The sequence below is a fragment of the Lynx rufus genome, unplaced genomic scaffold, assembly GCF_022079265.1.
Source record: "Lynx rufus isolate CCGP_SWC_20201006 ecotype Redwood Valley unplaced genomic scaffold, mLynRuf1.p SCAF_5, whole genome shotgun sequence".
NCBI lineage: Eukaryota > Metazoa > Chordata > Mammalia > Carnivora > Felidae > Lynx > Lynx rufus.
Genome location: NW_025814867.1, coordinates 151,540,395 through 151,684,573, shown reverse-complemented (window position 1 = coordinate 151,684,573; position 144,179 = coordinate 151,540,395).

The following is a 144,179-nucleotide window of genomic DNA, read 5'->3' as shown; positions in this document are numbered from 1 at the left end:
AGGGGAAGGGAAGGGAAAAGTAAGATCAAAACAGATAGGGAGGCAAACCATAAGAGTCTCTTAAATACAGAGAACAAACTCAGGGTTGCTGGAGGGGTGTTAGGTGGGGAGATGGGCTAAATGATGATGGGCATTAAGGAGAGCACTTGTTGGGATGAGCACTGGGCATCATATGTAAATGATGAATCACTGGACTCTCCTCCTGCAACCATTATTACCCTATATGTTAACTAACTTGGATGTAAATAAATAAAACTTAAAAAAACAAAACAAAACCAAAAAGATGGACTGGGGTGGGCTCTACTCAATTGCCTGGTGTCATTACAAGAAGGAACTTTGGACATAGAGCAGACACCCAAAGGAGGAGACCTCCATGAGAAGACAGAAGTAGATGTTGGGATGATGCATCTGCAAGCCAAGGAATTCCAAAAATTGCTGGTAAGCACCAGAAGCCGAGAGAGGCATGGAAATGGGTTCTCCCTCAGAACCTCCAAAACAGCCCACCCGCTGACTCTTTGATTTTGGACTTCTAGCCTCCCAAACTGTCAGAGAATACATTTCTACTCCTTTGGCCACCCATCTTGTGGAAACTTGTTCAGCAGTTCTAGGAAACTAAGACACTGAGAGTGAAGTCCACTCTAGCAGCCACCTTCCGGCCCAGGGATCGTGCCTGTCCTGTTGGCGATAAGCCAAGGTGTCCCTGTGCCTTTTTCCCTAAAGATCATTACATCTGGACAGCTCAATTGTTGTTGTCAAAGGCTTAGTCCAGAGCCAGCAAACTGAAAGTATCCACACACACCCATCCCTACCCTGACTGTAAAAAACTCTACAGCCAAACCTTCTTTTGTTATTATTAGTATTGTAGAGAAAGAACACGCACATGTGTGAGTGGGGAGAGGGAGAGAGATAGAGGGTGAAAGAGAGAGAATCCTAAGCAGGCTCCACGTTCAGGGTAGAGTCCTACACAGGGCTCGATCCCATGATCCTGGGATCGTGATCTGATCTGAAATCAAGAGTTGGATGCTCAACCATCTGAGCCACCCAGGCACCCCCTATAGCCAAACCTTCTAAGGCAGAGGGCTGGGATCCTATGTTGAGAGAACTTTCAAGATCAGAATTCCCAACCATCCTTAAAGATTCTTTCCAGTCTTTTCCAGAGAAACATTGTCCTTCAGGCAAGTTCTTCCTTAAACCCATAAGTCACACCCATCTTCCTTGCAGAGGCAGAGGAGACAGCGGAAGGTAGAAGGAAGCCGTTTCTCCTCCAGCTCCAACAAGCTCTGACCTCCTGAGCCATACTGAACATCCCTTCCTTCAAGGTGGCTAAAGTCCCTGAAGCTACTGGCTTTCCAGACCCCCTTTTAAATTCACCTCATTTGCTGAGACCCAGCATAAAGCAAAAGGGGATCATAAGACGAGATAATTTGCAAAGGACTTCAAGAGGAGAAAATGTTTTAGAGTTAGCCATCAGATTCATTGTTTACATCGGCAGCTCTTTTTTCCACAGGGTAAAGAGAAAGCTGAGAAATACTGAGCTGGAATATAGATGTTGGAACTGAGCTGTTTGTATTAGGCTCAGTTTGTTGGGGGCGGGGGAGAAAAAGGAGATGCTGACGGCTACTTGGCGATGCTCCCTGTTTTCCAGTAAAGGCAAAATGGGGTGGCCCGCCTTACGACTCAGTGATATTCAGAACCCAATCCTAAAAAAGTGCATCCAAACTCTTTCCCCGTTCTGGTCCCAGATGAGCTATTTTGCAACCTAAAACCTGGTACTTTGGTCGTATGCTTTTAAGAATTCTCATAGTATTTGACACAGTGATAACTAGACATCTGTCTCTTCTCTTGACTTCAACTAAGGCTAACTGAATTGGAAACAACATGCTCCATGGTGAGGAGAATGATTTGTTTTGGACTGAGATTTAGAGAAATGGCAGGTCATGGGGGAACGTGTTGTGCCACGTCATGAAAACCAAAACAGAGTGAATCTAAGAATACCATTTTCGTTCTAGACCCCATGGACTTTATCTAAACCAGGGCTTGGCAAACGTTTTCTGTAAAGGCCAGATAGTAAATATTTTAAGACTTGCAACCATGTGATCACTGTAGCAACAGTTCAGCTCTGCCTCTGTGGCAAGAAAAGAGCCATAGATGACAACCTTTATAAGGAATGTGCTGGAATAAGAATCACCAGTGCAGGAATGAGATGACTGCAGAGCCAAATGATCTGATGGAGAATAACGAGTTCATCTATGGAGAGTGATTAAACACTCAGTGAGTGTTTGCTTCTCTTACCTTGGCCAATAAGGTTAGTAATTTGGCTGCCTTACAACGTCCAATCTTCGGAAAACACTATTCCTAACCAGTTTTCGGTCACAACGCAATGGCCCGGTGAAGATACTTGAAGACAAACAATAGAAGCGATTGTTTATTTTTCTCATATTTCGTCTCTCCAATCAATTCAGCAAATTTAATTCTATTAAAAAAAAAGAAGTTGGTATAGTATCCCACAAATAGATATGATGATACAACTTTGGATAATAAGCTAAGCATTGAGAGTTTCTTTTCTTTTCTTCTTAGTTTTCCCTCACTATGAAGAGCAATGATTTAGGTGAAAGGATATCATGCAATAATTTGAGAAATTGGAAATTGTCACCTTGTTGCCCAAACAGTGCTTCATACTATATGATGTACTTATAGATGATTGCAACCTAATGTGGTCTTTTATGTGATGGTAATCAATCTAGAAACTATTAGCATGTAACATTTTTATTGATGAATCATAATCTCAACTGAAAGAGGCTAACTCTTCAGCTCTTGGAACTCATGAGTCTTTATAGACAGCCCAGAATGTTAAGTAGAATTCTAACAATTATGGAGGAGAGCCAAAAACAAATCAAAGAAACCATTTACTGCTTAATGTATTTACCCAACCCTTCTACCAGAAATATTTTCAGTTTTGAGAAGAAAATGTCCTTTGGCATTAACTAAATACCTGCATTCATTTAAAACATTCTACTAAGAATAAATCACATTATACAACCATTAAAGGACTAGATCGATACATTATGGTTAGTGGTTGGGCTTGATGTAATAAAGCATTTTAGTACATTTGACTATAGACACATAAAACTATTCAAATGATGAGAAATTTAATTATATAACCAGTACTCAATGCTTCTGCACCCTCTGGAAGACAAGGCACCCATGGTCACTTTGGCAGTAAGAGGCAGGCACCAGCTCTTAGAAGTTTTGGCCTAGAACTGGCATTCATTACTTCATCTTGCAACATATCGGTCAGGAGCTCTGTCCAAGTGAGCACATGGACAGTTGGTGGGTAATAATTACAAAATGTGATGCTGTAGAAACCAGTTAGAACTGCAAAAGATGTTTAGCAGGTGAATTTGAGTCTGGGTTATTGGAGAGAGATCAAGGAGAAACCAGTTAAAGGGGAAGAGAAAGAAATCCATTAAAGGGGAGGGAGAGGGAGGGAAAGAGTGAGGGACAGCGGGAGGGAGAAAAGAGAAGAGGGAAAGAAAAGGGGACAAGAAACGAAGAGGGAGTGGGTGGGAAAGGTAGAGGGGGAGGGTGGGGGGAGAGGGGAGGGAGAGAGGGAGAGAGGGAGACAATACCCAAGCTAAAGCCCCAAACCTGACCACCAGCCTGAATTTCATTTGGGAGACAGGCTTAACAGTAGCAATAAGAATTATAAAACAAAACCTACAGGTCTTGGGAGCTTCCAGACACAATACGAAGCATCCGAAAATACATTTTAAATTAAGTTGCACCAGCAGAATTATGTTTTTAAGAAAAGGGGGATGATAGTGTGTTCTCTTCTGGTCTGCCCAAATTACAGTCAGTGTACTATATTCAGATCTAAGTAACAAGGGGAAACAAAACTGGGAAATTCTAGAATATATGCAAACTGGAAACATCAGGCCACAGCATTGCCCTTCTCTTTGGTGGCTTGGAATACAGGGAGTGTGTGAGAGTGTGTGCATGTGAGACAGCGTGTGTGTGTGTGTGTGTGTGTGTGTGTGTATCCTAGGTTACCAGTGACTTTGTTTTAGTTCAGCAGAGGAGACGTGAAACCTTCCCTACTCTTCCCCCGTGAGAAACACAGCCATCACCAAGGGGAACATAAACCTAGCGATTTGTGTGGGCTGCTGATTGTAGTCAGAGAGCAGGGAATCCCTCACATATCCTTCAACGATAGCACCACTCTCAGTGCCTACATAAATAATCTATTGGGTGAACCATTTGGTTCTGATAGAAAGACATATGTCTCTCTCATGCAGTAACGGTATTTTAATTGCTAGAAGTTAGTCCCGGTTTAGTGGACTGACCTTAGCTGCAGGCAGAAGGCAGCTGTCATGAGAGAAAGTAGATCCTTGGCTTGGTTTTGCAAGCTCGGAGCCCAGAAGGATTGCAACCAGCCTGGACGTTTTCCAGAGGAGCAACTGCCTTGCCACTGTCTCCATCAATATTGTATTCTTCTGTCAGATTAACTATTGCTCATGTAATTTTCAACGTAATACAAGTTAAATCGGAAGGGGTAATAAAATTCAGTATCGTCGAGCCACGGACAGAAGGCAGTAACTTTTCTAAAAGTGACTAAAAACATAGACTTTATTGGAAGACCACATATGTCAACGTTGATATCGACTATACGTGGAACTGATGTTGAGCGCCTGCACAGCAGTCCCTTCTGTGTCCCTTCCCCTTGTTGGCGGGTGCTGCCTCCAGCAGAGAGGCTACAAGTGCCAGAGACACCTTCTTGGCCAGGATTGGGCTTATAATCCAGGTGCTCTCAATGAGAGCTAAGGGAAATTCTGCAGGAGAGGATTTTAGGGGGAAAAAAATTCCCCCATGAAGAGAAAACGAGGTAGAAGGGCTACTATACTCTACTGTTACGTTTTTCATATTTGTTTTTATTAATTTTATCCTAAATGCACACACAAGATGTTCTGGGTCAGACTCAGGTTTCTAACGAAATACTTCGTAGTAAAGAATACATGTCTGCCCCTGCCTCAGTGCTGAGCCAAGATGCAGCACGGTGACCGTCCATGGGGAACCTTTCCTGCACTCGTGGCCTGATGGCCCATAGAAGGGGCACAACGAGAAAGGATTTTTCCCTGTTAATGAAGAAAAGGAGGCAGCTCCCCCTCCTTAAAGGATCCCTCCAACTCCAGCCCTTGGTAGATAAATAAAATCTCTCCCAGAAGCCAGATAACCCCAGGCGTGTCCCTGCATTTAAGACCTTGGGGGTGTTCCAGGTCTCCTTCCCCTTGGAATATAAAACCTAGGCAGATAGCATCTCCAGCCTTCCTGGTACCCAGGGAGGGCTTACCCTAGACTCCTACTCTGGGCTGCAACCACTGGGGTGTTTGAGGAGAAGAAAAGTTTGAAAATCCCTTTGAGTTTTTTTTTCATTTTCTTTTTGTATTTTCATCAGATGATCACATGTACCTACAAGGTCAATCAGAGCCGCTATGTGCTGTTATTCCACAGCCGCGTGCTGTTTGTAGCAGCCGAAAGCTGGAAACAACTCAAACATCCATCAACAGTAAGATGTGTGACGTTGGTATATTTATACAGGGGAATGATACACAGCAACGAGAATGGAGTGCGGATGATCTCACATATCTGATGCTGAACAACATATATGTTGAAGCCAGATGGAAAAGGGTGCATTTCTTGTAATGATATGCAAATGAGGGCCAAATTAGAAAAAAAAAGATTTATTAATTAAAGATACTGGGTTTCAAGGTGTCGGGTAAGTATTGGCTGAGGAAGGCGGGAAGGTTGCTAGAAATGCTAGAAAGACTGTCCATTTTTCTTTCTTATTTCTTTTTTTTTTTTTACCGCGGTTAGAACACGTAATACGAGCTCTCCTCTCTTAACAAAGTTTTCAGTGCGCACCGTATGCGGTTATGGGGAGGCACCGTGTGGTACAGCCAATCTCTTACTCATCTCGCTGAACAGAAACTTTGTACCCGTTGAACCCTAACTCCCGTTTTCTCCTCCCAGAAAACCCTGGTAGCCACCATTCTGCTCTGTTTTCTTGGGGTATGACCACCTTAGATACTTCACGTGCGTGGAATCATGTAATATTTGTCCTTCTGTGGCTGGCTTATTTCACTTTATATAATGTCCTTAAGGTTCATCCACGTTGTAGCAGATGGCAGGATTTCCTTCCTTTTTAAGGCTGAAGAACACTTTATCGTAGGCATCGACCGCATTGTCCTTATCTATTCATCTATCAACAGACATTAGCCAGATGGTTGTAGAACCCATTGTCCTCATTTGTGAAGAGTCTTAGGAGGTCAGACTTTACATAGGAGCACTGAGAAATCCAGGGGAGTTTTATTTCCCTACACATACCTTCCTACTTTTAGACATTATTTGAGGATGTGCTATGCAGACTCCAACAGCTGTCTGGCAACCACAGTGGGGAACATTCTTGGCACTCCGGGCTTCCACTGTCACAGATGGTAAATGTCATTTCTTGAAGCCACTTTTAGTTGAATGTGTGTTATCCACAGCCAAAAAGTGTCCTGATTCATATAAAATTACAGGAGAAGGTCTTCTCTTTCTTCTCTTTCTGCCTTAGGTTGTTGTTGTTGTTGCCAGTGAGTGCTTAGGGAGTCACTCACAAATCACTTGATCCCTGTGGAAAACATCCTTAAAAGTGGACCCCAGAAATCTGGGGACTTAAGGAGAGTCTGGCATCATAGGAGGCTAAAGACCAGAGATGAATGGGAGCATTGTGTGATGGTGGTCAGATTCATGACCTTTGAGGCCCCTGAGGCCAGCAAGGGAAGCTGAGACTTGAGCTCTGCCCCTGCCCCCACGTGGCCAACACCCAATTCAAGATCAACCCTCAGCAGATCCCCACTGGCCACACCTTTCCTCAGACTTGACCTGAGAACACAATAAACATATGGTGACAGGTGCCTCTGCCCACCTCAGTCCTTCAGTCCTAGGCATAGATGCTGGGATGGGCTGTCAGCAAAGCATGCAGGAATCCTAAGGACATCGGGAGGCACTTGAAGGTGCCATTTGATTCCATTTGCTTTTTAAGAAGGTGACACTCTCTACAGGAACAGATCCGAGGAAGGCAAAAGTAGATTCCTTCACATTTCTGGTATTTCCTATGAGGTGTCTCATACCCGGCCAAAGTGTTCAGGTAGAAAATGGACCTAAGAAGCCATCCAAGGTCTTAACTTTTCATTAGAAACTAATTTGGGGGCATGTCAACTGCCAACTCTCTAGAAAGACTGCCAGGATTTTCCGTTGATCAAGCAAAGCCAAGTTGATTACCAACTGCAGTGAGGAAGGGCGCCATCTTGACAGAGTAAAATGTGTCTCAGAAGGGCGAGATCACACTGAGTATTTATAGGGTTTCAGAGTCTGGACTCCAGAGGTTTAAAGCATGTCTTCCTATGCAGGGATTTAACTGGGATTGGGCAAAGTTCACAGTATATTCGTTTAGGTTGGAAGCACAGCTCAACCAGGGTTTCAAAGCAAGTCTCGATAGGCAAACTGTGGGATGATAAACCAGTAACTTACCCTGCTAGGTGATCCAACACCCAGAAAGGGGGCTGCTTGAGGTATCCGGTGTTTGGATAAATTGATCTGGGAAATTCCTGAAACAAATAACAAGGTTATTTACTGGTATAGGTTTCTCCCACTGAGAAAGAATTTCCTAGAAGAAAAATAAGGTACGTTGATATAACCATCCCTAGATACCCCTCTTGATGGTTAAGTTATGTGATGTAGAAGGTCTCCATTCTCAGGTGTCTGACATGTTCTGCTCATGAAACTCGACACTGTGTGATGTTTGTTCTCATGCAGACATACCATGGGGCGCCATAGGTTATTAGCCTAGAAAGTTCCCCTTTGGTGTCGTAACTGCATCCTCACCCTAAAAGGAGTGTTATCAGGGATGTGAAGTCCACAGGCTTTCGATCCAAACAGATGGAGGCTCTCCTTGCTTGTTTCTTTGGGGGATTTGAATCAGAAGAGACTAACTTGCTCAGTCCTCATACTCTATGAAGGAGGTACTGTCACTGGGAAAGAGGAAAGCGTCCTGACCCTCCTCTGCTCTTAGTCTAGGTCTGTCCTACATTGAGCATGTCATACATGTCAACCTGGGCTCTTGGGAAACATTCATACATCTGGGAGGGAAAGGCTTCCCTCCTAAACTTTTGCGTTCTGAGGCGAACCCCGAAGGGCAGAAACTTCCTAAAAGCAGGCCTGCATCACAAAGACATCACAATACTGCCACAAATCAAAAATTCCTTTCAGCAGTATTTAATATGGTCCATGAGCTTTCTGGTTCCCCTCCAAGAGAAGCTCATCTGTCTCTCCATCTTGCAGAAGAAGAGTATCCTATCGTGCTTTAGCATCTTGGCCCGCTGTTCTGGACTCCTGGGTTGAGTCCCCTGGGCAGCCCTTGTCTCACTATGCGTCTGTAGTACTTCTGCTTCCTAACCATGTGGCTGTCCGGTTATTTTTGCCGGTGGCACTTTGAATCGCTTTCATCTCTACTGCCCATATCTCGGCACGAGTACTAGGGTAGAGGACGTGGTCCTGAGTTCCATCCACCATTCTCTTATAAGACCCTCCCATCTACCATTACCGCGTGAAGCTTCCAAATTTCTTCAGGGACACCAGCCTGCTTCTGGAATGTCCTAGAAGAAAATCATAATTCTGAGTTTCTACTGCCTTTTCTTGGGTCTTGAAGAAAACTGGTATTGGCTTTGGCTGCATTGATCCAACCTCTGAGAATGGCCGTGGGCCATCCTTGACTCACTGTCCAAGGGGGACTTTGGCCATCCCTGAAAACCAGTTCTGTACCTATTACTTCAGATGTTTCCAGGGGCTCCTCCACTTCCAGGGCCAATTTTTATAATACTGGTGAAGTTGAATTCCAACTAGGATGCTGCTATGGGCTAAACTGTGCCCTCCCCAACTCATACATTGAAGTCTTTAACCCTTAGTGCCTCAGGATGTGACTGCATTTGGACATCAGAATTTTAAGCAGTAATTAAGTCAAAACGAGGTCGTTAGGGTGGCTCCCATTGCCACATGACTGGTATTTTCATAAGAGGCGATTAGAACACGGATGTGCACACACACTGAACAAGAGCTACACGAGGGCATAGTGAGATGGGTGGCCAGCCACAAGCCAGGAAGAGAAGCCTCAGAAGAAACCTGCTGATACCTTGACCTCAGAAATCCAACCCTTAGAACTATTCTGCCACCAAGCGGACTTTGACCCACTCGTAATTTTATTGAACATGCAGTCTGCCTTCTACCTTCTCTAGAAATTATTCTCTTGAATGAGAGTAAGGATATCTATCATTTCGAATGAGCAAAGGAAGCTTTAAGCTATGTTTTCACGTAGTGTCTATCACAATAATGCTGGGCAGATTGATAAGGTGGGGGCGGGTGCCCTTGCAAACTAAAAAAAGAAAAAATTCCAAGAGGAAACGCTTACTATTTCCCCAAGCAGGTGGAGTCTGAAGAGAAAGAAAGACTAGAAGCTCTGACTTATTCCAGAATACATAGTCATTGCCTTAGGCAACCCCGAAGGCAGCCACAGGAACTTCACCCACCCCGTAAACAACTATATAGTAAGGAACTGCCCCAAGCCTCTGCCCGAGGAATTGTGCCAGATGACAGAGAAAAGATTGCATCTAAATAAAATGCTAATCACGAGGAGAAATGAACGATACATTGTCTAAACCCACAAAACGGTAGTAATGAGTTGTGCAAATACTAGCTAGCAAACATCCAGCTACAGGGTATGAAGCTGTCGGCCAAGTTAATTTAGGTTATGTTTTATGGTGCCATATATCTGGAAATGATTCTTAGGGGTTATGTTCTGATGCAAATAATTTAGAAGGTTGTAAGACTGGAATGGATCCAGCAGTCGTTGTGTGATTAGTCTTCCCATTACAGGTAGGTAATATTTGTGGCATCTGTGAACTGAGTCGGAAGGCCAGGCGCTCCTGGCTGCCTGCCTACATTGCACTCAAGGTAATGAGGACTTGATAGCAAGGGAAAACCTGGTCAGGAAAGACAGTATTCCTTAGAGAGTGAAATACAGAAGGTACTGAGACGGTGGCCAACCCATTTGTGTATAATGAGGCCATCCTGGTAAATACACTAAAATACACCAAATGCACAATTGCTTTCGTTCTTACGTCTTCACGGCAATTTAAGGTGATGTTTCCGTTCTTTACCTTGAGAGGATAAACTATTACTTTAATATGCATGCATCAGTTATTTATTACTGTGGAACAAATGGCCACAAACTTCATGGCTTTAAACAACTCACATTTACTATCTCACAGTTTTGGTGGGTCTGGATTTCAGGCATGGCTCAGCCTGGTCCTCTGCTCATAGTCTCACCAGGCTGAAATCAAGATGTTGGCTGGGCTACATTCTCATCTGGAGGCTTGACTGGGAAGAATTCACTCCCAAGTTCACACAGGCTGTTGGCAAAATGTATCTCCTGGTGGTCGTATGACTGAGCTCCCCAATTCCTTGACGGATGTCGGCCAGAGGCTAATCTCAGTGCCCAGAGGCCTCCAACAGCTCCCAGCCACATGGCTTTCTCCATGGACTCTCTCACAAATGGCACCTTACGTCTTCAGAGCCAGCAAGGGGAGTCTCCCTTTCCGTCAGAAAGGGCCTCATCCCTTTTTTCAAGGTTTTCACTGACTGTCAGGTCCACCAACAATAATTTCCCTTTTGATTAACTCATAATCAACTTCTTTGGGATCCTGATCGCTTCTGAAAAATACATTGACCTTCGCCATATTCTAGAAGTTGTAGGGTCTGTTTCTACTCAAGGGGAGGGGATTATATAAAAAGGGCATTGATAGCAGAAGGTAGGTCACTGGGGTTCACCTTAGGGTCTGTCCACCACCGCACAGTTTAGTATTTTGTTTCTAAAGTTAGTACTACATGCTAGTATTTCTACTGAATTCTTGTGAACGTTGAGTGTAACAACTTTCAATGTATTGTATCCCCTCACTATCCTTCATACGTGTGGGTAGACCATTCATGTATTCTTTAGATGCTGAAGGGGACAGAGAGGGAAAAGGGGAGGGGTTGAGTAGAGGTGTCTGACCACTGACGGATTTCAGGCCCCACCACACCCTCTTCCCCTTCTGCCCCACATCTGGGTGGTTAAAGAAGTCCAAGTGCTCCTATCATTAGCACCAATGGGAAGTGCAAACCATTCAAGATCTAGCCCATGTACAGCCCCTCCCACCATAAATGTCCTAAAAGTTCTGTGTGCTTTCTCAAGCCATTATCAGACCTGTGTAGGAGCCCATCCCGCACTCCCAGAAAGCCTCGCTGTATGAGTACTGAACTCTTCACACCCTCTTGGCATGTGGCCTCATCAGTCTCAACATCCAAACCACATTGTGGAGGCAAGGTCCAACCTGTTCATGTAGGGTAACCACACAAAGGGAGTTTGCTTTGTACCTGTTGAATCCTGACCACCACCACCCCAAATACTACTAAGACAATCTGCTAACAAGACAAGGCTGAGTTTATTGCTTTCCAGCATCACAGTGGAATCTGAGTAGAACTTAGCAGAGGAGAGGACAAGGTCAGGGATATTGATGAGGTTTAGGGTTTTGTTGAAGAGATATCTTTCAAAGCAGGGGAATGTTAATTAAGACAAGGCAAACGGTCATTGTATCAAGATTGGACGGCCCGGCAAAGGGAAGATTTCAAAGGCAGGGTTTCATAAAGTCGCGGAGAGTAAAGAGTTGTTTGATGCTATCCATAAAAAGTCTAACAGTTTTAGGGCGCCCAGGTGGCTCAGTCGGTTAAGCATCCAACTTCGGCTCAGGTCATGATCTCATGGTTGATGAGTTTGAGCCCCACTTTGGGCTCTTTGCTGTCAACACAGAGCCCACTTTAGATCCTCTGTTCCCTCTCTTTATGACCCTCCCCTGCGTGCAAGCACTCTCTCTCTCTCTCTCAAAAATAAATAAACATTACAAAAAAATAAATTTAAGGCTAGATTCATTTGGGGCTGGCTTTTGGAATTGAGGAAGTAAACAGAATCTGAATTTAGGAAAGATGGTCTTCTCCCGGCTCAAAATACATTGTTGTTGTTGTCGTTGTTGTTGTGTGTATGAATATTAAAAAAAATCAGTGCGAATAGTGTTAATATTCATAATAAGAGTTAATGTCTGGGAGACTCTAATGGTCTGGGCTCTCTTTTCTTCTTTGTTATGATTAACATCCGTTCAGCACCCTCAGGGAAATGATCAGACTCAGACCTCCTGTGCCATCGCTGGGGGAATAGGACTTAATGCCATTCCTCTTTGGTTGTAAATCCAGCTTTAAAAACAGAACATCAGGGACACTCTGCCCGTAAACAATCCCAAATACTGTGAGATCATCACCCAAGCCAAAAAAATGAATATTAACGAGACTGTGTTCTTTCCATTATCAATCCTACAATGTGTCCCATCAAGTCCTCTGTGGCCTATGGCGAGTTTTACCTCCACAGAGCTGGGATTTATCACAGTATCAGCTTCCCATTGACGTGCACTGAACAACTTTGGAGTAATAACATCTTAGCACAGGATGGTGCAATGAAAGGACTCTCACCTCACAAAACACTGCATGACCCAGCTCCTTAGCTGCCTTCCCAGGCCACTTCATAAACCACCTCCCTTCACCTACTAGATTTCAAGAGTACCAACCTTATGGCTTTTCAGACCAGCCAGGGAGTCCGCATGTACTGTTGGTCTTCTTTCCTTAACTGCACCTGCTCTGACTCCTTCTTGACCTTCAGATGTCACTTAAGTTTCCTGGCCAACTGGTGCAGAGTGGCCACCACAGTCATTCTCCATGATGTCACTCTGCCTCAGCTCTTGCAGACGTCGCTCTGAATAGTTTCCTTATTGCTTCACTGATCCACTGGTCGTCTGTCTCCTTCCATCCTCCCACTAGAAGGTCTATGACAGCAAGGACCACATGTGTCTGGTTCTTTGCTGAATCCCAGTGCCTACAACAGCATATGACTCTTGGAAGGGGCTCCACATTTGCGTTGAATGAATGAGTGGGTGGTGGGATGGTGGAATCCTCTCCTCCCAAAAAAATAAATAAATAATAATAATAACCTGTTTTGCTTTGCTTCATTTTATTTAGTTTTCCAGATATGAGAAAGCCCTGGTTAAAGATATCACTGCCGAAGTCTGACAACCATTCCTGAGGTATCTGGTTAGTTCTTTCGAAAAACCCTTACTTCTTTGATGAATTAATTATACATCTTGACTGTTTTATTAATTTGATTTCCTTAGCTGTACACGTTTCCATTTATTGACTCTGTTGTCTCTCTCATACACTGTTACTGCTCAAATATTTTGGAGAAAAGAGAAGGGGTGGAGTGAACCTTGACAGTGACCACCACAGTCATACCCCGACAAACCAGCCTTCAGGTTTCTTTGACACTCTACCTGCCTCCAATCCACACTAGAAAGGGCCTGGATGTTTCTCTCAACTTCTATGGAAGCATAGGCATGATCTTACCCTGCCCTGTGGCATCCCTGTTCAGTCTTAACCTATCTGCTGTCAGTCTTTTAGGGAGTATAGAGTAGGTAGGAAAGGGTAGCATGATTCTAGCCCATCGTTAAGAAAACCAGTCCGATAAAACCTGAGATCGATCTCAAGAATTTGATAAAGTTTAATAAGCTAAGTAAAGATTTTAGGCTGGAGGGACTTATCCTGTCCCTGAAATTAAGTCACAAACATTGCTGCCCACTCTACCTATAAATTATGTTGCCCAGAGAAACTGCCCCAGAAAACTGAAGGAGAGCTTGTTTTGAGATGTCCATAACGTGATTGTTTATTGGATATCGGTTTGGGCATCAAAACAGAAAAACAAATTAGCTGGGCGTTCAGCCATCTGCAAGCTAGAAGGCCAGGAAAGCTGGCGGTGTAGTTCCAGTGCAAGCACGAAGGTTCTGAGAAGGAGCAGAGCTGACAGTTTAGGTCCTGGTCCAAGGGGGAAGGGGAAGATGATGTTCCAGCTCAGCAGTCAGACAGAGAGACAGAATTCCTCCTTCTCTGCCTTTTTGTTCTACTTGGGTCCACAGTGGAATAGACAAGGCTCACTCACACTGGGGCAGGCAATCTGCTTTACGCTGTCTGCCCATTCAGTGCTCCTCTCTTCCAGACACACCCAGAAGGCATTTCTAACTAGCTCTCTGGGCATCCCATGGTTCGGTCAAGTTGACACATAAAATTAGCCACCGGTGTCCAAGCAGATTTTCCTGTGATGATCTCAATTCTGTAAAAACCGTGTCCTGGGAATCCTTCCATGTAACCGTGGAACAAAAGGTGCTCCTTCTAAGAACTGACTCAGGTTAGTGTGTGGGCAGGCCCTGAGGGTGAGGGACAGGGGCGCTCATTGGAGGACTGAGATCCCTGTCCTCACCTCCACTTGGATGCTTAAAATCACAGGTACTCCTTGAGGTCAACACATTTACTTCCCGGAGCCGTTGTGAAAATACCAATACATTTTTACATGAGAGGAAGTTTAATCTTATGGGGGAACCAGTGGATTTAAACTGCAGAATTAAGTTCTTCCTGGCCCAGCTGTGTGGCCGTGTGCAAGCATCTCACCTCCCTGGAACCTCATCCATGGCCCGAGGGTTCTGTACCGAAGTCAGGACAGCAAGTGTACTTACCCCCAGATCAGCTCGGACAGGTAAGTCCAAACTCCTTCGAGCACTGTATTGGGAGGAATTAATTCTAAGGCCATGCCCAGAGCAGAGCTGGCCCACGATCAGCGTTTTTGTCCTATTCAGGCCTGTGATGGAGAGAGAAATGGGGAAAAATGAGTGAGTGAGTGAGTGAGTGAGTGAGCGAGTGACGTCACCAGAAAATGGAGAAAACGCAGGCGGTGGTGAGAGCTCAGCCCAAATGGTCATCTGTGGATGACTCCTAATGATTCCTTGTGTTCCGTCGTCTCTTGGGTGTTCTATTCATTGCTTGGAAAGACCCAGGCTCTGAGACAATGACAAATAGGGTAGGGCCATGGAAAAAGCTGGAAAGGATACAGGAAGTTCTGGAGAAGCAGCCCCTTCACCTGAATGGCCCTGTGGACTGGAAGGGGCCAAGACAGCATCGTCCTGAGGCACAGGTTCTGCTGTCCCCATTTATAAGCAAGGGCTGTGTCACAGAGCGCTTGGACGACGACGTGCCAGTAAGTCAGGCAGCCGGCAGGTGCAAAGCAGACCCAGAAACACGTAGGCAGGCTGGCTCCGGCCCCACATGCGTGGCATCGTCTCCCAAGAAGCGTGAGACCCTCACTCAGCAGAGAAGACACTGAAAACGCTATTGCACAAAACCAAAAGGACAGCAAAGAACCTCGCTTCCAACTGAGCAAAGGTGTGAGTGACTTCTCCCTCCTGTTACCAGCTTGGCAGGGGAACGTGAGAGAAAACTCCTGAATCGTGCTTTGTCAAAGAAAGGTAAGAACGACATTCTGGAGAGGAGGTAACAAGGATGTAAGCCGTCTCCGAGTGATGGGTGTGGCAAATAGCCTGTGTCCCGCCATAATCTGTGATGACCAATAGTGGTGGGACAGAGGACGTTACCAGGCCAGGAAGCTTTGCTACCTGTGAACCTAACTCTGGTTCTGCCACCTCCATACTAACAAGTAAAATTCTGGTCTGTAGCGGGAGACTGGGGGTGGGGGTGGGGGGGGAAGCGCCTGCACTGTGGGGCACGAGGCCCTGGCCTCTGTTTCCCTCTGGGGACGTGTCCAACATCTGACCTCTGGCAGTCTTTTGTGATTCTGGGACGTGTCCAACATCTGAAACAAAATAGGTATTTCATGAAAGAAAATTCCCTATTTTTTGTTAATGTTTTTATTTAATTTTGAGAGAGAGAGAGAGAGAGAGACAGAGACAGAGCATGAGTGGGGGAGGGGCAGAGAGAGAGAGAGAGAGAGAGACAAAATCTGAAGCAGGCTCCAGGCTCTGAGCTGTCAGCACAGAGCCAGATGAGGGACTCGAACCCACAAACTGTGAGATCATGACCTGAGCCGAAGTCGGACACTTCACCGACTGAGCCACCCGGGCCCCCCGAAAATTCTCTATTTTAAGTTAAGGAAACAGAAGCTCCAAGGAGTGCATTTGCAGCCCTTGGAGATGCCCTGCTCACCTCCTACTGCTGGGACTGTAACTAGCCGGGTCCTCGGGATTGCACTGAGATCCATCATTACCATGTTTTCACGGCTTCCCCGGGCTGCTCCCAGCCAACAGCCCAGGCAGGCTTGCTCCTGAGGACACAGGGCGCCCCCAAAGCCCCGCCGAACCTTCCAGAAACTAGCAACAGGCGGTCCAGCCTTCCCTGCTTTGCTCTCACACAGTAGCTTCCCCTAATAAATGCCTGTTTAATCCCATCCCGTCACAAGCTTCTCAGACGACCCAGACAATATACGACTTGGCGTGATGTGTCAGGAGATCCTTGCTCGAATTCCCTTTATAGTCCAAAGCTCCCTAATCTTTGCTGCACAATTAGACATCGTCTTCCTCTCTCTTTGGGGGAACTGCCGTAACCAGCAAACTGTCAGAGTCGTACGTCAATGACCCCGAGAAACGTGAGTCCTTTCTTCAGGAAAGAGTTTACACACTCCGCTAACACAAAAAGCACATAATGCTTCAGCGATGCTTAACAAAGAAGGGGCTGACTCTTCCCTCGTTACTAAAGAGCATCCCCTGGAAGACAGAAAACTGCAGGGGAGCCAGCTCGAGGGAGGAAATGGAGTTACAGAGTCAAGTTCAATGCCGTAGCCCAAAGGTAGGTCAAAAACAGAATCGGGACATCTCTGTAGATAGGCAAAGCCATCCACACCCACTTTCCCCAAATGGTAGGAGGGCTGTCCGTTCGGAGGCTTGGAAAAACCATCTCTCCTGCAGAGATGTGTGCCTCTGAATGCCACGTCCTACCATTTGGATTAGAGGACATTCTCAGGGCTTCTTGGACTCCTGGTGTCCTGAAAATTCCACCACGGTATTTTATTTATTTATCTATATATATATATTTTAACATTTTTATATTTATTTTTGAGAGACAGAGCATGAGCAGGGGAGGGGCAGAGAGAGGGAGACACAGAATCCGAAGCAGGCTCCAGGCTCCGAGCTGTCAGCACAGAGCCCGACGCAGGGCTCGAACCCACCTACTGTGAGATCATGACCTGGGCCACAGTCGGACACTTAACGGACTGAGCCACCCAGGCACCCCTCCACCAAGGTGTTTGAAAAACCTTAGAATTAAAAACAATCAGGTCCAGCCCAGAAGAAGTGTGTCACCCCTAATCTTTGTCCAGCACGAAAGCACGAGTCTGAGGTCCCCGAGCTACACCTTAGCAGACACCGTGGGAACAAAGGGCTGATTGTGGAGGGTGGCACAGGACAGCCAGGTCACATTGAAGGGCTTTTCCAAGTTCAGGGAGCACCACAGAAGTAAACATAGATTAAAAACCGTTTCTCCCTGCCTGGCTAGCTCAGTCGGTAGAGCAGGAGGCTCTTACAACTATCTCTCTCCGAAAGTTCTACCAGTCCTGGTCTCAAGCCTGCTGCTCTGCCCCCAGACCGAGCGAACGCCCGCAGGTCACTCACACTGCAACTCTCGAATGGGGACATACGGCGGGCGCCCGGATTCCCCCATCTAACTGTCTACGTGGCTTAAGGAAAATGAAGAATGCGCCTCATAATCTCGGCAATGAGGTTTGTTATTTGTTTGAGGTTATTTATTTGTTGCCCACCCAAGCTTACAATTCAATCATTAATAGTAATTCTGCCCAAAGCCTACAGCATCTGCACCAATGGCCAGGATACAGCCTCATTAATATTCTTTTTTTTTTTTTTTTTTTTTGGCTGAGGTGGTGATCAGTATCTGCCATTGTTTATGGACAGAGCGTTGCGGTTCTGTTTCGAAAAGCTGGATTTACAACCCAAGGAGAAGGGCATTAATTCCTATTCCCCTAGCAACAGCACGGGACCCCTGAGTCTGATAATTTCTCGGAGGCGCTGAACTGACGGTAATAATAAAAAAGGAAAAAAGAAGGCCCAGACCATTAGAGCCTCCCAGACATCAAGTCTTATTATGAATATTACCAGCAGCACCTTCACACTGACTTTTTAGTATTTGTACACACACAACAACAACAGCAACAACATAATATTTTGAGCCAGGAGAAGACAATCTTTCCTACATTCAGATTCGGCTAACCTCCTGAATTCCAAAATGCAGCCCAGAATGAATCTAGCCTTAAATTCCTTTTTTTTTTAATGTTTACTTATTTTTGAGAGAGAGAGAGAGAGAGAGAGAGCACTGGCACACAGAGGAGGGGCAGAGACAGAGGGGAGCAGAGGATCCAAAGTGGGTTCTGACAGCACAGAGCCCAATGAGGGACACAAACCCACAAACCACGAGATCATGACCTGAGCCAAAGTCTTAGGATGCTTAACTGACTGAGCCACCCAAGAGCCCTACTTAGTCCCCTTCACAGCCACCCTTGGTTCCTTCAATCCTTCCCCACCTAAAATAAACCAAAACAATGTTCCTTTGCCATGAAACACAACAAAGTGAGCGTGCCTCCGAAAATAACAGCCAGGAGTTTCCAGTGCTGTTTCTGCGGCTCCCCGACCTCTGTCACACAGAACCCACCTCTTCGATCGGCCTCCTGTTCCAGTCCATTCTATTCACCCTGATTCTAACCCAGCCCTTAGGTGGGTTCTGGGCCATCCTCAGGACACCTCTCCTGCAGGAAGACTGTCGGAGAATGGCCACTCTCGCAGACCGGTCACATGGATGATGGAGAGCATCACCTAGTCTCCTCCTGTAGCACAAGTGATGAATGAGCCTTTCAAGCAAGCTGGGTGTAAGGTCATAGAACAAATCACGGAATCATGGACATTGGAGTCAAGGGGACCGCGGTTCCTGCCCTGCCTTCACCATCTACTGCGTGACTGTGGGCGAGTTGCTCGGCCTCTCTGAGCCTCATTTTCCCCATCTCTTCAGTGAGGGTACTACTCCTGCCTACCTTGTGACATTGCTGTCGAGAATAAATGAGAACATTTAGCAGAATGACTGGCACAGAAGTGCTGTAATAACAGTGTTGTAGTTGATTTTCGATCTTCTCTGCTTGGGGTGAGGACAAAGGCACAGAGGCGGAGGATGTCCTACGTAAAAGTACGATCAGCAGGGGCAGTGTGTTCAACAACCGAAGCCCTCATCGATGATAAAGTATCTACTGATTGAGTGACAATCGATGTTGGAAGTCCAAGAAGCCATTGCAAGCCACCGTCCTTGAAAGTTTAATTCCTGGCTGCTCCGATGGCCTCACGGGCTCCAGGAGAAGGGCAGGGGATTGTAATCCACAAGAGTGGCTGCTCAGAGTTTCTGCCGAGAAAGATGTTGAGGTTGAGTTGGGGTGACGTCACCATTTAGCAACGTCACCCAGCTGAACAGGGAGTGTCATGATACCAACTTGTCATCCCCTCCCAAGACGGCCCAGAGGTTCAAACAAGCTACACAAACACGTGATGTTTGGAAATGTAATAGTCTGATCAGCAAACAGTCAGCTCAGCACCGTCAGCCAATACAGGCAATACTGAAAAGCTGTAGCTATCTCTTAACAAACAAACAAACAAACAAACAAACAGAAAACAAAAAGCAGGGATGCCTGGGTGGCTCCGTCGGTTAGGTGTCTGACTCTTGACTTCGGCTCAGGTCATGATCTCACAGTTCGCGGGATGGAGTCCCACATCAGGCTCTGCTCTGACAGCACGGAGCCTGCTTGGGGTTCTCTCTCTCTCTGTCTCTCTCTCCCTCCACCCCTTCCCGGCTCTTACGCACACGTGCACGTGCTCTGTCTCTCAAAAAACAAAAAACCATACAAAAAAACTACACAACAAACGCTGAGGACATTGGCTCGTGGCTTTGCAGTGACACACTGAGAAGGCAAAGTGGTGGAGAAACCAGGGTGTGTTAGTTCGCCAACCCCCAGGGGGGAGTGGAGCCCAGTGGCTGGGCACTTGAGTCAGCTGCAGTCCCAGGATGCTCACGTCGAACTGCGGAGCAGGCCTGGGAAGTTGTATTGCTTCTAGAGCCAGAGGGTGTGTGCCTACCCCCGTGAATCCTGCCCACCCCTCAGGTGAGCTAATGGCCGACTGATTTCACCATGTCCCCTTGTATCGGTCAAGTGTACCATTGGAAGCAGCCCTCTACTCCGTCCTTGGAAGCCACCCATCGTGGGCCCGCCAGCCCTGGCCTCAGAACTGGCCCCGAGGGCCCCTTCTCACCCACGCTGCTCCCTGACAGCTCTCTGATCCTTTGGTGCATGAACCTGAATACACTGCATCCAAAGTAGTGCACCGCCCCCTTCTGCCTGGTTTCCCCAGACTCTCACCGGACCCTGCTAGTCCTGTGCATTCTCTGGGTCCAATCTCTGGCTCGCCTGCGGTCTTCTTATTATAATAGCAGAATCTACTTCATAGGGTTTTTGTGAGTCTCAAATAAGACTGAAATGTAAAGAGCTTAACACAGAGCTGTTATAGCTGTTTCCAGCCCAGCTATCCAGACTTGTCCAACGTAGCCCCAAGGGTCCCCCAATAAACTCGGGTGCCATCCACGTTGAGGACAATGGTGTGGAGAGCCGCGAGACGCAGGATGTCCTCCCAAATTCTTGCTACGAACGACTTAGCTCCTGCTCAGACGTTTAGTGTCGGGGAAGTCACCTAGCACAGTGACGTGTGGATCTTCCTGTCCCCGCCATTCAATAAAGTACTAATTGATCGGCTACTTTGTGCTCAGGAAATGTGGGAGGAAGACAAAAGTCGGTGTCAGGGTGGACCCTCAGGAAACCAAACATTTCAGGCAGGCCTCTGGAACACACTTTAGCGAAGACAATGGGAGAAAAACACCACTTCCAAGAAAAAGATGGCTGTGACGCTTCAAGCGTATTCCCAACATCAGCGTTTGACGTGAGCTCAACTGCGTTTGAAAACTGAACGGCATTCAGGTGAAGACGTTTAACACAGACTTATGTTCTGCAGAATAACCAGTTTCCTGGCACTGCGTCAGTATCAATAATAGGCAGCACATAGTTTTATGCTGCAGTGGAATTCTGGACACCCAAGGAAGCATTTTGAACTAAGTGTCATATTCAGTCAACCCCAAAAAGGGTTCTTTAGCTGTGAGGATAAATGGGTGGCAATTAAGTAAATAGGAAGAATAAGGTATTTGGATTTTTATTGCCTATACTATAGTAAAGTCCATCAAACTTACCTTTGTCACCAGTGTTTGAGAATAATACGAATGAGTAACAATAATAGAAGAAAATAAAAATCAATTCTCTTTTACGGCAAAACAGGAGTTACTAGAATCCTGCGTGCCTCCCTCACTTTTCCTTTCTTCTTACGATCCATCTTCTTATCCATGGGGTGTTTTTTTAAGCTTATTTGTTTCGAGAGAGAGAGAGAGAGAGAGAGAGAGACTGGGAGAGGGGCAGAGAGAGAGAGAGGGAGAGAGAGAATCCCAAGCAGGCTCCATACTGGGTACGCAAAGCCCAACGTGGGGCTCGAACTCACGAAACATGAGATCATGACCCGAGCTGAAATCAAGAGTCGGACTCAACCGACTGAGTGCCTCTCCAGGGGAGTTTTTAATTAACATGTGGCATGTTTTCTCCAAATCAATCCACTGATTTATTTATGTACGCCTTATGTCGAATTTGTCCTGGAAAACAGAACGCGTGTGGGTCCACCATTTCACTGCATCGCGGAGCTCACGAAACTGATGTGAGATTTGCAAACATTTTCCACAAAACAACAGAATCTCCAGTTTCATTAGTATCCACTTACAATAGGCTCCATTTCTTATCCTATGTGACCGGATTCTCCGTAAACCCACCACGAGTGGAAGTCTCTGTGCCCGGAGGTCTCTACACACCCAGGCAGATGGGAGTACACTCCTGGGAGCTTGCTGGTGGGGTGGGAGCTTGCTGGGAGGAAGACATCCCAGCAGAGAGTCGAGTTGTAGTGTTCTCACGGAGGCTGTGGCTGGGGAACAGGCTAGAAATTCTCTCAGAGGCAGCCCCCGCACCTCCCTGCTGACGCTTCTCCCACCGTTCACTGCGGAGGGCGATCTCAAGACTCACCAGCAACAGGTCAAGTAAAAGTACACTTTTCCAAGCCCTTCTGTGTTTCCCGTGAACCAAGTTTCACGGCCATTTTTGAACAAAGGCAGACGTTCCTGGCAGGAAAGAACTTTGAGCTTACACACCAGCTTTCTTCTTACCTTTTTTAGACTCTCAAATGAATAAACGTAGATGCAGGGAGCCAGGAGGCAAACAAGAAGGCAGGGCAAAAGAGGGAAATATCAGAAGAACAGAAAGGAGAGAAGGAGAAAAGAATGGAGGGAAGGAGAGGATCCTGGACGAGGGGAGACCTTGACAAGAGTCATGGCCCTGGTCCCACATAACACGGCGCAGGATCCCCATGCGTGTGTGTGCACAAGAGTGTGTGTGTGTGTGCATGTGCACAACGTCAGCTACTTAAACTGTGACCACCTTCCACTTCTCACTTCCTGACCTCAGGAAAGTGGCCGTTTTTAACCCCACAGCGAGGAAGCTTCACAAGGCTTCTAACCTCCTAGCCTTGACGAGTGTGGCTTTGGGGAAGGAAAACCGGTCCATTTCCACAGTTACACAAAAGGCACTTTTCAATGCATCGTTCCTTTGAAAGCTTGGCCGAACAACCACTGTTGTCTACTACGCAGAATAGATCCATTCCGCTCTGATGACAAATATCCCTCACCATTGCGTATATGTGTCTATACGCGTATATTCACCGTGTCACATGCTGCATATTTACATGCAGGTGTAATATACTATGTGTGTGTGTGAATATACACCTATTTACAGCTAGCGCTCGCTGAGCACTCACAGCGGGTCTGAACAATCTCGTGCTTTTCTACCTGTCGTCTCATTCAGTCCTCGCAACCACCTTGTGAAAAGGGTGCTGTGACAATCACCCAGGTACGGGAGGGAAAACTGGGATGTAGTCTCAGTTCTTTGTCTGAGTTGCAAGACATCTGAGCGGTTGACGGCCCCGCGTTGACCTCACCGCGTGTGTCCCCGTATCCTGCGTGCGGTCTTGACCCACGGATATCCTTCCTGCTCGCGGAAGCCACGACCGGGCTGCAACCTACTGTGGATCGTGCCCATCCCCCTTATCAGTTTAAAAACGGATGAGTTTAAATTATGCCCGGAGGACGCGTGGGAATCCATCTCTGTTTCATCAAGCTGTGACTCCCCCCCTCCATCCTCCTTCACCGACCTGGAGCTCCAGAGCCATCTCGAGGAGGGTTCCCATTCACCGCAGCAGGTGACAGTCCCCCCACCCCACCCCCCCGAGGCTATAAACGGCGGCACAGGGCAGCCTCAAGAAGCGCGTGCTGCCTCTGAGTTTCCTGAAGTGTCACAACAAGCTGTGTCCTGCAGAAGCCAGGAGACGCTCACGCAGCCTCCGGCACGTGAAGTCCGTGGCACTTAAGTCCCTGCACAGCCTGCTTTCTCGGGCTGAGAAAGCCTGGGCCGGGCATTCCAACCTTCCTGGGCTCCTACAAAGACAAAGCACAACCCAGCACCACCTGAAGGAGAGCAGTCTCCAACCTGACCCACGTTCTCTTCCTCAAAGAACGCAAGGAGCCCATTTTTTTCGTCTTCTGGAACCTTCCTACTGGTTTCCACGGTGGTGACACCAGTTTGCGTTCCCCCCACTGGCGCACGAGGGACCCTTTTTTCTCTGCATCCCCACCCGCGCTCGTGATTTCTTGCCTTTTGGATTTCAGCCATTCGGACAGGCGTGCCGTGGTATCTCCCTGCGGTTTTGGTTTGCATTTCCTTGATGATGAGTGAAAACGAGCGTCTCTCCACGTGACGGTATTGCAGCAGCCCTGTCTGGTGACAGAGGGTAGCTACCCTCGTGGTGAGCATAGCATCGCCTATAGAGTTGGTGAGTCATTGTGTGGGCCAACTGCACTCACATTAAAAAAAAGAAAAGCCCGTGGGATCTTCCAGGCCCAACCCCAGCTCTCTGCCTGACCGTCCTCCAGCCAAGACACTGGTCTTCTCCTGCCTTTGGACCCCAAATTAGCCTGAAACGATGCCACGGGTTTCCTGGGCCTCCAGCCTGCCAGCTGCCCATCTGGGACTTCCCAGAAGTCCCGTCGGTTCTGCTTCTCCAAAGCGCCTGACGGACACAAGGTGGTGGCCGGTGGGCCTCAGCGGGAAAGCTCACAACTCACTTGGGGCACAGCCGCGCGTTGTGGGTTTCGGGAGGGCGCCGCAGTCACGGCCAGAGCCCTCCACCGAGACCTCCGCCGAGACCTGCTCGCGGGGGGTCCTCGGTTAAGGAGCTTTTGTCCACCCCGACTGAGTACCTTTCGGCTCCTAACCTTTCCCACTTCCTGCCCTCTGGCCCCCACATCCACAAAGAGGCGGCACCCCATCGTTCGGAGCTCCTAAGCAGCGAGACTGTTGTCCCCATGCACCTGACCCTTACCTGCTGCCGTTCCTTGGAGGAACGGAATGCCGGGGAGTCAGCACCTCCTTTTTGCCTCTTGCGTGTACCGTTCCGGTAAGAGAACCACACTGGCTTGTCACCATCAGTTCAGCTCATGGTCCTAATTGCCCACCTCGACGCCTGGCACCCCATCAGATGCTTTAGGGATGACGCACTTCTCCGTGCTCAGCCTGGTGTCCTGACTTGAGTGTGACCCTGGAAAGGACGTGACTGCAGCCTGTTCTAGGACGCCTTCCACTGTAGTAATGACTTGGCATCTTCATGTGGTATAATAATGCTTGAAGTACTTACGTGTGGGGAGGCAGTGACCCCTTATTGGACAATCTCAATCTTCCAGCCAGCTCAGATACAAGAAAAGCCAGAGGCACTAACCGCCCCTCTTGCCCCCGTGCGGCCGGCCCCAGCGAGGCCTACAAATGCAAATTACAGCCACAAAAGGGAAATGTGCGTCCTCCTTTTCCCCTTGTCCCTCCAAACCACGGTCAGCTTTTCTGTCCCCGGCTCATCCCCGCAGAGGCCTCTTTTCCACGTGGGCTTTACGACAGCCTGACACTCCTTACTCGGGCCCTTCATTTGCTCAACACCACAGGGCACCTTCCTGAACTTTTTAAAACCTTTATTTCACAATAATTGTAAATTCACAAACATATTTGCAAGTGTTCTTGCAAATTCACAGTGCTCCCCTGGGCCCTTTACTCAGATTCATCCATTGTTAATATTTGCTTCATCATGTTCTCTCAAAGTCTCAGTAAATGACTTTGGACGCACACAAACCTACACACAATTTATTTTCTCTGGATCTTTTGCCTCTTTGCCTAGTAACATTTCAGTGTGATTTCCTACGAATAAGGGTATTCTCTTTTAAAAAAAAACCACAGTGGGGCGCCTGGGTGGCTTGGTCAGTTAAGCATCCAACTTCGGCTCAGGTCATGATCTCACGACCCGTGAGTTCAAGCCCCGCGTCGGGCTCTGTGCTGACCGCTCAGAGCCTGCAGCCTGTTTCAGATTCTGTGTCTCCCTCTCTCTCTGCCCCTCCCCTGTTCATGCTCTGTCTCTCTCTGTCTCAAAAATAAATAAATGTTAAAAAAAATTTTTTTTTAAACCACAGTATAGTTATTGATTCGGGAAAATTAACGTTGGTAAAACACTTTTATCTAAATTTAGACCATAGTTCAATGTGAACAGTCACATAAAAATTCCGTGTGCCATTTTCCCTCTGGCATCGGGCCCAGTTTGGGATCATGCGTTCATTTATTTGTCACATCTCTTGACTTTGTCACTTCGAACACTTCCTTGGCCTCTCTCTCCATCATAACGCTCCCATCTGGGGAGAACGTAGGTCATGCGTTTTTGAATGAATTGCTCAAAATGGGTCTCTCTGATGTTTCCTCATGATCGGACTTAGGTAGTACATCCCCGGCTGGAATTGTACGCGGTGGTGATTTGTCCTTCTCAGGGGGTCACATCTAGAGGCACAGAATGGCCAACGCTACTCATTGGGTATGTTCGTTTGGGTCGGCCAGACAAGGAGCTGTCCGGCATCTCTCTCCATTGTGTGGTGCCATTAATGACAGCATCCTCTTTCAAAAGGGACCTCAGAAGATAAATTATGTAATCACCTCTTCTTAAATCTCTATTTTTCAAATAAATACTTAAGTACTTATTCTGGGCCCACGGCAACCTTTTCTGGATGGAAATTACCATTTTTTCCCAATTATAGGGATGATCCATCTTCTTTATGAAAAAGAAATCAGAAAATACAGAGGCGTAATGAAGAAAACCTCAGGCTCACTGCCATTCATTAGCTCGTCTGCACATAACAATAACTGCTGTGGCTTCGGAACCCTCTCCCTTCCATTTTCCCATTTAATTTCCATCAGACACCGTAACACAGCTGAGCAGAGATTTAACATCTGAAGATACTGAAGCTAAGGGACACGCGGCCTGGATATTCTGCCGCGAAATTCCATTTTCTCTCCAAGATGTCACACTGCCCGGGAGACAGCCGGGAAGAAAAATAGAGTCACAGTTGTTGCAGAATAATGGCTAATAGGATGGGAGTTGCTGCTAGCTGTGTGGCTTTGAGGCTCTGTGCACTCTCAGGCCGTGGGCACTGGTGGGGACGTGGTGCTCGAAGACGATAAACGATTGTCCGATAACCGCCTCGCGGCTCACGAGGGTCGGATTCGGTGTCCCAACCTGTTCCTGGGCTCATGACCGCTGTGAGCTCACCACCTTACAAAATCAAAAATCAACCCGATCGAGGTATAGTTTACATACAGTCAAGCGCACCCAGGTCAAGTGCGCAGTTCCGTGAATTGTATACACAGTGCAACCATCACCGCAGCCAAGATCCTGAACATTTCTATCACCTCTGGAAGTGTCCCGGTGTTCTTTTACGGCCAGCCTTCACTTCAACACTGTCCCAGGCAGCCGCCCCTCTGCTTTACACCACGGTACCTTGGTTTTGCCTTTTTAATTTTTTTAAGTTTATGTATTTATTTTGAGAAAGAGAGAGAGACAGAGCTCACACGTGCATGATCAGGGAAGGTGCAGAGAGAACGAGGGAGAGAGAGAATCTTAAGCCGCCTCCATGCTGTCAGCGCATAGCTGGATGTGGGGCTCAATCTTATGAGATCATGACCTGAGCTGAAATCAAGAGTCAGACACTTAACGGACTGACCCACCTAGGCACCCCAGTTTTGCCTTTTTTAGAATGTTGTGTAAAATGGAACGTTTTACTTTTTAATAAAACAGGGTGGAATTTTACCCAAGCCCTGGGCTCGCGGAAAACAGCAAGGGTTCAGGGAACTCCCTGCCCTTTTGTGTTCTGGAAAACAGCTTAGTGCAAAGAACACCCCTCCTCGTGTGACTTAGTAAGATTCAGAGATGCCCCCTTGTTTATGTAAGACACGGCCCGACACAGACCCTGCGAATTTCCTTTTCTTTTTTAAATGATTAGCTGAACTGCTTGGTCCCACTAACGGATCAAAACAAAATGCTTGTTAATCAAACCTGGGTTAAGAGTGTCTTTTTGCCTGGGATGTGAACTCTGTCCACCCGCCTCAGCCTGAGCCAGCAGACAGCCCCTCCCAGATACACAGCCCGGACTACGTTGTCTCCCCTAAGCACAGGCTGACCTCAGGGTAAAACCTTCTCCCTCTGCTATCCAGCCACCCCCTTCCCCACACCAGCTTCTTTCGGGCTTTGTTCAGTCCTCCCGATCAAGAAGAATCCTGCATGCTTACCCTTTGACACCCTCACTGATCTTAGGGTCGGAACAGTCTCCCTGCGGCACAAGCCACCCCCCCTTTGCAATATTCTCTTGAATATATTCTCTCCGGATTTGACATGCGCCTGGCTTCACTTGGCGAGCATACTGTTTTTAAGATTCAACCGCACTTTTCTATGTGTCAACAGTCTGTTTCTTTTGCACGGCTGAGTAATATTCCACTCTGTGAACACACAAGCTAGCCATCCATTCCCCACTTGATGGCCGTTGGAGTCATTTCTTGGGTTTGGGCTGCAATGAACATTCTCGAGCAAGTCCTTGTGTGGACGTGTGCTTCGCCTGCTCTGGGGAAATACGTAGGGGTGTGATTGCACGATACGCTTTAAGATCAAAACATCCTCTCCTTGGATACAGCATTCCCCCCCCCCCGCCCCTTGGTGAGACAGGTGGAGAACGGCATTTTTCTGATTAAAAAGCTTCCAGAAGCGAGACGCGGCACGGTCTCCTCATTCGCGTTTTACTTGCGCACGAGCACATGTGACGCTTCCTTTAAAAACACCAGCTTCACATCAAATGCCCCCGTTACCACTTAGCTCGACATTGAGCATGATGGCAAAGAAGTTGGAACACGCGCATGCGAGTTCCGAGCAATACATATGTCCCTTCTGCTGACGGATTGTTACAATTCGCCCGTTTTCAATGTTTCACTCACAGTGTTATAAACATCATGTCCTTTTCTCCGTACATCTGCTGCTTCTCCGTCACATCTCTCCCCAGCAGAGCCGGGTTTATTGTGTTCATAAATAAGACATGGCAAACATTCCTTCTTTTTAAGAAAACAAAGGCACATTGCCTTTCATTCCATCACATTAAGTTCTTATTCCAGCAGCTAAAATTACATAAGACAATCCCAGCGAGGGAGAAGGAAATCAGCCTTAAAAAAAAAAATTTTGACTAGGGAGGGGGAAGAATAAATGAGGTTGCAATGCACGATTTCCCTTGTGAAATGTTCATTTCTGCCTAGAGTGGCTTCTGCTCAGATGCCCACTTCCTTCTCCTGACTGTGACCTGGGCAGAGGCTGAGGACCGGGGCTTGGATGCAGCCTGGGGCCGTGCAGGGAGACAGGACACTGGCCAGCCTGTGGGGACAGCTGGCACCAGGTCTCACTCCATGGTCTGTGGTTCTGGGAAAGAACTTGCCACATTCCCTCGTACTCTGAACATCTCCACCTACGCGGATCAAAACGCTGTCCAACTTCCTAGCTTTCCAACCCAGTCGCCCAGTTTGCTGCTTGTCAGAAGCACTGGCGATGGCCATCAATAATTTGCAGCCTTTAAATGTTTACAACTCTGCTGTTCTGGAACACGGGCTCACCTGGAGGAGGTGGATTTTTCACGGAAGCCCACGTTCTCAGGTTAATGAAGTAATACGGCTCCGCTCTGCGATTAACGCCATTGAACCCGCCACATAAGTGTCCCGCCATGTCCTCATCGGGGCAGCGTGAGTTATGTGCTTTTCAGATTTATAGGACAGAACAGCTAGCTTCACATCAAGATGTTCCAGAAGACTGAATACATCCACGCCGGGTTCAACATCTGTGTGGGGCTTGTTTGGGTTTGTTTTTGCTGGTGGGGGGATTTCCTTCTTTCCTTGTCTCCCACAACAAAGCAGTCGATTTCTTTGCTTTGATTTTTCAGCCGGAGCAGTCCAAATTGCAGCCACTTTTTGTGGGTCCCTTAACCGCCCTGTGCTTTTCAACCCGTCTCTGGTGTTTCATAACATGTGGCTGAATATTGTAAAAATGGAGGCCTGCTAGTCTCTGGCCACGCTGCCTCTTTCCAGGTGACACAAACACATCCCAAGCCCCCACCCCAAACGCAAGCAGACGTGACTTAGGTTCAGGACAGGGGACCCTCCTCCACTACGCAGAGCCAATTCCTTCTCTCCAAAGAGTCATGTTGTTTAGGCAGTAAGATTGCCATATTTACCAAATAAAATTTAGTTAATTTATTTTTTTAATGTTTACTTATTTACTTTTGAGAGAGGGAGAGGGAGAGAGAGCGAGCACACAAGCAAGGGAGGGGCAGAGAGAGAGGGAGACACAGAATCCGAAGCAGGCTCCGGGCTCTGAGCTGTCAGCACAGAGCCTGACGCGGGGCTTGAACTCACTAACTGGGAGACTGCTAAGGGAGCATAAGGCAGGCTGCCACGGGGGTGCAAACACTGCCCCCACCCCCAGGTGGGATGCCCGTGACATTCCTCAGGCACCCCTGGCTGCCCAGGAACAAAGGAAAGGGGGAAAACAAAGGGTCAACTGACAGAGGTCACAGACAGGAGTCTCCATCAGCTTGTAAATATCTTAGTAAATTATAAGAAAAAAACAATCTTATCAACAGCCTAATCTCCAGAAACCCATGGACTCGGGTTCCCTGGAGCCCCAAGGTCACCCTCCCTCCACAGTGCTGTGGGGAACAAAGGCAGAAGGAAATGGCAGGTAAGATATTTTCCTTATAACCTGCAGTCCATTGACAGACCCTGGAGGCAAATCCAGAGTAGAACGTTTCTGGTTTCTGCTGTCCCAATGTTAATGCCTCACTAGAGGAAGAATAGCCTTGGCTCGACCATAGCAAGACCTCAAGTAACTTAGGAGTCCTCTTTAGCACATGAAAGTCCTTCTGGAGGCCTCCTTCTTGCCTTTACCTCCCCCCAACTCCCTAGTATATAAGCAGTCACTCTGCACAACCCCAGTGCAGCTCTTTCTGCCCACGGGTCCTGTCCCCGTGCTTTAATAAGAATTCCCCTTTTTGCACTGAAGTCGTCTTCAAGAATTCTTTCTTGGCCGTCAGCTCCAAATCCCAACTGATTTCCCAACCCCATCAAGATCATGACCTGAGCCAAGTCAGACACTTGACCCACTGAGACACCCAGGTGCCCCAGTTAAATTTAACCCAGATAGCAGCAGCAACAACAAAAATTTAGTGTAAGTGGGTCCAAATATTGCGTGAGACCTACTGATGCTGAAAAAGTTGCTTGTGTATCTGAAATGTCAATGTAACTGGGCATCCCCGTATTTCATTGCCTCTACCAGGCAGAGATGCACACACATACCCGGAGAGTTCCGTGGCGGTCTGTGGTCAGCCTTTGAGTTAAGTGTCTAAATGGACATAAGTAATAATGATGAGGTTTTGGGGGTGATGGTGGGGGTTCGGAGCTGATGACCAAGAAAGAATTCTTGAAGACGTCTTTGGTGCAAAAAGGTGAATTTGTTAAAGCTCAGGGACAGGACCTGTGGGCAGAAAGAGCTACACTGGGGTTGTGCACAGTGACTGATTATATACTGGAGTTGGGGGAGGTTAAGTCAAAAAGGAGGCCTCGAGAAAGACTTTGATCTGCTAAACAGGACTCCTAAGTTACCTGCAGCCTTGCTATGGTCAAACTAAGGTTGTTTTCCCTCTACTAAATCATCAACATTAGGACGGCAGGGGGTTCCTGGAGAAAATCCTACTCTGGATTTGCCTCAAGTGCTGTCAGTGGGCTGCAGGTTATAAGGAAATGAAATCTTACCTGCCATTTCCTTCTGCCTTTGTTCCCCACATCACTGTGGAGGGGAGGGTGATGTTGGGGTGAAAGGAACAATCCAAATGACAGCCCTGCCTTAGTTTAAAGCCAGGTTCTCTTTTCTGCTAATTATGGATCTTTGATAAGAAATACAATTGCTGAGAAGTCTGTTTTGCTTGCTGTTTGCTACGAGCATTGTGAGGCCTTTCCTGAATGTAACCCGCTGTGTAGTAGAATGGGTTGTAAACCTTCCTAAATGTAGTCTGATATGTAATGGAATGAGTGATTGTACATAAACTAACCGGCATTTCTCGCTTCTGTAAACCTGCTTGCTTAGCACATTCCTCACCTACCCTACCCCCATCCCCCTTCCCCCTTTTTCCTCCCCCCACAAGTAACGGACAGACAAAGGACGCCCAATCAGAGAACAACAAATGTCCTTACTTTAAAATCAACTAATCAGGCCCCTCATAATTTGAAGCCTCCCCTGTGCTATTTGTCTCTGTCTATAAAAACGCTGTACCAACCCTGATCGAGGCCTCTTGCGTCACCGGCGACGAGTGCCCAGAGGACCAGGTTCGAACCTGCAATAAACGACCCTTGCCGCTTGGCTTTGACTTACGACTCTGGTGAACTTTTGTGGGAGGTTTCAGAACTTCGGGCATTACAGGGGCTCCAGGAAACTGAGTCTATGGGTTTCTGGAGATTAGGCTGTTGATAAGATTGTCTTTTCCATGTAATTTACTAAGATATTTGCAAACTGATGGAGACTTCTGTCCTGTATGACTGTGATCTCTACCAGTTAACCATTTGTTTCCTTTCCTTTGTCCCTGGGCAGCCGGGGTGCCTGAAGAATATCACACAGATCCCGCCCTGGGGGGGGGGGGCAGCCGACGCTAGTTTGTATTTTGCCCTCAGCCTGCGTTATGCTCCCTCCTCAACAATGATCAGAAATGTAACTTGATTGAGTCCTTGTTTTTTACGGGTTGGATCCTATGCTAATTACTTTCCTTGACTTGTATCCTTCAAGCTGAGAGCCCTCTTAGGAAGCAGGTCGTAGGGTTATCACCAGGCCACAGAGGAGGAAAAAAGAAAAGCCTGGAGGGGTAAAGTCCTTTGCCCTGGGCTCTGACCTATCTCCCAAGCCCGTGCATTTCGTGCATTTCACGTGTAGGTGACTCTTGCCCTCTGTACACATTACTCCTTCCCCTGAAGTCATGGCCATTGAGTTTGACGGAGAATCAGAGACACACACACCACCCAGCCTCTGTGATTATTTATCACACACACACCACCCAGCCTCTGTGATTATTTATCACTCAGTGAAGACTTAAGCACACCATGTTGCAGGGGTGATAATTTGCATTTCTAACCCACTCCTGCTGGCTAGATGCCAATGCTGCGCTTCCCTTTGAAAACCGCAGGTTTTGAGCACAGGCTCTGCCACGAGCCGCCCTGGATTCGTATCTCAGCCCAGTCACCTAGCAGCCCTACAACCCTGCACACACGACTCAACCTCTCTGTGCCTCAGCTTCCTCACCTGCCACGAATACAGAAGAATAAAACGGCATCGCGGACAGATGCGCCGTTCCGTGAGACACTACATGTAAAATGCTTAGCGCCATAACGGGTACTCACAAAATGTCAGCTCTCATTGTTATTACCATTATTTGATCATTACAAGAGAATTTTGCTAAGGTTCTGACCACCAAGAAAGAATTCTTTGGTGCCAAAAGGAAGGCAGGGGGTGCCTGGAGAAACGTTCTACTCTGCATTTGCCTCGAGTATTTGTCAGTGGGCTGCAGGTTATAAGGAAATTTAATTTTACCTGCCATTTCCTTCCGCCTTTGTTCCCCACATCACTATGGAGAGGAGGGTGATATTAGGGGCTCCAGGAAACCGAGTTTATGGGTTTCTGGAGATTAGGCTGTTGATAAGACGGCCTTTTCCATGCAATTTACTAAGATATTTGCAAACTGATGGAAACCCCTGCCCTGTGTGGCTGTGATCTCTATCAGGTGGCCCTTTGTTTTCTTTCCTTTCCTTTGTCCTAGAGCTGGGTCCTAGATTCTTCTCCATTATATACCAGCACCTTGGGCCAGTCCCTCTACTTTGCTAAACTTCTGTTCTCTGAAATGCAAATTGGAGGGGCGCCTGGTGGCTCAGTAGGTTAAGCGTCAGACTTGGACTTAGGTCATGATCTTGAGGTTTGTGAGTTTGGGTTTGTGACTTTGAGTCCCTCCAGCGCAGAGCCTGCTTCAGATCCTCTGTCATCCCCTCTCTCTGCCCCTCTCTGCTCGTGCACCCAAACGCTCTCTCTCCCTCTCTCAAAAATAAACATTTTTTTAATCCCCCACCTTTCTCTGCCCCTTAGGGCCCCCAAGCCCCGAAGGTTTCAGTTTTCTGCTTTACTCGGAGGACTAATCTTACTGAGTTCAAGAGCTCGTGTACAACTGCAGTAACTAAAACAGGATGGTATTGGTGTACAATTAGGCACATAAAACAACACAGCAGAACAGAGTCCAAAATTAGACCCACACATAAGTGGACAACTGATTTTTGACAAAGGGGTGAAGACCATTGGGTGAAGAAAGGATACCCTTTGCACCAACTGGTGCTGAACCATCAGGTCTCCATATGCAAAAACAGAAAATGCAATTTGCACCTTGTGCCACACACAAAAATGAACCTAAAATAGATCTCAGACCAACATGCATAATCCAGATCTTTGTGACTAAGGCAAAGATTTTCTTACATAAAACAACACGAAAGGACAAATTCATCATTGTACTTCATCAAAATACACCTCTTCTGGCAACAACCAGTTTGTCCTTTGGAGATCAACAAAAATACTTTTACTATGAGTACGTCCCAAATACTGCATGAAATATACATATATAAAAAATTACTTGTTTCTCGGAACAAAATCACTTGATTATCTCTTCCCACCTGTCCACTAAGATGCACAAGAGACTTAGAATCTCAGAGAGCATTTGTTACCGTGGACTTTATTTTTTTATTTAAATTTTAGTTAGTTAACATGCAGTACAATGTTGGTTTCAAGAGTGGAATTCAGAGACTCATCACTTACATACAACACCTAGTGCTCATCACGAGTGCCCTGCTTAATGCCCATCACCTATCTAGCCCATCCTCCATCCCACTCCATCAACCCTTAGTTTGTTCTCTATTCTTAAAAGTCTCTTGTGGTTTGTTTCCCTCTCTTCTCTTCCCCCTACCTCCCATATAGTTCATCTGTTTTGTTTCTTACATTCCACATATGAGTGAAATCATAGGGTATTTTTCTTTCTCTGACTAACTTACTTCGCTTAGCATAATACCCTTTACCTCCATCCATATCACTGCAAATGACAAGATTTCATTCTTTTTGATCGCTGAGTATTATTCCATTGTGTGTGTGTGTGTGTATATATATATATACACACAAATATATATATATATATATGTATATATATACAAATATATATATATATATGATGAACATATATACACACACATACACACACACACACACACACACACACACACACACATCCCACATCTTCTTTATCCATTTATCAGTTGATGAACATTTGGGATCTCGACATAGTTTGACTATTGTTGATAATGCTGCTATAAACATTGAGGTGCGTGTACCCCTTTGAATCTGTATTTTTATATCCTTTGGGTAAATACCTAATAGTGCACTTGCTAGATCGTAGGGTAGTTCTATTTTTAGTTTTCTGAGGAACCTCCATACTGTTTTCCAGAGTGGCTGCACCAGTTTGCATTCCCACCATCAGTGTAAGAGGGTTCCCGTTTCTCCACATCCTGGCCAACACTTGTTTCTTGTGTTCTTAATTTTAGCCATTCTGACAGGTGTGAGGTGGGATCTCATTGTGGTTTTCATTTGTATTTCCCTGATGATACAGGCTATTGAGCATCTTTTCATGTGTCTGTTAGCCATCTGGATGTCTTTGGAAAAGTGTCTGTTCATGTCTTCTGCCCATTTCTTAACTGGGTTGTTTGTTGTTTGTTTTTTGGGTGTTGAGTTTGATAAGTTCTTTACAGATTTTGGATACCACCCCTTTATCAGATACGTCATTTGCAAATATCTTCTCCCATTCCACAGGCCGCCTTTTAGTTTTGTTGATTGTTTCCTTCTCTGTGCAGAAGGTTTTTATCTTGACGAGGTCCCAACAGTTCATGTTTGCTTTCGTTGCCCTTGCCTTTGGTGACGTGTCTAGTAAGAAGTTACTCTGGCTAAGGCCAAAAGGGTCACGGCCTATGTTCTCCTCTAAGATTTTGATGGCTTTCTGTCTCACATTTAGATCTTTCATCCATTTAAAATTTATTTTTGTGTATGGTGTAAGAAAGCGGTCCAGTTTCATTCATTGCCTATTGCCGTCCGGTTTTCCTAACACCATCTGGGTTTTCTCTTCTGTTCCATTGATCTACGTGTCTGTTTTTGTGACAGCACTATACTGTCCTGATGGCAACAGCTTTGTAATATAGCTTAAAATCTGGAATCATGATGCCTCCAGTTTTGTTTTCCTCTTTCAGGATTGCTTTGGCTATTTGGTGTCTTTTGTGGTTCCGTATAAATTTTAGGATTGTCTGTTCCAGCCCTGTGGAAAAGTGCTGGTCGTATTTTGATAGAAATCGCATTAAATGTGTAGACTGCTTTAGGTAGTATAGACATTTCAACAACGTTTGTTCTTCCAGTCCATGAGTGTGGAAGGGTTGCAGTGTGCCGGCTGCAGTGCCCCGGCCACCACTCACGGATGGGGTTTCCACTGGCAGGAAAGGCCTTCTCTGGATGACCGCAAGTGCTGGGAAATCTTCCCCGGGGAGCTGGGCTTCTGCTCAGACCAGGAGGGCAGTGCTGTCTAAGCTTTCTGAAACGGGGGTTGTGGCAGCAAACGTATCACCACATTCGCCATCCCCTTCCAATTCCACGACTCTGTGACCCCTCCCCCCCCACCGTCCCCACGCGGGTGCCTCTGTTCACAGCACAGACCAAGGCTTCGCCAGGGAAGGGCCCACCAGCCACCCGTGTGGAAAGCATAGACTCATGTCTGAGCGGTGACACCCCACAGCTGAGGACGTGCTCACGGCTGCACAACCCGGGTCTTGTTCTGGGTCTGCCGGAGGTAGAGAACCAGAATTTTGTCATCACTATCCTAAATCCCCGTGACCCAGAGGCCCAGTTCACGAGCTACCCTTTTCTCACGGAGCACCATCGAGGGGGACGTGGAGCCCAAGGACTCGGCAGGTGGCTCTGCTGAAAGGGGTGACTTACAGCCCCGGACTTACACCTCGCCACCCCGTCTTCTCAGCGAACCTGCTCGTAACAGCCTGTGCATCCGGGCCCGGCAGGGAGGTGAGGGAGAAAGCACTGAAATGATTTTCTACAAATTAATTTTCCTGCTAAGGCGGCAAGCTGTTTGGGCCCAGATGGGTGGGCTTTCTTTCAGCATCTGAGAAGTTCTACTGAAAAATAAATATGTACATTCACATCTATTCACTGAGCTCCCTGTGGGAACTCCTAAACTATCGCATTACCAGGCAGGAAGAAAGAATCCAGAAACAAGGTCCCCACTCTGGTTCTCAGTGACAAGCTCATAGAGCTACAGATGCTAGAAATCACGTCCATTTCACTGATGGCGAGACAGAGGCCCAGAGGCGAGGTAACTTTCTTGAGACCTCACAGTTGGTCACTGGCCAACTCGTTCCCTGATTCTCACACCACCGAAAGGTCTGGCCGGTGCCCCCACGGGATTCCTGAGAGACAGGGATGACAGACTTAGCTAATAAAAATACGGGGCAGGGGCACCTGGGTGGCTCAGTCGGTAAGCGTCCGACTTCAGCTCAGATCATGATCTCACGGTTCGTGAGTTCGAGCCCCCACGTCGGGCTCTGTGCTGACAGCTCGGAGCCTGGAGCCCGCTTCGGATTCTGTGTCTCCCTCTCTCTCTGCCCCTCCCCCACTGACGCTCTGTCTCTCTCTCTCTCTCAAAAATAAATAAACACTAAAAATAAATTGCTGATTGAAATTTTTGACAGCTTTATTGAGGTACAATTGATATACAAAAACACTGCACATATTTAACGTACTCAGCCTGATGAGTTTGGACATCTGCACCCCCACGATACCATCACAATTGAGGTAGTAAACACATCCGTCACCTCCCAAAGTTTCCTTGTGTCCCTTTGTTTGTTTGAAATTTATTATAGCAATGTATATTATCGAAAGCCTTGGCTTGTTTTCACTGTATTTATTCACATCTTTCCAAGACCCGGTATGGGATGGAAGGCCAGGATTACAGGTGCACTCTCCTGGCCACCCTGGACGGCCACGGCCACGATACAGTGAATTATGATCACTCCCAAAGGAAGACAAAGTCACCGGTACTTAAGAAAGCTCCTCAGCAGTCAAGACAGAAGCAGGCTTTAATGAATGAAAAGTACTGGAAGGGAGAGGATGGGGGGAGCCTGTGGATAAGGGCCAGGGGACACTCAGGGAAGCACACGGGGTGTCTCTCTGATCTGGACTGTCGTGCCAACAGAGAGAGAAATGAGCCGGAGCCTTACATCAACACGGGCTGGGCGCCTTGGCCTTTGCAGGCCGTAGGCTGGGTTTCTTCTCACGGCCCGTAGAGACGCGGAACTCAAATGTTCTCTTCTCCGAACAAACCCCCCCACACCACGTTCTAACCTCATTCTCACGTCACCCAAGTTTTCCAGGTCTTCTAAACTGGACTTATGCCAAGGCTCCTGGACAACCAACACAGTAGAGCATCAGTGAGGCACCAAGCCCCTGCCCAGACCCGAAGCACACAGAGTCCCGTTACTCGCAGGTTTCGGTATTCGCAAATTCACCTGCCCCGTTAAATTTATCTGCGGCCACAAAACCAACGCCGTGGTGTTTAGTAGCAATTTGCGTGCGTGCGCAGAGCGGGGACAAATTGGACTCACCCGGTACTCGCGTTCCCAGCTGGGGCTGAACAAGGCAATACTCTGCCTTCTCGCTTCCGCTCTCACACCGCAGACAAGGGTCCTTCTCCTCGTCTGTTCAGTGCCAACCCCGCCGTTTTGCACTTTTATGCTTTTTATTGGTGATTTTGCGGTTTAAAATGGCTCCGCGTGACGTGTGGTGCTGAAGTGCTGTGTGGATCCCTGAGTACAAGAAGGCCATATGTGCCTGCGGAAGAAAATATGTGTGTTAAGTAAGCTTCCCTCAGGCAAAAGTGATAGTGCCATTGGCCATGAGCTCCATGCTAAAGAATCAACAATATGTATTAAATAAGGTGTCTTTAAACAGACACATGGGGCCCCTGGGTGGCTCAGTCAGTAAAGCATCTGATTCTTGATTTCAATTCAGCTCATGGTCTCAGTATTTATGAGATCGAGCCCGTGTCAGCCCCTACGCTCAGTGTGGAGCCTGCTCGGAATTCTCTCTCTCCCTCCCCCACTCTCTGCCCCTCCCCCACTCGTGCATATGCGCTCTCTCTCTCTCTCTGTCTCTCAAAATAAATAAATAAATAAATAAATAAATACACAGACACACACATAAAACAAGGTTAGGTATCGATCTGTTGATGAAGAGGTTGTGACCAAAGTCTCCCGGGAACCTAGCCCATAATTTCTTCTGGAAGCAAAGATGGATTCGCTATTCACTAATTCAGTGTTTGCGGCAACTTTAGAGAACACAACTACCGTGCGTGAGAATTGGTTGCACCAGGAGAGACTTGGGCTGGGCCATCAAGTCCACGTAGGAGAACATGCAGGGTGGGGAAGAAGCAAAGCTCCCATGGCCTTAAGCCATGGCCCGTCTCCCCTTTGTCCACAGCCCTCATGCCCGTTGACATAACGCACTGCAGACATTTTCTAACAGGCTTCATATTTTAGAGCAGGTGCGGATTTAGAGCAAAAATGAGCAGAAGAGACAGAGACTTCCGACATAGCCCCTGCTCTCACACATGCACAGCCTTCCCCATTATCCACACCCCCACCAGTGTGGTATGCCTCTTACAACCAATGAACCCACACGGACACATCAGCACCCAAAGTCCGTAGTTTACATTATAGCTCACTATGGGTGTCGCGCGTTCTGTGGGTTTGGATACACATGTGATGATGTGCGCCTACTCTTGTAATATCATACAGAATAGTGTCGCTGCCCTAAAAATCCTCTGTGCTCTGACTATTCAACCCTCTCTCTATCTGTCAGCCCCTGGCAACCACTGATTTTTTGACTGTCTCCATAGTTTTGCCTTTTCCACACTCTCATGTAGTGGGGGTCCTACAATAGACAGCCTTTCAGACTGTCTTCTTTCATTCAGTAACATACATCACTGCGTACATTTTAGAAATATCAATGTTGCGGGGCGCCTGGGTGGCGCAGTCGGTTGGGCGGCCGACTTCAGCTCAGGTCACGATCTTGCGGTCCGTGAGTTCGAGCCCCGTGTCAGGCTCTGGGCTGATGGCTCAGAGCCTAGAGCCTGTTTCCGATTCTGTGTCTCCCTCTCTCTCTGCCCCTCCCCCCTTCATGCTCTGTCTCTCTCTGTCTCAAAAATAAATAAACATTAAAAAAAAAAAAAGAAATATCAATGTTGGGGCCCCTGGGTGACTCAGTCGGTTGAGTTACCGACGTCGACTCAGGTCATGATCTCACGGTTTGTGAGTTCGAGCCCCACGTCGGGCTCTGTGCTGACAGCTCAGAGCCTGGAGCCTGCTTCGGATTCTGTGTCTCCTTCTCTCTCTGCCCTTCCCCCGCTCATGCTCTGTCTCTCTCTGTCTCAGAAATAAATAAATATTTTTAAAAAAAGAAATATCAATGTTTACACTCAACGTTTTCTGGGCACTAGCCAGGTAAATCAGTGGTGACTTCTCACTGACCACTGGAGATCTTGGGCTCACAACTGATAATATGCAGTGATGGAAAACAGCAAATGAACCCCATCATGGGCTCTCACTCTGATGGGTTAAGTGCCGTATAAGCTATTTTTCTAAAGCAGCTTGAGGATGATAATTCCAAAAAAAAAAAAAAAAAAACAGGAGATTGGGAGTTTTCGAGATTGCTGGGTTTTTTCCATAGATTTGGGGAAGAGGGGGATAGTATTTAAAACATTATTTTCTTGCTGTTTACAGTTAAGCCTTCCCTGGAAATCTTCAACAACACTGCGGGGTTCTTTGGAGCACATTTTCCTACCCCCCCACCCCCACCCCGCCCCAGCAAGACCGAGGCTACCCTTGGCCGTCAGTGCCCAATGGTCCTCTCAACAAGCAAGCTCCACATCTCTAAGTGCATCACGTGGAACACGACACAAGGATCGAAAGTGGAAAATGTTTAAGTTAGGACCATATACACCTGAAAGGCCATGTCACAGTATTCCAGTCCCTTCAGATGTTAATTCCTCATGCTGCCTCGTGATGCTGAGTAACGCTGGAGGTAACAGGCCATCTTCGGTGTTCTGGAAGACTGAGACCTGCCGTCCATCAAAGTCCTCTGGGTCAAAGCTGCTACTCAGATTTTGTCTGCCTCGTAATATGCTTCCAGGACCTCAAGGCCAACTCACTTCATGATTATTAATTAATAGCCCCTTTGTTTTGAAGCTTGAAGGCTCAGGAACACATTCTTGGGGATGTCTGCAGGGGCACATGGTGGCGACAAAGACACCGTCCTTGACCAAATTTTAGTCAGGCTTCCCTGAGCCCTCTTACCAACTAGGCCCATCCTTCCTGAGCCCAGTGCTAGCAAAGAATCCTGGTGTCCTGTGCCCAGGTCTTAATTTATAAAGGCACTGAATGATCACAAGGAAAGGTCAGTGCCCTAGAAAGAAAAGCTGAATGTTATTCACAGTTCCCGTAGAAACAAGAGGGATGGCTTGCTACATAGGGTCACAGGAGGCCCAGCAAGTTTGGGCCTCAAGAAGCAGAAGCAGGAGTGAGGGGAAGACCTTGACCATAGACTTTCTCAGGGTCTCTGCAAGGAAGGCAAGGCAAGGCACAGTAACAGTTTAGGATTAATTAGTTTGAATAACTTCAGCAGGCTTTAGATAGATCGGTGGTCTCCAATCGCCAGGTACCTGGCCTTGGGCTGATTTAGAGCAGGGAAGTATTGGGTGGCTGGGTGAGAGTTGGATAAGAAGGGGAGGTTGGGGAGCACGGCTTTGGAACACGTATCTGCTCATGAAAGTCAAGTTCCAGGCTTGCAGCCCACCACCCCCAACAATTAGCTGAGCCTGGGAGACACAGTCTCTCCCCAGGACTGTAAAATCCCTGAGCGATGTCAAAACATCGTAAGATCCCTACGAAAATTAGAGACATAATTAATGCACCTGCTATGTCAGTTTACTGAATCCCCTACCCTTGATATCTGATCAAATTCCTCATCCCTCCCCCTTGATGTCTAAATTCTTGTCCTGCCTTTCCCAAGAATCTCCCTCCCCAGGATGGCTCCCCTGGCGATTTTCCATCCACTGACCCCGTCACTCTGCTCATCAGTCATGTCCCAAGTGTCTTTGCTGTATTTGGAACTGGGTTCAGTCTCTCTCCCCCATTGCCATAGTCTTGAATAAAATCTCCCTTACCATTTTAACAAGTCTCAAAATAATGTCTCTTTAACAGTAGCCAAACTTTAGCTCAATGGTTGGCCCCCTCCCCACTGTTCTTACCCTCATGGGTTATGGACAGGGAAGACATCTGTCAAAGCCCTGTGCCAATATCAGACAGAAGAATCTGTACCAGATGTTTCTGGCCTCTCAGGTAGAGATTTTATTAATTCAAACATATCTTATTCAATTTGAAAGTTTTTTTAAGGCGGGGGGGGGAGGAGAAAAGAACGTTTGTTTTCTATCTAGAAGGGATTTTTTTTTTATACAACCAATGGCAAAAATCAGTAATCTAAGAATTTAGAAATCCAACATGGAGATGAGAAATATTCTGCAAAGATAAATAGTACGGTTATCAAGAGTAGTGGCTCCCAGAGAATGCGAAGGACGGACATTGTTTCAATTAAAGCGATTGCCATCACACTGAGGCAGCCCCCAAATTCCAGAACTGCTCAGAGAATGTATAAAAATATCACCAGGTGTAGATGCTGTCAGTGCTGTGCCCAGACGGATCCCTGTCATGCAGTCAGTGCACACGTCCCTCGGGTGGGGACCAGTACGTGTCCACAGCTCCCCTTCTCTGGAGGGTCGAGAGACAGGCCACCCTCCCCTCCCCAGCCTGCAGCCGATGATTGACTGACACCAGGATGAGGAGCCACCGGCTCTCCAGGAGGCGGGGCCGATTCTATGGTGTGATCTCACTGCACGAATGAGGCCAAAGCAGGCCCGCAGCTGAGCCTACTCCCTTCCTCAGTGTCTCCCGCCTGTCCTGTCCTGCTTCCTTCTCCTGAGAACGGACCAGGGCTCCTGAAGCCCAGCCCATCTCAAAGGCATAAGAGGCCACCTGCCTCCCCGCTCAGGCAAGGTGCTCTGAGGGCTCCCTGCCTGCCTATACTTGCCCCCCGAGGGGTGTGGGGGGGGGGAGGCACCACCCTCTCTGTGCTTGCAAGGACCAGAGGTCGCAGGCTGTAACGAGGGTTAGGGGCTCAAGCCAGTTCTCTGAGATCCCAGTGCTGGAAGAAGGGGTCCCGCTGTCCCCCAGTGCTGGGATTTCCTCCCCTGCCACCAGAAGGTTCAAGGAGGCAGTCAGTGTGCATGGATGAGCCACTGCATTTCTTTGCGCCCAGCCACCAATGGGTGTCAATACCGGAAGCTACAGTGACAGAGGGACCATGCCTGCGTCTGAGCATCACATCTTTTTTCTTGGGAGGGGGAGGGGGGGAAGAGCGCAGTGGGGGAGGGGCAGGGAGAGGGTGGCAGAGGATCCCAAGGGGGCTCTGTGCTGACAGCCTGACAGCAGGGAGCCAGAGACGGGGCTCGAACTCACAAATCGTGAGACCATGACCTGAGCCGAAGTCGGATGCTCAACTGACTGGGCCACCCACTCGCTCTCTGAGCACCACATCTTTAATTCACAAGCTCAAGACGTACCTGTGCCTACTCCACCGACTCTCCCTCCAACCCTGGCCCAGACCTCCACCAGGGAAGCTGGAGGAGGCTGCTTCACCCCTATTTACTGCTCCCTCCTCTGGCTTGAGGCTTTGCTCCCTGTGCTATCCCGAAAGGGGCAGAGAGAAAGAGAGCCTGTGGTAACCATGGTTACCCAGAAGGAAGCCGGCACAGCCTCACCTATTAAAGACATCGTTCCACAGGTTGCTGCGCTCGTGACAGTCTGTGGTCTCAGGAACTTGGCAATCCTGCAGCCTTCTCTTCCCTCCCCTGTAAGGCCCCACCCGCAACCCAGTAAATCAGAAACTCTGCGAGCGGACCCAGCAATCTGTCTTGATGAGACTTGCAGACCATTCTGATGGCCATTAGAGACGAGAGCCACTGGATTACAAGATAAGCAATTATAATATCCCCATCTCTTGCCTGCCATCAGAGGCTTGTCACATTGATCAATGAGGAGAGTCCTTGAGAAGGAGAATTACAGCCGAAGAAGATGAGAAGAGAGCGAGGAAAACTCATTTGCTCACTTTCTCTTCGAGGCCAGCCACCCTCTTGCATGTTAAGTAGACAAGAGTACCAGCCGCCATTTCCTTCTTGCATTTTTGGACTGATCAAGATTCTTGATAACCAAGGACACTGGATTCTAATAGAAGGGATCTCCAATGTTCTCCCTGGGTCTCCTGACCACAGAAAACATCAGAGTTTGTGCCGAAAATAGTAGATCCATCAGAACACCCCAGAGACGCAAGCAAAAGCAATCAGGACCAATTACAAATAAGATCACAGATTACAAAGAAATGGCATCAACCCTGGGCATCCCCATTGCAACATCTTGGAACAAAGCATATGAATAAGGTATCTCGGGATTCCGGTCAAAGAAGAACCAGGGGGATTAGGGATAGTCCTCGCCCTGGGAGAACCAGAAGAACTAGAATCTTCCAGCTCCCCAGGGCCGGGGTGCAAGATGCAGGAAGTTGTAGGAAACAATTTAAAAGACCAGAATCCACCCAAATGGCCCCACAGCTATTAAAGGAACTGAATTTTAGGTTTTAAATCTCCCTACAGAAAAATCCTCCAGGCCCAGATGGCTTTACTAGTAAATTCTATCAAACATTTAAGGAATAAGGAATGCCAATTCTACATAAACTCTTCCAGAAAACTGAAGAGAAGAGAACTCTTCCCAGCTCAGTTTTGGAGGCCAGCATTGCCCTGATATTAAAACCAGACAAGAACATCACAAGGAAAGAAAACTTACAGACCGATATCCCTCATAAATAAACAGGGAAGTTTTTTTTAACTTAGCAAATCAAATTCAATAATATGTAAAATGGGTAACACATCATAATGAAGTGGGATTCATCCCTAGAATGTATACTGATTTGATACTCAAAAAACAATGGAATTCACCATATTAACCAATTAAAAAAAGGAAGAAAGAAAAGAAAAACCATACGACCATCTCAATAGATGCCGAATGCATTTAACCAACTCCAACATCCATTCCTGATTTAAAAAAAAAAATAAAAACTCTTATAATCTAGGAACAGAAGAAACCTTGTTCCATCTGATAAAAGAATTCACACACACACACAAAAAAACCCACAGTGAACATTACACTTAATGGTGAAAGTCAGGATGCTTTTACCCCTACGATCAGGAAGGAGACAAGGGTGTCCACTCTCAACATTCATAGTTGACATTGGACTCGAGGCTCTGGCCAGTGCAGTCAGGCAAGAGGAAACAAGAGACATTTAGTTTGGGGAGGAAGAAGTATAACCGTTTATTCACAAATGACAGGATCATTTGCCCAGAAAATCCTATGGAACAGACAAAAAAGCTATGAGAGCTAATAAGTAAATTTAGTAAGACACAAGAAGCCAACTGCACTTCTATCTATTAGCAATGAACAATAAGAAAAAGTTAGGCATAAATACGACGAAAGATATGAGTAACCTCTACACTGCAAACCATAAAACATTGCTGACATGAAAGACATAGGGAAGGAGAAAGCTCTTTTATACAATATTATCAAAATGTAAAAGTCTCCCAAATTCATCTGTAGAGTCGGTGCGATCCCAATCACAATCCCAGAAGCTTTTTTTGCAGCAGTTGATAAACGGACCCTGGAATTTGTATGGGAATGTGAAGAACCTAGAACAGACAAAACAACTTGGAATAAGAATAAGACAAGAATAAAGTTGGCCCACGTTACCTGACGTCAAGAAATGCTGTAAAATGACAGCAACCCAGACAACATGGTATTGGTGTGAACGGCAAGAAAAACAAAACAGACTAAAGGGATCCAGAATGAGACCCTCAGGTAAATAGGCGTCTCCCACCACGGAGCAGGTGTTTATTCTGTGCCGCGCACTGGGCTAAGTGCTTGAACGTGCTGACAAATTCTCTCTTTTAATCTCAAACAACAACCCCACGGGTAGGTGCTACTGTGAACCACATTTCCAACATGAGTGTCCTGGAATCAGAGATGTGAACGCACTTGCCTGACTCACCCAACTACAGTGGTGGAGAGTGGATGTGATTATAAGATCGATGTTCTTAACCACCTGCGGAAGGAGTGGACCGCATTCGATGACCAACGCAGTGACCGTGGCAGATGCCCATCTGAATAGGCCCTTGCTTCCGTCTTACATTGTTGGGGTCATTTACTCATGTGCAGGTAGGCGATACCTATTCTCAAATACCGGGTAGGTGAGCACCCACTTTCCCCTTGGCCTACACGTAGCCCCGTTGCAGAATTGGATCTGAAAATCCACCCAGCTGCTTTCGTGTCTTGGGTGTTTACCTTGCTGGCCTCCTACCGGCTTTGGGGATCTTATTTCCAACAGAAGTGTAGCCAGCCTCCCCCAGGAGCTTCTTCTCCTTTTTGGCCTTAGCTGCTGGGTGCCTCGTACACACTCCTAGTACACAACAAAGGTGTCGGGCCCAACGCCAGGGGCACTGAAGTTGCCTTCAAAAAAGGCCTGTTTTGCTGCCCTTCTCAACAAACTGGTAACCCAGCCAGGAGCTTATAACACAGAGGACTTAAGACTGACCACGATTTGTCTCTCACACCTTACCTCAGTGCATAGAATGCCTAATCGCTTCTAGGCTGAATTATTCCACTGGCACTTAAGATTCCCCTTCTGTCTCCTGAACAAAAGCCCTGCTCTAGTTGGAATTTTTGAAGCAGGAACAATGATTTTCTATAAGCCATTTCAGTTCAAAATCCACATACTGTCTGAGGGAGTTCTCTGCAGAAGACCCAAAGACACCTGCTATGGTAAAAATACTTTCCAGAATCTTGGCTCTAAAGGCAGATCCATGTTATGCAAAGAAATTGAACAGCATGAATAAAATAAAATGTTTACGGAGGAGAAGAGGAAGAGAGGCATCCTATGTTAATATCCTGGTGCTACGTTAGTACCTTGGTCATTTGGAATTATCAGCTTCTGTTCATATATGAGTTACCTCCAGAGAATCAAAACTTCATCTAAAAGAAGACGTGATATGTGTCTTCTTCGGAAATCAAAAAGAATGAAATCTTGCCATTTGCAACAATGTGGATGGAACTAGAAGGTATTATGCTAAGCAAAATTAGTCTGTAGAGAAAGACAAATACCGTATGACTTCACTCATATGGGGACTTTCAGATACAAAACAGATGAACATAAGGGAAGGGAAGCAAAAATAATATAAAAACAGGGAGGGGAACAAAACATAAGAGACTCTAAATACAGAGAACAAACTGAGCGTTGCTGGAGGGGAGGTGGGTGGGGGATGGGTTAAATGGGCAAGGGGCATTAAGGAAGACACTTGTTGGGATGAGCACTGGGTGTTCTACATAGGGGGAGAATCACTGGAATCTACTCCTGAAATCACTGTTGCACCACATGCTAACTAACTTGGGTGTAAATTAAAAAACAAATTAATTAATTAATTTTTTAAAATAATAAAAGAAAACTTCCTTATCTAGCATAAGAATTAATTTAAATTATTGAATTATTTTAATAGAAATTATCCTAAAATACACAGCATAGTTTCCATCTTTCTAAAAAAAAAGAACAATGAACATAATTTACACTGGTAATGGTGAATCATGGTTATTGAATATAGTACAGTAAATAAATACAGGGTTGTGGGGATTTTTATCAACCATATGTCTGCTGTTAGTAGGTATTCTCCCAAAACTCCACTCATTCTCACTTGCTGTGGGCTGGAAGTCCAAATAAGCAAGTTTGTTAGGATTGTATGTAAAGTAAAAGTCAATAAGGAATAAAAGTAGTAAAGTCCATACCTAACACCAAAGGCTCTGGTCTTCGTATAGCAGTCTACAACAAATTCTGAATTAATTTTACGTGTATAGAAGGTAACAATCAAGGTACTTTCTCCTCACACAGATGTCCGGTCATTCCATCATTATTTATTGCAAAGACTTTTATCCCTTCTCTGAGATCTTTGACAAAAATCAATTGACTATATATGTGTGACTCTCTCTCTAGATTTCTCATTATTATTCCATATATCTGTAGGATCCTTCCTTCTTAGTTGCTGAACTTTATAGTAAGTTCCAGAATAAAGTAGTATCAATTCTTCGGACTTTGTTTTTTTATAAAACCATTTTGCCTCTCCCAGGTACTTTAGCTTTCCATATGAATTTTAGAGTCACCTCATCATTTCTAAAAATGGTCGTTGGACTTTTCCTTGAGACCGCATGGAATCTATGGTCAAGTTGAGCACAATTGTCACCTTTACAATATTGAGGCTTCTGATCTACGAACATTGAGTGTACTCTCCATTTACCTTGGTCTTTTTAAACGTCCCCAGCAATGGTTCGTGGTTTTCCATGTACTGGTCTTGCACATCGTTTAAGCTGAATTCAGAGTATTTTGTTGTTGATGTTATTGCCCAGGGAATTTTTTTATTCTCTGCTTATATTATGTGTTCAACTATGTGTTAGCATATAGAAATACGCCTGATTTCTGTATGTTGCTCTGGGAGCCTGTAACCTTGTTAAATTCACATAATAGTCCTAGTAGATTTTTTTGTAGCTTCCTTAGTTCTTTCGTATTTGCCAAATCACACCCCGTGCAAGTAAGACAATGTAACTTCTTTTTCAATGCGTGGACCTTCTGTTTCTTTACTTTGGCCTCTTGCACTAGCTAGGACATGTCCAGGACAAGCTTGAAGAGAAGTGGTCATCCTTGCATTGTCACCCGGGTGGAAAACATTCATTCCTCCACTCTTAAATACAACGCTAACTGTAGGCTTTAGGAAGATGCTCTTTATCATACGGGACTTCCCTTCTATACCTAGCTTGCTAGGAGATTGTATCACAAAAGTGTGTGGGATTAAAGGTTTTTGCATTTATTGAAGTGATTATATGTTTTTCACCTTTATTTCATAAACGTGCTGTATTACTGCTATGATAAATTACCACAAACTTAGTGGCTTAAACTAACACAAATGTCTTCTCTTCCAGTTCTGTTGTTTAGCCTTCAGAAGTGTATGTCACTGGACTAAAATGAAGGTGTCAGCAGAACCGCCTTCTTTTCTGGAAACTCTAGGAGAGCACCCATTTTCCTGCCTTTTCCAGCTTCTAGAACCTCCCACATTCTTTGGCTAATGACCGTCTTTCTCCACCATAAAAGTCAGCAAAGGTGGGTCAAGTCCTTCTCACATTGAATTACTCTGACCTCCTCCTTGATAGCCATATGTCCCTCTGCCCTCCTCTGTCACTTATGAGAGTCTTGTGGTTACACTAGGCTTGCCCAGAGAATTCAGGATAATCTCCCCATAACAAGATGTTTAATCTGAATCACATCCACAATGTCCCTTTTGCCACGTAGGGTAATCTAACCACAGGTTTGGCAGATTTGGGACATGGATATCTTTGGGGGGGTCATTAATTCTGCACATCACATACGATGTATTATATTAACTGATTTGGGGATTTTCAGCCAACCTTGCATTTGTATGCTAAGACCCAGTTTGTCATGGTGTATATCATTTTTACATAATATTGGATAAAATTGGCTAAAATTTGAAGAATTTTTGCATCTATATTCATAAAGGATATCAATCTCTAGTTTTCTGTCCTTATGGATGTCATTGTCTTGCTTTGGTATTAGATTAATGCTGGCCTCATAAAATGAGTTAAGGATTTTTCTTTCCTCCTCTCTTTTCTGGAGGAGAATTGGCATTGTTTCTTCTCTTAATGTTTCACAAAACTCACCACCAAACTCACACTGATTTTTTTTTGTAGGGCTATTTTAAATTTTTTTTTTCAACGTTTATTTATTTTTGGGACAGAGAGAGACAGAGCATGAACGGGGGAGGGGCAGAGAGAGAGGGAGACACAGAATCGGAAACAGGCTCCAGGCTCTGAGCCATCAGCCCAGAGCCTGACGCGGGGCTCGAACTCACGGACCGCGAGATCGTGACCTGGCTGAAGTCGGACGCTTAACCGACTGCGCCACCCAGGCGCCCCGTGTAGGGCTATTTTAAATTACTGATTCCATTATTTTACTTTATACAGAAATATTCAAATTTTCTGTTTTTCCTTGAGTGGTCTTGATAGTGTGTGTGTTTTCAAGAAATTTATCTAGTTCACACAGGCAGTCAAATTTGTTAATGTAAACTTGTTGGTAATATTCTTTCATAAGTTTGTTCACATTTTTTTTATCGTTCTTTGAATGTCTGTAGGGTCTGTAGTGATCTGTATCATTCAGGTACTGATAATATGTGTCTTTTTTCTTTTTTCTTGATCAATAAAAGCTATTCTATCTGATTAGTCATTTTTTAAAAAAAATTTTTTTTAAATTAGGTATTATTGATTTTCTCTACTTATTCACTTTCTATTTCCTTTACTTTACTTCTGATTTTTTTTCTTTCTTCCACTCAGATTTAATTTGGTATTCTTTTTCTAGCATCTTAAGGTGGAAACTTCAAGCACTGATTTGGAATCTTTCTTCTTTTGTCAGCTTCTGTTTTCTCACTAAGATCTACCTCAGCCACATCCTACAAATTTTGTTATATTTATATATTCACTTATTTTATTATTTCCACTTTTGGGGGGCTTTGCCATATCTCTCTTTTTCTCTTCTTGATTTCTAACTTATGTTGTGACCACAAAATATTACTCTGTGTAATTGTTGGTTTGCAAACCGGCCCCTGTATGAGGAAGGCAAGGAGAAACCAAAGAAAGAGGCAGACCACTTGAGATTGGCCAGGTGGCTTTTTCCAGCCTCTGGCTTGTTTTTTCATTTAGTTAATAGAGACTTTCCAAAGGCAAAATATTTTAAGTTTAATGAATTCAAATTTATCAATATGTTCTTTATGCTTCCTTATGCTCTTTGGCATCATATTTAATTTTTTTTTTTTTACCAAATTCAAAGTCACAACTTTTTATTCTGTTTTCTTCCAGAAGCTTTATAGTTTTAATTTTTTTCTAGTGTTTATTTATTTTTGAGAGAGAGACAGACAGAGTATGAGCTGGGGAGGGGCAGAGAGAGTGGGAGACAGAATCCAAAGCAGGCTCCAGGCTCTGAGCTGTCAGCACAGAGCCCGATGTGGGGCTCGAACTCACGAACCATGAGATCATGGCCTGAGCCGAAGTCAGACTCTTAACTGACTGAGCCACCCAGGTGCCCCTAAAAGCTTTACAGTTTTAGAGTACAAGTTTAAGTCTGTAAATCTATTTTGAGTTAATTTTTTTATATGATACAAGGTATAGGCCAAAGCTTATATTTTACATATTTTCTGGGAAAGGCATTCTCATGAGGATAATCTTTCTCCCACTCGACTGCATACAAATGGGCTTGGACCTGGAGTATTTCCTTACCAAGAATTAAAGAGTCCACACAGCCTGCCTTGGGCTTACCACCTTGGGTGAGAATATCTATGCTTGTTTCAGGCTCACTGAGTATTCTTGTCTCTGCTTAAAGTGTGTGCATCGTATGGCTCCTGGCCAGCCCTACTGCTACCTCTGTCCTCTGAGGGAAGGGGACAGGCCTCCTTCTACTGCAGCACAAGAGAGTTGCGCTCAGGCCAGTTGCATTGAGCCCACGGATCAGTGTGAGGAGAACTGACAGGTTAAAAATATGGAATATTCCAATTCATAAGCACGTTATACATCCATCTATATTTAGGTCAGGAGACCCCAACTTCTTCTACAGAGGATTAGATAGAAACACTATCTTTTTTTAATGTTTATTTATTTTTGAGAGAGAGAGAGAGTGCGAGCAGGAGAGGGGCAGAGAGAGAGGGAGACACAGAATTGGAAGCAGGCTCCAGGCTCCGAGCTGTCAGCACAGAGCCCAATGTGGGGATTGAACTCACGAGCTGCGAGATCATGACCTGAGCCAAAGACTGTGGCCTAACCAACTGAGCCACTCGGGCACCATGAAATACCGTGTCTTGAGTGGGAAGAAGCAAAGTCAAAGGTATTACGCTGCTACTTACGTAAGAGAAAACAAATTTCTACGAGAGTTTTATTGACAAAATTCAAAATCTAATCCAGGTATACCTCGTTTTATTTTGCACAACAAAGGTTGTGGCAACCCTGCGTCAAGCAACTCTATCAGCACTATTTTTCCAACAGCACTGGCTCACTTCATGTCTCTGTGTCCCCTTTTGGTAATTTTGTCAATATTTCAAACGTTTGCATTTTCATTATATTTGTTACGGTGATCTGTGATCAGTGATTACAACTCACTGAAAGTTTAGATGATGGTTAGCGTTTTGTTTTTTAATGTTTTTTCAATTATGAGAGATAAAGGGTAAGCAGTGAAGGGGCAGAGACAGATGGGGACAGAGGATCCCAAGCAGGCTCCACACTGACAGCAGTGAGCCTGACACAGAGCTTGAACCCGCGAACCATGAGACCACGACCTGAGCTGAAGTCAGAGGTTCAGTGACTGAGCCACACAGGTGCCCCAGATGGTTAGTGTTTTAAGCAATAAGGTATTTTTTTTTAATGAAGGCATGTACTTTGTTTCTTAGACATAATACTATTGTTCCTTAACAGACTACCGTAGACTTTGAAGGTGACTTTATATGCACTGAGAAACCAACAAATTCATTTGAGTCACTTTGTTTGTGATATTTGCTTATTCAGTGTCTGGAACCAAATCCACAACATCTTCAAAGCATGCCTGTACTAATAACTGAGTGCGGTTTTTTTGCAACATGAGTATACGAATAAAAAGAATAAAATTCTCTTTATAAGGGATAACATTTTACTTAATCAAAAGCTTGGCCTGGTGGTACTGATGTACACTGTATCTTTCAGCACAGCTATAGTTATTCCAAGTATAAAGAAAACACGATGCTTTGCCATCTAGTTGTAAAAAATCCACTTTCAAACTTAACTTTATTATTTCTCATTTTGACATGATGGTTACGCACTGTGAATTAAGAACATATCCATAAATGTCACAATACATCTCATATTTACGCAGGTTTATAAATTTTCCCACCTAAGTTTTCTTCTGACCCACTCATACATTTATCAGCATCAGTTAGTTTCTTTTGCAACAATAGCTAACCGATTCAGTTACCTTAGGTATAAACCCAGACATAAGCCAGTCTACTTCCCACTCTCAACTCTTTTGGATAGACAGAAAAGAGATCTTTTCTTTCCAGTGTCTTCATACATCTGGTTTGGGAAGCAGAAGGATACGTCTTGAATCCTCTTGGACTGTCCATTTGAAAGCCGTCCCTGAGTACCGCGAGTTCACTCCTCATGGCCGCTGTCCCTGGGCTGTCAGTTACCACGTAGAATTCTGGGACCAGGAGATTGATCTGCAATAGGAAATTGCTCTCTTCTCCACGGATGTCAAAAGAGGTAGACTGGGCCACCCGTTTCGTGATCAAAAGGCACTTTCATCTGCCTGAGCCTGAGACACCTATGCCAGCATATATGAATTTCTATTGAAAGGTTGGAAAAATTTACAAAAGAAAATGATCCACATGAAGAGGAAAGGACGCAGCTACGGGTTAAATAAAACTCTTCCAAATTCACAGGGAAAGCACGTACGGTTTGCTCACAACGGTGACATCCTGAGTCCCAACTGGTTCGTTTGCCATCAGAAAAGTCCCTCCGTCCAAAAATTCTCGCCAAACTTTCCCGTCCGGAATTTCCTGCCATTTCTTGAAGACCATCAGCCTGACCCAGAGGGTCCACCCCAACACACAAATCTCCGCAGACCATCATCAATTCCTCTCTCACCATTAGTGCATTTCCTGAACTTGAGTCATTGACCCTGGGGTTTAGTACTAGCCAGATGCTAATGTTGCTTCTCAACCTTCCAGGTTCCAGACAGGCTGATGGCAGGCCCCCAAGGATAGACCTGGGGGGAAGGGGTCTGTTTAGGGTGGTTCCAGCTCAAGTTGAAGACGCACCTGCTTCTATCATAGACATCTATCTCTTGCAGCAATACCACACACACACACACACACACACACACACACACATACACACACACTTCTCTGAGCCAAACACACATTTTCAGGGCTAACACGAATACACAGTGAGGAAGGAAACTCTCTAACAATCTGAAAGATTTCCTTCTCCAACATCACTAAGCTGGTTTCCATCTGGGGTTTTTCAGAGTGAGAATAACTCCACATCCTTAGTATACAGCTGTTCCCTTACTGCACCCATCACCCCCTTAAAGGACCTTTCTAATAATGGCTTAAGTTCTTATCCAAGGGCCTTGGCTCTACATAGTTATAATTCAAAAGAAGGAAATGATGTGTCTTATTAAATTCATCAGTTAAAAATATAACATTATAACAGCACCCAAATTCCACCTGAAAATATTTCTTGATGGATGATAGTCAATTACTTGAGGGAATGGAACTTTCTGATAAGTCTGTGTGATTTGTTTTTTTTTTTAACTGTGTTGCTTTTTTAATTCCCTGGAACATAGAGCTGCTTAAAAATACATCCTCTGAGTATATTTTTTCACCCTAAAACACCATGAATATTTCAATAGACCGATGAATAGCTTTAAGTTCTTTGCTGTGCTAACAGAATTTATCATTAAAGGTACTAGAACAGTGTATGATTTATTTCATTTCAAGGAAAATGAAATATAAACTAGAATTCCTCATTTCTGTAAACCCACGGGTTTATGGCTAACAATGTTTCAAATAAAATCATACAATTCTGGCCGTGAAGTCAGTGTCTAAAGAAAAAAGACATAAATCAGGAGAGAAATAAAAAGTAGGAAGATAATTTTATGCTTCCTCCAGGAGCTGGACCGTCAGACTCTGTGTCGCTGTGACAGCGACAGTCTGGAATCCGAGGTCTTCAATTGTGGTGTTCTTGTAACAAGACACGCACTTGCCTTAGTCCTAGTTTCTGGATCCTTGCAAGCCAGTAACGAATGAAAGTCACTTAATGATGCAAGTCTGGGTCCACTGGACACTTCACTCTCTAGCAATTTACTTCATATCTTACTGGGCTTAAAACAGTTACGTAAAAGATCGAGGGGGCTAGTTTCCTTCTCACCTTCCTTCAAATAAATATGCTCCAAAATTATTTACATTATTACAATCTATTCCCATCTGTCTGAATTTATTAGCTGATAATAATTTGAACACCCTTTGGTGTCCCACGCTGAGCAAAGAACTGTGCTTATAGAAAAAAGGCAGATTTACTCTATTCGCCTACGTTCTGAGATATGAAGTCTAACAAAGGAAAGACAAATAAACACAGAAATAAATAAACCAATAGCAAGGCACACTTGTAAAGACTGGCTTACCAAGAGAAAAGGTCCAGCTGTTTTTGCAGATGCGTGAATCTGATGTCCCCACCTCCCGCCCCCCAGACTTCAGCTTTTCCGGTATTACTATGATGGAATTAATCACCTAGTGTCTCCTGATATTTGTAACTTTTTTTTTTGCCTATTGAGTTAGTCATTTTAAAATTAATAACTGGTTACTCCAAGATTCCTTCTGTTTTTACTGAGATAATCAAGTTGTCTAGAGTTCCAAAAATCCAATAATAATTAAACAGCATCCAAGATACATCAAACAAATCCTAAACCTACATTGAAATAATAGTGCTTTGGAAGCCATAAGCTGAACCCCCACTCCATTATAAGCCTCAGGAATGTGGTCGTGGTCAGTGTTTTGACCTTCAGGGATCTGACCGGTGATGGCATCCCTAGAAATGAAATAGATACTTCCTAAGGTTATTATTCTGCTATAAAATCAGAAAAACTCTAATCTGGAGGGCGGGTCTAGTCCTAACTCGAAGTTAGCTTTGTGGGGATTCACAGGCTCTTGTCCAGTTCCCAGACCTCAGTCAGCTGTGGACCCAGAGCCATCTGATGGAGAGGTGATGGTGATGTTCTGTGAGGAAGGATTCTATAAGTACATGGAGACTGGAAAGTCCCTGTAGGAGGATCCCAGAACAGAAACTTAGGCTTTAAGAGTAAAGCCGCTAACAGAATTTTTCCATTGGAAAAGCAACTCCTTGCTTAATTTTGGGCTCTGGTAAAGACAGAACGTCCACCATGGGTCACCAAGTGACCATGCCACTCAAACCATCCCTCATTATCTGAAGGTCATCTGATCCACTGACCCATCCCCAACTGGATGTTCATAGCAACTTTTCACCATGAAATGCAAATGGCACGGCATCAGCTATCCGACACTGTGCCTTTCCCTGGTTTTACCTAGACACATAAGGGCGTAGTGTGGCTCACTGGAGACCATTGGTGTAACAATGCACCAGGTGTCCATATAAAGTGAGTCCAATGGAACGTATGAGAAATCTGCCCAAGTAAGTGGCCAAAACTATGACAGCTGACAGTACTCTTCACCACTTCACACGTAAGGCTTCACGGAGAATTCTGCATGACCGATCTTGCATAGCCTCTCCACCTCACCCTCCAATCCATGTGTTTCCCACATGCAAAACACATTCACCCCTTCCAAGCCTTCTAAAGTCTCACCCAATCATGTCATCAAGCTAGAGGCCCACGATCTCTTTATCTGCATTAAAGTCAGATATAGAAAAGGCTCCTTAAGATCATCAGCTCTTGGGGCACCTGGGTTGCTCAGCTGGCTAAGCGTCTGACTTGTTCTCGGCTCAGGTCATGCGCTCATAGTTCATGGGTTCAAGCTCCACATCGGGCTTTGCGCTGGCAGCACGGAGCCTACTTGGGATTCTCTCCCTTCCTCTCTCTCTGCCCCTCCCCTACTCGTGTGTCTGCCCTCTCTCTCTTTCTCTGTCTCTCTCTCTCAAAAATAAATAAACTTTTTAAAAAAATTTTTTAAAGATCATCAACTCTTAGTCTAGAAACCCATGAACCAAAAAGTCAAGTTATCTGTCCCCATACACCTGATATACAATGTTGAAATAAGAACAGGATATTTGCAATCAACACTCCCATTTAAAAATGAAGTGAGGAGAGGTATCTGAGAGTCACTGGTCCACGGTGATCCCAAAACACATCCAGAAACGTGTCAGGACTCCCTAAGGACAATAAACGTCCCATGACGAAAGCCTAATTCTGTTCTCTAGCAATTCTTCATGGTTCTTGGGTCCTCTCTCAGGGAGTCGAAGATTTGCCCTCTCAGAGATCTTTGCTCCCCCCACCCCACCGCTGAAGAAATGTCTCGCGTTTGCACACAAGTAGCCTCTCAGCCCATTTCCTGCCCATAAAAAGTTGGGGGGATCCAGAACCTCTTCACATTTTAAATTGATTCTGTCTCTTTTGGTTCAAGTTGGGAAAATCCTTTGAAGACATTATGAGCTTTCTACAGAGTGACTGGGATTCACCCTGTACCCCAAGCTAAAACCGTAATTTCTTTCAAGACATATCCCTCTCCACTTGGAGCTTCGTGTAGAACTGCTGGAGGGTTATGCCCTTAAGATCATTTAAAAGCCCTTCTGCCAGCTGAAGAAGTGGCTAACACCATCTCGAAGCTTTCAGAGGTCCTACAGCCATATCCCTCACTAGATCTCTGCCCTGTAAGTATTTTTTAGTTTGAGACTCATTTGTCGGTAGGAAAGGCTAAAGATGAGAAACTATTTTATTTTCCAACAGCGGGTTCTGTCTCTTGAATTTCCCCTAAATTCTGCTTACAAATGGAATAGTTTGCTCTCTTATTAAGCATTTCCTTAGTAGACACAGCTAAAAGAAGCCATGGGCATTGTCAACATTCTACCTGGAAATCTCCTGAGCGAGATCCTTAAGTTCAGGTACGTTTTCTATCTCCCAAGCTACTTGGGAGATGGATTTGCAAACGAGTGACAGATTTGCAAACTGCTTCCCTACTACAAGCCTTCAGTTATGCTTTTCCCAGTCTCCCACGGCAGATTCCTCACCTCCCAGACTGTGCTCATTGCCTGGTTCCAAAGCCAATCCTTCATGTTTTAGGTTCTTATGTAGAATCGCTCCGCTAGAAGGTACTGATTTTTCTCCAGTTGTCTATTGCTGTATAACAACCACCCCAGAACATAGAGGCTTCAATCAAAACAAACAAATGTAACACAGTGGTTTATTATCTCTTATGATTCTGTTGACTTCTTATGAGTGGTTCTCATGCTGGTTTTTCCTTCCTTTAAAAAAAATTTTTTTAACATTTATTCATTTTTGAGAGACAGAGAAAGACAGAGCATGAGCAGGGGAGGGACAGAGAGAGAGAGGGAGACACAGAATCTGAAGCAGGCTCCGAGCTGTCAGCACAGAGCCCGACACGGGGTTTGAACCCATGAACCGTGAGATCATGACCTTAGCCAAGGTCGGGTGCTCAACCTACTGAGCCATCCAGATGCCCTTTTCCTTCCTTTTTAAGCTAAAGGGCCAGCTGGGGGCTGGGCTCAACCAAGACAGCTGAGAAAGTTGGGTCTCTCTCACTATGGCCCTTCATTCTCAGGGAGGCCACACAAGGTTTCCTCACATGCCCTCTTAGGGCAGCATTCCAAATGGATTAAGCAACGCAGGTCACCTGTCAAGCACAGTCAGTGTGAGAGTGGACAACGCAAGGGCTTGGATACCTAAAGACACGATCCATTGGGAGCCATTAGTGCAACAATCTAACACAGGTAAATAGGACTGGGGGTCCAAACAGAATGCAGGTTCCAAGTAAACTTCACCAGGAAGTTGGCCAGATGTTGACTGATTCTACTGCTCTGCCTTATATCTGTCAACACATGTGAATGGCTTGATGGGAATTTCTTACGACCAGTTAAAGAAGGAAGAAAAATCAAGAACCTGATTTGTTTATACCAGAAAGAAGCTACTTAGGAAAGACGGTGGTGAAGGGAAATACCCCCAGGGGCAGGTACGCAGGTGGTGCTTTTATTTTCTTTGTAACGTGAGAGGAAAAATGAGTTAACAGCTATGCCCTGGTTCGCGTCATCAGGATTAGAAAATTGGTAATAGTGAGGTCTAGGAAGAAGTATATGTATAGGCCTCAACAAATGGGCACAGAAAGTGAAGGCGTTTATGTCTTCTATCAAAGCCACTCTCTCCTGCAGAGGACCGGCCTTTGAGGGAACCAGGAGGACTGTTTGTAGCAGAGGCATGACACTGAACCTCTTCCATAAAACCTCATTGCTTCAACAACCTCTCCCTTACTCATTGTCGCAGTATCCCACCAAGCAGGGGTCAAATGTGCGGTCAGCTAAGCGTCATCCTGGGCTCATGCCGGTGGAATTGACTGATCTCACCATGCTTCCCGTCACCAGGAAGCCGCTGCCTAGGTGGGATGGTCTTCTGAAAGCTCTGTCATGGCACCAGCTGGGAAACCGTCCCTGTGAGGTTGGGATTCTCTCCTACGGGGTGTGATAAATGTCCTAAACTGGCAACCAATACCCACGCCGTCAAGGCCATAGCCGGCATACGTGGAATGCGTGGCGGGTAACCAATGGGGGGATCGAGGAGAGTGGCGCCGTCTCTCTTTTACCAAATGATGTTCGCTTCTCATCCCTGCTACCTTGACCTGATGGGTCTGGAGGGCTAATGGCCAAGGGAAGAAGGCATCTACTACAAAACATGGTAATATTTCTAATGCATTGAAAGCTGAGATTGCACCCTGGCCTTCGGGGACCCCTTACGCGGCTAAACCGGCAGGCAGAAAAGGCTGTCGGGAGCAATCCTGATGACCAGAGACAACTTGAGTTTCTATTCTATAACGTGGACAAGAAGGTCTATTTTTGAATTCAGGAATGGACTAGGGCACCTCTTATTATTCCCTTATTCAATAGTCCTAGAAAATCATGGCAAGTTCACAGTGATAGCACCACCGAGGGCCCCCGTCTTAACCCACAAAGGCTGGGGTTACCTGTCCAAGTAACGAAGTCTATCCTGTCAACGTGCGGACCGACAGTAAGTGGAACACAAGATGGCAAGAGAAAAATGCAGCCACTACTATGATCTTAGCCCGAGACGAGCTAGAGAGGGCGGCAGCAGTAGCCATAACATGGCACAAACAGGCTGGAACCCACAAGCAGAGGCTGGAACCCCACAAGGATGAACCGAACCTCACGTCAGCTCTTCCTGCCTCTGGCCTTGGTGACAAGAGGGTTCTGCAGAAAGAATCCTTCATCACAGAGCTAGAAACACACGCTCAGGAGTCAGAAAAGCTGGAGGAGGAGTCAGGGCAAAAGGTGGATCAATGAATTGCAGCCTGGCTGCTATAGGTCGTGGCAGCGAAGTGAATCAGCAGCTCAACAAAACCATGCATATCGCTCGGTGTTTCCGTTAAAACTTCACTTTTATTTACTTTTAAATTAAAAAAAAAATTTTTTTTAATGTTTATTTTTGACAGAGAGAGAGAGAGAGAGAGAGAGAGAAAGCATGAGCAGGGGAGGGGCAGACAGAGAGGGAGAGGTGGAATCCAAAGCAGGCTCCAGGCTCCCAGCTGTGAGCACAGCTGACCCGGGGCTCCAACTCACGGACTGTGAGCTCATGACCTGAGCCGAAGTCGGATGCCCAGCCGACTGAGCGACCCAGGCGCCTCTTAAATGTTTTTTTTTTTTCTTTTTAATTCAAGTAAGTTAACATACGGTGTAGTCTTGGCTTTAGGAGTACAACCCCCAGGGCTCATCCGGAAAAATGTCCTCAGTACCCATCCCCCCCTTAGCCCATTCCCCACCCCACCTCCTCTCCAGCAATCTTCAGTTTGTTCTCTGTATTTAAGAGCTTCTTGCAATTTGCCCCCTTGACTGTTTTGATCTTATTACTTCCCTTCCCCTGTGTTCCTCTGTTGAGTTTCTCCAATTCCACATGAGAGTGAAATCACGCTAAGGGAAATAAGTCAGCCAGAGAAAGATAGATATCACAAAACTTCACTTTTAATATACTGTTTACCCATGTGTCATCCCATCTAATAAAAACCCTCTGAAGCAGGTATGTGATAGGCAGAATTCTAGAAGGGATGTTTCAAACATAATTAGGGTCCCTACTCAGGTGACCTTAACACGGAGAGATTATCTAGACGGACTTGCTCTCATCCCATGGGTCTTTCAAAAGCAGTTTTCTCCCCCTCGTAGTAGCAGAAGTCATCAGAGAATTGAAAAGTGAAAAGAAATCTATGCCGCTCCCATGGCCTGAAGCTGGAGGGACTACATGAGGGAATGTAGGCGGCCTCCAGAAACAGAGGACGGCCTCCTGCTAACAGCCAATAAGATCATGGGGGACCTCAGCCTTGCAATCCCAAGAAAGTGAATTCTGCCAAAAGCAAGAATAAGCTTGGAAGTGGATTTTTCCCAGACCAGGCTGACGGCTTCGTTCCAGCATTGTGATACCCTAAGCCGAGAACCCGCCCGTGCCCTGTTGAACTTTGGACCTACAGAACTATGAGCTAACAAGTGGGCATTTTTTAATCTACTAAGTTTGGAGTTGTTATGCAGCAACAGAAAACTAATAAGAGGTATCGTAGTTATTCTTGTCTTGGAGGGCCTAAAAAGTTAAGTAATTTCCCCAAGATCCCTTAAATTTCTAAAGGCTCTATTATTATCTTGTTGCCCATGAAGCATTTGGGCAAAAATCCATTCCATTATCTCATTGTCTTGTATCGTGTTTCTCTCCTGAATTATATCTGTCGGGAAAGGATGGTATAGCACTATGGGAAATACGCCTTTCATATTTACGGTTCGATAAAGAATCTGTTTAATGCATGAGACAGAATGAGAAGACAGGCACCAGAAGGCACAGGTCACTAGGGTCAGACTTGAGAACCTACAGCTTAGAGAAGAGGGGAAATTATTCTGGGAGGGTCAAAAGGTAAGAAACAAGCTAAAAGTCTGAGAGGAGGCAGGCGTTCGCAGCATGGACGCGGTGAAGAAGCGACCGACGTAAGAGCTGGGAAGTAAAAACGAATCAAGGTGATTCGGGGGGAGAGGCAACCTGGGGGCCTTGGATCGGGGTCAGAGAGAGGCTCGTGGAAGCGAAGAGGGACCAAATAATCCCTGAGGTGACCTCAACATCCTCTAGTCTGTGGTTTCCTCACTTTCATAGCGTCTTCGTCACCAGTGTTCTCCTTCCTGCTGCCGGGTGGGTCTTGGGTCAACAGATAGGTACAAGTAGTGACAACAGCTCGGGGACTTGAGGCTGCAGAGGAGATCTGTTCTTTCTTGGCCACCAGCAATCAACTTCACGGAGCCCGTGCTAAACGGCGGCATCACTGCACCTTCCGGGCAGGGATGTTTGTCTTTCTCGTGGACTTTGGAATTTTTACGGATTCTGCATTCCATCCCTCACGCTTCCATTCCACATAAGGAGAAAATGGGAGGAAAGAACTATCTAAATAAATCCCTGGGTGTTGAGAATGACAGTGCAAGGAAAAGCAAGCCATGATCTGTGGCTACCAGGGTTTCCTATGGGCGTACAAAAAGATAATTCTTACCACCGTTTCTCACAAAGTGAGAGCCAAACTTCCTTGTGTAATGAGAGGATTATGTAACATATACCGAACACTTACTCCTGTCTAGACCCCTTCCCTTTCAGACGGAAGGAGAAGCAGTAGATGCCAGAGTCTTGGGCTCCTCCTCTTCCAGGAAGTGGTGCAATAGGGATGAAAGGACTCAGGGACTGATTGGGCTTAGCTAATCAGAGACAATATGAAGCCTTCTCAGTATTTTTCTGGTGCTTGAAGAGGACTTAAACCTGTGTGGATACAAATCTGGAGGTACTTGAAAACACACGATCCTGAGTTTGTGTAATCATAAAAATGACAAGCATCAGCCGTCAATAAAGAGCTGACATTTATTAAGCCGCGACTCTATGGCAGACTGTGGGCTCGACCTCTTATATGAATTATGTCATATATGTCGTATAATCGTCACAAGAACCCTATTCAATAGGTAATGCTATTATCCCCATTTTTGGCAGATGTGGAACTGTGTCACTAAGATCCTGCTTCGGGAGAGGGCTTACCGACTAACTGCTAGAAAGCTCTTTTTAGCCATCAGATGCAGAGTACCTAAAGCCTCCTTTCCCACAGCCGTGCCTTCCCAGATGGCTCCTACCAGGGACCAATCCTGTGGGGGCAAACTTGGCATAATACAGGACAACTCTAATGGTTTAGTTTATCTTCGGAACTTCCTGTGGGATGGGCCAAGATGATGTCCGCCCTGCTGCTCACTCACACTTCCTTACCTCATCTCCCGTACGTGTTGATCCCTGAGACACATCCCTAAAAACATCCATTTCAGAGTCTGCTTCCCAAAGAACCCACCAGCAACACCATTTTACAGATAAAACGATAGAGCAAGAAATCCCTCGCTAAATCCATCACTTGCCAAGGAACAAGTGGCATGGACCCTTGGGGCCAAGACTGCTTAAATATATGAATCTCGCTTAAGACCACCAAGGCTGATCCGGAATTTGGAACTGGACTCTGGGATGTGTCTCCAAGAAAGAAGGCTGGGAAGGCCCTGTTGGGACAGCCACAGAAGCCTGTGAATGCTGGCTGGAGCTCCACCTCTACTGAAGACAAACAAGGTCTGTCTGCTTGGTGCCCATTGTGACCACAGGGGGTGACACACAGACCGTTGCGACAGCATACAAAACAACGAACTTGACCTCGTCCTCATAGCCTCTTTGCTAAGAGTGTCAGTTAAAACAAAAACGAAAACCTGAACCACAGAATCCGGGCATCTTAGCACGTTGTTAACTACGCAAAGAGTGTCTTACAAACTCAGGTCCTTTATTTTGGCCCTCAGTGTTTGTGTTGCACAGATTTCACGGTAACTAAAATTATTTCCAGTAAGAGGTACAGGAAGACTAATTTATGCAATTTTGTTGTAAACCTCGCTTCTCGTTGTCTTCTGAAATATTGTATCTGAAGCTATTATGACTTTTGAAAATTGCATCTTGATGAGTTTCTTGGGGGACACTGTGATTAAGAGGCATGATACCTACCAAATGATGAACTAATAAAACATTCTAAGAAAGAGTTTATCAGGGCTCCTGAGTGGATCAGTCGGTTAAGCATTCGACTCTTGATTTGGGCTCAGGTCAGGATCTCACAGTTCCTCGGTTCGAGCCTTGCATCGGGCTCTGTGCTGACAATGTGGAGCCTGCTTGGGATTCTCTCTGTCCTTCTCTCTCTGCCTCTCTCACACTCCCTCGCCCTCTCTCAAAATAAATAAATAAACCTTTTTTTAAAAAAGAAAGAATTTAGGGATGTCTGGGTGGCTCAGTCGGTTAAGCGTCTGACTTCAGCTCAGGTCATGATCTCACAGCTCGTGAGTTCAAGCCCCGCGTTGAGCTGTGCTGAAAGCTCAGAGCCCGGAGCCTGCTTTGGATTCCGTGTCTCCCTCTCTCTCTGCCCCTCCCCAGTTGCTCTCTGTCTCTCTCAAATACAAATAAACATTAAAAAAATTTTTTTTAATGTATGTCAAAAACAAAACAAAACACAAGCAACAACAACAACAAAATGTCTCAAAATTTACCGTCCAAATCCAAAATGGAAATACAATAGCTCTTCTTGGATATTCCCTCAATACGAAACATGGACGGAATCCATTCAGTCCACTGGAAGTAGAGCAGTAGAATGGAATAATTCTCAAATTTCTTCCTTGAGACTCTTTAAAATGCTCTATGATAGTTAAAATAAGTTATTTAAAAATTATACACCCATCTCTGCACTTTAAAGATGCTTTTAGTGTTGGGGTTTTGCAGGGGGGAGGGGGAGAGGCAGGTGGGGAAGTGAAACAAAGAGAAACGGGTACCCTCAGCAGCTGTAAAGGCTTAAATATCGGACAAGCAGACAGACATAAGACAAAGCAAGATGAGACGGAGGCCAGAAACTGCCACCCACCACAGTTCTGGTGTCAGCCTGTCCAAAGCTGAGGCCAGATCTACACAGCGGGGAGGGAGATAGATTGGGTCGTAAATTGCCACCATCAATGATGGAGAAAAATGAGATTACACACAGCAAATGACACCCAGTCGGGATAATTCAGTTTGTCAATCCTCCTAGCTAATAAGCCTCCGTTACAGTTTGATGTGTGGGGGAGAACCCAGCCTTGTCCACACAGAAGAATCAATCCATCCTAGAAGCCGCTGTCTTCGTCATCTTTGGAGTCCTGACCCCCCCAGAGGCGGGAAGAGCTAAAGACTTGGAAGTCCCCAGTGGCAGCCACCCCACCCCTCCACCCGAGGCCTTGGCCTCATCTGAAATCGTAAAATAGGTACGTAAGGAAGATTCCAGACACGCTGAACGCATCGTGTCCCGACAGACAGGTCTCTCGTAAGCTCAGAGGAGCGGCAAAGCACAGGTTGCCTGATTTTCAGATGCCACGGAGACTCAACTTCGTTACGGCGGTGACGATCACCGCCTGAGATCTCTCGGGAATAAACGAATCTAGTAAAACCAATTGCTGTCTCTGGCTTTGGTCGAATCCCATGCCGTGCTAATGTGATCCGCTTCATTCAACACAAGCCACTGCACCGTTCAGAAAGAGCTGTAGCCCCCAGCACTCTGGCCAATGTCAAGCCAGGGGAGTTTTCCAAACGTTCAAAGGAGAAAAGCGGGTTATTGCCCTCTCTTGACTCACCTACTTAGTCTGATGTCTTGTAAGGAATAAATGTTGGGAAATCCTTCAACTGGCAGAAATATGTGCAGTCAAAATTAGCGGGCACATCCAGAGCGCCTTGACAGACGACAAAGAATGCTCTGTAGGCAACTACAGTCAGCGTGAGTTGTTCTTTTAAGGCCCTAGGGCTGTGTCCCCCGAAACCCTGCATCTTGCAGACTTGCTCAAGGATTCCTCAGGGACTGTTGAGTCTACTTGTCCTTTGTCTATCTTTATCTCTAACACAAGGACTAGATCCGGGAAGCCCTGTGGAGCATAAAAATCACGTATTACACATACTAATATCTTCCGTATGCAGAATTTGTGACCCCAAGGAAAAGCCAGTGAGATGATAACCTCTCAGGGAAAATCAGCAGCAAAGAGGAGCTCACAGGCCACCCGGTTGATTTGTATATAACTGTTGATGCCACTTAAGGCAAACACCTCTCCACACCAGTCATTTTTAGAAAGCAGACAGCATTCTTCAAGAGCTGAACTGCTGTGTAATTAGAATGCATAAATGTGGAATAAAATGGTCTTGGAAACAAGAGGTCTCCATCAACCCTTTTTTCTGGAATGGGGTCGTCCCCTTGGAGATAGAAATTCCACGCCTTGTGAAAGGAAACCCGCTTTGTAAAGTTGCAAAAGAACAGCCAGTTATGAAACAGTCATGACACAATTACTAGTGAATGGTCGTCATTGCTCTTAAAATTTAGTGGCCAATCGATGTATCCCTAGGGGAAAGAGGGCATAGAAGAGTGGACTGCGCAGAGGTCGCGGCAAGCTGTGGAACGGCTTTGGAAATGGGGAAATATTGTTGACGGTGACCATAAGAAAAAGAAGGGCTGCAGAGGGGAGCATTGTGAGGCGGCCCCTGGAATAACCATACAAAGCAAGATAGAAATCAAAGGACGGGATCGAGTAGGCAATAGTCCAAATCCTGACAAAATCAACTTGGAAGGGGAGCCGAGGTATGCATGAGAAAGGTCACGGTCCCTTTCTTTGTCTCCAGTGCCTGTGAAGAGACCTCAGGGTGGGGTAGGATGGGGCAACAGCAGCGACCCCAGCTGCTGTGGACAGGACGGACTGAAGGAAGCAGCGGGCGGGGCTTCCACCGGGTTCCACTCGGCCGTCCCCCCTCCCGCCCCGCCCCAACCCCAGTCGCTCGCGGCGCCCCCTCCTGGCCACGCGGGCAGTGCGCGCCCAGCTCCTGCGCCCAGGCGGACTCCTTGATTTCAGCCCCGAGCGAGACAAGCCCCTCTTCCTCCCGCTTTCACAAAACCCAAAAGACGGAGCCCCTCCAAGCAGCAGACAAAAACTGATCCCCGAGCTTCGGCTTTTTGCTGCTGTCCAGGCTCTTCTCCAGGAATAACTTACTCGGTGACATAGCAGGGAAGGTGGGAACCGGAGGCTGAACCCAAAAGGTTCCCCCAGCGTGGAGCGCCCCCACTTTTGCAGCTTCATCTTGGAGTGGCGGGGGGGGGGGGTTGGTTCGGTGGCTTCCGCGCGGGCTCTGGCTTGGGAAGGGGTCGACGGAGTGTCCCCCAACCCCCACCCCCGCCCGGGGAGGGGTGTGGGAGGCGGGTGGGCGTCTCCCGGCCTCCCGCTCCTCCCCTCCGCGTCCCCACCCCCTGCCTCTCGGGGACACACTGTGTGGCCGCATTTCTCCAGCACGCGGCGCTGCGCTCGTTTTTATCCCCGCAGCCGCGCCGGTTCGTGCGCGGCCAGCGGGGCTCAGCCAGTCCGCTGGAATTGAGGAGCGATCATTGAATCTGCGGCTTTCATGACGTCTCCCTGCGTGGCCCATCACTTTTCTCCCAGCCGGGAATTTTTTTTTTTTTTCCGCCACTCTTGCCTTTTCCCCGTTCCCTCCACCGGGTCTCCCGCCCGCGTCCGAACCCGACGCACACCCCTCCGCCCCTCCGCCCCTCCTTTGACCCCGCGCCCAGCCCTCCTCTCCGCTCGCGGCCAGAGGGAGCCAGTTTGCAGACGGCCGCACCTGGCCGGAGAGGTTGGGCGGGTGGAGGGGTGGGGATCCGCGGGAACCGGGAAGCCAGACCCAGAGCTGGAGGCACCGCCAGGAGAATGGAGTCTCCTAATAGCCTCCCGGGGCTGGTGTGAAATTTGACCACCTGATTCCAGTTTTTCTTTCCTTTCCTTTTCTTTTTTTTTTCTTTTTTCTTTTTTTTAAATTTTCTCCCCTCACCATCCATCGTGTAGTGAAATATTAAATCTTGCTCCGTTCCAAGAGAGGAGATCATGATTGAGTGAAACCACCCTGTCCGCAACAAGGTAAGCGGTGCGCTGAGTTGCTCGAAGGCGAGAAGCTGGCATCAATCTGGGCAAAACGTTCCGTGCCCTCGGGTCCCCACCTCCCCCTCCCCAGGCTCCGCCGCCGCTGCGTGCTCCGCGCTGATGAGGGAAACATGATGCCCAAGTCAAGGGAAAGGCGAGGGAGAAGCCGGTTACATAACAGAAGGGAAATCTGTTTCATATGGTTTTCATTAGCAACTGAAAACTCGCAAGGGGGGGGGGGGGGCGGGGAGAGGAGGGGTCTGCATGCCCTGGGCTCAGAGAAACCCAGTCAGTTATTGCAGACATCATTTCAACATCCATTGGCAAAGAAGAAATTCACTGATTAACTGGCAGGGGCGGCTTGCGGTGTAGTCATTTCCAGTTGGGAAAAGCCCATTGTCTTTATGGAAAGCTGTATCCTTGTTCGTTTTTGCATAGAAGGGAGAGACAGAGACGGAGACAGAGAACATGAGAAGGAAGAAAAGGAAAAGTGAGGGGTGGGGAGAAACAGGCAGAGAATGGGAAACAATAAGTCCTAACTGTTCTCTATCAGTAAAACCAGGAATGTATGATATGATGGCTACAAACACTTCTCCCTAGAAGTGAACTGAATTGTTTTGTAATTGGAAGAAAAGAAAAAAAGAAAGAGAGCAAACCCCTTCAGATAAAATGAGATGTTTATGGCATTTAGGGATTGGACAAATCCCCTGACTTGCTTCCTCCTGGGTATATTTTCATTTGCATCAAGACATTAAGCTTGAATTAGTTTTTTAACAGAAATAACATTAGTATTCCCCAAACCCAATAAAACCTTGGGTCGATCCACAGGTATATCTCTTGTACCAGCCTCAATATGGAGAGACTTTTAAGGAGGAAACATGTCTTAATAGAAACAGCCACAGAAATGGGGTGAGGTTAATGGAGAAACAAAATACCAGAATTTTCCAAAGAATCCCGCCTCCACTCCCAAAAAAGGAAGAGAGAGAGAGAGAGAGAGAGAGAGGGAGAAAACTCCAGTGTTTGGGAGTTGGAGATTCATTATATGTTTATAGAGTGCCTCCTGCTTGCTTTTATCCAAAGTCTGAAGGTACTAGGCAGCCCCCACCATGCAGGGTGCAATGCCACATCCTTACTAGCTCCTCACCCTGCCCTACCTTTCTTCTGCTGAAAAGAGGAAGGGGATGCCCAGGAGCTGATTAGAAAGAAAAAGGGGCTTGCTATAGTCAGGGCACTGCTAACTAAGCTTCGCCCATTTTGCCTGGAGAAAGAAAGAGCTGAGTCTCCATGGCGACCCAGGTGGGAGGGGAGAAGGCAGCTCCAGTTACAAAAATGCGTTGGACAAAACTTTCCCCGCTTCAGGCTAAGAAATAAGCCAGCCGCGTACCCTCTGGAGGGTCCCAGGGAATCGGCTCTGCCCAAATTCCTGCCGGCGACCCGTGAGGGGGCTGCCGGAACTGGCCGGCACCCTCTCAAACCTCCCAAAGTTGCCCAGAGGCCACGGAGATGGTTCCGGCAGCAGGTTCCGAATTCAGCACCAAGGCCAGAGCACAGAAGCCAGGTTCCCACCTCCCAGTTGGCTGCCCCGGGAACACTATCAGCTCCTTTGGTGGCAGGAGCAATCACTTTCTATAAAGGAAAGATTCTCTTGCCCGTGCAGAATCTGGATATCTGATTATCCACAGAATTGCGTGGGACAGAGAAGCTTGCAAATCATCCATTTCACGCATGGCGGTGCATCAGAGTAACTATTCAAAATCAAGAGCACTAAAACAGCAAAAGATGCAAGCTGAACGAAGAATGGAGAATGACCCTGTCCTCGGGGAGAAAGGGGGTATGCGGGGGTGCGCGCGCGCACACGCGCGGGCGCGCGCACACACACACACACACCCTGGATCAGTCTTTGATGAGAGTTGCCTAGTTTCAACCAAGTCCCTTTGGTTTCAAAAGCATCCATTCATTTCTTACCCTGTCACTCTCCTCTTCACTTTGAATGGGGCTTCGATGACAGAAAGACTGTAGGAGCACCCTGTCAGCAAGATACCAGTTAACCAAATCCTGTCTAGAGGGCCTGAGACCACAGAGGTAGAGAAATAAATTACTCTTGGTCCAGACCTGACAGACTCTTCCAAAAAAAGAGCCAGTGAGCTCCAGGAAAGGGAAGTAAGTGTGCTAGTGAGGCGAGATGCGGTAACTGTATCTTTAAGCCAGGATGTGAACAGGGCAGCTACATTTCCAAGGTTGCAGGCATAGGTAACAAGGAGGAAACTGTGCAAGAGTGGAGGACTTATTATCACCCGAGTTCCATTTCAGCATCCGTTGAGTGAAAGCAGGTAAGTCTCTCTCGCCATTCTGCCTTCACCTTGGGCAAAATTGGTCTCCGTCCTGCTGTCCTCATCTTCGGTCATAGATCCTCACACCCGCCAATACTGATGAGGAAAAATAGTAGAGAAAAGTGGCAATCACATTTCTAATAGACAGCTTTTCAGAGTAGCATCTGAACCAGCTGTTCCAAGGCACAATTTTAATTGCAGAGCCCAGTCTAAGTCTGACAACTGGTGGGAAATAACTGATAACGCCTTTACAATACACTGGGCTGCTTTTCTCTTTTGAGGATATACTCATGTGTGTTGATTTAGTCTTGAGCTGGTTCCGGTTTGTTCTCTATGAAGGTAAATAAGGTAAATCCTGATTTTCTTTGCTGGGCTTTCCAACTGTGTTTCCAAGCTTGCCATTGCTTTCTAAAGGGGACGCATGCAGAGCACTTAGGACTTGGTTAAAGCGGTGTGCTTATACCTTCCAGTTTTTGTGGGGTTTTTTCACGATCTCGACTGAAGGCAGAAGCAGTCTATTATAAACCTGGTCAAAGGGTGAGATGTTACACGATTTCTTCCATTTCCATTCCTGATAGATATTGCTAAGTTTATCCATGATGTAATTTATAGAAGAGTTGCTGCCTAAAGTGGAGAGAAGTGGTGCATGGAGTACTGTTAGCACTTAAAACAACTGTATCCTGGCTTCGTGCCATCTGAAGCTATCAGTAGACGAGAAGTCGAGATTAGTTAGGAGATAAATCCATACAAAAATATACATCATTCCATGAAAAAAGATCATTTCTAAAGTAATGTACTGGTGAGTTCTAAAGCTCAATTTCTCTCGTGAGTTAAAAAAAAAAAAAGATGGGAATGTAAATGATCTAGGTATAGGAAATTGCTCAACCAATGATCTTTAGTTCTGGTAGATTCTATGCTCGTATATTTGGTGCTAATTTATCAAACTAGGATTTGCTTTCTTCCTGGGTGGCTAATTGTTGAGCAAAGCATCATTATGCCCTGATGGCAGTCAATGGCATACTCCAAAATAATTGGTTTACCCATTTCAAGTAAGATTTGTTAAGGAGACTTAATCTTTATCCCTGTGCACTTTGTATAATTTTTTTAAAAAATAATTTTGTCACCTTACCCTGGCATTTCCTGCACATCATCAAATAGTATATGTTAACTTTTATGACCCGGGTCTCCATTTAATACAAGGATCTACATAGGCTGTTGCCTTTCAGTATATAGAAATGTGTTCATTCCCTCTCAAATCCTCCCCCCATCTTGTTACAAACTATCTCTGCCTTTACATAAAACAAGACACCAGAAGAGCTGTTGAATGAGCAAAAGGAAAAAATTATTGGCAATGAAAAATACATAAATACACCCTTATTGAAGCTTAACCCCATTCGCTGATTTTCATGGGTAGAAAGTATTGCTTTTCCCAACGGTTGAATCTTGACTATGTGAATCTTCATGAAAATACGATGAAGCTTCTTTACCAAAATGGGCAAGCAGGCAGGGTGAGGCTCTTTTCTTTTTTCGACAACTCTTCCTTAAACAAATGGTATGTAAGCAATATGCAGATTAGTAAGGGAAATAGACCAGAGAGAGTGGAAACAAGGGGAAGGAAGCTGGGGAAAAGGCTAGCGTTTAAGTCTCCTGTATTTTTACCAGCACTAAAGTAATGACACTTTTGAAACCAAGGTTTTTTGTTTGTGTTTGTGTTTTTGTTTTGTTTTTCAACTCATTGTATCAAGACTTTAAGGTTAGTGGAATTGAGATATTTAAGTGTAACATGTTTGGATTTATAGTTTATTTAGATGGCATTTATTGTTTCTATTTTTTATTTTCAAATGTCATTTTAAATATCAAAAGAGAATGGAGTCCCTCTGGATTTTTTCAGAATTATTAAATTTAGTAATATGAATTAAAGGGAAATTGGTAGTTAGGTTGAAAAATCATCGAGATATTTGTTGAATTAAGATTTTTTTTTAGTTGTAGTTTGAGGGTTTAAGGAGATTAAAAAAGATAAAATGCAGTCATTTGGGATAACACATTTTAAAATGTATTTTAAATAATTGGCTCTAGAAATGATTAGGGTCTTATACAAAGAAGAGATTATCATGATGGCAGTTAGTACTCTAATGGTATTCTTACCCTCTTTTGACAAAGTACTAGAATATACACATACTTGATATCACTTTACTAGCACTAATTAATAACACAAAGTTATTTCCTTCAAATAAAGAAGGACGGTGTCATCTTTTTATTTAAATTTGAGATATAGGGGCACCTGGGTGGCTCAGTCAGTTAAGCATCTGACTCTTGATTTCAGCTCAGGTTATGACCTCACAGTTCGTGAGTTCGAGCCCTGTGTTGGGCTCTGCACTGACAGGGTGGAGCCTGCTTGGGATTCTCTCTTGTTCTCTTTCTACCCCTCCCCAACCTGTGCGCTCTCTCTCTCACAAAATAAATAAACAAATAAATGAATACTTAAAAATAAGATAAAGTGAAATTCGAGATATAACTGACGTACAATAGTATATTCGTTTCAGGCACACACCATAGTTACTTGACATTTGTGAACATTGTGAAGCAGTTGCCACAATAAGTCTGGTTGTCGTCCATCACCCCACAAAATTAATACAATATGACTGACTATATTCCACACGCTGTACATTATACAACCATGACTGATTTGTTTTATAACTAAAAGTTCATATTTCTTAATCCCTTCCCCCCATTTCGTTCCTACCAACCACCCCCACCCCCTGCAACCACCCATCTGTTCTCTGTATTTGTGTGACTGAGTTTTGTTGGTTTTGGTTTTTTTGATTCCACATGTAAGTGAAATCACACAGCATTTGTCTTTCTCTGTATGACTTATTTTGCTTAGCATGTTTTTTGCAGGTTACAAGATTTCATTCTTCTTATGGCTAAGTAGTATTCCATTATATATATACACACACATATAATATAATACACACACACACACACACACACGCACACCACATCTTCCCCATTCATTCACTTATCAGTGAGCACTGAGGTCGTTTCTATATCTTGGCTTTTGTAAATAATGCTGGAATGAACAAAAGGGTGCATACGTCTTTTCAAGTTAGATATTTTGTTTCTTTTTCAGATAGGTAACTACTAGTGGAATTGCTGGGTCTTATGGTAGTTCTACTTTTTTTTTTATTTTTTGAGGAGCCTCTGTACTGTCTTCCAAAGTGGCTGTGCTAATTTGCATTCGCACAACAGAGCACCAGAGTTCCCTTTTCTCCACATTCTCATCAACACTAGTTACTTTATGTCTTATTGAACTAGTCGTTGGTTGGCACGGAGTAAGATCTCATCGTGCATTCCCCTGAGGATTAGCGAAGCTGACCGTCTCTTCACATGCCTGTTGGCCATCTGTACATCTCCTTTGGAAAAATATCTGTTCAGATCCTCTGCCTATTTTTTTTAATTGGATTGCTTTTGCTATTGAGTTATATAAGTTTTTAAATACATTTTGGATGTTACCCTCTTCTTGGATATGTGACTTGTGAATATCTTCTCCCATTCAGTAGGTTGCCTTTTCAGTTTGTTAAAGGTTTCCTTCACTGTGCATAAGATTTTCAGTTTGATGTAGTTCTGTTGTTTATTTTTGCTTTTGTTACCCTTGCTTTGGGAGACAGATCCAAAAAAAAATTGCCAAGACCAATGTCAAGGAGCTTACCATCTATGTTTTATAGAAGTTTTATGGTTTCAGGTCTTAAATTCAGGTCTTTAATCCAATCTGAGTTGACTTTTATACATATGGTGTAAGATAGTGGGTCCAGTTTTATTCTTTTGCATGTAGATGTCCAGTTTTCCCAACACCCTTTATTGAAGAGACTGTCGATTCCCCATTGTATATTCTTGCCTCTTTTGTTGTAAATTGACCACATATGTGTGAATTTATTTCTGGGCTCTCTATTCTGTTCTATTAATCTATGTGTCTGTTTTTATGTCAATACCATACTGTTTTGATTAGTATAGCTTTGCAGTATAGTTTGAAATCAGGGAGCATGACACCTCCAGCTTTGTTCTTCTTTCCCAAGATTGTTTTATTTGGGGTCTTTTGTGGTTTCATACAAATTTTAAAGTTATTTGTTCTAGTTCTGTGAAAAGTGTCATTAGAATTTTGATAGGGATGGCATTGAATCTGTAGATTGCTTTGGGTAGTATGGACATTTTAATAGTATTCTTTCAATTCATGAGCGTGGAATATCTTTCCATTTATTTATGTCTTTTTAATTTATTTCCTCAATGTCTTATGGTTTTTGATGTACTGGTCTTTCATTTCATTGGTTAAGTTTATTCCCAGGGATTTTATTAAGTTGAGGCACATTCCCTCCATACTCACACTGTTGAGAGTTTTTATCCTAAGTGGTTGTTCAATTTCACCAAATACTTTTTCTGCATCTATTGAAATGATCATATGATTTTATCTTTCATTTTGTTAATGTGGTGTATCACACTCATTAATTTGCAGGTATTGAACCATCCTTGCATCCCTGGAATAAATCCCACTTGATCTTAGTGTATGACCCTTTTAATGTATTGCTGAGTTTGGTTTGCTAATTTTTTGAGGATTTTTCATATACATTCATCAGGGATATTGCCCTGTAATTTTCTTTTCCTGTAGTGTTCTTGTCTGGTTTGGGTCTCAGGGTAACACTGCACTTGTAAAATGAGTATGGAAGCTTTCTCTCCGCTTCAGTTTTTTGGAAGAGTTTGTGGATAGGTATTAAATCTTGTTTGAATGTTTGGTAGAATTCACTAGTGAAACCGTTTGTTCCTGGACTTGTGTTGGGAGGCTTTGGATTACTGATTTAATCTCCTTACCAGTAATCAGTCTATTCAGATTTTCTATGTCTTCATGATTCAGTTCTGGAAGATTGTACATTTCTAGAAATGTATCCATTCCTTCCAAGCGGTTCAATTTGCTGGTGTATAATTCTTCATAGTCTCTTATGATCCTTAGCATTTCTGTGGTATCAGTTGTAACTTCTGTTATATTTCTGACTTTATTTGTTTGAGCCCTCTCTCTTTCTTTCTTGGTGAGTCTAGCTAAAGGTTTGTCAATTTGTTTGTCTCTTCAAAGAACCAGTTCTTAGTTTCATTGATTTTTTAATTGTCTTTTTAGTCTCTATTCCATTTATTTCCACTCTGAACTTTATTATTTCCTTCCTTCTACAAAATTGGGGGGGGGGGTTGTTCTTCTTTTTCTAGTTCCGGGAGATGTAAAATTAAATTGTCTATTTGAAATTGTTCTGATTTCTTGAGATGGGCCTGTATTGTTATGAATTCAACTCTTAGAACTGCTTTTGCTGCAGAGACTGTGGTATGTCATATTTCTATTTCCATTTGCTTCCAGGTATTTTTGGATTTCTCCTTTGGTTTCTTCTGTGACCCAGTAGTTGTTCAAGAACACGTTGTTTAATCTCCATGTATTTGTAGATTTTTCAGCTTTCTTCTTGTAATTGATTTCTAGTTTCATATCATTGTGGTTGCAAAAAATGCTCACTATTCTTTTGGTCTTCTTGAATTTATTAAGACTTATTTCTGTGACCTAATGTAATGGTCTAACCTGGGGAATGTTCCTTGAGCACTTAAGAAGAAAGTCTGTTCTGCTGTTTTTGGATGGAATTGCTCTGTATTTATTAAGTCCATCTGCCCTCATGTGCTGTTGAAGGCCAATGTTTTCCAGTTTATTTTCTGTCTGGATGAGTTATGTATCCATTGATGTAAGGGGAATGTTAATATTGCCTACTGTTGTTGTATTGCTATCAATTTCTACCTTTACGTTTGTTAATATTTGCCTCATTTATTTTTGTGCTCCTAAGTTGGGTGCATATATATCTATAAATGCTTTATCTTCTTGCTGGATTGACCCCTGTATCATTACATAGTGCTTCTCTTTGTCTTTTGTATCTTTTTCTGATAGAAGTACAGCTATGCCAGCTTTCTTGTCATTTCCATTTCCATGGAATATCTTTTTTCGTCTCTTGCTTTCAGTCAGTTTGTATCCTTACTTCTAAAGGGGATTTTCTTACAGGTAGCATATAGGTACCTTTTTGTAAATCCGTTCAACCACTTTTTTGATTGGGGAATTTTGTCCATTTATGTTTAAAGTAATTATTGATAGGGTGTACTTACTGCAATTTTGTCCATCGTTTTCTGGTTGTGTTTATAGTTCCTCTCTTCTTCTTCTCTCTTCCCTTGTGGTTTGATGGTTTTCTTTCTTGTTATGCTTGAATTCGTTTTTCATTTACCTTTGTGTATTTACTGTAAGTGTCTGGTTTGTGATTACCATGAAGTTCACATATGTCATACTATGTATAAAACAGTCTATTTTAAGTTGATAGCAATTTAAATTTGAACATATTCCAAAACTCTACATTTTTACTCCTCCTTCTATGTTTTACGTTTTTGATGTCACTTTTTATATCTTTTGGCTTTATGTATTCCTTAAACTTTATTGTAGTTTTAGTTCATTTCACTATTTTTGTCTTTTAACCTCCTAAGTACCTTAATAAGTGATCAATCCACTGCTTTTACTGTATATTTACATTTTCCAGTAAGGTTTTTACTTTCGTATGTTTTCTTATTATTAATTAGTGCCATTTCTTTTCAGCTTAAAGAAGTCCCTTTAAGATTTCATGTAAGGCTGGTTTGGTAGTGATGAATTCCTTTAGCTTTTGCTTATCTGGTAAATTCTTTCTCTCTCCTTCAAGTCTGAATAACCTTGATATTTCTGTTTCCTCGTTTTGCTTGACTCTGCGTCTGTGTATTAGGCCACACAGCTACCTCTTTCGGGCTTGAAGAAGTGTCCTTGTATAGGTGATAAACCTTGTTCGATTTTGTCGTAACTCAAGGTTGTTTCTTGAAACTTTGTGGTTGTCTAAACTGCCTAAGTTATTATCGATACGTTGAAGACGTGCCAAGACCTGTCAGCCTGTTCTGGGGGGGGGGGCAGAATCGGTTTAGCACCTAATTGCAGGGCGACTAAAAGCCAGATCTTCGGGCAGTGGTTTGTACACTATGCAAAGATATACAGTCTTGGGGGACTGAAAGCATAATCCGTGTTGGCCTCTAGACCAGGAGATCTGGAGGTCTCCCCTGGGCAGCAGTTATACAAACTGGGCCGTGGGGCGCCTGGGTGGCTCGGTCGGTTGGGCGGCCGACTTCACTGGTCCTTTTCACAGGAAGACTGAGGTTGTGTGTGTCTGCTGTCTGTGCCCTGGGGTGGTGGCCTGCCAAGAGCTATCTTTCTACTTGTTACAGTCCTGTGGAGCTCTGGAATGTCAATTCTCTTAGCCACTAGAGCCGGGTGATCAAAGAGTGTCCCCTGTGTGGGTTGAATGGGCCTTCTGGCTTTAGCAAGGCCATTGGAGGGGGCAGGGGGCAGGGCAAGTTCACCGGCTTCGGAAAGGTAGTGGGAAAACGTCTGATCTGCGCCGGTGCAGCAAGAGAGTGTCTCACCTGAGTGTGCGCCCTGGCTTTGGTCTAGGAGTGGGGGAATCCTGTGACCACCAGGGCTGCCAGCCCCAGCCAGGGAGCAGGGGAGCGCTGCAACTCCCCCACTCTCCAGTCTCAGCGAGCAACACAGCGGCTCCCCCTGCCCTTCCAAGGCAGTCAGCGGGAGGGCGCCTTGTCCAAGCTCACTTGGCTGTACAAGCAGGCTAGACAGAGGGCACAACAATGGTGTCAGCACCTCCATTTCCCGGAGCATCTCAGCTGTGCCCCTGCCCCTGCAGCAGATGCCTCCGATCGACGGATGAATGCCCCTCACATGTAATCTAGGTACTTTTCAAACGGCTGTTTTGGTTTTTTTTTTTTTGCTGAGTGAAGCCACACCCCAGCCCCCCAAGAGGGGAATCTGTTTCCCACAGCACTTTGGGACTTCCGGACATCAGCCTGATTGGTTGCCCAAACCAGACATCCGGAGGGCTCGTCTTTCTGGCACAGATCCCAGAGGCCAGGGTGCCCCGTGCGGGGCACCAAACTCTCACTCAGAAAGAAGCACCTGTCTGGTAAGATCCCTCCCTGTTGTGTGCTGCTGCTCCAGGGATGGGGTTTCTTTCAAGACTGGCTCCGCCTCTCCGTCCCATCTTAATGTGGTCCTTTTATTCTCTGTTGTGGACAGCAGCTCATCTATAGTTTTCAGATCTTTTTCAAAGGGAAAGGATCCATGTGTAGCTGTAGATTTGATGTGTCTGTGGGAGGAGATGCGCTCACAGGCTTCCCATGCTGCCATCTTGGACCCTATCCCCTGAGGACAATGTCATCTTAAAAAAGAACATTCCGTATTCCCTAAACTGTCTGTAGCTTTGATCTAACCATACCGGCTAATCAATTATAGATATTTCTTCTTTATTTATTACTGAGCTGCACGGTTATTTAAATAAGTCTTGAGAGAATGATTTTGCGTGGCATTCAAGTGACCATTCAAACCTTCATCCTGTCCAGATGCCTTCAGGCCATCAATCAACTTTTCCAACTGCAATGTCTGAAGTTAATTCCACATTTTAAACAAACGGCACCTTAATTCATGTCTTTACAGATTTATGCTGGTCAGATTAAGCCCCCGAGGCCCCTTCAGTCTCGTATTTCACATTTCCTCTCTGTGGCCGTACTGAGAACCAGAGACCATATGGCGCTGGTGGTTCGTTCGGTGAACGATTTTTGATGGTCACCCCCAGTCACGTTCCTAGTCACCGAGACATGGCTTCTAGCGTGAACACTTTACAAAATTCACCAGCAACTGAATCTATGGGTAAAAGGATCCATATCCCTGCCCGCAGCTGTTTGGGGGCACAAAATCTGAACATATATGCGACGTGAGAGACAAGTCTTTATAAATGAAGTTCAAATGCTGCTGCTGTGACAGTTGCCTCTTTAAACTTACAGACATCTACTTTCTTCCTACCCAGATGAGGATGGAGTTGGTTGGTTGGTTGGTTGGTTGGTTGGTTTTTGAGGATGCTTTCCATTCTCCTCATAGCGTCCAACCAGAATGTGTGTGAACGTGACATTGTGCCTGGGAGGCGTTATTCAGTGATGAAAAGCATAGACCCTGGCGTGGCACTGACTGCATCTGAATCAAGCTTTAGGTATTAGCTAGCGTCGGTGCGGTAACAGCAGGTCTCAGCATCTCAGTGGCTTACAAGACGGACGTTGATTTCCCCCTCGGGCTGCGTACCTTTGCTGGTCGGCTGTGGGCCCGCCACCCCGTGTCTTCCTTGTTCTGGGGTCCAAGCTGAAGGACCAGTCTGATCTGGGACATTCCATGCTAGCGTCAGAGGGCAAGGAGAATGCCAGATTAAGCAAGGGCCCTTAAAAGTCCTGCTCGGGGATGGCCCAAGTTATGCGCTCGGAGACTGTGGACCAGAAACAAGTCATGTGTCGCGTCCATGTCAACGGCCCATGAGATGGAGACACATATTTATCCCACACTGAAGCATCTGCATACAGCAACAGGTGCAGATGTATAATCTTCTTACAAAGAGGGAAATGAATAATTGGGGACAATTACATACTCCACTACACTAATTATGTGACCTTGATCCACTTTAAGCTCTGGGTTTGCCTGTCTATAAAATGAAAATGATAGCGTCCACCCCAGAGACGTTATGAGGATTAATGTGATAATGTAAGGTTCCTGGCACAATGTCCAGCACAGAGTATCCACTTTATGAATAATAGATGCCGTCATTCGTTTGCTACAATATGTCATTGAATGCGGTCCTCTGTGCGGCCGTGTAAACCGTATTAATTAGATAGCTGTTGTAACAGAAAATCCCTAAATCTCAACAGCTTAGCAAAATAGAAGGTTATTTCTCATTCTCGTAAATCTAATTGGCTGATGCCATACAGGGACCATACTCAGGAGATTTTTAATGATCCGGGCCTTGGAAGTAACGTATATCACTTCTGCCCACACTCTGTGACTTCGCCTAACTGCAATGACAAGTTCAGCTCTGCGCCCGGGAGGAAAATACACTGGTAGTGTAAGCACACTAGAGTCTTTGGATACGTATCCAATATCAAACATACCCATTTGGCTGCTTTAATACAAATGTCTGGCATCAAAGAAATACAGCTATTGTAGGTCAGGAATAAAGGGGAGCGGGGCAAATGATCTGTCCCGGTGGTGGAAAGATCCCTGGCGGAAACGGTATTTTGTTGAGCTCTTGAATCATTCTTCAGCGGTGTATTTGTTTTTAAGAAATTAGTTGGGATCTTTGACTTTGGAATGAGTGTATTTGATGCTTACAAAAGAGAAGTAAATCCATATTGTTTGACTTCTGGTAGCTGAGCCACGAAAGTAGACACAAAGAAGAAAAACTGACTTCACGACCCATGCTGGAGAGCAAGTGTCTAATCCTGACCGTTACGCCCACATTGTGTCAAAGAAAGCTCAAGAATTAGATGCTGTCTTCCAATCTCTCGAACTTGCCATTGACTGGCAATTTGCATTTTGTCTCGAATCACATAAACATCTATAGGGTAGACCCATGCTCTAAGTTTGGGGCGAATTAATCTAACAATAGTTTGTGTTTTCCTCAAAATAGAGCACGTATTTTGTAAGTAGCTTTTGAGAACTCCTGCCTGCCTCAAGGAAAGCGGGTACCCTTGGAAACTAAAGTCTACACCTTTTCACTGGAAGGGAGACACCCATAAACTTTTTTAAGTTTATTTATTTTGAGAGAGAGAGAGGGAGAGAGCAGGGGAGGGGCAGAGAGAGAGGGGGAATTCCAAGCAGACTCCACACCGCCAGCACAGTGCCCAACGTGGGCTTTGGACTCACGAACCGTGAGATCATGACCTGAGCTGAAATCAAGAGTCGGACGCTCAACTGACTGAGCCACCCGGAGAGACACCAACTTTAATGCTCAACTTACAGTCTAGACAAGATGAATATTAGGTGGAGATATACGAGACAGCTATGAGACAAAGAGCCGGAAGAAATACGGCGACCACACAGGATGCTGCCAGTTACCCTCATTCCCTGCCCTCCAGCATGGTGCCGAAGCCACAGTCCACGCATGCGGGACCCAAAGTTACCAACCTGGAATAGTGACTATATATCCTTCCATGGGGCAGCTATACTGGATTAAAGAACTCTTGAACGCTTTAAATATCTTGCCATTCTGGATAAAGAAATTGTGGTTTATATACACAATGGAATACTACTTGGCGATGAGAAAGAATGAGATGTGGCCTTTTGTAGCAACGTGGATGGAACTGGAGAGTGTTATGCTAAGTGAAATAAGTCCTACAGAGAAAGACAGATACCATATGTTTTCACCCTTATGTGGATCCTGAGAAACTTAACAGAAGACCACGGGGGAGGGGAAGGTAAAAAAAAGTTAGGGAGAGAGCTAAACCATAAGAGACTCTTAAAAACTGAGAATAAACTGAAGGTTGATGGGGAGTGGGAGGGAGGGGAGAGCGGGTGATGGGCATTGAGGAGGGCACCTGTTGGGATGAGCACTGGGTGTTGTATGGAAACCAATTTGACGATAAATTTCATATTAAAAAAAAAGCTGGTATATCTGTACAATGGAGTACTAAAAAAAAAATAAAGTAAAATAAATAAATAAATGTCTTGCCATTCTAAAGTGACTGATGTCTAGAGTGGAGCCTCTGATAAATGAAGAGAGTGTTTTTGAGGAGTGGGTTTATTTCACTGCTACCTCCTTTCGTTTCTACTTAAAAGGGGCACAACCCAACTCAGTCACCTGCAGAAGGGAGGAATCAGGGTGATCGGTGAGGAATAGACAAAGGAATTGGGGGTGTTTCCCCTACAGAACACGTGGGGGTGGGGAGGCATGACAGTTCTTTTCAGGACTTCTGATACAATATTTTAAGATAAAGGGAGAGATTAGCAGGGTTCCGCTAAACTCTAAGAAATACAACTAGGACCCAGTGGCGGAAGCTACAAAGTGACCCATAAGGAAGACCCTTCTGTAGTCACAGCTGGGAAGTGGCAATGTGGCCGGCCCTCTCTGTTGGCCTGGCTCCGAGTTCCCCACCACTGGAAGGCAGGAAGAAGCCGGAGGAGCCAGGAAATGGCGTTGGAGCGCATGTGTTTTAAAGTCCCCACAACACAAAGGGCTTGCAATCCCCCTGACGGCAGTGACCGTCTTCCATGTCTGTCAACACGTCACGCTGGACCCCAGCACTCTACGAGGTCATGACTTTATTACTGGGGAACTATCATTGCTCTCTGTAAACGAAATGAGTCCTGTCCCACCAAATGACGTTTTGGCCCGTACGTGAAACGCGCGGTCACCGCGAACGAGCCTGGAGCAGAGTGACCCCAGGACGAAGCTACGAGTCTGTCAAATTCCCCACGCGGGGGAAAGACTTCCCTCCTGCTTTATATTTTCCATACAACTCTACCTTCGGTCAACAGACAGGGGAAGGAATAGCTCTTCGGAGGCTTTTCACAGCGCTCGGAACTTATTTGTAAATAGCCTCACGTTCTTTTCGGAGTCCTGACCCGTGACCCGTCAGCCAGAGTGCCTTTGAGATCTGTGGACATCTCTTATGTGCAAGATATGACGCCGGTAAGATAGAATCCCCACTCTGACAAAAATCCAGTTTCCGTAATGGCAAGGAAGGAATGGATGTCTTCCTTCTGGGCTGCGTCCCGAGGTATTCACCAGGGAATCCCTTAAATGTATATTCACTGCTTTGAATTTTCATTAGCCCTCCTGGTGTGTCCAGGGTCACCGCAGGGAAGCATCTGAGAAGAGGCGACACCGACAGGGAGCCGTAGAAAGAGCCTATAATAGGTGAGCTGTCATAGAAGGGATCTCTTCATTGAGAAAGAGGCTGAATTAGGCGGCTCCCTTTCTTATCGGCAGCTGAGGAGTGTTGAGCCCCAAACCAGCGCCACTCCTGCCTCCTCTCCGACCATGAGTCACTCTCTGTGGGCAGAAAGAAGCATCAGAGCTGACAGAAGTCATTCGAGGCCAGCGGTTCCCAAAGTGTGTCCCTGAACCAGCAGCAGCCGCGTCACCAGGGAAACCGGTTACAAATGCGCGTTCTCGAGCCCACCCCAGACCAGTGAATTCTGAGCTCCGGGGGGGGGGGGGGGGGGGGGGGGGGCTGGGGCCCACCACCTGAATACCACCCCCCAGAGATTCTGAGGCGCCGGGAATGTTCGAGAACCCCTGCCTTAGGTTTTTTTCTCAACTCTGCCCCCTTTGGCAGGCTTCTTCCCGTAGTAAAGAGGGAGAGGGTGCTCTGCTGGGGGGCCTCGCGCAGCTGGAAGACGGCAGGCCTGCCCTTGTCCTCCACCCCACGAGCAGACCTGACCTGGACTCCCCAGCCCAGAGGAAAAAGACAAACACAATAGGCTTTTGTTCCAGCCGATAAAACCTGCACAGAGCACACTAAGTGATGAAGATTAGGGCGCAAAGCAAGAGCTTCTCTGTTGCTGCCATTGTATAAATAGACTGCTTAGTCTTCTGGAATTCTGGTTAATCCATGCAGAAGTTCCCTGGTACTTATTTTAAATTAAGAGTCTCATCTATTATCCTTCAAATAAAAGACACTATCGGTGAATAAGAAGGGTGTACCCTCGAGAAAAGCCACACTACAAACACTGAATAGAGGGATTATCATAGCGGACCCCCATGCAGTCAAGTGAAGACTAATTAGCTATGTAACATTTGCTTTTATTTGAAACGTCTCTTGACCCCCTACATATTGCCGGAAATTAACCTTTAATGGCTACACCCTGTATCGTCGTGGCTCTTGGCACAGGTCAGTCAACAAGACTGACTCACAACACTCAACAACACTCAGAACTTTCGTGAGTGTCTACTGTGTCGAGAAGACTGAGAGGAAACAGGAAAAACTTTTCCTCAAAAAAAAAAAAAATAGGGACATTTATCTGGCTCTGTTGGTTAAGTGTCCAACTTGGGTTCAGGTCATGACCTCACCGTTCATGAGTTCGAGCCCCTTGTCGGGCTCTGTGCTGACGGCTCAGAGCCTGGAGCCTACTTAGGATTCTGTGTCTCCCTCTCTCTCTGCCCCTGCCCTGCACTCTCTCTCTCTCTAACTCTATATGTGTCTCAAAAATAATAAACATTAAAAAAAAAAAAGAAAGAAGGTCAGCTGCCTGGGTGGCTCAGTCAGTTGAGTGTCTGACTTCAGCTCAGGTCATGGATCCCATGGGTTCGTGAGTTCAAGCCCCACATCAGGCTCTCTGCTATCAGCACAGAGCCTGCCTTGGATCCTCTGTCCCCTTCTCTCTCTGCCCCTCCCCCACTTGTTCTCCCTCTCTCTCGCTCTCCAAGTAAATAAGTAAACTTAAAAAAAAATAAAATAAATTAAGAAAAGAAGGTTTTAACTCGAACCCTCAGAGGCATTAGACTTGAAGGAAACAAGAGTGTCAACGAAACAATAATACGCAAAAAAAGCACAGCATCAGACAAGAGAGTGCGGGACTTTAAAGTATAGGCTGGTGTCGGTAGGGAATCATCCAAGGACGTGGTGGAACTTCTCTTGGGAGAAGTAGGGTTTTGGCGGGGAAATGGGAAAGGAAGGGCTTTCCGGACAAGCACCCCATGTGCACCCAGGGAGCATTGGCAGTGAGGGCTCATCGGGCAGAGGTACTGTCCGGGGAGAAAACGGAGAGCCATCCTTGGGCGTGGAACTTGGGGTCGTAGATGATTGAGAGCAAACTGCTGTGATTAGGGGCGGGGGGAGGGTACACGGTCGATGTTGATCTGGCGGCTCTGGGCCAGGCGGACTTGAGCGGAAACCCTGGGATCAGGACACTGCTGGGCCCTGACAGGAAGGGAAGGAGCCCGGAACCCGCCCAGAGTAGTGAACTGGCCATAGAAAAATTGCCCCTCGGTCGTGCCGCTAGTGGTGCTGAGTCCGATCACTCGTGAGCCGGGAGACCAGGCTGATGATGGACTCAGCCCAAAGAAAGCTCGAACGTCACACTCCGTGAACAAGAGGGATCGCACGAGGCCATGGGCCAGGTGCGGAGGGTCGAGGCCGTTCCGGCAAATAACTCACACGCGGGGAGGGAGGCCGGGTGAGCCCCGCGGCAGTGACCGAGCTGAGGGGAGAGCTGCTCTTTGTCGCCGCCTGCAAAACCCATGTCGCTTGATAGCCATCTGACAGTCGTTCGCGGTCACGGATGTCGCGCTGCAGCGTTTTCTTTGCCCGTGGAGCAAAACCCATTTATGCCTCGATGGGAGTCTCTGGGGCTTGGAGCCTGGCTCCGACCGGCAGGAATGGAGGCCGAGGGGAACGTGGAGTCTTAGGTGAATCCTCTCAGCACCTGTCCCTCACCCAGAGCTGCCACTGAGCTCCCACCAAAGGGAACACGGAAAATGGGCTTTACGTGAACCTGCCTCGGTCCAGGAAAAACATCACTGGCTTGGCCCACTTTAGCCCAAGATGAGCTGGGGTCAGATCCGGAACCGCAGAATGAGTGAAGATCGTTTTTACAAGACACCATAATCATCAAGGTGACGAGCTAAAATCCCTTTCTGTCGATGAATTTTGTTTTTTAGGGAAATGGTTTCTTTCGTGTGCACCATTGAGATAACGGGCTTCTCGGTTCTCGTGTGCATGAGCGAAGTTTATGTTCAATTCGCAGTGCCGAATCTTTGCGGAACTTGGCCGTTGTGGGGAGAACAGAGGGGTTACGTTGGGCAGGGGGTGATCATGGCTATTATGTGGGGTTCCCAGATCAGAAAGTACATCTCTCCTGGAAATTCGTGGTCACGAATAACCACCAGAACAACACCGAAGTCGTCCATGATAACCCACCCGTAAAGTGTGTAGAACTTGGGTTTTAGAGCGGCTGGTAGAGAAGATGATAGGGTGGTTATAGTGACCCGCAGAACATGCTGGGATGAGAGAATTTAGTGACAATCCACCAGTCATCTAACCAATCAAATAAACTTCCAGTTTCTGTCACTGAATTAATACGATTTCCTTAACATAAGCAATTGTTAAACTATACTATACTAGAGTTTTTTGTTTTTTGTTTTTTCCCCCCAGCCAATTCAAAGTAGATTGTCCTTTTACGGCGGAAGAATGGGGAGGTTCTTAGGATGGACCCTGGGTGTCCTTGTGAGAAACTGTAACCTTTGTTCAACTGCTCCAGCTCTTGTAATGTACAAGTCTTGTTCTAGCACGTTCCTTTATTCACGTAAGGAATCTGGACTCAAGTCCCTTCTTTTGTTGTTAAGTTTCCAGGTGAGCGGTTGGTATTGCTAAAATAAAGTGACGCTGGGTACGTGGAGGGCGGTCAACAGAGCCCTTAAGTGACGAATGCTGCCCACCCCTCCTGGCTTCTTCCCGTGCCCAGTTCTAGGCACAGGGTAGAGTCATTTGTGCCTCCTGTGCTAGCCACAAAACAGATCAAATCCCTGTGTGCTTTCACAGCACCCCCAAGATTTTATAAATGACCGATGACATGAGAAAAGACAAGAAAACCCCATCGAGTTGGCAAAGAAATGGAAAACGTTCAGTAGGGCCTTAAGCCCTTAGCACGAGAGAGAGAGATCTCAGATAGTGATGGGAGGGGGAAGGGACACTTGTCAGTAAGAAAAGAGGGAGAAAAGAACCCTGAGATGTGTGCCCAAATCAGAGCATCTGACAGTCCATTTCTTTTTCCTGGGCATTCCTCATCTGTTTCCTGCACCAGTAAGCTACGTACAATGTAGAAAAATGTGAAAATTGGAGGAAGCTTAAGAAAAAAAAAAAAAAGGAAGGCAGGAAGTCAAGCAGGTGTCAAGAAAGTTAAGGAAGTTAAGAAGTTAAGGAAGGAAGGAGGGAGAAAGGAAAGGGAACAGCACATACAGTAAAAATATGGGCTTGTTTATGGTTTTTAACTAAAATTGGATCATCGTCTGCACTGCCGGGTTGCCTGCCTTTCTTTGCTGCTAACACATCCTTAGCTTCTTTCCAAGGCAGTGACTTGTGGGTGTTGGTAGCTTTGTTGGGCTGCATTTCCTTCTGATGTGAGCCTCACTCTCTACCCTCAGCCACCTCGCCGAGGCCCCTGGCTGCTCTCGAACGTGATAGGTACTCGCTCCCCATCCAGGCCTCCTCACTCCCTATTTCCATCGTCCGGACGTTCTTTCTCCAAATTCCCTTTGCTCCACAGAATCTTTATGGCAATCGCCACCTTCTCAGGGAGGGCTCGCGTTACCGTTCCGTGGATCTGTCCCCCCACAGGTCCTCTACCCCTCTCCAATGTGCCCTCCTTCCCTGATTTAATTTCCTGCCCACTATTTGCTATCTCCTGACCTGCTGCATAAATTAGATGTTGATTTGGGTTATTTTCTGTCTCCCTTAAGAGAGTATAAGCTCCCTGGGAGCACTGTGTTTGTCTGTTTTGTTTCCTGGTCATATTAGAGTTCTCTGAAGATACGGAATATATACATATATATGCCGGAACCAAGAGTCGGACGCTTAACCGACTGAGCCACCCAAGCACCCCATGAGTCCACTGATTCAAAGGCTACCTTCATTCTGGCACACCCAGAAATATCTAATCTGGGCACCTCAGGGCGCAGTCACATTGACACATAAAATTAACTGTCGGGCCAGTATACCCCCATCGTTACAAACGCTGCCCAGCACCTAAGAGGTACTCAACATTGCTGAATAAACATAGACTGTCATTATCATGGCTGCACTGTTAAATAATTCTAAAACATTTACTGTGTAGTTATTACATCCTTTATTTCGGACAGTTGGGTTGTTTTCCTTTCCCGTTGGTGTCAACACTGCTGTTATAAACATCCTACGTACACCGTATCTTTGTGCACACCGTATCAGAATGTCTCATTGGTATACATATATACATGCAATGGTATTAGCATAATGTATGCAAATGTATTAGTGTAAATATATACATGCAATTGCCCAGTAAAGGGGTAGGCAGGTTTTTTGAAAGCTCTTGTCCTCCAGAAGGCTGCACCTGTTTGCATCCTACCAGCGCCTGAGAAAAGGGCGATCTCAGGGGCGCCTAGGTGGCTCAGTTGGTTGAGTGGCCGACTTCGGCTCAGGTCACGATCTCGCGGTCCGGGAGTTCGAGCCCCGTGTCGGGCTCTGTGCTGGCAGCTCAGAGCCTGGAGGCCGCTTCGGATTCTGTGTCTCCCTCTCTCTGCTCTTCCCCTGCCGGTGCTCTGTCTCTCTGTCTCTCAAAAATACATAAATGTCAACAAAAAAAATTTTTTTAAAGTAAAGGGCAATCTCTAATCCTCTCATTCACTGACCACTCAAGCAACATTAACTGGAAGCAAGGATGTTTGAAAAACCTGGTCGAGGGACTTCTCAGCCGTGAGCCCCCACTGCCCGTTCAGGTCACTCAGCCGCACAGACCGGCCCAGTAATAAGGACGGAATTCGTCGTAGACGTTGGGCAAAAACTTTCCCGTGGTGGAACTCACGCGCTACAAGTTTTCAGAAATCCTGTCCCACTCATTCGGCCAATTGATTCTTGCAGGAACCCACGAAGGAATGGCTCACGTTGATGTCCCGTTTAGTAGATGGTGAACCAAAGCCAAGTTCACACGGGTGGATCGTGCAAGATAACCGTGATCAGAGTGAGGGGTCCCAGCATATGGCCTTGAACGCTTGTTTCAAAATTCTCCCAGACTTTATTAAGATCCACTCTCCAATAACCAAATTATGGAAAGAGCCCAAATGTCCATCATTTGATGAATGGATAAAGAAGATGTGCTTTATATATACCATGGAATATGGCTTGGCAATGAGAAAGAATGAAATCGTGCCATTTGCAGCAACGAGGATGGGACTGGAGGGTATTACGCTGAGTGACATAAGTCAGGCAGAGAAAGACAAGATCCTATGTTTTCACTCATGTGGAACTTGAGAAACTTAACAGAAGACCATGGGGAAGGGAAGGGGAAAAAACAGTTTCAAACAGAGAGTGGCAAACCCATAAGAGACTCTTAAATACAGAGAACAAACTGAGGGTTGATGGGGGAGGTGAGGGAGAAGGGAAAATGGGTGATGGGCATTGAGGAGGGCACTTGTTGGGATGAGCACCGGGTGTTGTATGTGAGCGATGAGTCATGGGAATCTATTCCCGAGGCCAAGAGCACGCTGTATACACTGTGTGTTAGCTAACTTGACAATAAATTCTACTGGAAAAAAAAGATCCCTCTCCAATCAATATTCACGCTGGCTGCCTCTTTAGAGGAGGTTTTAAGAGGGTCAGCGGTACTGGCTTCTTAAAGTATTATCACAATGTTTGGACTTGAAAGCTGGAGAGAGAGAGGGGGTTCGGGGAGGCCAAGAGAAGAGAGGGAGAGGAGGAGAGGGGAACAGAGAGGGGAGGAGAAGGAGAGAGAGAGAGAGAGAGAGAGAGAAACCAGTGAGGAGCAGTTTCATTAACAATAGCTTTTGTAGTATCCTTGGCCATATTTCAGGACCAAAACAGCTTTTCCCTCTGAGTTCACCAACTATTATTAGTTTCACATGTACAAGAATATCATTAGAGAGATGTCATGATTCCTCCTGAGATTATAAACAAAAGATACAAATCTCTTCCTCTTGCCAACATGGCTCCAAGTCCTCCCAGGAGCGTCTCAGCATAATATTTTCTCGGGAGACAGAATCGTCTCTCTCTTTATTAGCTGACTTCCCCCTTGTGACGTAAATGCACTCATTAGAAGATGGAAGGTTTTTACTTTTAACCAAAGGGAAAAAAATCTGGTTGGTTTTTTTTTCCATGTGAGATTTTTACCTGTCTTATTTTAAAACACTGAAAATACTTTCTTGTCAAAATAGGAGATTTATAAGTTTTGTCTGCATTCAAACATCAGTGCAGAAATAGTGAAAAGATGGCAATCATTATTAACATCTATAAATAATGCATAAACGAACAGGAAAAGATCTCTTTCCCTGGCTACGTCTTTCCTTTTTAAGACGCACGGTTATGTAGATATTAAAATGATTCAATTCTGCCCGTACCTCTGCTGTCCAGTGCTTTGGCGTTACCTCCGTTTTACAGATGAAAAGACTGAGGCTCAGAAGGAAATAGCTTTTATTCCATGACGTCTGTGGGTTCCAATCTGTAACTCGATCCACCACCCATAGCCTTTCTAGAGCAATTTTTAAAAAGAGGAAAAAAGCAGTAATACAATTATTGACATTTTTTTTTAATTTAAAAGAAATGAAATCCACCGGGAACAACTCTTGAAAGGCCCTTTGCAGTGGCCCATCTGGAGTGGAATTTTCCGTGATCAGAAAAGACTTCGGAGCCAATCTGATGGCCAAATGAAAAACAACAGATTCCACAGACGCCAGGCTAGATCAGACAGTGTTCTTGGACAGCCCTGGCCACCGGGGCCACGCAGCTTTGACACGTCTGTGCTACCTTCCCCCAAACATGAGCGCTTCTTTACCGACAGTAATGGGCATGTTGTCTTACATTCTCCCATGAACTCCCGCTCAGGAAGTGCGTGCCCCTGAGTCATATTGCTTACTTCAGTTCCTGGGCAAACAGGGATTGGGTCCTGCTGGGTCCTAGGTGCTGTGCAATGCTGGGTCCTAGGTGCTGTGCAATGCTGGGTCCTAGGTGCTGTGCAATGCTGGGTCCTAGGTGCTGTGCAACGCTGGGTCCTAGGTGCTGTGCAATGCTCTGGAACCAAGTGAAAAGGCTTTTCTTACTGATGGGCGGAGCAGAGTCCGTCTGTTGTGCTAAGGAGATCCCCGAGCTGGCTATGGAGCAGGTGTTAAGTGTGCACAGGCCTCTGGAGAGCCAAGGGTTAGAGGGCAGAGACATCACCCGATGGACACAGACATCCGAGGTAACAGGAAGAAGGACAGAGGTTTGGTGGGATGGGGAAGCAGAGGGCACCGTGACCTTGAGGTACAGCTCAGGGAGGGGGTGAGGGGGGGCGCTCCTGGGCCAGGACCTTAGATTTCATTCCAGACACAACGGGGAGCCAAAGCGAGACTTTAGACAAGGCAGTAGAAAGGACAACCTTGCTTCTAAAAAAAAATGATCATTGTGTTTATCCAATGGGGATCCCGGCCACAAAACTAAACTTGTCAGTAAGACAGGCAGGAATAGAGTTTATTTTTATTTATTTGTTATTTTTTTTCATGTGTATTTAGTTTTTATTTTTGAGAGAGAGAGAGAGAGCGCACCAGTGGACAAGGGGCAGAGAGAGAGCGAGAGAGAGAATCCCAAGCAGGCTCTGCTCTGGGGGTGCAGAGCCCAACGCGGGGCTAACCGTGAGGTCATGACCTGAGCGGAAATCTAGAGTCCACCGCTTAACCAGCTGAGCCCCCCGGTGCCCCTCGTTTTGGAACCAACATTCCCTGGCACCCCCAGTGGGCCCCACCCCTGCCGAACCCACCCCCGGGACTCCTGGTCTCCGGGATCTAAGTCTGAGGGGCTTCTCCTTGGGCGAGGGGTGTGCATGAAACACCCACGCGGGTGGTTTGAGCCCGGAGCGCCCCGGGCCCGACGCGGACACTCATTTCTCCCCGCCACGGGCTTCTCTGTCCCCGTCCCCCAGCTTCAGCCCGCATGGGTTTGGCGGTCATTGGCGGCTCCTGTCCTCGCCCGTCGCTACGTCCCACTCTCGTCCCCCCCTCGCGGGGCGGAGACAGAACGGACGTCCACCCCGCAGCCAGGGGGGGCTGCAGAGCAACAGAGGGCCCTCCTTTCGGGACTGTCTCCAAAAGACTTGGAAGCCAGAGCGGCCTCCTGGAGCGGGGAGAACGCCAGCGTCTGGGTGTTCGGCTCAGGTCCCTTAGCGAGACGAAGCCACCGTGTGGGTTCCCGCGGGCAGGTCTCCGGCTCCCCTCCCGGCTCCGATCCACCCCGACCCGGGGACACGGCGCCGTCCTTTCCCTTTTGCAGCCGGAGTGCGTTTCCCCGCGCAAAGCTGCGCTGCAGACAGGCGTCTGTCTTCGCTCGCCTCTGGCTGTGGCGGGGACGCGTCCGCCGCCTCCGGGCCCGGCTTCCTTCCCCCTGGAGGCTGACAGCTTGTCTGTTCCCTTGACAGACGTTAACTCCTGCCGGAGAAAGTCCCCGAGTGTTCGCCCAAGGCTTTGCATGAGTTCGTTCACCCCCCAGCCCGCGTGCCGCCCCCCGCGTCTCCGCCTGCAGGACACGGTCGTGCAGGTCGTGCAGGGCTCCCGCCCCCCTGGACCGCTGCGGCCTTGGGGGCCACATTGAAGCCCAGGAGAGGCACCTGGGTCCCTTCGCGGTGCCCAAGGAAACGCACGTCCCACCTCGGACACCCGGGGCACAGCGGAACCGCCCTGTCGGGTCGGTGAGAAGCGTCAAGGCCCACACGAGCCCGAGGGTTGCGGGTGGAGACGGGGTACGTGAGATCGCGGCCGGGGCAAGGTGCTTCGGGAGCATCGGCAGTTCCTATGGGGCAGCAGGCACCTGTCAGGCCTTTGTGAGACACGGGCCTGTTTTTAGGGCTGGGACGTCACCTCGCGGGGGGGGGGGAGGGGGGCGGGGGGCGCTGAGAAGCACAAGATTCTGCAGTGAGGCTTCGCCTGGCGTGTCCGACTTTCAAAATAGGCAACCGTCAGGCTTTGGGGTGGGGGTCAGGGGGTCTCTGATGCCCTCTGCCTCCACCTCCCCGCCCCCCTGGCCTCAAAGAAGCAGTCAGGACCACGCACTGGGAGGCTCACCTCTTGCCAGGTGGGAGGGACGGGGTCAGAAAGAGCCGTCCAAAACGCGACCTCCAGGCGGTGGAGGGCCAGCACCCCGGGGAGGCGGAGGGAGGAAAAAGAAATGAAGGTAGAGATGCTGGATCGTGGGGAGGGATGAGGAGGAGGGAGGTTTGTAAGGCCGGGAGGTCATCTTGAGTCAGAAGCAGAGCTGGGTCCATTCGAGGGTCCCGTGATGCCCCCCACTCCCGCTAGGAGCGGATGCCCCAGAGGGGCTGGTAATGGGGTTACATTAAGGTTAGCTGCTCCCCACTCTTCCCTGCCTGATTCCAGGCCTTTCCGTTTTCTAAGCAGCTCAGCTTGGGGAGGAGTGTCTTGAACATCGGGGTCTTAGAGGACAAGCCGTGTGGCCTCCTGAATCCTTAAGAAAAGCCCGTCTCACGCTCATCCCTAAAGGTCAGGGACTGTTTATTTGGGACTTAGAAAAAGGCAGGTCTGTCAGGCTCTGGGCTGATGGCTCGGAGCCTGTTTCTGATTCTGTGTCTCCCTCTCTCTCTGCCCCTCCCCCATTCATGCTCTGTCTCTCTCTGTCCCAAAAATAAATAAACGTTGAAAAAAAAATTTAAAAAAAAAAAAAAAAGGGTCGCCTGGGTGGCGCAGTCGGTTAAGCGTCCGACTTCAGCCAGGTCACGATCTCGCACTCCGTGAGTTCGAGCCCCGCGTCAGGCTCTGGGCTGATGGCTCGGAGCCTGTTTCCGATTCTGTGTCTCCCTCTCTCTCTGCCCCTCCCCCGTTCATGCTCTGTCTCTCTCTGTCCCAAAAATAAATAAACGTTGAAAAAAAAATTTAAAAAAAAAAAAAAGAAAAAAGCAGGTCTGCTCTAATGCGGAGGTTGTAGCAATCTCTTCCTTGCTGAGCTCATAGAATTTTAGTGAGACAATAGTAAATGTGACACTGTGAGCACAATTTAAAAGTAAAGTGACGAGCTCCGGGTTGTTCTGAAAAACATAAAATTGGAATCATCTCTCTCGTGTTAACAAGAGAAGTTTGGAAAAAATGTGGACGTGTGGGTATTTTTTGTTCTCCTAAAACTGCCTTACACATGGGGGCCCCAAGAGCGGTCTCAAAAGTTGTAAGACAGATTTTCCAGGCAAGTTAATATTGCGTGTCGGAGCTGAGGGGCACGAGTGTTGACGCTGTGCTCTAAACCAGTGTGTCTCGAACTTTAACAGGCATAGGAACCATCTGGGGCTCTTACAGAATGCAGATTCTGAGCCCGTGGTCTGGGGTGGGGCCTGGGATGATGCATTTCTGCAGGCTCCCTGGGCCACACGGATGACGCAATAAGAAACTTCCACTATTTGCCGCATACCTTGCTCCTTTTCTGAGTTTAGACAGACATCAAGGAGAATGAATAAGCTTCCCAGACCATTCCCTTCATATTTTTGTGGATTGTTTTTTTGAATGGTTGAGGAAGAATTACAAGGCTTCTAGAAGTTAAGAAATGACAGAGGATGACAAGGTTTTGATTATACCATCATTTAACAGATCATTTTAAGATTTCAGAGGGCATGATGTTGGAGAGAATCCTAGGGAAAAAGGAGAAAGGAAGAGGCCAGCAGTGAGCACGGCCTGTTTGTATCTATTTTTGACAGTGCCCTGGGTTATGTATACAGCATCCCTCTGCCAAAGTGGATTACAGAAACTTGGAATAGGTTACTTATTGAAGTATTTTGGAATTAAATTTGACCCTTTACGATTTTTTTTTTTTTAAATCAACATCTTCAAGTTCTGGAAGGACCAAAGAAATTTCTGCTGCTGTCCTAGGAATATAATCCAGCACCCACGGCAGACAGAAGCATCAGAAAGCATCAGGTCTAAATAAGGGAAGGCAGCCAGCAGATCAGAACAAGAGAAAGACCTCCCCCTGCCACCAGTGAATGCCTGCGCACGTTTCCATTTATACGGACCGTATGCTAGTAGGTGCTCACCAAAGAAATAAATGGCTCTCTACTAAAAGGGGATAGCAGTAAAAAGAATATCCAGGAACTTAATGAGAAGCAGTGAAAGGAACCAGATAGATGGACGACAAAGAAACCCAAAATTCTTGGGATCGCTCGTTTTCCTGAATAGTGATTTCCTCTTAAAACCTGAATAAAAATATTATGACCTGATTGCCAAGGCCACCAGTAGACAAGGTAGGGGTTTCCTTAGACATCCTAAGCCTAAGGCCCATTCTGCACCCCTTTTCCTGACTTATCTACCCATCTTTGTTCAGCCTTCCGTCTTGATCATTGCTGCCATCCAGTTCCCTCATTTATACTAAAGTGTAAATGTCCCTGTATTTACAGGGGACCCAAATGAGCAACCTGCTTCTAAACACAATCGCCCAAATATGCTCCATATTTCCCAATCCATTAAATCTATCAGATATTTTGTAAAAAGCTACATTTTCAGGGGCGCCTGGGTGGCCCAGTCAGTTAAGTGTCGGACTCTTGATTTCAGCCCAGGTCGCGATCTCCCGGTTTGGGAGTTCAAGCCGCACGTCCTGCTCTGTGCTGACCGCGCGGAGCCCGCTTGGGATTCTCTGTCTCCCTCTCTCTCTGCCCTTACCCCGCTCACATTCTCTCTCTCCCTCCCTCCCTCTCTCTCTCTTTCTCAAAAATAAATAAATAAACATTGGAAACAAAAAACAAAAACAGCTACATTTTCAAAACGGATACCGGAAGAAGAAGAAGAAGATATAATAACAAGATCCATTAAATCGGGAAGGGAGAGCACGTGGATCCTGCATCCCTTCCTGATTTTTTGAAGTAGTTTGTAACAGCTATTGAGAAATGAAGCGAGGGGCTTCTTTATCAACCAGGACGGTGGCACGATTTCTCCTTCACGGGAGGTGGCCCTGAGTGTCTCGGTCACCATCACCTGTGCCTCACTGGGATGCTGCGTCCGACCCGCAGCGGCTCGACGCACCGCCTGCACATTAGCGTCTCCTAGGAAGCTTTTAAAATATTGCCATGTCCGCTCCTCTCCCCAAACTAATTACATCAGAACCACAGCGGGAAGCAACTTCCACGTTGCTATGTTTTAAAAGCTTCCCACATGGCTTTCTCGTGCAGCCGGGGTTGAGAGCCACTGCTTTAAAGAATAATGATCATGGTGCTTTATAAAGGTAACTGCCAGTTGTTCAGCATTTAAGCTCTCAACGTGAAAATCTTCCTTCTTACAAAGAACCATTCGAAGGCCATGGGATGTGTATCCCAACCTCACCATCCTAAACCCCCTTTTCCCCATCCCACATCTCCCACCCTCAACCCGCATACACCACGCCATCATCACCACTAACAATAACAACCCGAAAAAAAGCAAACTACAGGGGGGAGGCACTTGCCTTCAATTATCCATTTTTTAACTGGGCCATTCAAACCTTTAACTTTTTTTAAACGTTTATTTATTTTTGAGAGAGAGAGAGACAGAGTGCAGGCAGGGGAGGGGCAGAGAGAGAGGGAGACCCAGAATCCGAAGCGGGCTCCAGGCTCCACGCTGTCAACACAGACCCTGCCGCGGGGCTCGAACTCACAAACCGTGAGATCGCGTTCTGATCCCAAGTCGGACGCTTAACCGACTGAGCCACCCAGGCGCCTGGACATTCAAACCTTTACAGTTTGTTTGGGAGTGATCTGAGGTTGGGGCTTGTTAGCCGGGGGCGAAAACAGTTGCAAGCTGGGCCCCCAAGGGTATTTTTATATTTAATTGGGTACAGGAAACCCTGGAAAAGCTCCCTCTTATTCAAATAGCCTACAAGCATCAATCTATCAGTGACCCTTTACATAAAATTAAAATAGGGTTGTTGGTTTTTTGGTGTTTTTTTTTTGTAGCATTGATGGACACATTTCTTTCTTTTTTTTTTTAATTTTTTTTTTTTTACATTTATTCATTTTTGAGAGACAGAGAGAGACAGAGCACAAGCTGGGGAGGGGCAGAGAGAGAGGGAGACACAGAATCTGAAGCAGGCTCCAGGCTCTGAGCTGTCAGCACAGAGCCCGATGCGGGGCTCGAACTTAAACCGTGAGATCATGACCTGAGCCGAAGTCAAACGCACAACTGACTGAGCCGCCCAGGCCCCCCCTTAAGGACACATTTCTAAGCAGTGCTTAATAATTCTTGGTTTTCTAGCTGGTACGAAACCTTGATAGGTGTGAGGCCAAATTTTGACCAACGTATAAAAGGTATTTTTGCTACAACTAAAATGACATACCCTATAGGGTGGAGGGGGTGGCGTGGGGGAAGAAGGAGACGGAAGAGAATAAGTTCCCTAACTTGCTTTTATAAAACTCGTATTTACCTTTTAATCTCTCTGGCCCATGAAACCGTTCTATGAAGACAAAAGGAAGCTAAAACTCCTGCCCTTTGACTTCTGTTCTGCTCATTCCCTCTATGCCTCACCGTTCTGGGGTCACTGAACGTGACTCACTTAGATTCGGGAGATCAGGTTCTACGCCCTTGGAATTCCTTGGGTTTGACCTCAGGGAGAAATTTCTAGAATTTATGAGCAGACTCTCAGGACGCGTTATTTTTCAGGAAACATTCTTACAAAGTTGCCCCCACATGCCATCGTGCTATATTCGACCTTGTAAAAAAGCTTTTTGGGGAAAACACAGTAGGTCACAGCCTGGCATGCTGTTGTTTTGTTCGTGCCCTTGCCCGCTGCTCGCTTGGACGTGGGGGACGTGGGGAGAATTATAGTCTGCGTTCTCCTGAACTGTACCCGCACAGTAGGCTTCCCGAGTCCGCAGGACGTGCAGGGAAAAGCCTTTTGACGCCCGGAACTCGCACATCCTGTTCTCCTGTACGTGATTTACATTTGCCCGGTTCTCCTCAGCCCCAGGAATCAGAAGTCTCGGGGGGTGTCTCCCCACAGAGGAGGTTCGGGTCCAGCCAGGAGTGTGTGTGCTGTGTGGACAGGCGCGTCTCACCAGGTCAGAGCTCCCGGAACTCTGTCTTCTAGAGCCACGGGAGGGGGCCTGACGGCCTAGGGATCGTGTGATGTCAGTTAAATACGCTCGGGAGGAAATGGGCCTTTCGGGTTAGGAGCAGGTTTCTGGGGCTCCGGTGCTTTGCCTTAGAAACATGAACGGATCATAGAACGTTTCTGAGAGCAACGGGGGTGCTGCCTTCTGATTTCTCTGAACCCGGAGCCCAGAGAACCAGGAAGCAAGCAAGACGAATGCATTCCTGCAAGGTAGCTTCACTGCTGTGAGTTGAATCGGGCCCCTGTCCCCCAAAGTCCCAACCCCATCCCTTGGAAGGTGGCCTTATTTGGAAATGGAGCTTTTGCAGAAGTCAGGGAGTCAAAATGAGGCCTTTGGGGCGGGCCTGAGCCAGCACGACTGGCGTCCTTACAAGAAGAGGGGACAGTGTGCTCACAAGGAGGGCAGAGGCCACGTGAAGACGGCAGCAGAGAGAGGAGTGATGCGTTGACAACCCAAGGAGTGCCAAGGGCTGTTGGCAATGGCCGAGACCGAGAGAAAGGTGCCGAACAGGTGCTTCCCCGTGCTTCCCTGCAGCCTTCGGTTGGCTCTGCCCACACTTTGATTCGGGGGCTTCTAAGACACCTCAACCGTCAGGAGCACAACTCTGTTGTTTTGGGCCACCCGGGCTGGGGTACTTTGTGATGGCCACCCCCCTCCTCTCCCCCCACCCAGGAAGCAGACACACTATCCAAGAACCGTCCCGTCGGGAAGGGTCAGCCTGCCCTGAGCATCACCGGAGGCCCAGCCCTGAGCCTCCCTCCCCGCCACCCCCCCCCACTGCCCCCCCGTCTGCATGACCCCTCATCACGAGAGGCTCACGGAAGCCTCTTCTGCTTGTCAAAGTCATTTGTAAGCAATCGCAGATGCGAATCTCACAGTCGCAGCATCTACAGAGTTCACAGGTGGAGCGTCGCTTCCCCAGGCCCGAACCCCACACAAAGCCCCACTCCTGGGACGTAGCAGAAAAACTCCTGCCGATTTAAGGTACACCCTGTCCCGTATGGTTTGCACGTGCCCTTGGGGCCACTCCCCAGACAGCGCCTCCCTTCTGGCTTTTGCAGATGCGGGCGGTTTCGGGGGAGAGGCCGACACGGTGATGTGTGCCCCAGCCACCCGGTCCCCAGCGGGACCACGGCCCTCCCGGCCCTTCAGCTCCCAAGGCCAGTCTAGATCTAGGCGTGGGGCTTTCCAGAGGGTTTGCCGGTTCCCGGGCCCAACTTGATTGAGCAAAGCAAACGCAGAGCCCCTCCGCTCTGCGATCCCCGGGCTTGCCACTTGCCCGCTCCAGGCTTCCAACTTGAGGGAGCCGGCTTTTCTTCTCTCCCTGCCAGGCCTTCTCCACCTGCCTCCCACCCCAGACGAGGGGGCCCTTCTCTCTTATCTGGTGAGAAAACAGCTGCTCTGTCATCATATCTGCTTTCCAAATCTGGAATTTATAGGCTTTATGCTCCTCTGAGTACCTCCCCCCCCCCACCCCAGGCTTTGTGCCTGGGATCCGAAGCCAAACTTTGGAGAACTTTAAAAAAAAAATCTGTCTGGCTCTCACATTCCTAAACCCAGGCTCCCCAGACTGTTTGGATGTCAAAGCCAAGAATGTTGCCATTTAATCTTACAGTGTTCTTTTGCGCCACCCTTCCCTGGGCTAAAGACCTGTGGCTCGAATGGTGGCAAGGCAGAGGACAAGAAGGAATACTGCGAATGCCACGGAAGCATCAGGAACTGGAGGGAGGGAGAGGTTGGGGGGGGGAGTCACCAAAGGTCACCAGCACCCCAAAATTGCACCCTATAGAGAGACTGCGTACCCAACCTCCACTGTCTTTCCTCTCGCCAACCTAGCTGAGCCTGGAGAGCCAGCCTTATCTGAGAACTGTTTATCTCCGTTTCCATGGATTCCCCACCCCAGCCCTTCCCCAGATTTGCTACACGGTCACCAGATATCCAGCCGCAGCAGCAGGAAGAGGACACTTGGTCTGGCTGGCCCAGCCAGCTGTCTCAGCCCCACACGGCTCCTGAACGCCCCTTGCCCTGGTGGGGTTGGCATTTGTGCCCAAACAGGTGGGAGACTCTAACCTTCGTCCGATCCTGCCTTCCTTTGCTTTATCCCAGCACGCCTGACTTTCTCTCCACATTTCCAGGGGGAAAAAAAAGAGAAGCTGTGTCCAAATCAACGAGGCGTTTCTCGTGGTGAAGTGCTTGAAGTCAAGCTATTTCCAACCTCAGGACCTTTGCACCTACTGTTCCCTCTGCGTACATCACTTCTTCCCCCCAGAAAATGTGCATTCTATTCCTTCTCAAATGTCATCTCATCAGAGGGGTGATGTCCCCCTAAAATAGCCACCTCCCCATTACTCCTCATCTTCTTCCTCTCCTTCCTTTAATTTATAGACATCCCATTTTCTGAAACTTGCATTGCATCTATGGTGTGCAGCTATTATCTCTTTTTCTCTGCCACCAAAATGTAAACTCCATGAGGGTAAAGATGAGCCTTGTTCATCGCTGGGTTCCCAGGACCTGGAACAGTAACTGGCATAGAGTAGACAATAAAGATTTGTTGAGTGAACGGTGACAGCTCCCGCTAAAAATTCTAGCCAGCCTTGAACAGGGCTGGTTTTGCAATGTGCCTACATATGGTTAATAACCGAGGTGAGCAGGGTGTCTTAGCAAACACGGGACCCCGTGCTAACTCTGGGCTAAGACATGACCGTAAAACAGAATAATCCTACCTTGATCCTACAAAGTTGGCCTAAGAGTTTTTTCACTTAGGACCTCCCCACACACAGACCTTCGCCAAGGGTCTGGGCAAAGACCTTGATCACGAGGGGACCACAGCAGAGCACAAGCCAATCTGGGAACGTGAAGGCAGTGGGGGAGGGGAGGGATGGAAGAAACCATCTGTGGGCGAGTGGGGGTCGGCACACTACCACCCATCAAGCTGGACAGAAGGACAGCAGAATTTAGGAAAGAGCAGAAACCCAAGGTTGACCCAGGCAGGGGGAAAAAAACGAGTGAATTTTAACTAATTAACACAACATAGCCCCAGCCCTGTCTATAAGCCAGCACAGTGCCGGGGGCTTGGGATAGCACACTCGAAAATCACCATTCCAGCCCTCAAGAAGCATAAGCCAGGGGTTCTAGAAAAGGCTGTGAAACCAGAGTGGTAGCTAGACTTTGAAGGAGGCTAATGTGTGCCAGTGAACACGGGAGGCTCTCAGCCCCGGCTTCCTCCAGTGGGCACATCCACAGACTTAATCATAGGTTATATTTAAAAGGAGCTTACGTGCACGATGCCTTATTACAAGGGCCTTTTGCTGACTATTTTTAGAGGAATGTTAATCACGTTACCTTTTGATTTGAAATGGGGACAGGTGAGCTCTAATACAGGAGATTCTTTAAGGAGCTTGAAAAAGACCCAGGTGACCCATCCCCAAACCCACCTGGTTGCTGACCGTCTCCTCCTGCTGTCGGGGGGAAGAGGGACACAGGAGATGGTGCCACGTGCCTGGGTGTCCCCGGGCAAAGCTGGGAACAACAGGTATCGCAGTAAGAGGGTGACAGCCGCGTACCCTAGTCCGCCATTGAAAGCATGACCCAGACTCTGATGTGGACTTACGTCACCTTGAAGCTTGACAGCAAAAGATAAAGGGGCTTGTTTCATATATAACCTTTTGCCCCCAGTTTTGTAGAGGGCTGCGGCCGGCAGGTTAGAAATGTTGGCAGCAGGATACAGAGTATCTAGAACGTACCTCGGATCCGCTTCCCTTCGGCCCCACTCTGCTCTGCGGGAATGTCTTGCCCATAACAAGCCACGGACCTTCGTGTCATGCCATCTACAGGAGGCGACAGCCTTGCCAGGATCCTTTGGTGCAGTTCACGGGCCTGGGTGGGAGCAGAGCATTTGTAAATCCAGAGGAAAACAGTCTGGAGAAGGGATGGTTTGGAAAGGAGCGAGAACAGCACCACACATCTGTCGCCTCGCGGGCTCTGTGGGTCGGAGGCCAGACGCAGCGTGGCTGGGTCTGCTCAGGGTTCCACAAGGCTGCAGTCAAGGTGTGGATGGGGATTGCCTTCCTTTCTGGGTCCTCTCACAAATGCAGGTGACTCTTGGCAGAATTCAGTTCCCTGAGGCTGTAGGACTGGAATTCCCTTCCTTTGCTTCAGGCCCAGGACTGAGTTCAGCACCTAAAGGCTGCCCACAGTCCCTTGCCACAAAGCTCCCTCGCACACTCATACCCTTTTCTCTCTTTTTAAAAACTTTTTTAATGTTTATTTTTGAGAGAGAGAGAACAAGTGGGGAAGGGGCAGAGAGAGAGGGGGGCACAGAATCCGAAGCAGGCTCCCGGCTCCGAGCTGTCAGCACAGAGCCGGATGTGGGGCTCGAACTCACAAACCGTGAGATCATGACCGGAGCCAAAGTTGGACGCTTAACCGACTGAGCCACCCAGGTGCCCCACATATCCTTCCCTCATTTCAAATCTTTCCTGCAGGGAACAGCTCAGTCTCCTTTAAGTGCTCTCCTGATTAGGTCAGACCCACCCAGGGTCATCTCTGCTTTCTCTTAAAGTCAACTGATTCTTCAGCCTTAATTATATCTACCAAGTCCCTTTATAGACGCATCTAGTTTAGCATCTGAGCAGGTGGGTTCCTGGGAGAAGGTATGTATACACCAGGGGTGGGGATCTTGGAGAGCACCTTAGAATTCTGCCAGCCACGAGCCAAGAGCATCTCCGTTCATGTCTTCTAGGGTTCAGCAGGATATCTAACAATGGCTGTTGTGAAACTTTCCTGCCCCCCTTTCCCCCTAGTCCCACGCTGAATGGAGGAACCAGCCAGCCCTGCTGTGTGTTGAAGGGGACTTTTCTAAGGATCAGTGTTCACCTCCGCATTCATTCTCATCCATCCCTCTGCCAAGGTCTCCAGGAGCGGGGGTGGGATGGGTACGCAGCATAGATGGGATCTAACACGTGGTATCATCTGCTGTGCTCAGGAAGTGTGGCTGAGCCCGTACAGTCCACAGGCACACAGAAGAACTGGATTCTTTCCCTGAGGATGCGAGACTCTAGACCAGCTAAAGAATAATGGAGAAAATGCAGGTGGAAGACTGTACAGCAGAAGGATGCGAGGCCAGAGGGTGCTTACGTAGCAGGGTTTTGGTGATTGATCACTAATGACCTTCACTATTTCATTCCGACTCTAGAGGTGACACATACGGCCATTTAGAAGTTCAGGGACTGGATGGGGCACCTGGGTGGCTCAGTTGGTTAAGCGACCAACTTCGGCTGGGGTCACGATCTCACGGTTCGTGGGTTCGAGCCCCCCGTCGGGCTCTGTGCTGACAGCTCGGAGCCTGGAGCCCTGCTTCAGAGTCTGGGTCTCCCTCTCTCTCTGCCCCTCCCCTGCTCGTGCTCTCTCTCTGACTCTCAAAAACTAAATAGATGTTAATAAAAAAATTTTTTTAGAAGTTCAGGGACTGGTGAGTGGCCTAGCTGGGGTTGAACAGGCCGTGGTTCTCAGTCCAGTGACAGCCCAGCCCTGGCCAGGGCCCCAGGGATGAGACCCAGATGTGTGTTTATGATGATATTCTGAGGTGATAGTCGACAGGTACGTTGGGAACAGGGACAGTGTGGGAGTCTGAGATGTAGTGACATTGGGGTTTTGCTTTAGGCTTCGAGTAGTTGTGAAAGTTTTCTGAGTAAAAGCAACTTGTGACATCAGTGGACAAGTCTCCACCTTCAGAAGGTGAAGCTGGCAACCGGACTGGAGGACAAGATGGAAAGACAGACAACAGACTGGAGAAGAAGGCAGAAGGCGAGGGCAGAGAGTTGACGGAGGCAGGTAGAGGCGCCCAGAGAAGCTCAGAGAAGAAGGAGACAACGGAGACGAGGGTCCAGACTCCCCTTCCACACCTCTTGGGCCTGTGAACTTTCACGCAATAACGATTGACTCTCAGACTCCTTTCAAAGCCACGGAAGGCATTTACATCACCGACTCCTAGATGCTTTCCTACGAGAGAGAGGGATGCCGAGGTGTGGACATACATTAACGGAGCCCTGACGATGTGACTGGTGCATCTGGCTCTGAAACACGGAGCCCCCGCTCAGCCGAGATGGGGGCGGGCGAGGGGGGGGCGGTCAAGAATCCAGATGAGCAGTTCCCCCGAGTAGAAACGGTTCTACTCCAGCAAAGGGGCAATGTGGCTCCCTCGCTTTAGACATTTTAAACAGACGCCAACCTTCTGGAAAATCGTTCTCCCACAGACATTCCATGAGGCACAAAAACAGGTCCTCCGGGGTCACAGGCCTGGGCAGCCACAGGGCTCACGTGGACTGCAAAGCCAGAGCGGCTGGAGTCTCTGAATATTTACCTACAAAGGACCTCAGGATTCTTAGCCATCAAGCACCACTAAGGATACATCAGACAATTTCAAATCTAAAAGGGATTGGAATGGCTTTGAACACAATTGCCCAAGCAACCAGAGAAATGCCCAGAAGCCACACAACTAGGAAGCCCTAGAATGAGCATTCAGACGCGTCCTCCTCTCGGAACAGAAGCAAAGAGAGTGCCGGCCTCCCAACCCCCGGATCAGGGTCACGGCCCCACCAGCCCTGTATCGGCTGCTTGGTCAAGTGGGACCATCAGATGACAAGGTCCCCATCCCCGCTGGTGGCCACCGATTTCCTCAGCCACGAGACCCGGTCCTGCTAGAGCTGCGGGGCCTTTGGAGATGCTACGGCCACATTGCCACTTATTTTTATGATGTCTGAACGAAGAATGGCTTTCACGTGTTTTAAAAGGTTGGAGGGAAAAACAATATTCGGTAGAGACTACGTGTGGCTTGCAAAGAATAAAGGACTGTTAAGTGCTTTATTTAAGAAAAAGCATGCCAACCCCAAGATCCCAGGGCAAGGCTTCGTCTTCAAAGAATGGCCAAAGGCTGAGGGAGGGGGAGAGACTTCTAGAATTTCATGCGGCTGTTTGGCGACCGAGCTGGAAAGTAGGACCCAAGTCTCTCGTGCTGCTGTCTAGGGTGAGGGCTGCCGTGGTGTAAAAGCGTGTGACCGCACACACGCACGTACGCACGCACATACAGACACCCACACGCACACATCCGCACAGCCACACTCCTGCATAAACACACACGTGTGCACACATGCACATGTGCACGCGACACACTCATGCACACACAGGCCCCACAGACCCCATGGGGACTTGGCATCAGGCCCTGGGATCACGAACTAATGACCTGGAGTTTTCTTTGCGGCCTGCAAGACATTCTTCGGTGAAGGCGAAGCGCCCTCCGGGCGGAGGCCGTTCTTAGTATAGTCAGACCTCAGCCGTCCAGTCCCAACGGGGTGTTGGCCGTGGAGCAGGTGCTGGAAGTGCCCTGGTGACGGCCCCGGGACAGATTCCTTCATCAGCAGGGGCTTGTCTGTCCCCAGAAGGATGCCTCTCGCTGTTTTCTACAAACCACGAGGAGCTCGGTCAAAGTGAGGAAATGCGGGGCCACACTGTCTGCGCCCTTCTGTTAGTGAGGGACTTTGCAAGGGAGAAGGCTTGGGGGCACCTGCTTCCTGGGAGATCCGTGAGAGAGAGAGAGATTGAGAGAGAGAGAGAGAGAGAGAGAGGGATGGGCATTCGCGGAGCACTGAACTGTATGGTAAAACCCACGCCCTCGCGTGGTGGCGTTCAGACACCAAGTACGCATGCGCGGTAGCTTCCGGCGCCCGTAATGTCAGGTTTTTATTCCAAGGACACTTTGAGCAGCAGAACGGCCGCGTTTCCCCGGCAGCCGTAGCGCACACTCAGCACACTCTGTCCGCCCGCTGCCCCCTCCCCTGGGGACACGGGAGAGAGAACCGTTCTGGACACAACGTGGGGAGTAGAAAAGGAAGACCAAGCTTATGGAGTGGGTCCAGATAAAATCCAGAACGGAAGACCCGGGAGCCTCCACGTGAAGCGTATCTCTATAGGAAACCCACCTCCAAAACTCGCCAGGAAAAACCCCAGCCTCTGTTTGGATGCTTCCAAAGACGGGAGGCTTGCTACCTCACCAGGAAGCCCTCTTCTGTTTAAAGGAGCTTTAGCCGTGAGTTTCCCAAAGCACCCGTCTGAGACTTCGCCCTGTTTGTCCCAGCCCTGCCCCACCCCTCCGCGTGTGAAGCACGTCCCGGGACCCAGCTGTCGTCTCAGTCACTACGCCCTGAGCGCTGTGTCCCTCCAAAATTCACCCCGAAGCACACCCCCACCCCCACCCCCCACAAGTGACGGTGTTCGGAGGCGGGTCTCTGGGAGGTGATTAGGGCTCCATGAGGTCATGAGAGGGGGGCTCCCTGGTGGGCTTCGGGGCCTTAGAAGAAGGGGAAGAGAAAGGGAGATCTCACGGTCTTTTTGCGCACACGCACAGAGTGAAGTCCATGCGAGGACACAGCGAGAAGCTGGTTGTCCACGGGCCAGGCGGAGAGCTCGGGCCAAAAACAGAACCCTTGCCAACACCTTGATCTTGGACTTCCCGCCTCCAGATCTGTGAGGCATAAATGTCTGTTGTTTAAGCCCCCCAGTCTGCGGTATTTTGTGAGGGCAGCCGGAGCTGACTAAGACACAGACTAAATATATTTGCTTTCCGCAACCTTTCTCTGTGTCGGGATCCCAAACTTTTCGGCTCCCAGCTGCTTTCCTTTGGATGTGTGCCAGCTTGTCGACCACACGCACGCATTTCTCCTCCCAGAGCGGGCACCTGCTTCGGTAGCACCTTGTTTCCTCCGCTGCCCTGCCGACTGAACCAGGAGCTCCTTGGAGGCACGTACAGACACACGTTTGCAGACAGATACACACAAACACAAAATCGCGTCTTATTTCCAATGCGTCTCGAGTGCTAGGCTCAGTACCTACTACAGAGAAAGTGCTTGATGAATATTTTAATTCTGTGCATCTCTGAAAGAAGAACATAGCAGGAAGATGACCCATCTTACCCATAGGCTCTACGGGAACCTGTTTTCTGACAGTCTGGGCTTCGAATCTTCTTCCTCCTCGGTGTCACCCGAACGTCCCTCGTCAGAACCCTCCCTCCCTCCTGAGCCATCTCTACCGGTGGGTTCTAATCCCCACATTCTCTGAAACCTTTTGGAGTTAGCCTTCCAACAACTTGGACCCGGGTTCTTGACTTTCCTCGGAACACAAGGTCCGTGAGCCCCCCATGTGTTTCCCACCAAAGGACTCAGGGTCAGACCAGCTTGGGAAACACGCCGTGAGTGGAGACGCCCGGGTGAAAACACTATCTTGTTGAACCCCAAGAAGTCCGTCGTTGCGAACACTCTCTTAACCTTTGAAGGATAACGGAACTTCGAATCGTCTGGCCGGCCTTTGCTTGACTGCGTGCTTCCTTCCACCTTCTCACTATTGCGTATCCCCTGTTGATAGGACCACATTCAGTGAGGTCCCAGACACACCCAGTTTTGGGCGGGTGACTCAAAGTCCACTGGAGCATCCTCCCCACGTTCCCCACTTCCCTTGAATGGGCCGAAGATAACGACTTGGCTCATGGTCCCGGAGCCCTCTAAGCTCCCCCGGTATGTAAGAGTCTGGGTTCCCCCCAAATCGAGACTCCCTTTCACGGGGCCTCTCCAGAAGTGAGAGATGGTGTACGGGTGCTTCACGAAAGCTGGTACGACTCCCTTTTCTGCACAATGTCTGCATTTTGTCCTTTGGAGATAAGAAATAGAGGAGGAAAGTTGAGGACCCCATGAATTGGTGTATATCAGTCGAATGCCATTCTGCCGCTCCTTGGGCTCTAGCAAGACCGGGCCACTTTCGCATCCCAGCTTGCAAGATTCTGCTTTTTTCTGGGGCGTCTGGGTGGCGCAGTCGGTTAAGCGTCCGACTTCAGCCAGGTCACGATCTCGCGGTCCGTGAGTTCGAGCCCCGCGTCAGGCTCTGGGCTGATGGCTCAGAGCCTGGAGCCTGCTTCCGATTCTGTGTCTCCCTCTCTCTCTGCCCCTCCCCCGTTCATGCTCTCTTTCTGTCCCAAAAATAAATAAACGTCGAAAAAAAAAAAATTAAAAACAAAAAAGATTCTGCTTTTTTCTGAGTATGGTTTTGTCCAACCTGGAGCTACTGCCCGTCTTTCCTCCCTATCCAGCTGTGTACGTGTGTGCAAGCAAACACACACACACACACACACACCCATCTTTGCAAGGCAGGCATTGATTTTTTTCCAGCAGCTGGGCATTTGCATCAAGCTCTATGATTTCACCTTGTCTGTAATGCTAAAAGACAGAACCCACACTGTAGTAAAGGGAGAGGGTGATATGACTTAGGGTAACAGGAAATGACCTTGGGTGAACCATGGCACGATGACCTTAAAGCTGTCCTGTACTTAAGTGACCCAGTGATGGATTTAGGAACAGCCAGTGTTTGTCATAGCTCGTCCCCTTCACCACCACTATGCTGCTTTGTGCCAGTACAGAGAGGCCTCCTAATTAAGAGCTTCGTATTAAATGGAGCATCACTGGAAGCCATGGGGAACGTTAAGTGACATCCTGGTCCAACAACAAAACTCAACTCTGTTTTGGAGACATTTTACGCTCCCTTGTCCTCAGAGTACACGAGCTGTTCGTGTATCTGCCCTGGCCCTACCTAGACTGTGAGCCTTGAGGGAAGGGGCAGTGTTTTGCCCTGGCTCGCCTCCCATCGCTCAGTACTCGGCTGATGATCGATACTGGGTGCATAGCAGGATGTAACCAGCATTTGCTGAACTGACTCTGCTGAAGATTGGACTCTTTTTGCCTTTCTCGATCATTCCTTCTACAAGTCTTCCCGAAGAACCTCATGTGAGTGTGAACGATGACTAACGCACAGTGCTTGTCTTCCAAGAGCCCACAGTGTAGGACCGGATTCAGGCATGTACACAACCAGTTATAAAACTAAGTAGTATGAGCGACAGGTGAACGTATTGGGAGCGTCATGGATGGCTGCCATTTTCAGACTGGACGGGTGACAGGGAAGACAGCCTACTAGTGGGTATCAGTCCTGGTCCCCCATATGGTCTTGGCCTCCTCCCACATGAGCCTTTCACTTTTCTTTTCGATTCCCCCATCCTGCCCTACTCTTATTTTTCCCTTTGTGATTCAGTGGCCGGTAGAGTTTACTAGAGACACTAAGTGCCCTGATAGGATCTCTACTGAGTACAAGTGCAGGGGCACCTGTGGCTCAGTCAGTTAAGGATCTGACTCTTGATTTCGGCTCAGGTCATGAGTTCATGGTTTGTGGGATCGAACCCCGTGTTGGGCTCTATACTGACAGCACAGAGCCTGCTTGGGATTCTCTCTCTCTCTGTCTCTCTCTCTCTGTCTCTCTCTGTCTCTCTCTCAAAATAAATAAATAAACTTTATAAATGCAAACAAGCAAACATGATTGGAACAAACAGGTTCCTTGCTTTCTGATGCTGAACCTTCTTCCACCGTCCTGGCCAGTCCTGGCCTCCTGCCTGAGCTCTGCTTGATAAGAAGGAGGGTGGTTGACCAGCAAGCCCGCTGGAAGGCAGCCCAACCCATTCAGGGATGTCTAGAGAGCTGTGCGCGGAGCTTGTTTTCAACGCTTGCTGACTTAAAATGCTGCTAAATAAATCGCTGCAATCTCACAAAGCTATCTGCTCGGAATTTCAAGTCACAGCGCAAGGAGAGACACAATAGAAGTGGATATATATGTGAAATAGTAGCTCTGTTCCTCTCTAAAGAAGGTAATTCTTTTTTAAAAAAAAATCCCCATCAACACAGCAATAGTCACAATGGGGTGTGACATTATAACTCCATGCCCAGAAATAATTCAATTATCCTCCAAGGCTACTTTGTTTGAAACTAACATTTTGCTGTTCTCTTCCTCCAGCCTCAGTTATTCAAAGCTGAATGCTTATTGTTCTCACAGTGCAGATTGACAGCAGTCAGGAAATCAAAAAGAGCTCAGTCTCCAAATGAAACCATTTAGCTGTCCATTCCTCTTGAGGATATTTTCAGACGTGTCATTCTTCTTTTTTTTTTTGACTTACGCTTTCTTTAAGAAAATCTCATGCTCCCTTTTCTTGCTCTTTAATTTTCTCTTCTCCAACTTGTGTTTTATCTTGCAAAATGTCAAACACATTAAGTGTATGAACTTCTGGTATGCTCCGAAGAAAGAGACAGACAATATACACCCACGCTTGTTCTGAAACCTGGTATTCTGTTAAGTTCAAACTAAAACTACAGTGTCCAAATCTATCAGATAAAAATCACAGGGATGTTCTTAAGCGGCCGGCTCTCCTATCAACTGTGGACTGGGAGAAATTGCAGGTGATGCCAGTGGTCCAGAAGAAAGGCCTTCCTGCTCTAGACTTTCAGAGTTGTCCAGACAGACCCGGGCAGGAAGAGTGAGCGAGAGGGGGCTCACGGTTGAGCCATCATGACTGAACCGGTTGTTGCTTGTTTTAAAACCAGGCTCTGGTCCATTTCCCTCCCCTCCCCCCTTTTTAAGTTTTTTTTTGTTTTTGTTTTTAGAGAGGCAGAGACAGTGTGAGTGGGGGAGGGTCGGAGAGAAGGGGAGACAGAGCAGGCTCCGCACTGTCAGCTCAGAGCCCGGCAAGGGGCTCAAATCCACAAACTGTGAGATCGTGACCTGAGGGGAAACCAAGAGTCGAACTCCTAATCAACTGAGTCACCCAGGTGCCCGGGTCTGTTTCCCTTTATACTTAATCCTGCCACTGCGGGTTCACTGCTGTAAGGTGTAGCGTGTGCAGATAGTGTGTGTGTGAGATGCACAGGTGCAAAACAGGTGCAAACCAGTTTCTTCGAAACCATTCAGTATCCATTCAGGGGCTGAGCCCTTTGGAACGTGACTTGTAAGAATACAAGTGTTCAGTCGCCTTGGACTTGAGCCAGACGAGATAAACTAAACGGTGAGGCTGTTGGTGTTCCAGGTGCACTGGCCACGCTTCGAGCCCCGGCATTCAGTGGTTTCCTGGATAGTTGAACCCAGGCAGCCCCAGGTCTGATGCACTTGGGCTCTTACGTGGTCTTGGTGTCATGGATTAAATCGTGCAAAACGCTGCTTTGAGCTTGGGCTTGGCCAACTTGCCTATTTCCTGTTATCCAGACTGTGTACACGCGAACCTGGCCACGTACATTTCAGAGCGTGGGCTTGCTCACTCACCAACACACACACACACACACGTACCTCTGTGACTGGTGTCAGTTCTCATGTGTAGAGGCACAGATGTGTCTTTGAAGATTGTGGCTCTGCGGCCACCGCCTCATTTTGAATCTTGGCACTCCCCCTTATTAGTGGGGTGACTTTGGTCAAGTAACTTAACCTTTGAAAGGCTCAGTTTACTCATCTGTAAAATGGAAATCAGAGAGTTTCTATCTCGAAGGGTTTTGGTGAGGATATAATGAGATTGTAGTGTAAAGTGTGTACCTCAGAGTTTCGCACAGTCCGGGCCCAGTTGTGGGCTTTCGTCCCGTTTGCACAGGGGCCAGTGCCCAGAAGGAGAAGGGCCCTGCGCTTGGCCTAATGATCTACCGTCGTTGTATTGAAATTCTTAACAATTTTTTTTAATTTAAATTCAAGTTAGTTAACATACAGTGTAGCCTTGGTTTCAGGAGGGGAGCCCAGTGATTCATCTCTTACATTAGGACACCCAGTGCTCATCCCGACAAGTGCCCTCCTTCGTGCCCATCCCCCATGTAGCCCACCCCCCCCACCCACCTCCCCTCCAGCAGCCCTCAGTTCGTTCTCTGTATTTAAGAGTCTCTTACGGTTTGTCCTGCCCCTGTTTTTATTTTATTTTTGCTTCCCTTCCTTTATGTTCATCTGTTGTGTATCTTAAATTCTACATATGGGTTAAGTCATATATTTGTCTCTCTCTGACTGACTTACTTCACTCAGCATAATACCCTCTTTTTCCATCCACATTGTTGCAAATGGCGGGTTTCATTCTTTTTGATCGCCGAGTAGTATTTGGCATATATATGTATGGTGTGTGTGTGTGTGTGTGTGTGTGTGTGTGTACATATATACATACACACACACACACAGACACGCACACACACACACACATAGATATATACATATATCACATCTTGAACAAGGGACCCTGTGTTTTCATTCTGCACCAGACTCCCTCAAATTATGTAGCTGGTCCTGAACCCAGTAAATGTTAGCTGATATTATCAATCATTGCTTTTGGTTCTTTTTCTTTCCAAGCTCAACACACAGTCAGAACTTAATGGATCTTTACTATTATCTTTCAACTATATAAACCAGCCAGCAACGCTCTTAAGGCTCTGAATTATTTAGTAATAGAATAACTAAGCCGGGGCTCCCAGCACCACTGGAGGGTGAGGCACAAACCCCCCACCGGCCCTAAGAAGCTGCTATGGAAAAGGCCAAGGTTGACTTTCTACCGTTGAGTCAAGTTCAAAGAGGAAATGACTCCGCTTTAACCTCTCAGAAGCACAGATGCACCAGCCACTGAGCCCGAGGAAGCTCAGGGTGGACAGTGGGAGGGGGAGATCTCTGCCCGCCACCCTCTCCCCACCGTCCTGCAGCTCGGCCTCTCCTGGTCGGTAGGGGACACAAGCACAGGCCGGAAGGAGAGGAGGAAACAGCACGACAGAGCTTGGCATCTGGAACACACGGGAAAGGCGGTGCTCGGCCCCACCCCCACCCCACCCCAGAAAACAAGGCAGACAGCCGTCTAGCTTCTGGCCAGCAAGCTTCTGCTTTTAAGTTTCTTCTTCCTTTTACAGAAATAATGCCTGTTCACTGGAGAGAGCTGGGATTCCCCTTGCAGGGGTGACCGTGTTCAAGAGAGAGTTCCGCAAACCCTCCATTCGTGTTTCTAGAACCCCCGGTGGAGATGAGCGGGCCCCCAGGGTAGACTGCCACCCCTGGCTGGTGGCCAGGATGCCCTGTTCCCCAGCTAGTGTCAGTGACACAAAGGAAGACTTACCTTGTGAGCTTCCCGGATCCAGACTCCAGGTGGCCAGAGGGTTTGGGTTCATCCGCACATTCAGTCCCGGGATGTTCGGTGAGGACGCCTTTCACACCCGGCAGCTTTGATTTGATCCGACGCCTGGGTTGGGCTGCTCCCCCGGAAGATGTTTTATTTATTTATTTATTTATTTATTTATTTATTTATTGGTTTTTAAATGTTGATTTATCTTTGAGAGAGTGGGAGAGAGAGAGAGACACAAAATCGGAAGCAGGCTCCAGGCTCTGAGCTGTCGGCACAGAGACCGATGCAGGGCTCGAACCCACGAACCCTGAGATCATGACCTGTAACCGACTGAGCCACCCAGGCGCCCCAAGATGTATTCTTTCTCGATGCCCTTCTGCAGCTGTTACTTCACCTGCTAGGTACTGAGTGATTAACCAGCTTCACTCTCAAAGGACAGCCTCAAACCGCTCCTGGCCCTGTACCGATTGATTGTTCAAAGCAGCCCTTAGGGTGTTTGTGCCTCGTACATATTTATTTTCATCTGCATGTCAACGTTTGTTTGCTTAATAATTAAACTCCCTCCCCCGCCGCTTAAAGAAAAAGTTACACTACATTTTCAGGGGGAATTTCCCTTTCATTGAAAAATCCACAAGTTTAACTTGCAAAAAATGAGATCCGTATGTCTCCAACTTATCCTAAATCCATCACAACATTGTAACAGCTGCCTAATGCCCCAAAAAAACATTTTGATGTTTCTTGATAGGTTTTTTAAAAGCTTTTTTTCTTAAAAAATAGAAGAAGGGACAGGTGGCTGTACTCCGTAAATGGGAAATACACCCAAACACCAAACTTCTGCCGCTGGGGACACACTTCACGCTATAGACTCACCTCTCCCTCGCCGTTGATGGAGCACTTTCCCCATCTGTCTGCCAGTTTACTCATCTGTCTGCAAAAGCACATTGTTCTTTGAGTGACTTCTTCCAGATGTGAGGAGGGAGCCATGAGTCATGGGCGAGGAACACCCAAGAATACAAGTCCTGCTGGGTGTTAATTCAGGAAAAAGCCTCAGAGCCCAGGGTGTTATTGTGCGCACACTTTTGTCCTCTTGTCCAGGGTAGAGCTGGCCTCGGGGCCTCCCCTGGCTGTCTTCCAGCCCTCCACCTGCACGTTCTGCTAGGAAAGTGGGCGGGAGGTACCCAGGCCCACATCAGCCTCGTCCTTCACACCTCGATTCCCATCTACCCGGAACACTCAGCCCACGCCGTCTGAGCTCTCGCTCCAGTCTGAGTTATGGGTGCCGGGCCGAGAACAGGCTCAGAGGGGTGGACACAACCCCCATGCAGTGACAGTGGTGGCTGGGATGTCCCCCGAGCCGTATTCTCAGTCCAGAGCCCGCAGCTGTCCTGACTGCATCTGTCTGTCTTTCTCCATGTGAGTCTTCTTCACCTCTACTGTCCCCTCTGATGTTATTAAACTCTTGTGTCGGTGGACGGTGACAGTCTTGGGAGCCCTCAGTGTCAAAACGGGAATATGCAAGCAGGAAGTGGAAGGCAGTGGATGGGAAAGAAGGTTCAAGATCGTGGGAAGAACCCCTGAGCATGACAAAGAAATCCGGGAGACGGAGATAACAGCGCGTCTCCCAAGACTTGCCCTCCATCTGTGAGACCCACGGACGGTCCCCCGATCCTACCACGAAGCTCCCACGAGCGTCCAGGCCAGGCTGCGGGGTCCAACGCAGGGTCCGGCCGAGCAGCAGGTGCGGTGGATATGGGAACAAGAAAGCCCATGATGGACATGGGCATCACCAGGTCACCCTTTGATTTCGGTGGGGTGACGCCCTCGCAAAGTCACTCCGAGATTTCCAAACCTCTTCATCAAGCGTAAACACGGGATAATAGAGAAGCCAAACCGTTCAGGCGCACCTCGTAGCGCGCACACATTCTCCTTCAAATGATTTAGAACTGCTTTTAATCCCTTCCCAAGAGCGGCACTTGAAGGCAAAACAAGAAATTATTGAATCGTTTCACGTTTTTTGAGTGCACTACCTCAGGATGACCCTCACAGAGGCTGAAACCCACAGCGGCAGCTTTCAGTCGTGGGAGACTGGGTTTTGTAGATTCCCGAGAGGCGACGCCGGGGGTGGGTTTGGGTCCCTGCCAGCTAGGTACTTGGGCTTGAGGCCAAAGAGATAAATACTGGGCTTCAAGTAAAACAAATGTTTAAAAGGTCTGTTCCGCTCCTAAGATCTCTGTTTAATGGTGGCTATTGCTGATGTTATTGCTTCCAGATCTTTAATTTATCTAACCAGACGCATAAAGCGCCGTGTCCGTCTGCGTTTCAGCAGGCCAGGGAGACTCATCAATCGTGTGCCCTCTTGGTTACCGCAACACGCATAAGCCACAGGACGGGGATAACTCAGCGTGCAGCAAAGCCTCCTGCCTCCCACGCTTCCGGGATGCAAGGACTTGCTCTGCAAGATGTCCACTTCGGAGGGCTGTGGCCCTTCTTTTTTTTAATCCCCCACATCCTCCCAAGGACCTGTGCCACTCTCTGTCTTGGCTTGCCTCTGCCTGTGCAGGTGCGTCTTCCGACTGCCGCTGTCCACAGCACCTCACCCCTCAGGCTTGTCCGCAAGCGAACACAGTCCCTCATTTAAACTGCCTGGCCCCGGAGCCCACGCTTTCCTACTTCGCATCTACCGGTGGGGCCACAGCCATCTGGTCAACCAACACAGTGATGGGAGATGGGCTGGTTTTCCAGGCTCCCCCTCTAAAGGATCCTGAGTAGGACTTTGCTGTCTTGCTTGGAAGTGTGAATGACACAGGAGGTATACTTACGCCACACCATATGTATAAATTGCTCCCACCCCCATCCAAGCTCTTGATGGGGTTTGAAATGAGCAGAACGAGCTAAACTCAAATTATACACACATGTAGAAGCCTGAGGTGAAGGTTCCTATCAGAATCCAGCTTAACCAGATCCAAGAGTCACGGAAACTGACAACTTAGGAGAACGGTTATACGTTTAAAACACAAGCTTGGAATAGTTCTATGAACTTGGGCATGAAAAGCACAGAAAGCAATGACTGGCATATAGTAGGTGATCAATAAATGTCAGCCATTATTACTGTTGTTTTTTATTTTAACTTGTTTTATTTATTTATTTTTAATTTACATCCAAATTAGTTAGCATATGCCAGCCATTATTCAGATCCGAAGAGGGGTCCCCTAGGAAGAACGTGGCTTAGAGTCCGTGGAAACGTTGATAACAGAGCAAGAACTCTGGCTTCTTCCAGGCCCCCACAGCATGTGATTCATTATTTACTCCCGAATCCTGCAGATGATTGACTCACGGGCTGGTTTGACAACCCCAAGAAACAATTCACTCACTGCCTAGAGCTCCGCTCAGGGACCCACAGAACCTCATCTCCGCTCCGCCCGCCCGTTTGAGGGTCACTGTCAATTTCTAGCACCACATGCAAAGCCCACCCTTTCGTCATCCCTTCCTTCCATCCCCCCCCCCCCCAAACTTACGAGGGAGACCTCAAACACACAGCTTGAGAGCCATGTTTTAAAACTGTCACCCACGTAAACAACTTCCAAGAATTTTCTGTACTGTGAATTCGGAGGCACATTTTTGTTTCACTTGAAAACTGCTGGTTCCTCTTCCCTCCCCACCGGCGTCTGCCCATCGTAGGAGCCTGCTGCCATTCTGCTTAGGCTGTTAAACACAGGGCTCGGGCTGCGTGAGTTGTGTATTGCCCCGGCACGTCCCGGAGAGAAGTTCTTCTGCCTTGGTCTGGAGCTCTGCTCCAGTCTACACCTCTTAACAGCAGCCCCTAGAGAGTAAGGGAGTCAGTCCTCCCATCTCACTTTCCCAAATGCTTTTCTCGATAAGATGCACAATTTACGTCACGGGGGCACACTGTTTCTAACACAGTTACACACGTATTCAATTTAATTCTGTGATCTTTTCCTCAAAAAGGCCTTCGGGGAAACTTTTTTTTTAGAAGTATGTTCTGGAGGGTATAGATCTCTAATCGCAGATCCCATACAACTCACCCCAAAATCGGCGGTCCTTCTCTGTGTACGTAGCCCTGTCGATTGAGAAAAGGAGAGGTAGGATGTGTCCCCCTCTGTTCCATTTATTGCAGTGTTTACAGGGTGCCCAATGAGCCCTGACGCTTCCAACCCCACCATCACCGGGGCACCAGGACACCAGACAGGTGGGAGACCTGGAGTTCCGTCTTTCTCCTCCTGCTGGCCACGAGGTCCGTCCCAGGGAAGGGACAGTCCCCACCCCTGCCCCAGTGTTTCCGGCCACCCGGGAGAGTTAGCAGCATCTGCCGCCCCACCCACCCCCCACAGGAAAGCCCAGTGATGAAGGCAAACTCCCCCCCCCCCACTTAGCTCTTTGGACACTTTTGACACAATAAATCCCAAGTGCCAGGTACCGTTAGCATCTCAGAGCTGGTGACCTTGGATGATCCCCTCCCCCAGCTTTCCCCTCTGTTCCTCGGTCTCACTGGCTGCCTGCTTGTTGTCGTAATGTATTTACCACGCGTCCTTCTGTTATTTTTATCATATGGTTTTTCACCATCTGCTGTGTGGCTCTCCAAGCGACATTGCTCTTTGCAAGGTGAGGTCTGGCCCGCTACACGATCTATTGAGTGTCTCTCCTTTTACCATTTGATCCATTTCAAATGCAGCATTTGGAAGCAGATAAGCTATAAACTCACGCGCATAAACAAATGTTTGTAGGCATATGAGAGACGGAGAGTGCATTTAACTCTTCTTCAAAGAAACTATAGCAGCGTCTCTGGTATCAGTCTCAGAGGACAAGATAAGGGATCTGTACGTTACCCTCATTTAAAAAGAAAAATAAAAGAGTATATTTGTGTTCACGTTGTCCCTGCTGCAAGCCTGCTGCCTGGGCTCCCCCCGGGGGCCTGGTGACCCCTCAGCTGCCCTCACTGGGCAGATTCTTATCTCTTGCATCCGAAGACGACGACGCAGCCTGTGGCATTCCTGCCTGCATGTACCCAAGACGTGTCTGGCATTGTTAGAGGATACTTTTTTTAAAAAGTTAAGGGGCACCTGGGTGGCTCAGTCGGTGAAGCCTCCGACTCTTGATTTCAGTTCAGGTCGTGATTTCACGGTGCGCGGGATCGAGCCCGAAGTTGGGCTCTATGCCAACAGTGTGGAGCCTGCTTGGGATTCTCTCTGCCCCTCCCTCACTGTCTCTCTCTCTCTCTCTCTCTCTTTAACTAAATAAATAAACCTTTAACAACAGGTAAAATTATGACTCTCACCCAAACCTAAAATGAACACGTGCCAAAGATTTTACGGGACTCATTCCTTGACAAAGGAAATCATCTAGATGTCACAACATGTTCAAAGAAGTCAAAGAACCACAAAGTTATACGGGGTCCAGGAACGTTGAGATGGTTTTTCTATGGAGAGGGAGACCTATTGAACCTCTGGGGACAGAATTTGCGTGCGGGTCTGCTCACGAGGATTATTTGCCATTGGTAAATATACTTGCATTGCCATCGGTTCTCTACAATTTACAGATTATAAAAATAGCTCCGTGGCAATAAACAGCCAGAAGCAGGGAACCTAGAAGGGTGCGCTCTAAGCAATGCATAGTTTTCCACTGAAAACATCCAGCTTCGTCACTGTTTATTCCTAAATGTCCACACACAAAACCTGACTGCCTATTGGCCCTCCGTTCTCTTTCTGGCAGCCATTAGCCATCTCCACTCATCCAGTGACCTCCCCCCCTTGACCACGGCCTTGTGGCAGGTGAATCTGAGGTTCTGGTCATCTGGGAGTCGCCATTCACCCATTCAGCTCCTTTCTGTACTGCGTTTCTGATCTACACGTCTCTTGCCCATTCTCCCTTTTCCACCCAGTAGCTGCTGGGCACTGAGCCAATGTTCAATAAGTCATTACATCAGAATGCAACCCTGGCCTCAATATCCAGCTAGGGCCAGGTCTGCTCCTTCAATAAGAGCTGCACAAAGCTATTTGAAAGATCAGGCTCCTGGTTCCATGAAGTAAGAATCAGTGGCCTGTGGTCACACAAAGCCTTACCTTCTCTTTCTGTCTTCTATCCATGTATGGAAACCTTAGGATGTGATCACAGTATTTCAGACCCGTGTATTAATTACAGTTGCTCCCTTGGGTATCAGTCAAGATTCAACCGGAGAAGCAGAACCCACAAAAAGTATATAGGAAGAGGCTTACGGTAAGGAACGAGCTTCCATGATTGAGGGGCTGGTGAAGCACGTCAGGCATCCACAGGGCAGGCCGTCAAGAAGGGAAGACCAGAACTCTGCAACATGGACTGAAGTTCTCTCTGTCCACAGGTGGAATTTCTTGTCTCAAAGAAGCCTCAACCTTACTTTTAGGGTCTTTTCCCTGATTAAGCCAGGCCCACCGAGGTTACCTAAAACAATGTCAGCTGATTATAGACGTTGATCACACCTACAAAATACTTTCACAGCAACACTTTGATTAGCATGCGAGTGAGTAGCTGGGGCCTGTAGCCTAGACAGATCCACACACGACTCGGGAAACAGACCATTGAGTTAAAGACACAGATTAGGTTCTGTTGTAGTGAAAAAGATGAATCACTTGATCGGTGCTAGTTCCAAGCCTTGGGTTCCAGACGGGCACTGTCACCGGAGCCATCAGCCTCTGTGTACATCCTTCATTTGTGAAATGAGCATACCCGGTCCGGGTAGGGTAACCTGATCTACTGAGCTAGTCAGATGCGATGTCGTGCGTTTGTGCGGAGTTGCTACTGACGTGTGTACTGGCAACTAACTGGGAACTGGCGTGTGTCGTCCAGTTTACTCTTAAGACATCTGCAGGTCCCAACAAATTTGCTCAGTGTAGCCTGCTTCCCACAGCGGAAGCAGACGAGCAGAGAAGACCCAGGGAGGGGAAGGCAAGAATAGGAAGTAGAACAGCAGGTGCATTTTACCTCCGTGTCCTCTGACATGTACAGGGTAAAACAGGGCTACGTGGGATCATGAAGAAAAGTTTAAACCCAGGTTTGTGGAAGCTGGTTTCAATCCCGTGCCATGCAAATGCCAACCAAACACCGAAAGAAGCTTCTTCCCATGTCCCCTGTTTTGGAGCTCAAAGGCTGTGAGGATATGCTCTCTAAAATGGAGAAATAATAGACTCAATTTAGAGAATTTGCATGCTACAAAATTTGCCTTTCCCCCCGTTGGGGGCGGGGGTGGATGACCGGTTTTGTTTCTTCCTTCCATTTCTTTAATCGGGAAAAATTAAGCTCACATTTCCAGCGCGTGTAGTGCCTTTAGCCCCATCAGGCTGCAGTGAGGAGGCACCGGGGCTGGACCCAGTCGGAGCATATTCGTTCATTCATCTCTAAGGTACTGAGAGAATCCACTGTTGAAATACGCCCTCGTTTGATCAAATTCACTCATCCTCAACAGAAAACCACCGCTCCCTTCAACGCAGGCTCTTGGTGTTTCATTCAGTCATCAAATTATAAGACACGCCGTAGAAACCAAAGAAACTGACTGGGGCAAGGTCCTGAGTTTGTCTATGTTAGACTGTCAGCAAGAGCATAGCCTCTTAAGGTCCTTTAAAAGAGAACTGCATCGGGGCCCCCGGGTGGTTCAGTCGGTTAAGCGTCCGCCTTCGACTCAGGTCATAACCTCGTGGTTCGTGAGTTCGAGCCCTGCGTCGGGCTCTGGGCTTACAGCTTGGAACCTGGAGCCTGCTTGGGATCCTGTATCTCCTTCTCTCTCTCTGAACATTCTTTCTCATGCTCTGACTCTCTTTCTCAAAAATAAATATTAATTTTTTTTTAATTTTGCAAAGGGATTTGCATTGAACTCTCTATAAGATCATGTGTACGAATTCCTTCTAAGCTGGCTCCCCCATTTATACAGTGGTGAATTCCATAAGCCAGGGTTGGTTCTGCCTCTGGCTCCCAACGGAGGAGCTGGGATCCTCATCCCGCAGAACAAGTGCATTCTGAAAGGTCAGATACGTCGCTCCTTCTCCACCTCGGGCCTCGGTCTTTCCTCTTCTCGTCTTGCGCCCTACGACGTGGCCAGGAACTGGACATAGATGTGGGTGGCACATGGGTAGCAAAGAAGGATATCCCCAGCTACCTAAAAATGTTCGTGCCATGCCAGTGCCATGTTTTTCTGTACAATGGTCATTTCTGGCTTCCATGTGAACTGAAGTAGACTATGCCTTTCAGTCACATTGAAAGCACAGCTCTCCAACAGTATGCATGTTTAGTTGAGTTCACATACTCAAATGATACATGAGTCACCCGGTTAATGGTGACTCCAGCTTTTCTAACACTCCAACAGAGATTGTGTACGAGTCAGGTTTGGGGGGAAGGCTAGGGCTCTTTCAAGGAGCCCCTGAAGTCTAGTTCTAAGTAGTGAAGGCAAGGAAACCAGGGTCCTGGAGCCTCCTTGGAAATCGTAGGGGTGCTAACGTCCCCAAAAGCACTCTGAGTAAAAAGGAGATAAGGTGTCATCGCCTGCATTATGAGAGGGGGTGTCGGCAAGGCATACGTTTGCAGGGAGCAAGTGCTTGTGAAGACACCTCTCCTGTGACAGTTCAGATCCAATCACGTGACCTCAGCAGAAGGCTCTGACTCGGTGCCACCCCTGAGCCCCACCCCTGAGCCCCGGTCATACTTTCACATCTTTGTATTTAAAGAGACTTAACCACAACCAGAGCTTAACGGGCCTGGGTATGTTGTTCACTTTGCAAACAAGACAGACTCGTTTTGCAATGAAGTGAATGAACTGAACTGCAATGAATTGAATTGAGTGAACAAACGCTTCCCTCAACCACGGACATTTCGAAAAGAAAATCGATTAAGGATGCGGACGTTCCTTTCCTGCGTCTCCGTCAAACGTCAGGTGCGAGTGGATGTGTTGCCACGGACTGCCGTCACACCAGCCCCAGCCCTCTGGTGCTGTGTACCCGTGACACACTGGCTGTACTGAGCCTGTGTCTTCAGAGAGTGTCTCCTGGGCTCCCCAGGCAGTTCAAGCCCAACTCAAGGTTGTCAGTTCATGTTCTTAACGAACTCAAACTAACGAGTCCGGGACTACTCCTGCAAAATGTTCGTGAATAAAATAATACAAAATAAAGCAAAGTTTTTAAAGAGAAGAATCCGAAACTTGTTTAAGCCCTCAGTTTTGCCGGTTGATCTTCAGCAACGGTTTTTTCCCAGCTGTTGGTTTTAAGTGTGTCAATTCCTCACGGGCATTGCTCTGCCGTTAGCTGTCTTGAATTCACCTTGTCAGAATCTTTTTTGCCTTTTTAAGAGTCTCTGTTCGATCTCCTGGAAAATCTCCCCGCTGTGGTTATTGTGTGAACCTGACCTCTTCGTCTTTGACTCAACTCTGCTTTTTCTACGTTGGCAACAAAAGATGTCACCTGCCAGTCAAGACTTCCACCCTAGCTCTTTCCAGTTACACCTTGGGGCTGTCTGGAGGGATGACTCAGCAGCTTAACCTTTTTAAGGCATTATACTCCATCACAAAGCCAACACATTGCACCCAACTAAATCAGCTTACCAGACAGCAAAAATATAAGAGGGAGAAACCCAGTTTCTTCACCTGTCTTTCTGACAATCCACACCTGGTTAGCACTTGTCTCTGTAGCAAAGTCAGGATTTACCAGGCTCGTGCCCAGAGGAAAGCAGGGGCCCCAAAGTTGACAGGTGCTGTCTCAGCTTTTCGTGATTTTTTAGCTTCACCTAGCTTCCCTCTAGGGTGGGAAGAGGTCAAAATTTTCGCTGCAATTCCGGCGGCTTAATACAACTCTCCTCTTTTATGGTTAGATCTGAGTTAGATAGCAGGTCAGGTCCTCACCAAGCCACAGGCAAAAAAGTGTGAGTGTGTGCGTGTGTGCGTGTGCGCGTGTGCGTGTGTGAAAGTCACAGTTACAGAACAGAAAAGATAAATTGCAAGGCTTCCTCGCTTGCCAAAAGAAGGCACACTTGGCTCTTTAAACGGTGAGCCTCCCACCTCGCCCGTCGTGCAAGTAAGGTAGCCCTGAATGTAAAACTCACAATCAGCCTTTGGGGAATTCAACTGTACTGGAGAGTGAGGTCTGCGTAATCATAAAGAACCGAAGTTTAGCCCTTCCCCCACGGCACTCGCAAGAGAAATGCCAAGCACTGGCGACTCTGACCCCTTGTGATGGAAGCCTGTTCCCAGCAAGGCTGTCTTCCAAACTTCAGTCAAGGTGTTGAGGAGCAGGGCCAACGGACGGACACTGGCTGTTTCATTAGAATGGAGATCTGTCCGGCTGCAGGGCCCCAGCCACCTGCTCAACTGTGTGCTGACCAGAAGCCCCGGGGAATTCTGCCTCCCTTTCCTTTCCAGTCTCTGGGTCACCAGAATCCAGCCTCAGCTTGTCAGTGCGGCTGGCGGCCCCCTACTTGCCTCAGGACGGTGAAGGGGTCTTTTAAATTTCAGGGGGCCAAAATCCAGGCACAAGGTATCCCCATCTGGTGCTTCTCAAGGACTCAGCGTGTTCCTCAAATGCCTCCTCTCGTCAGTGCTCAGCTGCTCTGTGCTTTGGGGACGTGGAACACAAAGCAAGGATGGGTGGGAGGTGCTCGCCCGCTTTCAAGAGGTAGTTAGCGAGAAACTGAACACCCTGGGTGTGTAAGAGGGAGGGGTAGGAGGCACTTGCATCCCGTCCGGAGATAGTCACTGAGACACTGAAGCGTGCTAAATTCACTTCTAACGACTCAGATACGGAGTTCGCTGCCGATGCAGATTGGGAGCGGTCGTGGGGGTCCGGGGCCAATGGCCGAGAAGGAATTCTTGAGACGTCTTTGGTATAAAAAGGGGGTTTTATTAAAGCAGGGGGGGACAGGACCTGTGTGCAGAAAGGGCTGCGCTGGGGTTGTGAGGAGTGACTGATTATATACTTAAAGTCAAGGGGAAGTATTGGTCAATGGGCCACAGGTTATAAAGAAAGTTAATTTTATCTACATTTTTTTCTTGCTTTTGTTCCCCACATCTCTATGGAAGGGAGGGTGATGTTAGGGCTCCAGGAAATTGAGTCTATAGGTTTCTGGAGATGGCCTTTTTTTTTTTTTCTAGTAAATCATTAAAACAGTTGCAAACTGATGGAGACTCCTGTCTGTGATCTCTATCAGTTAACCATTTGTTTTATTCTTAGGCATCCCGGTGCCTGAGGAATGTCACAAATATCCCACCTGGGTTGCTGCTGCCTGTTCACTTGTGCTTTGCCCTCAGCCTGCCTTGGGCTCCCTCATCAACTACCTCGTAATCTTGTCCTGCAGACGTTAAGGGTTGAATTTTGTCCTCTCCCCCCAAATTTATATGCTGAAGTCTGAACTCCCAGTACCTCAAGATGTGACCCTGTGGATTTTACAGAGGCAATTCAGTTAAAATGAAGTCATTAGGGTGAGTGCTACTCCGATATGACTGATGTCCTTAGAAGAAGAGGAAATTAGGACACAGACGGGCACAGCCAGCCAGCCAGATGAGGACACGGGGAGAACGGCCGTCTGCAAGCCAAGGAGGGAGGCCTCAGAGGAAACCAGCCCTGTGGACACCTAGGTCCTGACACTTCTAGCCTCGGAACTCTGAGGAAATAAATTACTGTTGTTTAAGTTCCACCACCCCCACCGCCCACCCTAGTCTGTGGCGCTTTGTCACCACAGCCCTAGCGAACTAAAACACGAGAGGGACAGTCTAAGGTGTGGAGTCGGGAAGCCATGAGTAAATAAATACCGACATTATAATAATAACAAAACCTGTGTCACCCTCATCTTCTGCCCATCACCCTTCTGAGTGCTTCTCGTTCCTCGTGATGTTCCCGTAGGCTGAGTGTCACATCACCTCCATTTTGCAGATGAGGAAAGAGAGGCAGAGGGAAGTGAGAGACCCACACGGTGTCACACAGCCCTAAGTGGTGGAGCTGAGATTTAAACCCGAGCAATCTGACCCCTCGAGACGTTTTCCACTGCCATCTAGAGTGAAGGTGAAAGTTGCAAGATAAATAAAGCAGAGAGAGGGCTAGAAAGTGATGGGGGTAGAGAAGAGCTCTACACTAGGTCAGGCGTCAGGGAAGACCTGGAGGTGGGGACAGAGAGAGCCATGCAAAGACCCAGAGGAAGAGCCTCCCCGACAAGTGCAATGGCCCAGGAGGGAATAAGCACGATGTGCTGAAAGGACAGCAAGGAAACCAGAGAATGAGGGAGTTAGTCATGGGGAGTGTGCTTGGAGATCCTGCTGGGGCTTATAAATCACCTAGAGCTTAAGTCTTGTCACAAGTGTGCTGGGAAGCCATCGGTGGTTTTTCAGCCAGAGAGCAAGGCCCTCAATTTTATGCTCAAAGCCAACAGTCACTCCAGCTGCCATGCAAAGAATGAACTGTAGGAGGTACAAGAGGGATGGCAAGGAGACCAGTTAGGAACAGACCAGGCAAAAAGTGATGTTTCCTCCAACTAAGGTTGTAGCTGTGAAGACGGTGGTAAATGGTCAGTTCTGGGAGTTACTTAGAACATAGAGCCCCATGGTCTTCCCCCGAAGGGGTTAAACTCACGTTGGAGAAAAATGATCACGGGAAAATGGTTAAGGCCAACTTGTGAGATATTGACTGTGAGTGTAATAGGATTCAGGAAAGAAAGGAATCAACGTGGGGCTGAATGGCAGCTGGCTTTGGGATTGTTCCCAACCGACGAGGCAACAGAAACGAAGATGGAAATGAACTTGATGCATGTGGTGAACAGTCCACCTGGACGGCATGGTGGGTAGACTGGTGCCACGTTGCCGTGGGTATTCAGGCAGCAGAGTGTGTTTGATGGAGTGTCTACAGGGAGCCATGTGGAAGGGACCAGTGAGGTGAAAAATGAGGAAGAGTGGGAATTGAAAGACAGAGACCAGGGGCGCCTGGGTGGCGCAGTCGGTTAAGCGTCCGACTTCAGCCAGGTCACGATCTCGCGGTCCGTGAGTTCGAGCCCCGTGTCGGGCTCTGGGCTGATGGCTCAGAGCCTGGAGCCTGTTTCCGATTCTGTGTCTCCCTCTCTCTCTGCCCCTCCCCCGTTCATGCTCTGTCTCTCTCTGTCCCAAAAATAAATAAACGTTGAAAAAAAAAAAATTTAAAAAAAGAAAGACAGAGACCAGAGACTAGGAGATGAGCTAACGGGCCGTTCGATTAGTTCAAGGGAGTTTAAAGGAAGGTTCTCTAACATTAAGAGACAAATATAAACTGTAACAGAGAATCCAAAGCCCTAGCACATTATAACCTCATGATTGAGATTCTGCTTTTTACCTTTTTTAAGTTGACTATAATCTACTGAAACCAGGAAATGTCAGACACAAGTAAATCAATAAGACCATTTGCTGGTCTGCCACAACCCCCCATGAAACAGAGATGGCAATCATCATCTTCATCCCTACCACTGAGATACAATGAAACAGCCATCAGGTTGTCAGAAGCCCTAAAATGAAAAACCAGGGCTTCTCAGCCCCTGATGCAGGTGGCCTGTGGAGCTTTTGAAGTATTATATATATTTTGAAAAAAGCAAGAAAAATCCATAGTTAAAATAAAAAGTACAAAATCACAGATAGTGAAAACCCTCCCTAGACACCAGTTCCCAGCCTTCTGGCCCCGAGGCAACTCCTATTAGGAGTTTCTTGTGTATCCGTCCAGAGATAATCTATTCATATGTCCACATGCATGCGTGTGTGTGTTTATATGTTCATTGTTTTATATCCTATAAAAATGTAGAATATATACATATATATGTATATATATATATATATATATACATAAAATGTAGAGTGTATACGTATATATGTGAGTATACACACACTCATATATATATATATGTATACATATATATATACATACATACATATATACATACATATATATGTGTGTGTATGTGTATATATATGTATGTATATATATATATATATATGTATACACACACACACACACACACACACACACGGTCTTAAACACAAGTAGAAGACAGTCCATACACTCTCTTTTACAAATACCTTTTTCGCTTAGCCACATATCTTGGAGATTTTCCATAAAAATTACCTAGAGCTATATGTATATTTAGAATTGTTACTTACATTAAACCTTAAAATCCTACAAGTATTTGTATTTTTTTTTTGGTCTTTCATGTTATGTTCTGTGTTTGCTTTGCTTTGTCGTGTGGGGGGGAGTTGTTTTGAAATTTGCAAATTTGGCAGACCAGCAGTCTCATTTTGTTCTTCTATAATATATACTATTGACAGAATCTATTGCCTCCCCATCACGAATTTTATTTAATTCAGGTTCTTTGATTTTCATCTACCTTTCTTCCTTCTCTTTCATTACCTGATTTTGGCTGATTATGTTGTCATTCCTGGTTCATCTAGGAATAATTCCCTTCAATAACGTTCTTCTAGTTTCCTAATGACCTTTTTAGTTTTAAACATATCTGATCTTCCTGGCTCTGTAAGGTAAGGAACTTAAGTCTCTTTTACTACCATCATGTCTTTCTCTTGACCACCTGGATTTTGTTAGTTATATTATTTTAACATTGCCTTGGTTTTCCCTTCTCTCTTCTTTTCTATAATCATCATTCCCATGACTGTTTTATTCTTAGATCTGTATGTAAATAGATTCATCATTTACCGCATCCTTTGTCACCATTTCTCCTTTATTCTCTTAGATGGCTGAGGTGTGTTTTCATGGTGTCTTCAAAAAGGCTCAGAGAGAACTAGATTCCTTGAGTGCTTGCATCTTTAAGAGATATCTCTCAGGCATCTTTCTGTTGGAATGTTCATTTGGCTGGGTATAAAATAGTTTTGTCTCACCAGCTTTCCCTAAGGACTTTAGATCGGGTTCCATGTCTTCTACCATTGAATGTGTCCAGGCAGAAGTCTCAAGACAATCTGGTTTTACCCCCTTTTCAGTGTGTGCTTTGTGCTTTTATGCCTATCAGATTACTTTTTTTCTTTAAAGCCCAGTAATTATATCAGGATATATAACAATGTCCATGAATCCTTCCTCCTCCAGGATATAGTATCTCCTGTCAATGTTAAGAATTTAGCTTTATCAGAAAATTTTCTTAAATGATCCGTTCGATATTTTGTCTACTGATTTTTTTTTTCTTCTCCAAGGATACATACTATATGTTGAGTCAATTTGGTCTGTAATCCATGTCCATTATGTTCTATTCAGTCTTTTTTTTTTTTTTTTTTTTTTTTACTTTTTGTTCACTTTCTTTTCCTTTTGCTCTATTTTCTCAAGTTTGGTCTTGAGAAACTTTCTCAAGTTTCCCATGTCTTTGATTGCATTTGCATTGATATCATTTCTCTTTTGGCCAAATCCAATGCTGCTTCTCTTATCATATTCATTATATTTCTTCTTCTAGATGAGGTTTATGTTCATTCAGTTGTTTTATCATTTCCTCCTCCAGCTCCTGAGTATCTGCTTTTAGCTCTTGAAATATCAAAGTTATTTTTTTCACTAGTTCTCGGAGTTCATGGAGAATCATTTTGCTGTGTTTTCATCCACTGTATCACAAAATGTTTCTTTGTGTATTTCCTTGACAGCTTCTAGGCTTTGGGTTTTGGTTTTGGTTTTCGTTTTCTGCTTTGGGTTTTTTTGTTTGTTTGTTTGTTTTGCAATATTTTGGATACGTCCCTGCTCATTCTTCATGAATGAGAGGAGTCCTTCCTTCCTGGATCAGCTGTCTCTGAAAGGATGGTCTTGATAGCAGCCAAAACAGCACTGCAAGTCAGCAGGGAGTCTCTCTGGCTCCATGTGAAGCTCTAACAGTGGGTTTTGTCAGAGTTTAGTCCTTACATCACTAGAAGGAACAAAGATTGACAGCCCCAGAAATGCTAAGCATCACAGTGTCTCCTTTACTCGGCCATACAGGGAAATGGCTTCTTGCAGATCCAAGCATTTTCTAATTTCCTTCCGCTTCCTCTAGCCCCTCTGTGGTGTCACACACTATCCACGAGGGCTTTCAGAGCGGATCTTACACCTTTATCTTGTTGTTCTGAACGTCACTCACACCCTGGATGTGCCCCCAGGATGGACAAGGCCAACCTGTGTCAGCTCTGCCATGGATATTCAACATCAACCTCCTTCTTCACTGACTGCCTTCGTCCTGGCCCAATTTCTGCTGTATATGGTGCATATCCCTCTGCTTTGCGATCATAGACATTTCCTAGTTTAAAAAAAGATGATTCCTCGATTCCTTTTATGCTTCTTGGTCTCTTTACTATTTTTGTTTTAGAGAGAGAGAGAGAGCACAAGCAGGGTTGGGGCAGAGGGAGAGGGAGGCCCCGGACAGGGGACTCAATCCCATGACCTTGGGATCATGACCTGAGCTGAAATCAAGAGTCAGATGCTTAACCAACTGAGCTGCCCAGAAGCCCCTCTTTACTATTTTCTAAAGGAGGTGGAGAAACCCTCGTCTCACCATCTTAAAATTAGGTATCTCCACAGAGAATTATTTAAATAAATACCTATTCTTTGCTTCTACACCCAGAGATTTCAATTTAGTACATCTTCAATGGAGCATAGGCATCTCTAGGCTTAAAAAGAGCCCACAGGCAATAAATATCTAAAGTGCATGTAGGGAAGCATTTAGGGTGCCACCGAACACTACTTCCATCCAGAGTATTGACTGATGAGCCGTGCAGGAGCATCTCGGAATGGAAAGAAATCAAGTCACCATTGGATTTATCCGTGTCGGCATCCTAGCCAGACCCCTCCCCCAGTGCGAAGACCGCCGTTCCCCCGCGAGGTTGAAGAGAGGCAGCTTATCCTCGCTGTGCTGGTTTTGCACGGTTTTCTAATTTTGAACAATCTCAAATCAACAGAAGAGTTACAAGACGAATGCAGTGTCCATTATACCCTTCACCTAGATTCCTCAACTGGTAGCATGTGTCACATTTGCCTTATCTGTACAGCTTCTCTCTTTTGAACCATTTGAGAATTAGGTGTAGATGTCAGGATACTTCACCCCCCAAATAATTGAGTGTGTATCTCCTGAGAACAAGGACACTTTGTACACTGGTCTGAAGTCTACCCGGTGCCGACTTGCCCATCTAGGTAGAGAAAGAGATTCAGGAGCAGAGAATCTGGCTCCCTACATAAGGGCCAGATCACAAAATCACCCTGAGTTCAAAAGTAAAAGCAGGGAGTAGGGAGAGGGCGAGAAAAATGGTAGCATCTCCAGGGGAAAGAGTCCAGGCCAGAAGAAGGAAATGAAAATGTTTAAGCTGGTTGCTGCCTTCAGCAGAGTAATTTTGTCCCTACCCCCACACTAGGGAATACGGCCCAGTGAATGCCACGTTGCATAGAATTGCCTCTCTGATATTTAGAAAGCAGAATTATGTGATTTTAAAATGCAAGGAGCCTGAAGAACTTCAGAAAAATGATGTTTGGACACCCCCACCGCCCAAGCTTCTGGCCATGGCTCCCTGACTGATGGAAAAAGCAAACACCATCTGCCCCAGCGCCCAGTCCCAGGGAGGATCCAGCCTTAGGAAAGAATTTTTGCCTTGAGTTCCCTGAAGCCTACCTCCACTCCCTCCCCCTTGCCTTCTGCTGTCCTCTGGGACGGGGAGCCTGAACAGCTGCTGCCTGTCAGAGACCAAGGCTCCTGGCCATGCTTGGCCAATAGCCTAACTTGTAACTAATGATGGTAGGAGTCGTCTCTCCTTTCCTTTGGATAAATGTCAAACAATTAGGAACCACTGAATGGTCGGTGAGAAGCTCATTACTGGGAATACGTGGTCTTGAGAAAGATTCACTGTGTTTGAGCAGAACCAGGTTTCGTGGCTCAGCAACATGAGAGAGCCAGATGAACGCAGCACATGGTTATGCAACGACTGGTCCGCAGGGAGAGGGTCCCCAGCAGATGCAGTCACTCTCAATTTCTGCCTTTTGAATTGGAAGTTTATGGTTGAATTTTTAGGTCTCATAAGGCATAAGGAAAGCTATTTTTTCTGCTCTATTTAATTTTTTTTTTTTTGGTCACAAAATGCTTAAACTGCACAAATGATGCAAAACCATTTTCAGCGACACAGACGCAGAATCTCAACCGTCCTCCTCTCGCCTCTGTCTTTATATAGGAAGGTCCCAGGGACAGTCCGAACAGAACAAGGTGAGGATCGTGGCAATCCTCTAAGAGGAGGGAGAGAGAGGGTTCGAAGAGAAAGGCTTATGAGAATGAAAAGTCCTAGTCTCTCTTTCCTTTAAAGCCCTGAGATATGGAAACCACATTCCCCTCCAAAACATTCCCATTAACTGCATCCTCACTGCAACACTTAACTTAGAATGAGGGCAGACCAGAGTGGCCGAGTAGGAAGGGGGTGGCACAAAGTGGGGAAAGAAGGAAAGATTAAAAGGATAGAAAAAAAAAAGAAACAGAAAAATAATTTTTTTTATGTGTTGGAGTTTGACTCCATTGTGGTCAGAGAACATAATCTGTGTGATTACAATTCTTTTAAGTTTGTTGAGGTTTGTTGTGTGGTCCTGGATGTAGTATATCTTGATGTATTTTCTGTGGGCACCCAAAAAAGAGTGTGTATTCTGCTGTCATTGGGTGAAGTTTTCTATGAATGTTGACCAACCCTCCTGGTGGATGGTGTTGTAGAGTTCCTCTGTATCCTTGCTGATTTTCTCATTCGTTGTTCCAGCAATTGTTGAGAGAGGAGTGTTGAAGTTTTCAACTGTACGGGGTTTGTGGGTTTGTTTCTTTTTCCTTTCAGTTCTATCAGTTTTTACTCCACATATTTTGCATCTCTGTTGTTTGGCGAGGATACATTTAGGATTGTTGTGTAATTGCTGTGTATTTTATTCTCTCCGTCCCTGGTATTTTCTTTATTCTGAAGTCCACTGCATATAATAGAGCTACTCCTGCTTTCTTTTGATCAATATTTGTGTGGTAAATCTTTCTCCATCCTTTTAGTTTCAACCTACCTATACTATAATAGGAAATAAAAAGTCTATTGTATTTGCCTACATATTTTCTCTTTTCATGTCTTTCTCCCTTATGGTATTCAAAAATTCTTTCTTTTTCATTTCCTCTTTGTTTAGATCGCTTCCTTTAACCATTCTTTTAGTATGGGCCTGCTGGTGACAATGCCATTATCTTTGAGGTGAGTTTCTTTTAGACAGCATATGATTGTGGAGTTTGCTTTTTATAAACTCCGTCTTTGCATTAGTGCATTTAGACCATTTATATTTAGTGTAACTATTAATATCTTAAGGCTTAAGCCTGCAGTTTTATTCTTTGTTTTCTGGGGTTTATTCTCTGTTTTTTGATTCTCTGTTTACTTCTACCTGAATTTCTGTGGCTTACTTGAACACTTTTTAGAATTCTATTTTGATTTATCTATAATGTTTTTCAGTGCATCTTTGTTTAGCTTTTTCAGTGTTGTTGTAAGCATTACTTTAATAACTTAGCTACTAGTGCCAACGTTTTCCCACTTCCAGGGTAGTGTAGAAACCTTAGAGCCCTTTGTGACCATTTACCCTCCCCAATTTATGATATAATTGTCTTAAATAGTTCCTCTATCTACATTGAGAATCACATTGCATGATACTATAATTTTGCTTTCAACCATTAATATAACTTGGAAAACTCAAAAGAAAAAGGAAAATCTACTATATTTACTTATATATTTGTTCTTCCCATATCATTTCTCCCTTTATGATGTTCCCCAAATCCTTATTTTATTATTTCCTCTCTGTTGGGATAAGTTCCTTTCACTGTTCTTTTAGGGTGGTTCCGCTGTTGATGAGTTCTGTCTTTTCCTTCATCTGAAATGCCTTGATTTCACCTCAATTCGTGAAAGATACTTTTGCTTATATGGAATTCTAGGTTGACAGTTCCTTTCTTTCAGTAACTGAAAAAAAATTGTTATTACCTTCTGGCCTCCCTGGTTTCTGATGAAAAACCCACTGGTTTTTTTAATTCTTTTTTCCCTAGGGGCAATGTGTCATTACCCTGGATGCTCTCAAGACTTTCTCTAGTTCTCAGAAGTTTGATTATGATGTGTCTTTGGGTTTATCCTGCATGGGATTCACTCAGCTTTTTGAATCTGTAGGTTATTTTCTATCTGGTAAAATCTGGGACTATTTCAGCCGTTATCCCCTTGAATACTTTTTTCAGCCCCATCCTCATTGTCCTCTCTACCTGGTACTCTATGACATGAATATTATATATTTTGTTGTAGCCCCACATGAATATTATATGTTTTGTGGGAGCCCCACATGTTCTTAAGATTCTGTTCATTTTTTGTTCATCCTATTTTCCTCTACTGTTCAGATCGGACAATCTCTATTAATCTGTCTTCAAGTTCGCTGTTTCTTTTCTCTGTCCTCTCCACTCTGCTGCTAAGCCTACTCGCTGAGTCTTTCATTTCAGTTCTTATCATTATTAGTTCCAAAATTTCCATTTGGTTCTTCTCTATACCTTCTAAAAATTTTTTGCTGATGCATGGCTGTTTCTTTGCTGAGACTTTTGAATGACGGCTGATTTAAAATCCTTCCCAGATAATTCTAAAATCTGTGTCACGTCAGTGTCAGTGTTTCTCTTTTCTCATTCGGTGTGATCGCTTTCTGACTCCTGTTGTGACAAGTGATTTCTTTTTATTGCAACCTAGACATTTTGGGTGCCACGTTATAAGATTCTAGATCTTATTTACAGCTTCTTTATGGCAGGGCCCCTCTGACACCATTTGGGCGGGTTAAGGGATTGCTTATTGGGATGTCAGTCTCCATTGACAGGGTGGGGGAGGATCCTTGTTGCTCGTGGGTGGGGACGAGCGTTCAGGCTCCCCACTGGACTCCCAGTGATACCACCCTGACTGGAATAAGAAAGGCAGCTCATTATGCTTCCCCTATGGTCTCTGCCACACTTTGGAGGAGTTGCATTGTTACTGTTCAGTGGTGAAAAGAGGTGCTGACTCTACACCGGGATCCTTTTAATGCTACCCCAGTGGGAATGGGAAGCTGCCTCATTACTGCTGAATTTGAAGGTTAAGTCCAGGCGTCCCATGTAGTCTCTGGGGGACCCATTACCCCTCAGTAAGGATGAAAATCTGGGCTGCTTTCTCTGTCTTCTCTGAAACCACCCTGGCAGGAGGTTTGGGGCACCTGTCACAGCCTAGTAAGGGTGAAAGTCTAGCCTTCCCATTCATCCTCTACTCTCGGGGGGCAGGGGTGGGGTTGGTAATTATTTTCTGTGGCATTTGGCTCGAGTAGAGGAGTTAAGGTCTTAAAGTTTTCTTTCTAGGTTGCCTTTTTTTCTGGTCTTTTTGCTAGAGGTGGCAGACTTCCCTTGGGATGTTTTTATCTGTACCTGCTGACATTTCCAAGTTGCTGGCTTCTCCAGTAGGCACTCTGAGATATAAGAACAAAACAAAGCAAAAACCAGGAAACTCAACACCCCAAGATCCCTGGCTGGTGTCCCTTCTTCCCCCCACTTTTTTGAGCCTTCTTATGTTTGTTATAAAATATAAAATATAATCTTCAAGGAGTTTTAGCCGTACTTAGTGGGGGGAATAGGGGAAAAACTACATCCACTCTCATCTTCCCAGAAGCGGAAGTCAGGGAAATTTTAAATAAAAAGAAGGAAAAAAAACAAAGAACGACAAAAAAGAAGAAGAAGGAGGAGGAGAAGAAGAAGAAGAAGAAGATTGGAGTGGTGTTTTCTTATTTTCCTTTCTTCTCTGAGATCTCTACTGCTGAGAATCAGCTGCAAAGTACCAAATAAAGGAGTCACTTTCGCTCTCTTCCCTCCTCTTCCCAAACAGAAGTTCAAGCTGAAAATATGTGAAAAGGAGCACCAGAAAATGATATGATGTCTATCAATAAATGTTCCTCATTCTCTAGCCCAGTAAATGTCACATTTGGTTATGAAATTGAATTTTGCAAAGTAACATTTTAAAAATACTCCTCCAACTTAGTGTCTTTTATAACTATCGACACAGATGAGAGATTGAAGAATCAAATCCCTTGTCCCCTGTACTCTTTCTCACACGCATACGCAACAAGCTGACTTCCTGGGTGATTCCAGTAACGGGGGTTCTCAGCGGCCCTGGAGGCTCTGCTGTGTCACAGTGTCACTTCCCTGGATGCTGACAGTGCCCAAGATTGGTCCGGCCTGGGTAGGAGCTGCCATTGTACCCCACTGGTTACCCATCTGATTGGGGGATCCCCACGTGGGTCATCCAATATCGGGCGGCTTCGTCTTAAATGATTGGGTGAATCTCCTGTCAAAAAACATGATCATAACCCTCTCAAAAGCTCTGCAATACCATTGCCTCACAAGCCGGAGCCATGAATGAATGAATGAACGAATGATTCATTGACTCCCTTCCTTTGCATTACAATCCAGCCAGTTCTTGAAGGGAAACCTAACGAATGGTCTCAGGCGGTACGGAAGAGCACAGCCCCGGGGGAGGAAGCTGGCTCATTCCTGCCATTGGAAACTATAGGAAGACATTAAGAGGCAAGAAAAGCTTGGGCACCGAGCAATTGCTTTCTTTGTGTAACCAAGATCCTGCCACAGTACCTTTGCACAGGGCTCCTTAATACAGCGTTGCATCGTTAGACAAACATAAGGCCTTCTAGTGACCATGTCAGTCCCACCACTTGAATGACTCCTTAAAACAAAGTCAATCTGCCAGGTCAGGTGATTCGTTTCTAAACATCCTGTATATGTCAAAGTAACTAACCAATTATTAGTATGTCACTGTCCTGTCCTACTTCGTGAACACCACCGCTACCCTCTCCGCCCATCTCTGATCAAATAAGAGAAACAATTCCATACGATCACAAATAAAAGGGATCAGAAGGGATTTTTTTTTCCTTGAATGGACCACGTCTCCAAAACAATTTTGGAACGGCTCTTCATAGGTCCTTTCATCGCACCACATCCCGGAGCAGAAACCCTTTTGGAATGTTCTGTACAAATCATCAGTCAGCAATCCATGTCCAGAAACTCCTGACAACACAAGGAAACAAACCCTATTCATCCTACTCGTATTTTAGTTTTCCTTCGGGATTTTATTTTTTCTTCTTTGGAAACAAAGGGAGTCATCCTTTTTTTGCTTTCCAGCTGTTCCTGAAGTTGTCATGAGTATTGCCTCTGAGGTGCCCTGTTTTGACAGCCGCGGGTCCAGAAATGAGAAGTCCTGTGACAGAAGCATGTGCAGGTGCTGGGGTGCTGAGAGCGGACACTAGGAAAGGGACAGTCGGGGACAATGTCAAGACAATGTCAAACACACCTGTGCCAAAGTCCTCAATGACGAATAGGGGGTAATTGTGCAGGCAGAGAAAGCAGGAGGAGGGGTGAGCCCATGCGATGTGTTCAGGTCCCTAAAGGGGCTCCTTTGGCTGGAAGATAGTTTAGAAGCGAGGAGGGGTGGGAAACGCTCCTGGAGAAGTACGTGGAGGCCAGGTTTTGAAGCGAAGGTGCTGACCTACCACGGAACGGAACAGAGCTGGGAGGGCAGACCGGCCATTGCGACTCCACGGGCCCAGAACTTGGATTGTGGACCAACCGGGAGAGTAAAGGGAAAAGGAAGGAAAGAGTACGGCATCTGCTCACCCTTCCTGGTCAACAGAGAGGGGTTAGCAAAGCTCGTGTCTCGAATGAAGGCAGGTAGGAGCGGCAGTGGCCGCTGTGAGGGGTAGGTTTCCTGCAAGATGGCGCTGGAGGCCAAACGAACCTTCTGAGAGCTGCTGACCCAGAAGAGAAGCAACGGATTGGGTGATGAGAGACGGACCGAAGAGTCCCTGCTGCTTCCGAGACGCAGCCTTTGGCAGTTGAGTCCTGGGGAGGCTGGGGCTGACCCTGGCAGAGACGCCTCCTAGAAGCAGGAGTGCTTGCCTGGGAAAAAGTCCCCCGATGGCTGCCGGCTACAGGCTCTGCTGACTTCCGCTGCCTAGAAATCCTCTGTGCCCTTCTGCAGCCTGGCTCGGTATCTTCTTTAAAAGGAACTTCTTGGTATGACTTTGGGGATAATGCTTGTCCTACATTTTATGATATTTCCAGGAGCTCTAGGAAAGGAGGAATGAGTCACTCATCCTATTCAAAGAAACCAACCACACTGGGCATTCAGGAGACGTTGCTGGGATGTTGGTGCTGGGAGTCTAGAGGTTGGCCCACAGAATTTCAAGCAGGGGAGGACGCAGGCAGAGGTGGGGTTGGGGGTGTTCCGCACCTGGAGGGTCCACCAGTTTCCCAACTGTTAGCCCTTCAACCTTCAGAAGTCCCTGAAGTCCATGCTTCCCAGGAGGCACCAAAGGACGTCCTCCAAACCCCTTCTTCCAACCTGAGCCCTCATCCCGAAGCCCAGGTGAATCAAGGGGATTTAGTACAAGCACAACCTTGAGTTTGATTTCATTTTTTTATGACATTCTCCTACCTCAGTGCATTAGGGCCATCGCCGGTCTGGTCAACGTGGCCACGGTGATGTCCTCATCAGGAACCCGGCAGGGTGACCTGTACAGAAGGGACCTTAGAAAGGGTGTCTGGGTGGGGCAGTGGCCCTCCCCACCTTGTGCAAAGGAGGCTGTATCCCCAAGGACATCCTGCATGGCCCTCCTTCAAACAGTCCCCTCCGGGTTTTTCAGCCCAAACCATGAAAACTGGAGATCACTGTAGGAGCCTTGACTGAATGAATCAAGGAGGAATACTATCTGGGTAAAATTATATCACATTCTGATGGGCAAGTTCTTAATTCTTCAAACCCCTCTGCACCTTGGTTTCCAGGAAAGAGCATGCGCTGTTTCCCCAAGGTGCTCTTGGCGGTTCAGACCTTGGCCCCCGTCCTCCCCTCGCAGCTTCGAGCACCGCCCCAGCCCCAGCCGAAATCTCCCCCCTGAGCGACTCAGCCTGGCGTCACGGCACCCGGCACCATAGCCCTCCACGGCGTGCACCCTGATTTTCAACGTCAGCCCCGTATCGTCTTCTCGTGTTTTGCCACACGAGGCACCTGCTACACAGGCACCGGGTTCCCCCACGTTTCCTTGTGCTGTGTCTCCACCTAAGATCCTCTGCCTCGCTGTTCCCCTTCCCTCATGATTCTTCCTTTCTTCTTGACACATCGCAGCCCTTCCTCCGTGAGCCCGTTCTGGTCCCGTGGGTTAGAACTTCATTCATCCTGTCTGTCTGTCTGTCTCTCTCTTTTCTCCCTTTCCTTCTCTCCCCTCTGTGTTCTCTCTCCCTCCTCCCCCCCTTTCCCTCCCTGCGCCCTCTTCCCTTTGATGTCCTTGGAACTCTCTTCCCCTCAATACCATGTACTACGGCTGGTGTATATGCACGTCTTTTCTCCTGAACTAAGCTGGAGGCTCCCTGAAGGCAGATACAGAGCCTTCCTTACGTGCGTCGCCCTCCTGTTCTATCTGGTGCCCACCTTGTGGAAAGCGATCCATGTTTAAGCAACGGGTGAGTCTAGGGAGGATGTTGGACCTGGACCCTTACCACGGGCCCCAGCTCTGGCAGCTTTGCTTCTGGCAAAGCTAGCTCTGGGAGACTAGTTCCTGGGGACGCGGTTGCCGGTCGCTAGTTCTTAGGGACGCAGGAGACCCCAAGGTGAAAAAGGCAGGTGCAGAAGGGAGACTTCTTGGGCCTGGCACCCGTCTCTGCTGCTCTGCCAGCTGTGCGGCCCGGGGAAATTTGCTCAACCTCGCCGTGCCTCAACCTCCCCATCAGCAAAGTGTGGACGCCAGTGCCTATTGCGTGGGGCCATCGTGAAAATCCAGTGGCATGGTCCAGTGATGCGCTCCCCACGCCGCCAGGCTAGATACTAAATGGGAAAGAAATGTTAGGCGTTACGATTTTTATTGTCCCAAACCATGCTTGCATGCTGACAAAGAGCTGGTGTGTGGTTCTTACATCCCCCGCCTTTATATTTTAGTGGCTACTCAAGACGATATATACGGTACCATTTATAAGGGCGCTCATTTGATTGGCTGTTTGAGGATGTGGTATTTTCCTTTTAGATCAGCCCCCCCCCTCCCCCGCGACCTGCAGTGGCATCCCGCCGGGAAAGAGGGGGGAGGGACGTTGAGGCTGGAGACCACAGCCGGCGCATTTGTAGAGAACCCTGAGAACAAGATGGGAGATTGGAGGGCCTCAGCTTTCACCTGGAGGTGAGGTCCAGTTGAGGACACAAGTTCATAAAATGGCATTATGATTTCCCCCTTGATATAAATGTTCCTTCAAACAGTTGTAACTTGAAAAAAAAAAATCACAGTTTGGTGACGAATAGAAGGACATATTTTAGAGAGATAAAAATACCCGAGATGTAAATATGACTGGTTTGAAATATATCAACTATGATGAGTTTTCCCCCTCATCCATAACGGCTCGGTTTCTGGGGAGCAGAAAGCGAGGCAGGTAGCCCCACTGAAGACACGGGCGTCGCTCAGCCCCGCCAGGTCTTTGCCCGGGGTGCCAGGGAGCCCCTGGCACGGGCAGAAGAGCCCCCTTCCACCTTCTCCAAAAGCTTTGCCCATATGACTCTCTCTGCCTCCCTCCACGCCCCCATGCACACACGCATACACACACACACACACACACACAGTTTCTTAGGCTTAGCTTTGAGCTACAGTTAGACTCAGTTATAATTGCCCTCATTAAAAACCTCTCTGTCATGTCAGACAGGGAGAAGTATATCTCTGGCATGGTCCCAGCAGAAAGCTACGCAGTCCTCAGCTGAAACAGGAGTGTGGGCATAAATCTCTCTCTCACACATACACACACACACACACACACACACACACACACACCAATAAAACTGTTGAGCTTTTATTTACATCCCCAGGTATAGCAGAAAGAACACAAACAATAAGAAAACTAAATCCCCGCTATCCCTGAGGGCCTATATTCTACCTGAGGGGTTTGACGTGATTTCAACACAACAGACAGAATTTTTTTCAAGTATCTGTGGGCATGTTTTGCTTCAACACGTCATCATGATTCCTCGAAACTTTAAGTGTTTCTGTTATTCCATTAAATGCATGACAACACAATCGTAAGTAGAGTGGCTCCCAAAGCGAAAGAATTCAGCTTTTCCAAGAGGAACCTTGTATTCTGGTGGAAGGTTCTGGAAATGGGGATGTGAGGTGTGTGGCCACAAGCCACTGACACTATTCGCCCTCAAATAGCAAGAACAGACCATAACCCTCAGCCCTCACATGATAGCCAAAGGGAATAATGATTACACACATGCGCTCACACACAGGGATATAATCCATGAGTGTATTAACACACATTTTCTCATTTTTCTCACAACGGGCTCGTGAGCGAGGAAACACAGAGAGACACTATCTATCCCACTTTACAGATGAGCAAACTGAAGCTCCCAGAAGTTCATGGGAACTGGCTAAGAAATGGCAAAGTCAAGGCCAACAGCTTTCTAGACCTAGGTTCGTTCCTGGACTCTCCACCTTCTGTACTTCTCACTCGCGCTCTCTCTCTCTCTTTCTCTCTCTCTCTCTCTCTCTCTTTTTCAAAGTGATAAGAACACGCAAGCGCAACAGACACGGTAAATAAGAACAATAAAATTTCAGGCCAAAATACAGATGCCTGCATTTCTGGTTTTCTTTTCATTTTACAAGGAGTAAACCTGTTCTTTATCCCCAGTATCGAAACTCTTGCTTCCCGGAAGAAAGATATTTCGTAAGGAAAATTCTTAAAGCAAACACATCTGTTTTTTAAATCTTAAAATATTACCAATACTCACACCCCCTCCCAAGCTAAGCACTTATAGACATCCTCTTCACATGGTTCCCTCGTCCTGGGGGCACCTTAGCGAACAGCCGACCAGCCTGTAAAGAGAAAACCCAGGATGCTGGCCAAGAAAGATAAAATGACTTGCTCAGGACCACAGGGCTTTTCAGTAACAGAGACTTCTGGTCGACCACGCGTGTGTCCTGGCCGTGACAGCGGCACTGGTGGGAGCCTTCAGATGAGGCCACGGAGAGGCGGGACTTGACTTTCCCAAAGGTTCTGGAATCTCTTACCCCCATCACAAATGATGCGGTGTGATACAAGGATGCATTGGAGCATGAACAGGCGTAGAAGTAAAAGTCAGGAAACATGGTCAGTAGAATAGGGGGGGAAATGCACAGATCTACTTGTGTCCAGTGGAATTCTTGGGGGTAAATTTGGGCGCACAAAGAGGAAATGGAAACTGGGGTGTCCAGGCAGAAGGAACAGCGATGGCCAGGGAAGGAAAGTAGCTACAACAAGAGAGTGAGCGTGGAGGACAGAACCATCCCCGCCAAGCGGCCCTGAATGAAAGACCAGGACTGACTGCTTACTTGCCAGACAAGTCTGAGAGATTTCGAGCTGGGCGTTCCTGGGTCAAGTCTGCATTTTAGATAGACCCCCGGGGCTGCTGCAGGATAAGCCCTTCGGTGTTGAGGTGCGACCCGAGGCAGGTGGAAGCAACATTACTGGTCCCTTTAAAAGGTAGCAGCCAAGGGGGGTTAGATTGAAGACATGTGAACTATTGGGGATGTGGAAGAAGGAGAGGGAGGTGTGTTCTCAGACTTCTGGCTTAGGCGCAACGTGGGTGGTGATGCTATAAACTGAAGGCAGAAAATGGAGAAAGAAGCCCGGGTAGGAGGGCTGGCGGAAGTGTGTGAGGGACAGAGGAGCTTTGGCAGGTTGCTTTGGAACATCCATTGAGCATCTGGGTGGAGTCGTCCAGTGCCTAACAGAAGCCCAACGGAGAGGTCAGAGCCGGTCACCAGCCGTCTGTAGACAATCAGGGATATTGTTGTGGGACACAGAGAAGACAAACGCCGCAAACCCCAACGTGACACCGAGGTCACCGGGTGAGGACTCTTGTCTCGGTATCCCTGCGGGCGGTGGCCTTTCCTATTTCCGGGGGAGTAGAGGCTGTCAACCAGGAGAAGAGACCCGCACGGTGGCACCTCCGCTCTGGGCAGGGGCTTCGGTTTCCTCGACTGTGTCCCCGCAGGGTTGGACTTGACGATCTCTTACAGAATCTCTTCCAGCTTTCCTGCGCCGTAATTCTAAACCTCTCTCCAGTGTTGTAAGGCTGGTAATCAGAACGTTTGCTTTGGAGGAAACTCTGAGCTTGAGACGAGGTGGAGGATTTGCTGGGGGCCGAGAGTGGGATGTCAGTGCTTCAGCGGGGTTGCAGGTACAACCCTCCGCCCTCTGATGATAATGCGGGCGGGACAGGAGTTTGAAGACAGCCCGTAGAACGACTGAACCTCTGAACACGGAAACAGATGCCATGATTTCCAGCATAAGTTATGATATGGATGAGTCAAACTGAGAGAGCTAAATTTAGGGTTTCTAAGGTCCCCTCCCCCCCTTGGTGTCAGAAGTTTCCATTCGACTACAGGGAGGAGAAAAATGCTGATGCAGGCAGTGTTTGGTTTCCCCAGGACTGGGACATCCAACACATCTGAATGAAAATAGCTGCAAGGGGGTGGGGTGCCTGGGTGGCTCAGTCTGTTGAGCTTCTGACCCTTGATCTCAGCTCAGGCCGTGAGCTCACAGTCGTGGGATCGAACCCTGCGGTACGAAAGGCGGCAGGGTCCTTGGGTCCCAAGAATAAGGTGGTGCCACCCACAGGAAGATGGACGAAACTGACAGGGCCTCAGAAGGATATAATGCCTGGCATCTGGGTGCCGGTGCTCTGGGGACTTTCACCACTGGGGCCATCGCGGGAGGGCCAAGCTGAAGTGAGCAGTGATCCAGGGTGAGGTCCTAGGAGCACGGAGCCAGAAAATGAAGGAAAAGCAGGCCACACACCAGGATACCAGGAGGCACCGTGTCACCAGGGGGGGTGACAGCAGAGCTAGGCGCAGGGTTGTCGTGGATCGTCAACCCAGAGCGGGCGGAGGCAGAACAAGACCTGTCCTACAGGTCACGGATGATCGTCATGGAATTCTCACCTTGGAGTTGCTTTCATGCACAAATTGTCAGCAACCGCTAGAGAGGGCCCGCTTTGAAGCAGCCGCTGTGCCCATCCCTGTGAGCCGTGACGAGCTTCTCTTCACCTACCCCGGTTGACACTCTTAGCCTCTCCATAGTCAGGCCGTTCCCGCATCTGGGCAGCAACCACGCGGCAGGCTGCATATCGTGGGTCAGATGCCCCCGCAGGTAGGAGGGTGGGTCGCGGTTCCCGGGTCCTTCTGTTCTCAAGGGCAACGATCAGTTTAAGGGAGAGGCAGCGCGCCGATCGCGTGGCTGTGAGTTCAGGCCTCCTGAAAATCACGCGTACTTGCAGTGTACAGAGTGGTTTGTTGACACTGAGAGCGGACTCTTCTAGTTTGGGAAGAGTGGCGCCAGCAGGGTGAATAATCATTCTGTGAGCCGCGTGCCAGCACCTGAGCCGCGACGACTCAAGCGCTAGCCAAGCAGCTGTGACTTGCTCAGCGCTCTACCATGGCCACGGGGAGTGATAGATGCCACGTTGGCTTCTAGGAACCGACATGTTGATGGCAGAGGGGCTGGAGCACGACCACGTGAAACCGAGAGTCCATGATGTACTGACTGCACGTGAAGGAACGCTGTGGTTGTTCAGAAACAAAAGGGCAGGGAAGGAATAAGGACAATAAGAAAATGACAAGAAACTTGGCTTTTCGCCTATCAGTTTGGCCAAGTTTGAGGGGGGAAATGTTCTCATGCTATGGGCAAGTTGGCAAGAATGTAAGGAAATGAAGACTTTAAAAAATCTTTTTTTAATGTTCACGTAATTTTGAGAGAGAGAGAGAGAGAGAGAGAGAGACAGACGGACAGACAGAATGTGAGCGGGGGAGGGGCAGAGAGAGAGGGAGACACAGAATCCGAAGCAGGCTCCAGGCTCCAAGCGGTCAGCCCAGAGCCCCAACGCGGGGCTCGAACCCATGAACCGCGAGATCACGACCTGAGCTGAAGTCAAACGCTTCACTGACTCAGCCATCCAGGTGTCCCAGAAATGAATACTTTTATCCACTCCCAGATCCAGCGTTTTGGGGGACAACTGATAGGTGTCAAAATTCTTAGTACTCCTACTTCCTGAACAATTCTAACCCTAAGATTTGTCCTAAGTAGTTAACAGGACAGGTGCACCAAGATGTGAGTTCAGGGATGCTCATCACAGCATTTTATAAAATAGTGGAAACTTGTGAGCAAATTAAATGGAATCTGCTTGAAGAAGTCACGGTGTCTTCATCCACGATGAATGCTATACAGTCTTTTAACAATGTGCTGTAGTCTACCGCACTGACCTAGAAGGATGTGGGATGTGGTGTTAAGGGAAAA